The sequence below is a fragment of the Oncorhynchus clarkii genome, chromosome 31 (genome assembly GCF_045791955.1).
Source record: "Oncorhynchus clarkii lewisi isolate Uvic-CL-2024 chromosome 31, UVic_Ocla_1.0, whole genome shotgun sequence".
NCBI lineage: Eukaryota > Metazoa > Chordata > Actinopteri > Salmoniformes > Salmonidae > Oncorhynchus > Oncorhynchus clarkii.
In genome coordinates, this window is record NC_092177.1 from 15,724,917 (window position 1) to 15,869,095 (window position 144,179).

General features: G+C 44.6%; 7 protein-coding genes and 3 pseudogenes across 15 annotated transcripts in view; 7 read left to right on the forward strand and 3 right to left on the reverse strand.

Annotated features, from left to right (window-relative positions):
- Nucleotides 1–10,024: 10,024 nt before the first annotated feature.
- On the forward strand, nt 10,025–21,592 carry LOC139390782 (MORC family CW-type zinc finger protein 3-like). Of its 5 annotated transcripts, XM_071138157.1 has the most exons (17): nt 10,025–10,240; nt 10,389–10,461; nt 12,825–12,957; nt 13,399–13,619; nt 14,228–14,375; nt 14,801–14,963; nt 15,229–15,357; nt 15,580–15,699; nt 16,006–16,109; nt 16,222–16,356; nt 16,581–16,697; nt 17,062–17,139; nt 18,768–18,837; nt 18,889–19,130; nt 19,740–20,265; nt 20,487–20,647; nt 20,786–21,592. In XM_071138157.1, the coding sequence occupies exons 1-17, from the start codon at nt 10,202–10,204 to the stop codon at nt 20,943–20,945; spliced, it is 2,619 nt and encodes an 872-aa protein (XP_070994258.1). In that variant the 5' UTR covers nt 10,025–10,201; the 3' UTR covers nt 20,946–21,592. The 5 variants fall into 5 exon arrangements, with proteins under 5 accessions (XP_070994258.1, XP_070994253.1, XP_070994254.1 ...); XM_071138152.1 differs by having other exon boundaries at nt 18,768–19,130; XM_071138153.1 differs by having other exon boundaries at nt 18,768–19,130; nt 19,743–20,265.
- A 247-nt stretch (nt 21,593–21,839) lies between these two features.
- LOC139391200 (coagulation factor VIII-like) lies at nt 21,840–56,120 on the forward strand. The gene is made up of 26 exons (XM_071138813.1): nt 21,840–22,249; nt 22,488–22,588; nt 23,321–23,443; nt 26,348–26,560; nt 27,375–27,551; nt 27,631–27,734; nt 27,903–28,023; nt 28,238–28,499; nt 34,508–34,673; nt 34,766–34,853; nt 35,121–35,338; nt 35,589–35,739; nt 35,858–36,067; nt 36,259–37,564; nt 38,584–38,749; nt 39,071–39,301; nt 39,488–39,716; nt 41,510–41,692; nt 41,900–42,016; nt 44,583–44,654; nt 45,043–45,128; nt 45,311–45,472; nt 45,710–45,854; nt 46,110–46,258; nt 55,032–55,214; nt 55,446–56,120. The coding sequence occupies exons 1-26, from the start codon at nt 22,086–22,088 to the stop codon at nt 55,599–55,601; spliced, it is 5,283 nt and encodes a 1,760-aa protein (XP_070994914.1). The 5' UTR covers nt 21,840–22,085; the 3' UTR covers nt 55,602–56,120.
- A 5,426-nt stretch (nt 56,121–61,546) lies between these two features.
- LOC139390523 (monocarboxylate transporter 8-like) lies at nt 61,547–88,588 on the reverse strand. The gene is made up of 8 exons (XM_071137689.1): nt 87,565–88,588; nt 79,799–79,943; nt 78,022–78,259; nt 77,622–77,876; nt 74,962–75,105; nt 72,123–72,351; nt 68,737–68,991; nt 61,547–68,656 (listed from the first exon to the last, which is right to left on the reverse strand). Exons 1-7 carry the CDS (start codon nt 88,046–88,048, stop codon nt 68,753–68,755), a joined length of 1,734 nt encoding a protein of 577 aa, XP_070993790.1. The 5' UTR covers nt 88,049–88,588; the 3' UTR covers nt 61,547–68,656; nt 68,737–68,752.
- A 16,334-nt stretch (nt 88,589–104,922) lies between these two features.
- On the forward strand, nt 104,923–107,793 carry LOC139390792 (LRRN4 C-terminal-like protein). The gene is made up of 2 exons (XM_071138187.1): nt 104,923–105,184; nt 106,600–107,793. Exon 2 carries the CDS (start codon nt 106,602–106,604, stop codon nt 107,403–107,405), a length of 804 nt encoding a protein of 267 aa, XP_070994288.1. The 5' UTR covers nt 104,923–105,184; nt 106,600–106,601; the 3' UTR covers nt 107,406–107,793.
- Nucleotides 107,794–109,874: 2,081 nt separating this feature from the next.
- LOC139390818 (uncharacterized) lies at nt 109,875–118,792 on the forward strand (annotated as a pseudogene).
- Nucleotides 118,793–119,087: 295 nt separating this feature from the next.
- LOC139390935 (zinc finger protein ubi-d4-like) lies at nt 119,088–123,483 on the forward strand. 3 transcript variants are annotated; one of them, XM_071138335.1, is made up of 10 exons: nt 119,088–119,145; nt 119,864–120,024; nt 120,110–120,217; nt 120,328–120,521; nt 120,645–120,822; nt 120,930–121,064; nt 121,386–121,517; nt 121,788–121,900; nt 121,992–122,073; nt 122,177–123,483. In XM_071138335.1, exons 1-10 carry the CDS (start codon nt 119,120–119,122, stop codon nt 122,263–122,265), a joined length of 1,218 nt encoding a protein of 405 aa, XP_070994436.1. In that variant the 5' UTR covers nt 119,088–119,119; the 3' UTR covers nt 122,266–123,483. The 3 variants fall into 3 exon arrangements, with proteins under 3 accessions (XP_070994436.1, XP_070994437.1, XP_070994435.1); XM_071138336.1 differs by lacking the exon at nt 119,088–119,145 and adding an exon at nt 119,171–119,604; XM_071138334.1 differs by lacking the exon at nt 119,088–119,145 and having other exon boundaries at nt 119,835–120,024.
- Nucleotides 123,484–123,723: 240 nt separating this feature from the next.
- Nucleotides 123,724–129,019, forward strand: LOC139390819 (sodium/potassium/calcium exchanger 3-like; annotated as a pseudogene).
- Nucleotides 129,020–133,607: 4,588 nt separating this feature from the next.
- Nucleotides 133,608–135,743, reverse strand: LOC139390820 (probable palmitoyltransferase ZDHHC24; annotated as a pseudogene).
- Nucleotides 135,744–139,294: 3,551 nt separating this feature from the next.
- Nucleotides 139,295–143,847, reverse strand: LOC139390421 (zinc finger and BTB domain-containing protein 3-like). Of its 2 annotated transcripts, none has more exons than XM_071137536.1 (2): nt 143,826–143,847; nt 139,295–142,714 (listed from the first exon to the last, which is right to left on the reverse strand). In XM_071137536.1, the coding sequence occupies exon 2, from the start codon at nt 142,710–142,712 to the stop codon at nt 140,895–140,897; it is 1,818 nt and encodes a 605-aa protein (XP_070993637.1). In that variant the 5' UTR covers nt 142,713–142,714; nt 143,826–143,847; the 3' UTR covers nt 139,295–140,894. The 2 variants fall into 2 exon arrangements, with proteins under 2 accessions (XP_070993637.1, XP_070993638.1); XM_071137537.1 differs by lacking the exon at nt 143,826–143,847 and adding an exon at nt 143,036–143,656 and having other exon boundaries at nt 140,663–142,714.
- Nucleotides 143,848–143,904: 57 nt separating this feature from the next.
- The window catches only part of LOC139390423 (tRNA phosphotransferase 1), a 3,399-nt gene continuing 3,124 nt past the window's right edge, over nt 143,905–144,179 (forward strand). Inside the window, exon 1 of one of the 2 annotated variants that reach the window (XM_071137540.1) lies at nt 143,905–144,179. This exon is cut by the window's right edge and continues 96 nt beyond it. The gene's annotated coding sequence lies outside the window, so the exon portion shown is untranslated. The other variant, XM_071137541.1, reaches the window with a different exon arrangement.

Genomic DNA, 144,179 nt, shown 5'->3' on the forward strand with positions numbered 1-144,179 from the left:
AAGCCATCCTCAATAAAGTTGGAAAGTGACAGTGAAGATGAGGCCTCAGAGTCTGATGTTCAAGAGGTGGACATTTAGGAGGTTCAGGGAGAAGACATGGAAGCTTCAGTTTAGAGTTTTTACAGATTTGTTTTGAAAATGTTTTTTGGAGATGCGATGGATCATTGGGGATCATTCAATATTCCCTTTCTTTTGTTGTTCAATGAAATCATCCCATGTGAAGAGTCAACTCATTTAATTAAAGTTCAATTCGTAACTAAATCGTTTTTAAAATGTCTATTGGAAGGATTTCATAATTTGCAATTATGTCTACTTATGATAAGGTAAAAGGTTAATGTTTCTGTCTCCATATGATATGGTAAATATATCTAATGCAAAAAACTTCTTCATTTAAATGGTATTAATTTTCATTTGCATATAAATCCATTAAATCCCATATATTCCTGTTAATTCCAATATATTCCCGTTAATTCCCATGGAAAGTTTCCACCTCTGAATATTCCCCATTATGTGCAACCCTAGTCTTCACCTGACTGAAGTCCGGCGTCGTAACCGACAGCATGTATGGCGTAGTGTGGGCGAGCAGTTTGCTGATGTCAACGTTGTGAACAGAGTGCCCCGTGGTGGTGGTGGGGTTATGGTATGGGCAGGCAGGCAGAAGCTACTGAGAACAAACACAATTCCATTTAATCGGTGCCAACTTGAATGCCAAAGATACTGTGACGAGATCCTGAGGTCCATTGTCGTGCCATTCATCTGCCACCGTCACCTCATGTTCAGCATGATAATGCACGGCCCCATGTCACAAGGATCTGTACACAATTCCTGGAACCTGAAAATGTCCCAGTTCTTCCATGGCCTGCATACTCACCAGACATGTCACCCATAGAGCATTTTTGAGATGCTCTGGATTGACGTGTAGGACAGCGTGTTCCAGTTCCAGTCAATATCCAGCAACTTCGCACATCCATGGAGTAGTTCGCACATCCATGGAGTAGTTACATGCACACAAACACATCTGAAATCAGGCTACCTGATGGCACTTTGATAAATGCAGAAAATTGCCACTCACAGCAGCGAACATGTTATTTTTGGGAAGCATATTTGATTCTGAGTTCGGACATATAACGTTTGTATGTGAAAACTAATTCTACTATGAATACATTCAGTTGTTCCAAACTCACTTCCCTTGCACTAAAGAAGGAGGCACGCTCAGCTGTTGCTAGCTAGCACATGATCTGCGCAGATCAAATACACCGCTGAAACACCGATTATGGTGTTTACATGTTCTAATCATTCAAAATATTGAGAAAACCAGCTGTTTTAATCGGCATATGCTTACTTCTTGGGCACAGGGACTATGGTGGTCTGCTTGAAGCATGTTGGTATTACAGACTCAATCACGGACATGTTGAAAATGTCAGTGAAGACACCTGCCAGTTGGTCAGCACATGCCCGGAGACCCCGTCCTGGTAATCCGTCTGGCCCATCGGCTTTGTGAATGTTGACCTGTTTACAGGTCTTACTCACGTCGGCTACGGAAAGCGTGATCACACAGTCGTCCAGATCAGCTGATGCTCTCATGCATGCCTCGGTGTTGCTTGTCTTCAAGCGAGCATAGCTCTTTTGGTAGGCTCGTGTCACTGGGCAGCTCATGGCTGTGCTTCCCTTTGTAGTCTGTAATAGTTTGCAAGCCCTGCCACATCTGACAAGCGTCAGAGCCGGTGTAGTACGATTCAATCTTAGTCCTGTATTGGCACTTTGCCTGTTTGATGGTTTCGTTGGAGGGCATAGCAGGATTTCTTATAAGCTTCCGGGTTAGAGTCCCGCACCTTGAAAGCGGCAGCTCTACCCTTTAGCTCAGTGCGAATGTTGCCTATAATCCATGGCTTCTGGTTGGGGTATGTACGTACAGTCACTGTGGGGACGACGTCCTCGATGCACTTATTGATGATGCCAGTGACTGATGTGGTGTACTCCTCAATGTCATTGGAAGAATCCCGGAACATGTTCCAGTCCGTGCTAGCAAAACAGTCCTGTAGTTTAGCATCTGCTTCATCTGACCACTTTTTTATATACAGAGTCACTGGTGCTTCCTGCTTTCATTTTTGCTTGTAAGCAGAATTATGATCAGATTTTCCAAATGGAGGGCGAGGGATAGCTTTGTACGCATCTCTGTGTGTGGAGTAAAGGTGATTTAGAAATATTTTCCCTCTGGTTGCGCATTTAACATGCTGATAGTAATTAGGTAAAACTGATTTAAGTTTCCCTGCATTAAAGTCCCTGGCCACTAGGAGCGCCGCCTCTGGGGGTGCGGTTTCCTGTTTGCTTATTTCCTTATACAGCTGACTGAGTGCGGTCTTAGTGCCAGCATCCATCTGTGGTGGTAAATCAATAGCCACGAAAAAAAGAGATAAAATTATCATGAGATACTCTACTTCAGGCAAGCAAAATCTAGAGACTTCCTTAGATTTTGTGCACCAGCTGTTGTTTACAAATATACACTGACCCCCCCTCACCCCATTCATTCATTCACGATTCAGTGAAACATACGATATTACAGTTCTTGATGTCCCGTCGGTAGGATATTTGTGATCGTACCTTGTCTAATTTATTGTCCAATGATTGTACATTGGCAAGTAATATTGATGGTAAGGGCAGATTTCCCACTCCCGTCAGCGGATCCTTACAAGGCACCCCACCCTGTGTCCTCTATACCTGCGTCTATTTTCTTACCAATGACTGGGATTTCGGCCTTGTCGGGTGTCTGAAGTACATCCTGTGCATCCTGCTTGTTGAAGAAAAAATCTTAGTCTAATCGGAGGTGTGTGATCTGTCCTGATATCCAGAAGCTCTTTTTACCGTGGAAGAAACATTTTGTACAAAATAAGTTACAAATACCGCAAAGAAAAACACATAACAGCACAATTGGTTAGGCGCCCGTAAAACGGCTGCCATTTCTTCCGGCACCATTTTATTCACGTCATTCTTAGCTAAGTGGTATAGTCGTTGTGCATTCTCAATGGACATTGTTAAAAACCTCTTTGGGCTAGCCAACATCCGGTGAAATTGCAGAGCACGAAATTCAGAATACAACATTCGTAATATTAAACATTCATGAACATACAAGTGTCCTACATAATTTAAAAGCTTAACTTCTTGTTAAACCATGCTGCTTTGTCAGATTTCAAAAAGGCTTTATGGCGAAAGCATACCATGCGATTATCTGAGGACAGCGCCCCGCGTACAAAAGCATTACAAACATTTTCCAAACAAGCAGAGGCGAAAGTCAGAAATAGCGATAAAATAAATAATTCACCTTTGAAGATCTTCCTCTGTTTGCAATCCCAAGGCTCCCAGCTACATCACAAATGGTCAATTTGTTCGATAAAGTCCTTCTTTACATCCCAAAAAAGTAAGTTTAGTTGGCGCGTTTGATTCAGTAATCCACCTGTTTCCCTCGTTCAAAATGCATACAAAGGAATCCCAAAAGTTACCAATAAACTTCATCCAAACAAGTCAAACAATGTTTCTAATCAATCCTCAGGTACCCTAATATGTAAATAAACGATCAAATTTAATGTAGTATACATTATGTTAGTATGGGTATTCAAACACAGCTTCTGACTGGTTTTCTGATCCACGCCCCTACCTTTCTGTAATGTACAGTATCTGTGACCAATAGATGCATATCTGTATTCCCAGACATGTGAAATGTATAGATTTGGGCCTAATGTATAGATTTGGGCCTTATTTCAATTGACCGATTTCCTTATATGAACTGTAAAGCAGTAAAATCTTGAAATTGCTGCATGTTGCGTTTATGTTTTTGTTCAGTGTACATACTACTCTGAAGAATGTGGTAAAGGCATTAGAAGCTGTAAACCTTAAGTACAAACTCTACAGTACCACGACTGCTGGGGGTATGACTGGGATGTGACCAAGAATAAAAATAATGTCAACACGTATATACACATTTTACCAACTCCTTTTGGCATCCCAATAAACAAGCTAACAGTCAATATTCTCTATGAAAGTTTTATATTTTTATTTGACCAAACCACAAATTTATAACACAACACTAAAGTTAATTGAAAACCCTGTCCACAGGTACATAACACACAATGATAGCCTACATAAAACAGCCGGCTGCTCAGCTTAGACAGCATACAGTGTGGGGCTGGAGACATCTCTATCACCTATCTCCAGTGGTTTCTGCTTCTGTCAGAGAGAGAGAGAGACTGCTGCTGCAGATATGAGACTCTAGTCTAATGTTTATACAACTGCAACAACGTTGTAGACAAGTATACAGAGCATGGGCTACTAGCTTTGGATTACGGTCCATTTCAGAACAGCAGACATTCCTGGTGAATCACAGAAAATCACATCTTTGTCAGTGGGATGGAGATGGTATGTACAGGTCTAGGACACTCCATCCTCATCCCTTGGTTCAGCCCCTGCCCCAGTTCCTATACCATCCCCATCCCCTGGTTCAGCCCCTGTCCCAGTTCCTATACCATCCCCATCCCCTGGTTCAGCCCCTGCCCCAGTTCCTATACCATCCCCATCCCCTGGTTCAGCCCCTGTCCCAGTTCCTATACCATCCCCATCCCCTGTCCCAGTTCCTATACCATCCCCATCCCATGCTTCAGCCCCTGTCCCAGTTCCTATACCATCCCCATCCCCTGGTTCAGCCCCTGTCCCAGTTCCTATACCATCCCCATCCCCTGGTTCAGCCCCTGTCCCGGTTCCTATACCATCCCCATCCCCTGGTTCAGCCCCTGTCCCAGTTCCTATACCATCCCCATCCCCTGGTTCAGCCCCTGTCCCAGTTCCTATACCATCCCCATCCCCTGGTTCAGCCGCTGTCCCAGTTCCTATACCATCCCCATCCCCTGGTTCAGCCCCTGTCCCTATACCATCCCCATCCCCATCCCCTGGTTCAGCCCCTGTCCCAGTTCCTATACCATCCCCATCCCCTGGTTCAGCCCCTGTCCCGGTTCCTATACCATCCCCATCCCCTGGTTCAGCCCCTGTCCCAGTTCCTATACCATCCCCATCCCCTGGTTCAGCCCCTGTCCCAGTTCCTATACCATCCCCATCCCCTGGTTCAGCCCCTGTCCCAGTTCCTATACCATCCCCATCCCCTGGTTCAGCCCCTGTCCCTATACCATCCCCATCCCCATCCCCTGGTTCAGCCCCTGTCCCAGTTCCTATACCATCCCCATCCCCTGGTTCAGCCCCTGTCCCGGTTCCTATACCATCCCCATCCCCTGGTTCAGCCCCTGTCCCAGTTCCTATACCATCCCCATCCCCTGGTTCAGCCCCTGTCCCAGTTCCTATACCATCCCCATCCCCTGGTTCAGCCCATGTACCAGTTCCTATACCATCCCCATCCCCAGGTTTTTTTCCTGCCTCTGGTTCGGCTCCTGTTGCCCAGGGGACAGGGGCTGAACTCTTTCTCCAGCTGCCATAGGGAGTCCCCCAGATCAGGACTGATCCGCTGCACCACCATGTCATAGGCCATCCATGTCAGTAGCACTGGGAAACCACAGGGGAGACAAGAGGGACATGGCTGTCAGAGTCAGACAGTAGTGGGCCATACTAAGTATGATTTAAAACACATGGCAGAATTTGTATTGAATTACACACACCCATTAACTTTTATAAATGTAATTTAAAAAAAGGGTGGGTAGTAAATTAAACATGGCAGTAGAGTTAGGAATTGTCAAAGTAAAAAGACAGTGTCAGCTATTTTTTCTAAGAATAACACTAACTACATCACACAGATGCTTAATAACGCTAGCTACCATACCTGATATATTTTCCACGTCTTTAATCATTCTCTCTAAATCCTTGATAAACTCCATCATCTCTTCGCCATAGCCATCTACAACCCCCCATATATTCTCATCAAGATTTGAATAACTAACATTAGCTAGTTAATAGCTAGTTAATTAGCTAGTTAACATTAATGGTTCCAACCAACACTGTAAATTATTCATGAATGTACCTAACTGATTGTGATAAATACGTATAGGGTAAATAAGCATAAGGTATGGACGTGGATTAACTGGTTTATACATTTTCAAATCCGTTCTATTTTTGTGACATTTGATTGACAGGTTCACGCAGGTAGCTAAATTCATCATTAGAACCATAGGATTGTATGGTTATAAGATGAACTTAGCCTTAAGACGCTATTGGGAAACCGGGCCCAGCAAAACGGAAGAAAGACTGTGGCGGTATAGTGAGAACAGGGACATCTAGTGGTCAAAACGTGGTACTTTCACACTACTTGATGGTGAATAACGCAAGTGATTTCAATTACTTATTTCTTTGAACAGGGGGGAACAAAACATTACTGAATTCACAGAGAATACATTATATAGTATGGAGAAGCTATATTCCAAGCCGCAGCTTCATAATACTTGTCAAACATAGAGAACTTATACTGTTTATTGGTTGTTGGGGTTGGATTGGCATGGGGTGTAGGGGGTCCGTGGGTGGCTTTTTACAATTTTTGGGGATTCCTCATACTCATTGGTAGGAAGAAGTTTGGTCCAAATTGGATGTTAGAACTATATTTATTAGATATTACCTGAATCCTATAAATTAAAATAACCAAGTTGGGAGCAATAAAATAGCTTTATTTCCCCAAAATAGATTTGAACAAATAGATTTTTCAGGAATGCCAACCTTACCTGTTTCTAACTACAGAAACCAGTTCAGAACAATCTGAGATGGTGGATGTCATGGCTTGCTGAAGTGACATGGAATGACTCATGTACTGTATGTGTAACAGTTCTGCTTCCTCACCTCACCCCTACCTGGGCTCAAACCATGGACCCTCTACACACATCAAAAACTGCCTCCCACGAAGCATAGTTATCCATCGCTGCACAAAAGCTGCCGCCATTACAGAGCAAGAAACAACTACTTCAAGGTTTCAGAGCGAGTGAAGTCACCGATTGAAACGCTATTAGTGCGCACCACCACTAACTAGCTAACCATTTCACACCGGTTGCATATGCAATTGCCCAATGTTTTAATGTCTGTCAAACAGTTATTCCATTAAATGTGAGATATTTTGGCCTTACTACTGTTATTTTCAGTGTTCGCTTTATCCAGAAACCCTGCTTTTCAGGGACTCCCTGAAACTTATCTGAGGCCCCTGGGGGTCCCATAGGGGGTCCCGGCTTGTTGTGCAAATCCCTGGCTAGAGGAAGTTGTTTGTATGGCTGAATAGTGCAACATTCTGTGGTCTGTTTCAATACCCAGGAGATAAGCCTGTAAAGTCAAGGTGAAGGTTCAATGTACACTAGACTAGAACACAGTCCTGTTTTTGTTTTTTCAAACAAGCAGAGAAATAAGCTACTTCTGTGCTCACTGGGGCTATTGTGGCGTTTCCTTTACTACACTATGAGTTTTAGACCAGAGCAGCACTTCCTACTTTGGCACTCTCATTGTCGATAGAAGTTGTTGTTCTGCAAAATGGCAGCCACTAAAGGCTTCTCTGAACTTTGAATCAACAGGTTCACCAACTTGCAACTCCCACTCCAAATCAACGTGCACCTCCCACTCCAAACCAACGTGCAACTCCCACTCCAAACCAACGTGCAACTCCCACTCCAAACCAACGTGCAACTCCCACTCCAAACCAACGTGCAACTCCCACTCCAAATCAACGTGCAACTCCCACTCCAAACCAACGTGCAACTCCCACTCCAAACCAACGTGCAACTCCCACTCCAAACCAACTTGCAACTCCCACTCCAAACCAACGTGCAACTCCCACTCCAAACCAACGTGCAACTCCCACTCCAAACCAACGTGCAACTCCCACTCCAAACCAACTTGCAACTCCCACTCCAAACCAACGTGCAACTCCCACTCCAAACCAACTTGCAACACCCACTCCAAAACAATCGATTCCTCGACTCCTTGCCTGTCGACTCCCATTTATGTGTGTCAAGCTTCTCGACCCCTAAAATTCGATATTTTTGCAACGGAGGAAACTAGTTTTCGTAGGCTACTTCAGAGAACACAATCTCTCATGTATTTCACAGCAAAGAAAGAGCGAGCCAGCGAGTTTGAGATAGGGGAGGGGTACAGTCAGGCATGTTGGCCACCAGGCAGACAGTTAGAACTGCATCGGTAATCAAAATATGTATTGGCTATGGCAGTGCTGTATTTTATACTTTTGGTGAATTTACGAGGCAGATTACCAAAGATATAGCCGACTGTCTGCCTGCCCTGATCCACTCTCTCTCTCGCCTGCTCTTTCTCTTCGCTATGAAAAACGCTAGTGTGTGTTTGGTCTTCGGTCCGCTGCGTATAGAAAATATCGGCCTACTTCTTAGGCTGGCTGTTGATGTCTTAGGCAGTGGCGGTTCTAGCACCATTCTGCACCAACTGCAATTTGTATTCAGACATTTGGAACAACACAAATAAATAATCATAACATTTAGAAATATATACAAAAATAAGACTCATGAATATAAAAAAAAAAGTAACAAAGACAAATATACTTGAGACTTGACACTTGAGCATCAATACATTACTCATCCCCCAACACCGTCAACCAAGAGTCAAGACTAAACCAATTCACCTTGCTGGTGTGCAGACTGGTTTTATATTACTCTTAACCATTTAGCACAAACCAGAAAAAAATGCAACAATATGTCTGTGAAACTATATATTCACAGTATTGTGAATGATTTGTGGTTTATTTGGTAGCATGTCGTAGTGTGACTCATTTGACTAATTGCAGTAGTACAGTACAGAATTAGAGGTGCACTATTTGATAGATTCCCCTGCTCACCCTACCTCGGGATCTCAAGCAGCAGCTCAAATCTGCAGGATGGGGGGTCTTGTTATTAGGAAGGATGTCTACCATGGATAGCTAAAATAATTATTATGATCACACTTCATCAATTGAAATATTATAGGGACACCTATATGTAACAGTATAACTTTAGACCGTCCCCTCGCCCATACCCGAGCGGGAACCAGGGACCCTCTGCACACGTCAACACAGTCAACCAAGAAGCATCGTTACCCATCGCTCCACAAAAGCCGCGGCTCTTGCAGAGCAAGAGGAACAACTACTTCAATGTCTCAGAGCAAGTGAAGTCACCGATTGAAACGCTATTTAGCGCGCACCACCGCTAACATCACATCCGTTACATCCGTTACATATACATTTGGCAGTCCAGCACGAGTTATTAGTGTAGCGTATTATTGTCTTGACATGACATTGAAATATCTTCACGCCTAGAATACAAACCTCCAGCCTTCCGTCATAAGAGTCAATTGCATTTGAAAATAAAGAATTACAGGGGGACGGTTTGGGAAAACGAATCCTGTGTGAATCGTCCTCAGAAATACCCACATGCCCGAATAATAATTGCATAACCAACGTCTGTAATAAGACACGTCCGAATAGGGCTATAACATGGAAAATAACAGGTTGAACCATTTAGAATGCGCCCCATAATCCCATGGGATCCGTCATGGGTGCACACAGCATAAATATGACATAAACAATTATAGTTCCTACACATCACATTCTAGATGCAAACCAAATAGGTTTTTATAGGTTAAGTTGATAAGCAAATTGGCCGCATCATGCTCATGTTAGTCCTCTAGAACGCAGGTGTAGACTTCCTAGTATGACTCTGAAATAATGAGGTGGCGTGTACGTGTGAGCGCATCCGTTTCAGCGTGTTTGGGAGTCTTCGACTCCATCCACGGGAGTCTGAGTCTACTCCAAAAACCATGGAGTCGTGCACCACTAGGGGTTGGCAGTGTGGTTACGGTTAGCGTTTGTTTAACATAATAAATATATTGTAGAAATGGGCGGGGTTTGTGACTGTGGTATATAAACTCGTGACGACCTCCCCCCCGGGGGGGGGGGGGGGGGGGTTGTGCAGATGCGGCGTTTAAGTGCTAGTCGGAACTAGGAAACTCTGAATTTTCGGACTCGCTAACTGTTCGATCGCGTCACGTGTATAACTAGGCTACAACCATTTAGCGAGTCGAACATTTCAGAGTTTCCTAGTTTCGACTAATGCGTGAACGCGACAAGATAGACCTGTGCGAGCGGCCTGTTGCTACTCACTACGTAGACACAGTTTAAACTCTGTACTGTCTTTGACGTAGGTGTCGTTTGCCTGCTAGTGGCTTTCACTGTAAAAACATGGCGAGGTTTAGCGAGCATGGGATTCGCCTCAGTTCCGTATGTATTTTTTCAAATAAGTTATTTATTGTGTGTTGTAAGCTATTTCGTTTGTAATTTGCATTCGTTCTTATATGCTAGATGTGTTGTTGACGTTTAGTTTTTATTATAAAGGAAAATAGTAAATATCGAAGTTGTTTTTTTGCAGATGAGTCCGTCCTTTCTGAATAGTAATTCAACAAGTCATACGTGGCCTTTCAGCGCAGTTGCAGAACTAATAGGTAACAACAGTCAACTTTCATTTTGATATTCTGTGTTTTCATTTCCCCTTCCGCTGAAGGCAGGAAAGTTGCAAATGTTTGTGCCTAAAAATTTACTGGTGGCATGGCTTCCGCATAAGAAAATACAATAGACGCCTTGTCTGTGTGTGTGTGTTGCCCGCACTTCATCGACAGTCTACCATCCACCTGTTCTTTTCTCATCGCAATATGTGTCACATGTGACAGTATAAGTTATACTTTAGTTATAACATGTTAGTATATTCAAATGAAGTTCCATATTTTACAGAGGAGAAAATGTTATGCCTACAGTAACTTCATTATGACGTCGCTTGCCAGGCATTCACATCATATTTTTCTCGCGCTACTAAGTTTTTTTTTAGGTGGAAATTAGTTCCTCATTCATATCAACGCAGTAACACTACTTGCGATGCGCGTAAAATATGTTTTATATTCATGTTCGTTGTTTATTCTCATCTAAATTCGGTATATGTTTCAAGTTGTCAGAGTTGAGAAGCCTCCCCTCTGTGCATGCATAGGCCCTGGAAGTAAGGGTGCTGATCGAGAGTACTTCAGCAACCCCTGAAAAATCTGAATTAAAAAATATATCTATATTTTTTTTATTATTATTTTAATGTAGTGCACTGGGCCTTTAATAGTCCTGTATTAAAGGACAATCTGCAGCTCGGGCAAACCCCAGCAACAAAAATATTGCAGCACCTCCACGCCTAAACTACTTCCCGCAGCTATGTGTGCATGATTATTGGTTGGAATAGACCAGTTGGTTCGTGCCGTGTGCATTGTCTGTTGGTCACCTTCAAATTTGTGAAAGCCTGCGATTTGCATACTTGGAATAACCCCGAATGTGGTGCACACTGCAGACTTGCATTTGGTTAAGATACGCAGTGCTTAACTTGGGCAGGAACTCACCTTAGCAGAGTACCAGCACCCTAAATGTTGAGCTCCTGTTCCCCTTACAGAATATTAACTCAAAAGTATTGTGGAGCTCCTGCACCTAAATATAAACAGTACCTGCACCCAACTTGAGTACCAGCACCTATTTTAGTCCAAGTCAAGCACTGAAGATACATACTGGGCGCGTTCGAGCAGATCACTTTTGACCTTACAAAGTGTGTTGCATTATGGGGATAAAAAATTGTCCGACTTGACAACTGCATGAGCTTTACAAAAAACATGTGATCAAAGGTCATGAAGTTTAGACTCTAGTCGACTGCAAATTTCTGAAGTTGCTATTCACCAACTTCATCCTGCAGCCATCACTGCATTGTGGGAGGCTGTCAACCAATCGTTAGGGTGCATTTGTTTGACCCACGTGAACGTGACCAAAGATGTGACTAAAACAGAAACCAACCTTTCTGCAGTTCATGTATAATTGAATGTGATATTTGAGGCTCTCTTTCACCAATTGATAGTACAATGTACACACCCATATTTACAACTTGTGACTGTGTGATATGAGGTTGGAGACATGTTTATTTTGACATTAAAAATACACTTTTATAAACAATGGCAACACTGCCATGTTGCACTGAGCCTTCCTGTTGGAAAACCACATTCATGTCCGACTTTCGGCTGTTGCAGATGCACCTCCCCCGACTTCACTCCTGGACTCAAACAAGACCATTGTTTTGTAACTTTGTTTAAAGGCCCAATGCAGTCATTTTATATCAATATCAAATCCTTTCTGGGTAACAGTACCTTACTGTAATAGATTTCCATTAAAATGGGCTAAATAGCTTTTTAGAATTTTGCTAGGACTGTGTGGTAGTGAAAACTGAAAACTAGCTGTTATTGGCAGAGGTTTGGAGCTCAATTTGTTATTGGTCTATTAAGGAATTTACCGCATGGTGATGTCACCATGGAAAGCCTAAACTCCAGCCCATGCAAACCTGCTGATTAGAACGTCCCGTGTAGATTTCATGTTCAAACAGCAACTATCAGGAAATAACACTGATCAAGTTTTTTAACACTTTTACAGTGTTAGTTTCCTCAACTGTTGTACAATATGATATAAAACACAGGACATGGTTTGGAAACGTGGGGTCATTTTTCATTGGAGCAGACATTTGGTCTGAAAAAACATCTGTTCAAACCAGTCCAGTTAATCTCACGTGTGCTAGTCTGTCACAAGGGACCACTTTTACATTATGCAGGATAAGTTGGTCAACTGATTTTAATAATTACAGTACACCCCCTGACCTCACAGTTAATGTGAAGCACTGTGTGACTTTTTCAACTTGTTCTACAATAGTTTTTACAACCATTTTTCATGTAAAATGGGCTTTATAGATTCATTTAATGATTGATTGATTGATTGATTGATTGATTGACTTTGTGCTGTGTAGATAATGCGTCAGACCCGGGCGTGACAGCCAGGCAGATCTGGATAGATGTGGTGGAGGAACAGCAACAGCTCTGTCTGGCCTTCACTGACAACGGCAGTGGCATGACCCCCAACAAACTGCACAAAATGCTCAGGTGAGAAACACAGGCTTACGTACGTTTGGCTACACACACATACACACACACACTGTTGTTTGATCATCCATGTTGCAGCCTCTACACACACACACACTGCTGTTTGATCATCCATGTTGCAGCCTCTACACACACACACACTGCTGTTTGATCATCCATGTTGCAGCCTCTACACACACACACACACTGCTATGTGAAAGGTTATACTGTAATTACCCATACATAAACAACTGAGTTGAATTACTAACATTTTGTCTTTGTTCCACACCCTTTTTTTCTCACTTATGCGACATGCCAACTCTCTCTCTCACGTAAACCCGTGAACACACAATCGCTCTCTTTTCTCCCCCTCATTCTCACATACACACATCCTACACACAAACTATCTCTCTGCACACTAACGCTGCAATCTCACCCCACTCTTTCTCTTTGTCTGTTCAGTTTTGGTTTCACAGAGAAAGGGTCTGGTAAGGGCAGCCACCAGGCCATCGGTGTCTATGGAAACGGCTTTAAGTCTGGCTCCATGCGTCTGGGTCGTGACGCTCTGATCTTCACTAAGAACGGAGGCTGTCTGACCGTCGGCATGCTGTCCCAGAGCTACTTACAGGCTATAAAGGCACAGGCTGTCATCGTCCCCATCGTGCCCTTCAACCAACAGACCAATATCCTTACACAGAGAGAGATAGGACCCAATGCAGTATCATTGATGCTTTGGAAATGTTTCCTAAATGTTTGTCATGCCAATAAAGCAATTGAATTTGAGAGAGAGGAAAACAGACAGAGAGGAAGACAGACGGAGAGGAAGACAGACGGAGAGGAAGACAGACGGAGAGGAAGACAGACGGAGAGGAAGACAGACGGAGAGGAAGACAGACGGAGAGGAAGACAGACGGAGAGGAAGACAGACAGAGAGGAAGACAGACAGAGAGGAAGACTGACAGAGAGGAAGACAGACAGAGAGTAAGACTGACAGAGAGGAAGACAGACAGAGAGAAAGACTGACAGAGAGGAAGACAGACAGAGAGAAAGACAGACAGAGAGTAAGACTGACAGAGAGGAAGACAGACAGAGAGAAAGACTGACAGAGAGGAAGACAGACAGAGAGTAAGACTGACAGAGAGGAAGACAGACAAAGAGAAAGACTGACAGAGAGGAAGACAAGAGTACATGCATGTGTGTGTTCAAAGGATTGATTGAAAAACTGTGTGTGCGTGCGTCCGTGTGCTTGCCTGTATGTGTATCCTGGTTGCTCTCCTTAACTATGTCTTACAGGTGCTGGTAGTGACTGAGGACTCTGAGGCCAGTCTGAATGCCATCCTGACCCACTCTCTGATCCACACCCAGAAGGAGCTGCTACAGCACTTTGACTCCATCCTCTCCAAGAAGGGCACTAAGATCCTCATCTGGAACATACGCAGGTCAGGAAACACACCCACGTAATCGCTGTGAGATGGCTAGCTAGTTTGCGGTGCGAGCTATTAGTGTTTCCATCGGTGACGTCTCTCGCTCTGAGACCTCAAAATAGAAGTTTCCTTTGCTCTGCAAGGGCCGCTGCTTTTGTGGAGCGATAGGTAATGGATGCTTTGAGGGTGACTGTTGTCGATGTTTTCAAAGGGTCCCTGCTTCGAGTCCAGGTTGGGGCAAGGAGAGGGACGGAAGCAAAACTGTTACACACAAACACATTCTGCTTATTTGTTAGTAATGACACAGTATTGGGTATCATCTCTGAAAGCAGAAAGGATCAGTGGCCAATTAATGATTCATTACAGGCAAGTGGGATATTTTATCATTCTATGAAGAATGAAGCTGACACAAGTAATGAGTTCTACAATATCACGTACAGGAACAAAGATGGTAAGCCGGAGCTGGATTTCGAGACAGATGAGTTTGACATCCGGATGCCAGAGATCCACTCAGAGGAGACCAAGACTAGAGGCAGGAAGAAGAGCTTCCCCGGACCGCAGAGGACTGACCACACCATCCCAGAGATGGACTACTCCCTGAGAGTGAGTGATAAAAAAGATGAGTGATGATGTGTTACAATGAGAGTGAGTGTTGAGTGAGTGATGAGAGACATGTCAGGGTGGTTAAGAGAAAGTTCACTGTAAACATTTCAGTCACCTTGGAACTCTATTCAACAACTGTATACACCAGAGGATTGTGACCTTGAATGCAGCATAGCCAAACAGAGTGATAAAGGAAGGTGAGAAGGTCTAATGGTTTGAATATGATTCTGAACAGGAAGTCTCATTCATTCACATTCTCTCACAGGCCTACCTCAGCATCTTGTACCTGAAGCCTCGGACTCAGATCATCCTGCGACAGAAGAAGGTTCAGACCAAGCTGGTCGCCAAGAGCCTGTCGCAGATTGAGAACGATGTTTATAAACCCCAATTCAATGTATCCTTCTGTAGAACTAGAATCTGTTTGTCCATTCATTTCTATCCAAAAACGATTATTGCGTTTATCAAAGTATTCTGTAAGTAATAGAACTTAACCTTAACATACCTTAACCTAACTTAACTTACATAGCAACGATGCAAAGTACTGTGGTCACTTGTACAGGCTTCAGTCTGGGCGTATGCCCAGAAAACTTAACTTAAACTTAACCATTTCTATCAGAAAGACAGAGTTAAGGTCACCTTTGGGTTCAACCGTAAGAACAAAGACCACTATGGCATCATGATGTACCACAAGAACCGCCTCATCAAGTCCTATGAGAAGGTTGGCTACCAGATCAAGGTACATATTAATTAAAGACTGTAATGTTGAGTTTATCTGTCAACACCTGGGGCCACAAACAAGATATATTATATGAGAGATTGTGTGAGGTTTTGGTGTAATAGTTATACTGTAGACAAGAATGTGCTCTCTTCTCTCTCTCTCTCCTTTTAAATCACTCCTCCTCCATCTCTATTCCCTTCTCTCTCCCTCTAAATCTCCATCTCTCACTCCTATATACCTCACCCTCTTCCCACCTCTCCCTCTACTTCTCCTTTACCTCTATATCTCTCTCTTCTTCTTTTTTCCCCCCTCTCCCTGTTTCAGTCGTCAGGTCAGAGGGCAGGGGTTGGGGTTATTGGAGTCATTGAGTGCAACTTCCTGAAGCCGGCTCACAACAAGCAAGACTTTGAATACACCAAAGAATACAGGTACAACACACACACAAATGAATCAGTATTATCATGAACCAGATGAGCAGATTGACATGCTATTTATAGTTCAGGATGTGAACATCCTCTGTATTTGTGTGGTTTGAAACAGGCTGACCCTGTCGTCCCTGGGGCTGAAGCTCAACGACTACTGGAATGAGATGATGGAGAAAAAGGCGAGAGAACGAGAGTTCCTGGCAGCGGAGAAGAAGAATGAAGAGGAAGATGAGGAGGAGGAAGAGGAGGAGTGAGTTTTTATGTTTGTTTAGTTAGATTTATTTTGGATGATTGTTGCTACAGACTGTCAAATATTACCGTGACATCACAGTGCAAGTACAGGGCTAACATGGATGGCTTGTGGTTAAGAAACAGGAAATGAAAAGTGTGTGTTTTGTTTAACTTGTGTGCCCACAACAAAATATGCCTGGTGTGTGTGTATGTGTGCGTGCATGTGTTTGTACATGTGTGCAGGAGTCCAGTGTGGCTGCAGTGTGAGGACTGTCTGAGGTGGAGGCGTGTCCCAGAAGGCCACTACAGCTCCACCCCTGAACACTGGAGCTGCAGCCAGAACCCCAACACCATGCTCAGGTACCAGAGAGAGAGGGCTCTATTTTAACAAACCTAACCTGGCGTTAGGGCTGGAAAATGTCAGTGCGCTGGTTTTTACATGACGCCTTAGCGCCGCCTTAACGCCAGACAAAAATAGAGCCCAGAGAGTGAGAGTAAGAGAGAGAGAGAGAGAGATAGCAAGTGTGCATGCATTCAAGCTTTCAGGAGTGTATTTGCATGTTAGGTTGTCTTTGTTCTCATCAACTGTACTTAATCATCTGACCTGGGGTATGTATTTCAGGACTTTCTCATCTGACCTGTGGTGTGTATTTCAGGAGTTCCTCATCTGACCTGTGGTGTGTATTTCAGGAGTTCCTCATCTGACCTGTGGTGTGTATTTCAGGAGCTGCTCTCTGCCAGAGGAAGCAGAGGAGAGTGAAGAAGAGTTAACGCCAAGCTACCAGAAGAAGACCTACAAGAAGTAAATATACCACCACCCACCCCTACTCTCTCCTCCACCCTACTCTCACTCCCTCTCTCCTCCACCCTACTCTCACCTCCACCCCACTCTTACTCCCTCTCTCCTCTACCCTACTCTCACCTCCACCCCACTCTTACTCCCTCTCTCCTCTACCCTACTCTTACTCCCTCTCTCCTCCACCCTACTCTTACTCCCTCTCTCCTCCACCCCACTCTCACCCCTTCTCCTCCACCCTACTCTCACCTTCACCCCACTCTCACTCCCTCTCCTCCACCCTATTCTCTCCTCTACCCTACTCTCCTCCACCCTACTCTCACTCCCTCTCTCCTCCACCCTACTCTCCTCCACCCTACTCTCACTCCCTCTCTCCTCCACCCTACTCTCACTCCCTCTCTCCTTCACCCTACTCTCACCTCCACCCTACTCTCTCCTCCACCCTACTCTCTCCTCCACCCTACTCTCACCACCCTACTCTCTCCTCCACCTACTCTCTCCTCCTCCCTACTCTCACTCCCTCTCTCCTTCACCCTACTCTCTCCTCCACTCTACTCTCACCTCCACTCTACTCTCACCTCCACCCTACTCTCACCTCCACCCTACTCTCTCCTCCACCCTACTCTCTCCTCCACCCTACTCTCTCCTCCACTCCACTCTACTCTCAACTCCACTCTACTCTACTCTCACCTCCACCCTACTCTCACCTCCACCCTACTCTCTCCTCCACCCTACTCTCTCCTCCACCCTACTCTCACCTCCACCCTACTCTCTCCTCCATTCTACTCTCACTCCCTCTCTCCTCCACCATACTCTCTCCTCCAGTCTACTCTCACTCCCTCTCTCCTCCACTCTACTCTCACTCCCTCTCTCGTCCACCCTACTCTCTCCTCCACTCTACTCTCACTCCCTCTCTCCTCCACCCTACTCTCTCCTCCACTCTACTCTCACTCCCTCTCTCCTCCACCCTACTCTCACCTCCACCCTACTCTCACCTCCACCCTACTCTCACCTCCACCCTACTCTCTCCTCCACCTTACTCTCTCCTCCACCCTACTCTCACCTCCACCCTACTCTCTCCTCCATTCTACTCTCACTCCCTCTCTCCTCCACCATACTCTCTCCTCCAGTCTACTCTCACTCCCTCTCTCCTCCACCCTACTCTCTCCTCCACTCTACTCTCACTCCCTCTCTCCTCCACCCTACTCTCTCCTCCACTCTACTCTCACTCCCTCTCTCCTCCACCCTACTCTCACCTCCACCCTACTCTGCTCTTCATGCACGCCAGATGCACAGCCAATTAATATCTGTACTGACACTTTGTTTGATGTGTGTGTGCATGGCTGTGTGTGTGGCTAGTGGCTACACATGTGTGGGTGTGTGGGTGTATATGCAATGCCATGTATTTGCACTCTCTGTGTGCATGTGTCAGTTTGTGGTTTGCCGCCTGTGAGTTTTACGTTGTTATTCTCAGTAAAAACCACAGTGTCAGAGCAAACCTGACTTCCTCCTTCAGTTGAATATTTTCTTCATATTTATACTTTAGGCCTACTCTACTGTGCTTATCTATACTGTACTGAGCCATGTATCTCGGTTGTTCCATTCACTGCTGTTTCCATTCTGTGTCTAAAAAGGGACCAAGGCCTGGTCAGAAAACGAGGCCGTCCGCGGAAGCACCATGTACTCCCCCAAGGCCTGTCTGAGCCGGTCCTCCTCCGCCCTCTGCCCCGTGATGCCCCCCTGCCTCTGACTGAACCGGTCCTCCTTCGCCCCCTACCCCCTGATGCCCCCCTCCCTCTGACTGAACCGGTCCTCCTTCGCCCTCTACCCCCTGATGCCCCCCTCCATCTGCTCACAGAGGAGACTGAGAACAGCGAGCAGAATAAGCCAGTGGCTCCACTGGTGGCCACTTTAGAGGATGACGAGGACAACATGGCACAGTCCAAGTCTGGGTCAGAGACATGCGCACCCACACGCGCATGCAAACGCTCATACAGGTAACTGCCAAAATAAAGGAAACACCAACATAAAGCATCTTAATAGGGCGTTGGACCTCCACGAGCCAGAACATCTTCAATGCACCTTGGCATAGATTCTACAAGTGTCTGGAACTCTAGTGGAGGGATGCAACACCGTTGTTCTATGAGAAATTACCATTATTTGGTATTTTGTTGGTGTTGGAAAACACTGTTTCTGGCACTGCTCCAGAATCTTCCAGAATTTGGGTTGAGATCTGGTGACTGAGACACACACACACACACACACACACCCTTTAAACTCTCTATGCTCCTTTGAGACCCCTCTTTCCAAGTCACTGCGATCTCTTCTTCTAGCCATGATAGCCAAAATTATGGGCAACTGGGCATTTTTATACACCCTACGCATGATGCTATTGCTTAATTAACTCAGGAACCACACCTGTGTGGAAGTATCGGCTTTCAATATATTTTGTATCCCTCATTTACTCAAGTGTTTCCTTTATTTTGGCAGTTACACGTACATATACACTCACTCTTATTCGAACACACACACTCTTACACACACACACAAATGCACATATAGATAGATACAGACACAAACACACACTCAGTCTCTCTCTGTCTCAGCAGAAACAAGCGGAAGTCAATATGGCCGCCCAGGGACATGGAAAAGAGACCACAACCATGGGCGGGTCCACACCCATTCGCTGACGAGATCCAAGATGTGCAACAACCTGGGAAAGACGGCAACGAACCACAGACACTGACTGGGCAGACAGAGAAGACCAAGGGGGAAAAGGCACCACTCGGGGCCACCAGAGGAGGCCTTTCCCAGCCCAGCTCCAGCCTTGCCTGGCCTCCCTCCCTCACTTCAGCCCAGACGGTGGTGGTGTCCCCCCTGAGTCGTCCGGAGGGCCCCTGGCCCCGGGCTCTGACCCTGGAGGGAGCTGGTTCAGAAAGGGGAGCCCTGGTCCAGAGACTGGCTGGACTGGAGAAGGAGGCTCAGAGGCTGAGGAGGATACTGGGTTCCAACGCACCCCCAGCAACGCAGGACACTGTGGTGATGACAGAGGCTGCCTCTGGGGATAAGGCATCTGGTGGGGCGGGGGCGGAGACAACAGTGGCCATGGTAACCAAACAGGACCAAAAGGAGGTCAGTAGGGTTAACTGTGAATTTAGTAAAGGTCTGAATGTTTTTCAAGATTAGTGAAATCAAAAGACCTACTATCCCCATTAGGAGGATACATGAAGAACATTATAAAATGGTTAGTTCCAAGCTTTCTTATTAGTTCAAACTGGTATTCTAGCTGTCAATTCTTCTGAATTTAAACTTTTATAGAGACATGTATCCCATTACCTCTTTTCTCACTACAGTGTGAGAGCTCAGCTTCCCCTGGCACACCAGGGCTGGTTGTGGAGGGCGTCCAGCCCCAGAGAGAGCAGCCTGAGCTGGGCAGGCTGAGGAGGGAGAAGGCTGACCCCCAGAGCAGGCTGAGACAGACTGACAGCCCAGTGACCAGGGACCAGAGCTCCCGGTATGTTTACCCACGCAGAGACAGAAACACACCCACAGACAGAAACACACCCACAGACAGAAATACACACACCCTATAATCCATCGCTTCTTTAGATTTGCATTCTCTCTATAACTTTCTGCTCTCTGTATTTCCCAGCATTGTGCAGGAGAACCTCCTCAAAATCCGAGGGAACGTGGTGGCTCTGCTGTCAGCCATCCTGCCCCACCTGGACCTGCAGGGCATCAGCCTGGATACGCCAGACGTAGACAGCATCCTGCAGCAGATCATAGACGCCAACTCACTGTCTCCACTCTAGAACCCACTCTCAGTGCTCTAGAACCCACTCTCAGTGCTCTAGAACCCGCTCTCAGCACTCTAGAACTCACTCTCACCACTAGTACTTATGCTCACCACTCTACTGTAGGTAACATATCGTTTATTTTTCCATACCAACCTGGAACCCCTATGTCCACAACACATTATCCACACACTGACTCACATTGTAATGGCAGACCCATCTTAATAGTCATAATAATGACTATCACATTGTAAATACTTTATCCCCAATTGACCCTGCCTAAGTTCAGATGCGTTGTACTGTACTCATTGAGTGTGAGATGTTGTAATACTGTACTCAGATCAGCTTGCTATGCTGTATGTTTTACCCTCACCATATGTAAAGGATCCACATAAGTAACCAGCAGTCTGCTTCATTTAATATCATGTGTTATTACTTGTCAATCAGAGACCCTGGCTTGTGTGAGAGAAGCTGAGAAGCCTATTACTGTTTGCTTTTCATCCTTGCTACTGTTTTTAATACGTTTGTTAATTATTTTGACATTGTAATGTATGAACATGTTCCTTGATAGTGTTAGGGCTGGACTTAAACAACCCTGTCATTACAATGTTTTATAGTTTCACCGTTTGTTTGCTTGCATATCTTTTTAAAGAAAATCAACCAGGTATCATGATTTTGTGATCTTTTGTCTGACTTGAGTTTAACAGGCACCATTTTTGTTCTAAGCACCATACCCCTCGTCTTGTCTGAAGCATGTTGTTATGTGTGTTTGAGTTCAACCAATGAGAAATAGCTAACAAAAGTTTATAAAATTCGGCAGTAGACAGTATTGACCACAGGGAGGCAGAGTGGCCATCATCATTTTTCCTATATTTTACTGTGAGCAGCACTGAAACGGACACGTCTAACTTCACTATTTCCAACTCACTACAAGCTCTACACATACACACACTCACTCCCCCTGTCTCTCACATTCATACACACTGTCTTTCTCTCTCTCTCCCCCTGTGACTATCTCTAGTTTTGAACGTTCCCTTTAAATACCCTCCCTAACGGGAAATAACGGTATTAAGCTGCCTGCTACCGTCCGGTCAGGCTATCCGATTTCTCTACGGTCAGTGAATTTACGTGCAGTCGGACAGGTGCTCGTGCTTTGCGATGAGAACGCTGTTGATATCACTCCTCTGGGTCCTCGGCGGGGTGGAGGAGACCGTGGCCGTACCTGCCGTAGGCCGACATGCCACGAGAGAGTTCTACATCGCCGCGGTTGAGATTGGTTGGGACTATCTTTACTGGGGCAGCGCTGACTCGTCAGAACAAAGGTGAAGTTCTATCAAGTCATTACCTAATATCTATCCCTTATTTGTTTTTCTGCTTTGAAGACTAGGTTTTTTATGTCTGTCGGGTTAAACGTCAATATTGTAGTAGACTATTCTATGCAATTAAAAGTTGAAGATGTATATAACCTTGTAGGACATTTGATTTGTTTTCATGTTTAAATCATTGCATTATACATTCTTTAAAACATTTTAAATATCCATGCTGATTATGAACTTCTAGGAGGAGGACCAAGGATCCCCCTCAGAAATACATAAAAGCTGTTTATAGAGAATACACTGATTCCACATATTCAGTCCCCAAACCTACATCAACATGGGCAGGTATGTGTACTCATTTTATGTATTAATTATGAATTACTTTAAGTAGGTATATCTTTGAAAGAAAATATATGCTACCACACACAGTGGTGTGAAGTACTTAAGTAAAACTACTTTAAAGTACTACTTAAGTAGTTTATAGGGGTATCTGTACTTTATTATTTATATTTTTGCCAACTTTTATGTTTACTTCACTACATTCTTAAAGGAATTATGTACTTTTTACTTCATACATTTTCCCTGACAGCAAAAAGTATTCGTTACATTTTAATGGGAAAATGGTCCAATTCACACACTTATCAAGAGAACATCCCTGGTCATCCCTACTGCCTCTGATCTGGCGGAATCACTAAACACATGCTTCGTTTGTAAATTATGTCTGAGTGTTGGAGTGTGCCCCTTGCTATCCGTCAATAAAAATAACAACAATTAAATGGTGCCGTCTGGTTTGCTTAATAAAAGGAATTGGAAATGGTTTATACTTTACTTTTGATACTTAAGCATATTTTAGCAATTCCATTTACTTTTGATCCTTATATTTTAAACCAAACACTTTTAGACTTTTACTCAAGTCATATTTTACTTTTACTTGAGTCATTTTCTATTAAGGTTTCTTTACTTTTACTCCAGTATGACAAGCGAGTAATTTTTCCACCGCTGACCACCACACACACACACACACACACACACACACACACACACACAGAGAGAGAAACAGAGTGCTTTGTGTTGCAGGTATCCAGGGTCCGGTGATCCATGCCCAGGCCAGTGACAGGGTGGTGGTGCACTTTAAGAACCTGGCGTCCCAGCCCTACAGCATCAGCCCTGTGGGGGTCAGCTACTGGAAACAGTCTGAGGGTAATGTCTTTATGTCTACCTACTAACTTACTACTGGAAACAGTCTGAGGGTAATGTCTTTATGTCTACCTACTAGCTTACTACTGGAAACAGTCTGAGGGTAATGTCTTTATGCCTACCTACTAGCTTACTACTGGAAACAGTCTGAGGGTAATGTCTTTATGTCTACCTACTAGCTTACTACTGGAAACAGTCTGAGGGTAATGTCTTTATGCCTACCTACTAACTTACTACTGGAAACAGTCTGAGGATAATGTCTTTATGTCTACCTACTAACTTATTACTGGAAACAGTCTGAGGGTAATGTCTTTATGTCTACCTACTAACTTACTACTGGAAACAGTCTGAGGGTAATGTCTTTATGCCTACCTAATAACTTACTACTGGAAACAGTCTGAGGGTAATGTCTTTATGTCTACCTACTAACTTACTACTGGAAACAGTCTGAGGGTAATGTCTTTATGTCTTTATGTCTACCTACCAACTTACTACTGGAAACAGTCTGAGGTTAATGTCTTTATGTCTTTATGTTTACCTACTAACTTACTACTGGAAACAGTCTGAGGGTAATGTCTCTATGCCTACTTACTAGCTTACTACTGGAAACAATCTGAGGGTAATGTCTTTATGTCTTTATGTCTATCTACTAACTTACTACTGGAAACAGTCTGAGGGTAATGTCTTTATGCCTACCTACTAGCTTACTACTGGAAACAATCCGAGGGTAATGTCTTTATGTCTACCTACTAGCTTACTACTGGAAACAGTCTGAGGGTATTGTCTGTATGTCTACCTACTAGCTTACTACTGGAAACAGTCTGAGGGTAATGTCTTTATGTCTACCTACTAACTTACTACTGGAAACAGTCTGAGGGTAATGTCTTTATGCCTACCTACTAGCTTACTACTGGAAACAGTCTGAGGGTAATGTCTTTATGTCTACCTACTAACTTACTACTGGAAACAGTCTGAGGGTAATGTCTTTATGTCTACCTACTAGCTTACTACTGGAAACAGTCTGAGGGTATTGTCTGTATGTCTACCTACTAACTTACCATAAATACTAAATCTGCGTGTCTACCTACTAACTTACAGTAAATACTAAATATGTATGTCTACCTACTAACTTACCATAAATACTAAATCTGCGTGTCTACCTACTAACTTACAGTAAATACTAAATATGCGTGTCCATCTACTAACTTACCGTAAACACTAAATCTGTGTGTCTACCTACTAACTTACCATAAATACTAAATCTGTGTGTCTATCTACTAACTTACCGTAAATTGTAAGCCACTGTCACATCCTAGAACTAGTGTTATAAAGTATACTGAACCCAATAAAGGGCTTCCCCACTGTTGTACACTTGAATTAAGTGTGTGTGTGTGTGTGTGTGTGTGTATCAAATCAAATCAAATAAAATTGTATTTGCCACACGCTCCGACTACAACAGGCTTACTTACAAGCCCTTAACCAACAACGCAGTTTTAAGATAATTTTTTTTTAAAGTAAGAAAGAAAAGTAACAAATAATTAAAGAGCAGCAGTAAATAACAATAGCGGGGCTCCATACAGGGGGTACCGTGACAGAATCAATGTGCGGAGGTACCGGTGTCGAGGTAATTGAGGTAATATGTACATGTAGGTAGAGTTATTAAAGTGACTATGCATAGATAATAACAGAGAGTAGCAGCAGCGTAGAAGGGGGGGAGGCAATGCAAATAGTCAGTGTGGAGGATGTGTTGTTACCTACCCTCACCACCTGGGGGCGGCACGTCAGGAAGTCCAGGATCCAGTTGCAGAGGGAGGTGTTTAGTCCCAGGGTCCTTAGCTTATTGATGAGCTTTGAGGACACTATGGTGTTGTACACTGAGCTGTAGTCAATGAATAGTATTCTCACATAGGTGCTCCTTTTGTCCAGGTGGGAAAGGGCAGTGTGGAGTGCAATAGAGATTACATCATCTGTAGATCTGTTGGGGCGGTATGCAAATTGGAGTGGGTCTAGGGTTCTGGGATAATGGTGTTGATGTGAGCCATGACCAGCCTTTCAAAGCACTTCATGGCTACAGATGTGAGTGCCACCGGTCGGTAGTCATTTAGGCAGGTTACGTTAGTGATCTTGTGCACAGGGACAATGGTGGTCTGCTTAAAATATGTTGGTATTACAGACTCGGTCAGGAACAGGTTGAAAATGTCAGTGAAGACACTCCAGTTGGTCAGCGCATTGCTTGGAGTACACGTCCTGGTAATCTGTCTGGCCCTGCGGCCTTGTGAATGTTGACCTGTTTAAAGGTCTTACTCACATCGGCTGAGTAGAGCGTGATTACACAGTTGTCCGGAACAGCTGATGCTCTCATGCCTGTTTTAGTGTTACTTGCCTGGAAGCAAGCATAGAAGTTATTGAGCTTGTCTCGTAGGCTTGTGTCTCTGGGCAGCTCTCGGCTGTGCTTCCCTTTGTAGTCTGTAATAGTTTGCAAGCCCTGCCACATCTGACGAGCGTTGGAGCCGGTGTAGTACGATTCAATCTTAGTCCAGTATTGACGCTTTGCCTGTTTGATGGTTCGTCGGAGGGAATAGCAGGATTTCTTATAAGCTTCCGGGTTTGAGTCCCGCTCCTTGAAAAATTATTTGTTCAATTTGAGGTGAGTAATCGCTGTTCTGATGTCCAGAAGCTCTTTTCGGTCATAAGATACGGTAACAGCAACATTTTGTACAAAATAAGTTACAAACAATGCGGAAAAACAAACAAAACAGCACAGTTGGTTAAGAGCCAATAAAACAGCAGCCATCCTCTCCGGCGCCAAATGTATCAAATGAGTGTGTTCCCGCAAGCATGTATCTGCTATGTCAGTCTCTGTGTGTACACACGTATATTCCTAGCAGTATATCTCTTTCTCTCTAGGGGCCGGATACGATGATGCCACTTCTAGCCAGGAGAAGGAGGATGATGCGGTTGCTCCAGGAGGATACTACAAGTACGTCTGGGACATCAACCCTAATGACGGTCCGACCGTGGGAGACCCAGAATGCCTCACCTACTCCTACTCCTCCCAGGTGGACACTGTACAAGACTTCAACTCTGGGCTCATCGGGGCTCTGCTCATCTGCAAATCAAGTTAGAGACACAACTTTATTCCTGCTATGTTGATCCCACATACCTTACATCCAGATACATCACAACTTTATTCCTGATATGTTGATCCCATATACCTTACGGTCAGATACATCACAACTTGATTCCTGATATGTTACTCCCACATACCTTACGGTCAGATACACCACAACTTTATTCCTGATATGTTGATCCCATATACCTTACGGTCAGATACATCACAACTTTATTCCTGATATGTTACTCCCACATACCTTACGGTCAGATACACCACAACTTTATTCCTGATATGTTGATCCCACATACCTTACGTCCAGATTACATCACAACTTTATTCCTGATATGTTGATCTCACACACCTTCCACAACTTTCTCTCTACGTATCACACTCCCCTTACAGTACAGTCAGACCCACTGTGACACATATCTGCCTGGTAAAGGAGGAAATGAATGTGGCTGCTGGACTCATAGCTGACTGGGACTCATTATGTGCTCTGCTCTCAGTCATACAGTGATCCTATCCTACCTAATGGAAAGACTATGTGAACAGAAGGAGGTCTGAATCATATAAACGTCGTACTAAGTAGGGATTGTCAATAGTTTACTGCACATTATGAAGCTTAATACCCAGACTACCACATGGCCTGACTATTAAACAAATGAGTAATCTGACCAAATAAGTAATTTGAACAAATGAGTAATTTCACCAAATGCATCATTTCACCAAATGCGTAATTTCACCAAATGTACCCTGTGATATTCAGATCAATCAGCTAATGTGTTATCTGTATTCTCTGCTTCCCTTGGGTTCTCACAGCTGCATTTACAGATAATGGAGTTCGGAAAAGCAGAGAGTTTATTCTGCTCTTTGCTGTTTTTGATGAGAGTAAGAGCTGGTACGGAGAGGTGGGGAGTTTCCGGGAAAGATTTAAGAAGGCCAGTGCAAGAAAACAGTACCACACTATCAATGGATACGTCAACTCAACTTTACCAGGTCAGGAGCTAGTTTAACATGTTACTGTATAGAGTCAACAGTTTAGTCCTGTTGTCAACTATGTTTGGTATGTGTGTAGGTCTGACGATGTGCCAGGGACGAGATCATGTGTTCTGGCATCTCATTGGAATGGAAACGTCTCCAGAGATCCACTCTATACAGTTCCAGGATCACACTCTGCAGGTACAGCAGATAATTCAAGTTTAAATCAGGGTTTACTTAAAGCTGTCAACAAATCATTACTAATTTCAGAAGGTTTTGACAATGAAGTTGTTATAAAACATTTGTAAGAATGTGTAACCAGTTCAGCAGCATTTCAGTCTGAGCCTAACTCTACCCATGTCATTCCAGGTGATGGCCCACCGTAAGGTTACTGTGGAGATGACCCCTATGACCTTTACCACGGCGGAGATGAAGCCCAGCACTCAGGGGAAGTTCCTCATCAGCTGTCAGATCCAAGCAAACAGCCACGGTAAGAGTATGTTCTCGCAAAGTTGTGAAATAAAGTTTTGATAAATTTGAAAGTTCCCAATTTGATTTGACACTCCTGTGTGAGGTACCAGAGTGAGACTTATACATTTGAGCCCGAGTTGCATGAATAATTATGTTGTTGAGAATGTGCTCTAAGGTGTTCATAAGGTGTCTTATGAGGTGCTATAAGATGTCTTTGTATATCTTTGTTCCAGTGGGCATGAGTGCAGTCTTTGAGGTGGAGGACTGCCCAGAGCCTGTGACGGTGCCCGGTCCTGACGTGCGTCGGGTCCAGCAGTCTGAGAATGAGGAGGACTATGAATATGGAGATGACATGTTTGAGTTATTTGTGTTTAAGCCTGTGAAAAGTCGGGCTGTGGGGCGCTCTCGAGGGGGGAAGAACAAAGTCTGGGTCCATTACATTGCTGCTGAGGAGATCAGTTGGGATTACGCACCCCACCTCAGCCAGGGAGACAGGTACGAAACCTCACTTTAAGGAGACAGGTACAAAACCCCAACTCAGTTAAGGAGCAAGGTACGAAATCCCACCTCAGTTAAGGAAACAGGTACAAAACGCCACCTCAGTTAAGGAGACAGGTATGAAACCCCACCTCAGTTAAAGAGACAGGTACAAAACCCCACCTTAGTTAAGGAGCAAGGTACGAAATCCCACCTCAGTTAAGGAAACAGGTACAAAACCCCACCTCAGTTAAGGAGACAGGTACAAAACCCCACCTTAGTTAAGGGGCAAGGTACGAAATCCCACCTCAGTTAAGGAGACAGGTATGAAACCCCACCTCAGTTAAGGAGACAGGTACGAAATCCCACCTCAGTTAAGGAGACAGGTATGAAACCCCAACTCAGTTAAGGAGACAGGTACAAAACCCCACCTTAGTTAAGGAGACAGGTACGAGATCCCACCTCAGTTAAGGAAACAGGTACAAAACCCCACCTTAGTTAAGGAGCAAGGTACGAAATCCCACCTCAGTTAAGGAAACAGGTAAGAAACCCCACCTCAGTTAACCTTTCTGATCTCCCCATCCCGGATCCGGGATCGTGAATACAGACTCAAGCTCATTACCATAACGCAACGTTAACTATTCATGAAAATCGCAAATTAAATGAAATAAATATGCCATCTCTCAAGCTTAGCCTTTTGTAAACAACACTGTCATCTCAGATTTTCAAAATATGCTTCTCAACCATAGGAAAACAATCATTTGTGTAAAAGTAGCTAGCTAGCGTAGCATTTAGCATTAGCATTAGCGTTAGCATCCAGCACGCAACATTTCAACAAAAACATAAAAGCCTTCAAATAAAATCATTTACCTTTGAAGAACTTCGGATGTTTTCAATGAGGAGACTCTCAGTTAGATAGCAAATGCTCAGTTTTTCCAAAAAGATTCTTTGTGTATTAGAAATAGCTCCGTTTTGTACATCACATTTGGCTACCAAAAAAAAACGAAAATTCAGTCCTCAAAACGCGAACTTTTTTCCAAATTAACTCCATAATATCGACTGAAAACATGGCAAACGTTGTTTAGAATCAATCCTCAAGGTGTTTTTCACATATCTCTTCGATGATATATCGTTCGTGGAAGCATGGTTTCTCCTCTCAATCAAATGGAAAAATACTTGCACCTGGCTTTGCGCACCAATTTCGACGCAGGACACCAGGCGGACACTTGGAAAATGTAGTCTCTTATGGTCAATCTTCCAATGATATGCCTACAAATATGTCACAATGCTGCCGACATCTTGGGGAAACGGCAGAAGGTCTAAGCTTATTCCTGTCGCATTCACAGCCATATAAGGAGACATTAGAAAACAGAGCTTCAGAAATTCTGCTCATTTCCTGTTTGACGTTTCATCTTGGTTTCGCCTGTAGAATGAGTTTTGGGGCACTTACAGACAAAATCTTTGCAGATTCTGAAACTTCAGAGTGTTTTCTTTTCCAAAACTGTCAAGAATATGCATAGTCGAGCTTAAAACGGGAACGTTTTTTATCCAAAAATGAAATAGCGCCCCTAGAGATGCAACAAGGAGACAGGTACAAAACCCCACCTTAGTTAAGGAGCAAGGTACGCAACCCCACCTCAGTTAAGGAGACAGGTATGAAACCCCACCTCAGTTAAGGAGACAGGTACAAAACCCCACCTTAGTTAAGGAGTCAGGTACGAAACCCCACCTCAGTTAAGGAAACAGGTACAAAACGCCACCTCAGTGAGGGAGACAGGTACAAAACTCCACCTCAGTGAGGGAGACAGGTACAATACCCCACCTCAGTTAAGGAGTCAGGTACAAAACCCCACCTCAGTTAAGGAGCTAGGTACAAAACCCCACCTCGGTGAGGGAGACAGGTACAAATAAAATTGTATTTGTTACATGCGCCGAATACAACAGGCGTAGAACTTACCGTGAAATGTTTACTTACAAGCCCTTAACCAACAATGCAGTTCAAGAAATAGAGTTAAGAAAATATTTACTGAATAAACTTAAGTAAAAAATGTAATAAAATTGGGGGTAGAAGCTGTTAACGAGTCTTTTGGTCCTTGTTTGGGTATGTCTCTGACACTGCCTAGTAATATGGGTCCTGGATGTCAGGAAACTTGGCTCCAGTGATGTACTGGGCCGTATGCACTACCCTCTGTAGCGCCTTACGGTCAGATACCGAGCAGTTGTACCAGGCGGTGATGCAACCAGTCAGGATGCTCTCGATGGTGCAGCTTTAGAACTTTTTCACTTTTTCAGGATCTGGGGAGCCATGCCAAATCTTTTCAGTCTCCTGAGGGGGAAAAGGTGTTGTCGTGCCCTCATCAAAATTGTCTTAGTGTGTTTGGACCATGGTACTTCGTTGGTGATGTGGACACCAAGGAACTTGAAACTCTCGACCCGCTCCACTTCAGCCCTGTCAATGTTAATGGGGCCCTGTTCAGCCCTCCTTTTCCTATAGTCCACGATCAACTCCTTTGTCTTGCTCACATTGAGGGAGAGGTTGTTGTCCTGGCACCACACTGCCAGGTCACTGACCTCCTCCCTATAGGCTGTCTCATCGTTGTCGGTGATCAGGCCTACCACTGTTGTGTCGTCAGTAAACTTAATGGTGATGTTGGAGGCGTGCCCGGCCACACAGTTGTGTGTGAACAGGGAGTACAGGAGGGGATGAGCACGCACCCCTGAGGGGCCCCAGTGTTGAGGATCAATATGGCAGATTTGTTGTTGCCTACCCTTGCCTACCCAAGTCCGGGATCCAGTTGCAGAGGGAGGTGTTTAGTCTCAGGGTCCTTAGCTTAGTGATGAGCTTTGTGGGTAATGTGGTGTTGAATGCTGAGCTGTAGTGAATGAACAGTATTTTCACATAGGTGTTCCTTTTGACCAGGTGGTAAAAAGCAGTGTGGAATGCGATTGAGATTGCATCATCTGTGGATCTGTTGGGGCGGTATGCAAGTTGGAGTGGGGTTAGGGTTTCCAGCATGATGGTGTTGTTGTGAGCCATGACCAGCCTTTCAAAGCACTTCATGGCTACCGGCGTGAGTGCTACGGGGCGGTAATCATTTAGGCAGGTTGCCTTCGCTTTCTTGGGCACATGCTGGTCTGTTTAAAACATGTAGGTATTACAGACTGGGTCAGGGAGAGGTTGAAAATGTCAGTGGAGACACCGCTTTGTAAATGTTCACCTGTTTAAAAGTCCTGCTCACATCGGCTACGGAGAGCGTAATCACACAGTCGTCTGGAATAGCTGGTGCTCTCATGCATGCTTCAGTGTTTCTTGCCTTGAAGCGAGCATAAAACGCATTTAGCCCGTCTGGTAGGCTCGCGTCACTGGACAGCTATCGACTTGATTTGCCTTTGTGGTCCATAATAGTTTTCAAGCCTTGCCACATCTGACGAGCGTCAGAGCCGGTGTAGTAAGATTCAATCTTACTCCTGTATTGACGCTTTGCCTGTTTGATGGTTCTTCTGAGGGCATGACTGGTTTTCTTATATTAGTGTCCTGCTCCTTGAAAGCGGCAGCTCTGCCTTTAGCTCAGTGCAGGTGTTGTAATCCATGGCTTCTGGTTGGGATATGTATGTATGGTCACTGTGGCGACGACGTCGTTGATGCACTTATATTGATGAAGCCGGTGACTGAGGTGGTATACTCCTCAATGCCATTGGATGAATCTTGGAACATATTCTGGTCTGTGTTAGCAAAAACAGTGCTGTGGCGTCGCATCTGTGTCATCTGACCACTTCCGTACTGAGGGAGTCACTGTAACTTACTGCTTTAATTTTAGCATGTAAACAGGGATCAGAAAGATATATTTATGGTCAGATTTGCCAAATGGAGGGGGTGGGAGAGCATGCTTCTCTGTGTGTGGTCTAGAATGTATTTTCCTCTTGTTGCACATGTGACATGCTGGTAGAAATGAGGTAAAACAGATTTAAGTTTACCTGCATTAAAGTCCCCGGCCACTAGGAGCGCCGCTTCTGGATGAGCATTTTCCTGTTTGCTCATGGCTGAATACAGCTCGTTGAGTGCGGTCTTAGTGTCAGCAACGGTTTGTGGTAGTAAATAGATGGCTATGAATAATATAGATGAGAACTCTTTTGGTAGATTGTGTGGTCTACAGCTTATCATGAGGTATTCTACCTCAGGTGAGCAATACCTTGACACTTCTTTAATATTAGACATCGCTCACCAGCAGTTATTGACAAATAGACACATGCCCACGCCCCTCGTCTTACCAGACGTAGCTGCTCTGTCCTGCCGATGCACAGAAAAGCCAGCCAGCTCTATACTATCCGTATCATTGTAGAGCCACATCTTGGTGAAACATAAGATATATACAGTTTTTTACTGTCCCATTGGTAGGATAGTCTTAATTGTCCAGTTTGTTTTCAAATGAATGCATGTTGGCCAATAATACGGAGGGTAGTGGTGGTTTACCTACTCTTCGGCGAACTCTTACAAGGCACCCCGCCTTCCACCCCCTTTTTCTCTGTCTTTTCTTCACGCAAATTATGGGGATTTGGGCCTTGTCTCTACAAAGCAGTATATGCTTCACGTCGGCCTCATTAAATAAAAAATATTTGTCCAGTTCAAGGTGAGTAATCGCTGTTCTAATGTCCAGCAGCTCTTTTCGGTCATAAGAGACGGAAGCAGCAACATTATGTACAAAATGAGTTACAAACAATGCAAAAAAAAACATTATCACAAAACCCCACCTCAGTGAGCGAGACAGGTACAAAACCCCACCTCAGTAAGCGAGACAGGTACAAAACCCCACCTCAGTAAGCGAGACAGGTACAAAAACCCACCTCAGTGAGCGAGACAGGTACAAAACCCCACCTCAGTGAGCGAGACAGGTACGAAATCCCACCTCAGCCAGGGTGACAGGTAGGAAATCCCACCTCAGCCAGGGTGACAGGTAGGAAACCCCACCTCAGCCAGGGTGACAGGTAGGGGACCCCACCTCAGCCAGGGTGACAGGTAGGAAACCCCACCTCAGCCAGGGTGACAGGTAGGAAACCCCACCTCAGCCAGGGTGACAGGTAGGAGACCCCACCTCAGCCAGGGTGACAGGTAGGGGACCCCACCTCAGCCAGGGTGACAGGTAGGAAACCCCACCTCAGCCAGGGTGACAGGTAGGGGACCCCACCTCAGCCAGGGTGACAGGTAGGAAACCCCACCTCAGCCAGGGTGACAGGTAGGAAACCCCACCTCAGCCAGGGTGACAGGTAGGAGACCCCACCTCAGCCAGGGTGACAGGTAGGGTACCCCACCTCAGCCAGGGTGACAGGTAGGAAACCCCACCTCAGCCAGGGTGACAGGTAGGAGACCCCACCTCAGCCAGGGTGACAGGTAGGAAACCCCACCTCAGCCAGGGTGACAGGTAGGAAACCCCACCTCAGCCAGGGTGACAGGTAGGAAACCCCACCTCAGCCAGGGTGACAGGTAGGAAACCCCACCTCAGCCAGGGTGACAGGTAGGAGACCCCACCTCAGCCAGGGTGACAGGTAGGAGACCCCACCTCAGCCAGGGTGACAGGTAGGAAACCCCACCTCAGCCAGGGTGACAGGTAGGAAACCCCACCTCAGCCAGGGTGACAGGTAGGAAACCCCACCTCAGCCAGGGTGACAGGAAGGAAACCCCACCTCAGCCAGGGTGACAGGTAGGGGACCCCACCTCAGCCAGGGTGACAGGTAGGGAACCCCACCTCAGCCAGGGTGACAGGTAGGGGACCCCACCTCAGCCAGGGTGACAGGTAGGAAAGAGGGTAAAGGGGCGACAGAGTGGGAGGGGGGGGGGGGGGGGGGGGGTGAGAGAAAGGAAGACTGGGAGTGAAATGGAAAATAATAGTTCAGATGGGAGGGAGGACCGAGAAAGGGAGAGGGTCAGAGAGAGTGTGTATAGCCAGAAAAAGACTAGGACAGGAAAGGGAGAGAGTTCATGATCCTAAAAATACTGATACTACCCTCCCTCTACTGTCTTTGTGTTCCAGTCAACTGTTATCGGAATACTTTCCCAGGGGGCCTCATCAGCTGGGTCATGAATATAAGAAGGTGGTGTATGTAGAATACACTGACCAGACCTTCACCAAGAGGAAATCACCTGTTAAAAGACTGCTGGGACCACTGCTCAGAGGACAGGTGGACGAACACTTCCAGGTGTGTACCACAATCAACAAAACAAACAAGCAAAGAATATGTATCTGAATAGATAGTAAAGAAAGTAAAGATCATTCCAATTGTTTCTTCAGATAGTGTTCAAGAACCTGGCAAGTCGTCCTTTCAACATGTATCCAAACGGCCTCACCAGGATTTCTCCACTGAGGAAAACAGAGAACGGTAAGAACTGGCATTATGATAAGATGAAGCAAGATAATATTTTCTGACTATGCATTTAGGTTTGGAATCATAACTAAATCCTTTATGGAATAGTCATCATATCCGGTGTGTTAATATGTTGAGGTCTGGAGAAACTCATAAAACGTTTTATTAGTCTAATAGTCATTCTAATAGTCATAATAGTCATTCTGTTAGACTAATAAAATCTCTTAGTCTCTTAGTCATTCCTAAGTCATTAGTCATCAGTGTCTATGTGTGTGTGTGTAGAGGGTGAAAAGGACCTACGCTCCCTGGCTGTACCCCCCAACGGGACATATGGGTATGTGTGGAAACTAACAGCAGAGGATGGGCCCCTGGAGGGAGACCCCCAGTGTCTGACCCGTCTGTACCAGAGTACCATCAACCCTGAGAGAGATCTGGCCACTGGCCTCATAGGACCCCTCCTCATCTGCAAGAAGGACTCCATGGACACCAGGGGGCGGCTGGTGAGAATCGACACTTAATATGTCCATAATGACACATAGGGTTGGTTTTTCAGACACAGATTAAGTCTAGTCTTGGAATAAGAATAACTTTCATTGAAGAATAGAGATGTGTCCCTGAAACTGGCCCAATATGACATATCAGTGCATTATTTCTCTTGCAGCTTGATCAAGTCATACACTGATAACTTAGATGTTGTTGTTTGTAGCAGTGTTCTTGTGGTTATCATAACCTAAGATGTCCAACTTGCAGGTGGGCCCAGATAAAGTGAAGCAGTTGATGTTTGCTGTGTTTGATGAGAACAAGAGTTGGTACATCAATGACAACATTCAGAAGTACAGCAAAGACCCCTCCATGGTCAACCCTACAGACCCTGACTTCTACAACTCCAATGTCATCTACAGTAAGTAAGGTTTTCCTGCCTGGTTATCTTGGTTCTTGATGAAAGTGGTGACACATGTCTGCTCTGTCACCCTTTTTGTGTGCTATGTTTTTTATCTTGATCTCATTTTTGTTTACAGACGTGAATGGGATTATGTTCAACGAGCAGAGGGTCCAGGTGTGTAAGGATGACGTGACCTTCTGGCACCTGTCCAACGTGGGGACGCAGAGCGACTTCTTGTCCGTCTACTTCACAGGAAACCCCTTCATGAAGGACAACGTGTACGAGTCCGTCCTCACACTCTTCCCAATGTCCGGGGAGACCGTTACCATGGAGTCTCAGCTAATCGGTAAGGTCAAAGGTTAAATGATCCTACTGCAGTTGTATTCAGTAGGCATCAAATGGAAGAACATATTTTAAACAGGGAGGTGCTACAGGTCCATTAAGAACACAGGTTTTCACTACGGTGCGTCCTACTAAAACCTGACCCTGAGAGGTGTTTTCTGGAGCGTTGTGAGCTGATGTTTTTTTCATCCTAAGGTGAGTGGGAGATCAGTGCGTTCGACAGCCGCCTGAAAAGCCGTGGCATGAGCGCCCGCTACTCCGTCCTGTCTTGTAACATTGAACTGCTGGTGGACAACGAAGATGTAGAGTATGGCCTGGAGGACGTCCTGCCTGACTACGTAGACCACTTCTTCAAACCCAGATCCCTCCACCCCCAGCCACAGAACAGGACCGTAGCTGTCAGAGTCTGCAGGAAGCAACCTGGCTTAAACCAGAACACAACAACACCGCAAACAGGAAATGACACAGATAACGAAGTCGCCATCGGAGAATCAGGGGACCACGGGTCTGATAACAATGTCACATTTAAGGCAGGGGACCAGAGGTCAATTTGTGAGGTCAGGTATGTGACGGTGTCGTCTGCTGATGAGGAGGCCAACCTGCTTTCCCAGGGAGGGATCCCCACAGATGTTCTGGAGCAACTGGAGATGGATGGGGAGTGGAAGGCTTCAGAGAACCAGGAGGGAGGGGACCTGGGTGGGGAGCAGGGGGGGAACGGGAGACAGAGACGCCAGGCCGGGTTGGAGGGTGGAGAGAATGGAGAGCGCAACAAGCTGGTGGAGAACTGTGAGGAGGAGGTTCTGAAGGAGTGGAAGGGTCGGGTGTATGGGGAGGCACTAGAGCAGGAGCAGAGAGAGGAGCAGAAGGTGGAGGTGTTGGATCAGCAGGAGGAGCAGGAGGCACAGGGTGAGGGGTTCTTAAAGGTGCAGGAGCAGAGGGAGAGGCAAAAGGGGGAGCTGGATCGAGATTCACATCCCCTAACCACCAATCATGCAGATAAGGACCCTCTACTCTTGGAGTTAGACGGATGGATGGATCTAGACCCCCTGAACAAAACTTTGGAAGCTCTCCCGGATCAGCTGAAGGTGCAGCAGCAGAGGGAGGAGCAGAAGGTGGAGGTGTTGGATCAGCTGAAGGTGCAGCAGCAGAGGGAGGAGCAGAAGGTGGAGGTGTTGGATCAGCTGAAGGTGGAGGAGCAGAAAGCTGGAGATGTGCATCCCCTAAGCAACAACACTCACACAGAGCTGGACACACCTCTACTAGATTTGTTGGATCTAGACTTCTCCAATGTCTCCAATGACAACAAAACGGCTCCCAGGAACGCAGTGTCTCTGGAGTATGATGACTATAGTGAGGAAGACACTGGGACAGCCTACATAGGGTCAGAGGACAACCTGGACCTGAGGACCACAGATGGACAATACCGCAGCTACTACATCGCTGCACAGGAGATCACATGGAACTATGGGATCAGGAAACCACATCAGCTCATAAAAACAAGGTAGTGTTTGGCTTTTGTAAGTATCTGGTTTCTTGGACACTTATGCTTAGTCTTTGGGGAGCACTTCAATGGAGAATCTCAATTGAATATGCTCTTTAGTCCAGAACTAGGCTTAATCTGTGTTTGGCCCCATCTCTTTGACTATTCATTTTAGATAGATTTCTAAATAAATCTGGTTTCTGATTGATCAGCTCAGTTTAAAAGTAAAGGAAAAGCTGCTCTCTAGTAGCTCCAATGCAATAATTTATTTACCAACGTTTCAACGGCAAGCTGTCTTTTATCAGGGTATTGATCAACGGCAAGCTGTCTTTTATTAGGATATTGATCAACGGAAAGCTGTCTTTTATCAGGGTATTGATCAACGGCAAGCTGTCTTTTATCAGGGTATTGATTAACGGCAAGCGGTCTTTTATTAGGATATTGATCAACGGAAAGCTGTCTTTTATCAGGGTATTGATCAACGGCAAGCTGTCTTTTATTAGGATATTGATCAACGGAAAGCTGTCTTTTATCAGGGTATTGATCAACGGCAAGCTGTCTTTTATCAGGGTATTGATCAACGGCAAGCTGTCTTTTATCAGGGTATTGATTAACAACAAGTTGTCTTTTATCAGGGTATTGATTAACGGCAAGCTGTCTTTTATCAGGGTATTGATTAACTGCAAGCTGTCTTTTATCAGGGTATTGATTAACGGCAAGTTGTCTTTTATCAGGGTATTGATTAACGGCAAGCTGTCTTTTATCAGGATATTGATCAACGGCAAGCTGTCTTTTATCAGGGTATTGATTAACGGCAAGCTGTCTTTTATTAGGATATTGATCAACGACAAGCTGTCTTTTATTAGGATATTGATCAATGACAAGCTGTCTTTTATCAGGGTATTGATTAACGGCAAGCTGTCTTTTATCAGGGTATTGATCAACGGCAAGCTGTCTTTTATCAGGGTATTGATTAACGGCAAGCTGTCTTTTATCAGGGTATTGATCAGCTAATCAACTGTCAACTGTTCACTCCCCAGAGAGAGGCGTAGGGGAATGAGGAAGTTCCTGGCGGAATATAAGAAGGTGGTGTTCAGAGCCTTCAGTGATAGAAACTTCCAGATCCCCGTCACCAGAGGAGAGCTGCAGGAACATCTGGGACTCATGGGCCCTATCATTAAAGCTGAGGTCAACGACCTCCTTACCGTGAGTGGAGATCAATGATCATCTTATTAATTCACAGATGTTTCAAATCAATTCATATTTTAGTGGCCTTAGCTCAACTACTACTAACCTCGTCCAGGTGTTTCGGAGTTCTTGGTGTAGTGGCTAAGGTTCTGGACAGTTGCAGGAACCCTGGTTTTAATCCCGGTTGTGTTACCCCCTGAATTCACTGCAATATTATTTTCATGGCATCTCATCAGATTCTGTGTGTTCTGCTGTTAAACATTCACCCGATCTTAATCTTGATCCTGTTTTTAATCTTGATCCTGATCTTGATCTTGATCCTGATCTTGATCTTGACAGGTGACCTTCAAGAACATGGCGTCCAGGCCGTACTCCCTGCACCTTCATGGGGTGTATGATAAGAGCCAGGGTGATGGTCAGTCCTCCGGGGCTGGGGTGGCGGGGGTCCCTGGGGAGGCGGTCCAGCCTGGAGAGGTCAGGGTCTATACCTGGAGGATCACCAGGAAGCAAGGGCCCACCGCTGCAGAGTTTGACTGTAAGGCAGGGGCCTACTATTCTACACAGAATAAGGCAGGTGGCACTGTCAACACTTACTGTATATTACAAAGCTAGCTCATAGTTAGGCCTCATAAGTGTATTTTATTTTCCTTAGATAGCTTATCAGTGTTTTGACATGCTTTTCCCTGCATGCACGTATTGTTCTGGCGTGCGTATTTGACTGTGTGGCTTTGTGTTCTGTTCTCACCCCTGCAACAGGAGAAGGACCTCCACTCTGGTCTGATTGGCCCCTTAGTAATCTGTAAACCAGGCACCCTCCACCCCCAACTGAATCTACAGCCCAACCTACAGGAGTACGCCCTCCTCTTCCACACCTTCGACGAGACCAAGAGCTGGTACCTGGACGAGAACATCCGTCGGTACTGCACCCCACCCTGCCAGGCACAGAAAGATGACCCCTGGTTTCAGCTCAGCAACAAGTTCGCAGGTACAGTAGAGTTATTCAGACTCCCTCCTAATGTCAATAATAGTTTCATGATAAATTTATAAAAATTGATTTCTAGTGAATTTCTCTGTTTGTTTAGGTTCATACTCATACAGTGCCTTGTGAAAGTATTCGGCCCCCTTGAACTTTGCGACCTTTTGCCACATTTCAGGCTTCAAACATAAAGATATAAAACTGTATTTTTTTGTGAAGAATCAACAACAAGTGGGACACAATCATGAAGTGGAACGACATTTATTGGATATTTCAAACTTTTTTAACAAATCAAAAACTGAAGAATTGTGCGTGCAAAATTATTCAGCCCCCTTAAGTTAATACTTTGTAGCGCCACCTTTTGCTGCGATTACAGCTGTAAGTCGCTTGGGGTATGTGTCTATCAGTTTTGCACATCGAGAGACTGACATTTTTTCCCATTCCTCCTTGCAAAACAGCTCGAGCTCAGTGAGGTTGGATGGAGAGCATTTGTGAACAGCAGTTTTCAGTTCTTTCCACAGATTCTCGATTGGATTCAGGTCTGGACTTTGACTTGGCCATTCTAACACCTTGATATGTTTATTTTTGAACCATTCCATTGTAGATTTTGCTTTATGTTTTGGATCATTGTCTTGTTGGAAGACAAATCTCCATCCCAGTCTCAGGTCTTTTGCAGACTCCATCAGGTTTTCTTCCAGAATGGTCCTGTATTTGGCTCCATCCATCTTCCCATCAATTTTAACCATCTTCCCTGTCCCTGCTGAAGAAAAGCAGGCCCAAACCATGATGCTGCCACCACCATGTTTGACAGTGAGGATGGTGTGTTCAGCTGTGTTGCTTTTACGCCAAACATAACGTTTTGCATTGTTGCCAAAAAGTTCAATTTTGGTTTCATCTGACCAGAGCACCTTCTTCCACATGTTTGGTGTGTCTCCCAGGTGGCTTGTGGCAAACTTTAAACGACACTTTTTATGGATATCTTTAAGAAATGGCTTTCTTCTTGCCACTCTTCCATAAAGGCCAGATTTGTGCAATATACGACTGATTGTTGTCCTATGGACAGAGTCTCCCACCTCAGCTGTAGATCTCTGCAGTTCATCCAGAGTGATCATGGGCCTCTTGGCTGCATCTCTGATCAATCTTCTCCTTGTATGAGCTGAAAGTTTAGAGGGACGGCCAGGTCTTGGTAGATTTGCATTGGTCTGATACTCCTTCCATTTCAATATTATCGCTTGCACAGTGCTCCTTGGGATGTTTAAAGCTTGGGAAATCTTTTTGTATCCAAATCCAGCTTTAAACTTCTTCACAACAGTATCTCGGACCTGTCTGGTGTGTTCCTTGTTCTTCATGATGCTCTCTGCGCTTTTAACGGACCTCTGAGACTATCACAGTGCAGGTGCATTTATACGGAGACTTGATTACACACAGGTGGATTGTATTTATCATCATTAGTCATTTAGGTCAACATTGGATCATTCAGAGATCCTCACTGAACTTCTGGAGAGAGTTTGCTGCACTGAAAGTAAAGGGGCTGAATAATTTTGCACGCCCAATTTTTCAGTTTTTGATTTGTTAAAAAAGTTGGAAATATCCAATAAATGTCGTTCCACTTCATGATTGTGTCCCACTTGTGTGGATTCTTCACAAAAAAATACAGTTTTATATCTTTATGTTTGAAGCCTGAAATGTGGCAAAAGGTCGCAAAGTTCAAGGGGGCCGAATACTTTCGCAAGGCACTGTATCTGATCGATTGTTTGTGTTTGAGATTACTTTATCTGGAAAATCTTTCCATGTTACCTTAGCCATAAACGGCTACGTGGCAGAGACACTTCCTGGTCTGATGGTTGCCCAGCACCAGCAAGTCAGGTGGCACCTGCTGAACGTCGGGAGTGACGGGGAGTATCACACCGCCCACTTCCACGGTCTGCCCTTCAGCATTCACAAGGAGCAGGAGCATCGCATGGGGGTGTACAACCTCTATCCTGGTAAACACACACACTAAGAAACACACACACAACCACACAACCACAGTTACCACACATACACAACCACACAACCACAGTTACCACACACACACGCACACACACACACACACACACACACACACACACACACACACACACACACACAATAAAATAATAGTCAATCAAGAATGTCACCTGTCACACCTTGGTCTCTGCCCCCCTCTCCAGGTGTGTTTGGAACAGTGGAGATGAGGCCGGCCACGGTGGGGACCTGGATGGTGGAGTGTACAGTAGGAGAGCACCAGCTGGCCGGCATGAGGGCTAAACTACTGGTCTACAACCCACGTAAGTAGCCTACCACACCTCACAACCCATGTAGGAACCACAAATCCCAACTTATGTAGGTACCACAACTCCCAATTTATGTAGGTACCACAACTCCCAACTTATGTAGGTACCACAACTCCCAATTTATGTAGGTACCACAACTCCCAACTTATGTAGGTACCACATCTCCCAACTAATGTAAGTACCACATCTCCCAACTTATGTAAGTACCACAACTCCCAACTTATGTAAGTACCACAACTCCCAACTTATGTAAGTACCCTAACTCCCAACTTACAGTATGTAGGTACCACAACTCCCAACTTATGTAGGTACCACAACTCCCAACTTATGTAAGTACCCTAACTCCCAACTTACAGTATGTAGGTACCACATCTCCCAACTTATGTAGATACCACAACTCCCAACTTATGTAGATACCACAACTCCCAACTTATGTAGGTACCACAACTCCAACTTATGTAGGTACCACAACTCCCAACTTATGTAGGTACCACAACTCCCAACTTATGTAGATACTACAACTCCCAACTTATGTAGATACCACAACTCCCAACTTATGTAGGTACCACAACTCCCAACTTATGTAGGTACCACAACTCCCAACTTATGTAGGTACCACAACTCCCAACTTATGTAGATACTACAACTCCCAACTTATGTAGATACCACAACTCCCAACTTATGTAGATACCACAACTCCCAACTTATGTAGATACCACAACTCCCAACTTATGTAGATACCACAACTCCCAACTTATGTAGATACCACAACTCCCAACTTATGTAGGTACCACAACTCCCAACTTATGTAGATACCACAACTCCCAACTTATGTAGATACCACAACTCCCAATTTATGTAGGTACCACAACTCCCAACTTATGTAGGTACCACAACTCCCAACTTATGTAGATACTACAACTCCCAACTTATGTAGATACCACAACTCCCAACTTATGTAGATACCACAACTCCCAACTTATGTAGATACCACAACTCCCAACTTATGTAGATACCACAACTCCCAACTTATGTAGATACCACAACTCCCAACTTATGTAGAGACCACAACTCCCAACTTATGTAGAGACCACAACTCCCAACTTATGTAGGTACCACAACTCACAACTTATGTAGATACCACAACTCACAACTTATGTAGATACCACAACTCACAACTTATGTAGATACCACAACTCCCAACTTATGTAGGTACCACAACTCCCAACTTATGTAGGTACCACAACTCCCAACTTATGTAGATACCACAACTCCCAACTTATGTAGGTACCACAACTCCCAACTTATGTAGATACCACATCTCCCAACATATGTAGATACCACAACTCCCAACTTATGTAGGTACCACAACTCACAACTTATGTAAGTACCCTAACTCCCAACTTACAGTATGTAGGTACCACAACTCCCAACTTATGTAGGTACCACAACTCCCAACTTATGTAAGTACCCTAACTCCCAACTTACAGTATGTAGGTACCACAACTCCCAACTTATGTAGGTACCACATCTCCCAACTTATGTAGGTACCACAACTCCCAACTTATGTAGATACCACAACTCCCAACTTATGTAGGTACCACAACTCCCAACTTATGTAGGTACCACAACTCCAACTTATGTAGGTACCACAACTCCCAACTTATGTAGATACTACAACTCCCAACTTATGTAGATACTACAACTCCCAACTTATGTAGGTACCACATCTCCCAACTTATGTAGGTACCACAACTCCCAACTTATGTAGATACCACAACTCCCAACTTATGTAGATACTACAACTCCCAACTTATGTAGATACTACAACTCCCAACTTATGTAGATACTACAACTCCCAACTTATGTAGATACCACAACTCCCAACTTATGTAGATACCACAACTCCCAACTTATGTAGATACCACAACTCCCAACTTATGTAGATACCACAACTTCCAACTTATGTAGATACTACAACTCCCAACTTATGTAGATACTACAACTCCCAACTTATGTAGATACTACAACTCCCAACTTATGTAGATACCACAACTCCCAACTTATGTAGATACCACAACTCCCAACTTATGTAGATACCACAACTCCCAACTTATGTAGATACCACAACTTCCAACTTATGTAGATACCACAACTCCCAACTTATGTAGAGACCACAACTCCCAACTTATGTAGAGACCACAACTCCCAGCTTATGTAGGTACCACAACTCACAACTTATGTAGGTACCACAACTCCCAACTTATGTAGGTACCACAACTCCCAACTTATGTAGGTACCACAACTCCCAACTTATGTAGATACCACATCTCCCAACTTATGTAGGTACCACAACTCACAACTTATGTAGATACCACATCTCCCAACATATGTAGGTACCACACATAGTTACCTCACAAGAGCCTTACTCAGTAGACTGAAGAGACAGAAGTGTGAAATGTGTTCTTTGAAATGTCTTAGAATGACATTGTTGGCTATTCTTTTGTGAAATGTGGACAATATAAATAATGGAATGTAATTTCCTGTGATTGCCTGGCAGGATGCATCCAGCCTCTGGGGTTGAGGTCAGGAAGAATAGACGATTCCCAGATCACTGCATCAGACCACATAGGTAAGCAAGCTTCAGCAATGCAAGAATGTAACCACAAGAATGTTACTACACACCTCTCAATCATTATAGCTGATGTGTGGTGAGCGTTTTGACAGAAAGAAGTTTGCCATGCATTACCTTAGGGTGTTTCACATTGGTGGTAGAACAGGTGAGTTTCCCTCCTTACTATGGAAAAGCGTTGTGTAAATCCAATAAATTATTATTATTAATTATTAAGTTATTTCACGTCAGAAAGTAGGCTCGTACACAGTAAACGCATAAGTGAGCCTCTAGAATGGAGAAATATTGCCGTGATGAATCAGTGACTTACTGTTTATGAAAACTTTACTCTGTGTTAGGCCTGCATACAGTTAGCCAGTGTGATTGAATGCATATATGTGTTTTCCAGGTAACTGGGAGGCCAGGCTGGCAAGGCTGGAGCTATCTGGTTCTGTCAACGCCTGGATGGGCGCGGATCAGAAATCATGGATCCAGGTTCAACAATAAAATTCCTGTTCTCCTGTGAAAGATCTTGTAGATTGAAATGCCCTCTGATTTAGCTGCCCAATTATACTCATGAGAAAAATTGGAATTGGGATTTCAGTTCACTTCCTGAATTGACTGAATTGAAATGGAACTGGCCCCAACCCTGGTCTCCTGTTATGTCTTATATGCAGCTGGACCTCCAAAGACCCACACTGATCCATGGGATCCAGACCCAGGGTGCAAGAGCCTCTCTGGGCCTGAAGGACTACTTCATCATGTACTTCACCCTCTCCTACAGCCTAGACCAGGAGACCTGGACTAACTACAGGGGGAACAGCACCACGCCAACTTACGTCAGTACCTTACATGTACCTTACCCATCTGTACCAGTACCTACTGGCTAGTACTGTACCCACAAAGCATGAGCTTAATTGTTTACCATACAAACCAGCAGTCAGAGAGCAGATGCATGTATCTTTTTGTTACTGTAAATGTCATCAATGCCTAAAATATCTCAGGGTAGTTCTATGCAATACTACCATGCTACCTCTTGTACTTACTGTTAATGATATAACTTTGGTTTATTTCAGATATTTAACGGTAATCTGGATGGCTCCAAGGTGAAGGAGAACCATCTGTCTCCCCCCATCCTGGGGCGCTACATCAGACTGCAGCCTGTCACCATCCAGAGGAACCCTGCTCTTCGCATGGAGCTGCTGGGCTGTGACGTCAACAGTGAGTCCCTGTGGCAGTTAGGAACACCTTTGTAACAGTTTGTAACAGCTCAGATCACATTTAGTGGTGGTGTATGTTGTGATTAGATGTTGTAGCTGAGGTTGAGAGGTACATCATCAGGTAGTCCGTGATCGGGGTCAGGGGCCGGGGGAAGGGAGGAGGTGCAGGGACGGACAGATCTCAGATGCTGGTGAATAGAATCCCTGAGAGAAGGAAGAAGGGAAATAAAAATGTCTGTCTGTCTGTCTGTCTCAGGCTGCTCCTTCCCCCTGGGTCTCCAGAGGAGGTTGGTTCCAGACAGCAGCTTCAGGGCCTCCTCCTTCCTGCAGACTTGGAGGCTCTCCTGGGGCCCCGCCCTCGCACGCCTCCACCAGGATGGCAGCGCCAATGCATGGCGCCCCAAGGTACACACACATATATACAACAACACATAAGCACACAAGAAACACACACAGAAGTCAAACCACACACCCCTTCACCTCCCTCTGTTACCGGCACTTCTATTTTTCCATGATGTGTCAAGTCTCTCTCTCTCTCTCCCTCTCTCTCTCTCTCTCTCTCTCTCTCCCTCCCTCTCTCTCTCTCTCTCTCTCTCTCTCTCTCTATCTCAATTCAATTAAATTCAAAGTGGCTTTATTGGGAAACGTGTTTACATTGCCAAAGCAAGTGAAATAAACAATAAACAAAGTGAGAAGAATTTAACAGTAAATATTGCACTCAAAAAGGTTTAAAAAAGATTTCAAGTATTATATGATCAGTTATATAGCAGATATGATCAGTTATATACCGGATATGATCAGTTATATACCGGATATGATCAGTTATATACCAGATATGATCAGTTATATAGCAGATATTATCAGTTATATACCAGATATGATCAGTTATATACCAGATATTATCAGTTATATACCAGATATTATCAGTTATATAGCAGATATGACCAGTTATATACAGTGCCTTGCGAAAGTATTCGGCCCCCTTGAACTTTGCGACCTTTTGCCACATTTCAGGCTTCAAACATAAAGATATAAAACTGTATTTTTTTGTGAAGAATCAACAACAAGTGGGACACAATCATGAAGTGGAACGACATTTATTGGATATTTCAAACTTTTTTAACAAATCAAAAACTGAAAAATTGGGCGTGCAAAATTTTCCAGCCCCTTTACTTTCAGTGCAGCAAACTCTCTCCAGAAGTTCAGTGAGGATCTCTGAATGATCCAATGTTGACCTAAATGACTAATGATGATAAATACAATCCACCTGTGTGTAATCAAGTCTCCGTATAAATGCACCTGCACTGTGATAGTCTCAGAGGTCCGTTAAAAGCGCAGAGAGCATCATGAAGAACAAGGAACACACCAGACAGGTCCGAGATACTGTTGTGAAGAAGTTTAAAGCCGGATTTGGATACAAAAAGATTTCCCAAGCTTTAAACATCCCAAGGAGCTCTGTGCAAGCGATAATATTGAAATGGAAGGAGTATCAGACCACTGCAAATCTACCAAGACCTGGCCGTCCCTCTAAACTTTCAGCTCATACAAGGAGAAGACTGATCAGAGATGCAGCCAAGAGGCCCATGATCACTCTGGATGAACTGCAGAGATCTACAGCTGAGGTGGGAGACTCTGTCCATAGGACAACAATCAGTCGTATATTGCACAAATCTGGCCTTTATGGAAGAGTGGCAAGAAGAAAGCCATTTCTTAAAGATATCCATAAAAAGTGTTGTTTAAAGTTTGCCACAAGCCACCTGGGAGACACACCAAACATGTGAAAGAAGGTGCTCTGGTCAGATGAAACCAAAATTGAACTTTTTGGCAACAATGCAAAACGTTATGTTTGGCGTAAAAGCAACACAGCTGAACACACCATCCTCACTGTCAAACATGGTGGTGGCAGCATCATGGTTTGGGCCTGCTTTTCTTCAGCAGGGACAGGGAAGATGGTTAAAATTGATGGGAAGATGGATGGAGCCAAATACAGGACCATTCTGGAAGAAAACCTGATGGAGTCTGCAAAAGACCTGAGACTGGGACGGAGATTTGTCTTCCAACAAGACAATGATCCAAAACATAAAGCAAAATCTACAATGGAATGGTTGAATAATAAACATATCCGGGTGTTAGAATGGCCAAGTCAAAGTCCAGACCTGAATCCAATCGAGAATCTGTGGAAAGAACTGAAAACTGCTGTTCACAAATGCTCTCCATCCAACCTCACTGAGCTCGAGCTGTTTTGCAAGGAGGAATGGGAAAAAATTTCAGTCTCTCGATGTGCAAAACTGATAGAGACATACCCCAAGCGACTTACAGCTGTAATCGCAGCAAAAGGTGGCGCTACAAAGTATTAACTTAAGGGGGCTGAATAATTTTGCACGCCCAATTTTTCAGTTTTTGATTTGTTAAAAAAGTTTGAAATATCCAATAAATGTTGTTCCACTTCATGATTGTGTCCCACTTGTTGTTGATTCTTCACAAAAACACACAGTTTTATATCTTTATGTTTGAAGCCTGAAATGTGGCAAAAGGTCGCAAAGTTCAAGGGGGCCGAATACTTTCGCAAGGCACTGTACCAGATATGATCAGTTATATAGCAGATATGATCAGTTATATACCAGATATGATCAGTTATATACCAGATATTATCAGTTATATACTAGATATGATCAGTTACATACCATATATGATCAGTTATATACCATATATGATCAGTTATATAGCAGATATGATCAGTTATATAGCAGATACGATCAGTTATATACCATATATGATCAGTTATATAGCAGATATGATCAGTTATATAGCAGATATGATCAGTTATATACCAGATATTATCAGTTATATACCAGATATGATCAGTTATATACTAGATATGATCAGTTATATACCAGATATGATCAGTTATATACCAGATATGATCAGTTATATACTAGATATGATCAGTTATATACCAGATATGATCAGCTATATAACAGATATGATCAGTTATATAGCAGATATGATCAGTTATATACCAGATATGATCAGTTATATACCAGATATGATCAGTTATATACCAGATATGATCAGTTATATACCAGATATTATCAGTTATATAGCAGATATGATCAGTTATATACCAGATATGATCAGTTATATACCATATATGATCAGTTGTATACCAGATATGATCAGTTATATACCAGGCATGCTCAGTTATGTACCAGCTATGATCAGTTATATACCAGCTATGATCAGTTATATACCAGATATGGTCAGTTATATACCAGATATGATCAGTTATATACCAGATATGATCAGTTATATACCAGATATGGTCAGTTATATACCATATATGATCAGTTATATACCAGATATGATCAGTTATATACTAGATATGATCAGTTATATACCAGATATGATCAGCTATATAACAGATATGATCAGCTATATAACAGATATGATCAGTTATATACCAGATATGATCAGTTATATACCAGATATGATCAGTTATATACTATATATGATCAGTTATATGCTAGATATGATCAGCTATATACCAGATATGATCAGTTATATACCAGATACGATCAGTTATATACCATATATGATCAGTTATATAGCAGATAGGATCAGTTATATACCAGATACGATCAGTTATATACCAGATACGATCAGTTATATACCATATATGATCAGTTATATACCAGATATGATCAGTTATATACCAGATATGATCAGTTATATACCAGATATGATCAGTTATATACCAGATATGATCAGTTATATACCAGATATTATCAGTTATATAGCAGATATGATCAGTTATATACCATATATGATCATCTGTATACCATATATGATCAGTTATATACCATATATGATCAGTTGTATACCATATATGATCAGTTATGTACCAGGTATGATCAGTTATATACCAGATATGATCAGTTATATACCAGATGTGATCAGTTACTAGTGGAAAGTCCATAATCCTATCGAATTTTTTACACTTTGCAAATATTTGCGATACGAATACTTTGGGAAGATAAATAAACAGATAAATATGGGTTGTATTTACAATGTTGTTTGTTCTTCACTGGTTGCCCTTTTCACATGGCATTAGGTCACAAATATTGCTGCTGTAATGGCACACTGTGGTATTTTACCCAGTAGATATGGGAGTTTAATGGGAGCTAAAACAAGAAGTTCCCACGCTGAGGTCTGTTCAACGCTGGTCCGACCAATCTGATTCCATACTCCAAGACTGTTTCCATCACGTGGACTGGGATATGTTTCATATTGCGTCAGACAACAACATTGACGAATACACTGATTCGGTGAGCTCATTAGAACGTGCGTTGAAGATGTCGTTCCCATAGCAACGATTAAAACATTCCCAAACCAGAAACCGTGGATTGATGGCAGCATTCGCGTGAAACTGAAAGCGCGAACCACTGCTTTTAATCAGGGCAAGGTGACCGGAAACATGACCGAATACAAACAGTGTAGCTATTCCCTCCGCAAGGCAATCAAACAAGCTAAGCGTCAGTATAGAGACAAAGTAGAATCGCAATTCAACGGCTCAGACACAAGAGGTATGTGGCAGGGTCTACAGTCAATCACGGATTACAAAAAGAAAACCAGCCCAGTCACGGACCGGGATGCCTTGCTCCCAGGCAGACTAAATCACTTTTTTGCCCGCTTTGAGGACAATACAGTGCCACTGACATGGCCCGCAACCAAAACATGCGGACTCTCCTTCACTGCAGCCAAGGTGAGTAAAACATTTAAACGTGTTAACCCTCGCAAGGCTGCAGGCCCTGACGGCATCCCCAGCCGCGCCCTCAGAGCATGCGCAGACCAGCTGGCTGGTGTGTTTACGGACATATTCAATCGATCCCTATCCCAGTCTGCTGTTCCCACATGCTTCAAGAGGGCCACCATTGTTCCTGTTCCCAAGAAAGCTTAGGTAACTGAGCTAAACGACTTCCGCCCCGTAGCACTCACCTCCGTCATCATGAAGTGCTTTGAGAGACTAGTCAAGGACCATATCACCTCCACCCTACCTGACATCCTAGACCCACTCCAATTTGCTTACCGCCCAAATAGGTCCACAGACGATGCAATCTCAACCACACTGCACACTGCCCTAACCCATCTGGACAAGAGGAATACCTATGTGAGAATGCTGTTCATCGACTACAGCTCGGCATTCAACACCATAGTACCCTCCAAGCTCGTCTGGGTCTCGACCCCGCCATGTGCAACTGGGTACTGGACTTCCTGACGGTCCGCCCCCAGGTGGTGAGGGTAGGTAACAACATCTCCACCCCGCTGATCCTCAACACTGGGGCCCCACAATGGTGCGTTCTGAGCCCTCTCCTGTACTCCCTGTTCACCCACGACTGCGTGGCCACGCACGCCTCCAACTCAATCATCAAGTTTGCGGACGACACAACAGTGGTAGGCTTGATTACCAACAATGGCGAGACAGCCTACAGGGAGGAGGTGAGGGCCCTCAGAGTGTGGTGTCAGGAAAATAACCTCACACTCAACATCAACAAAACTAAGGAGATGATCGTGAACTTCAGGAAACAGCAGAGGGAACACCCCCCTATCCACATCGATGGGACAGTAGTGGAGAGGGTAGTAAGTTTTAAGTTCCTCGCCGTACACATCACAGACAAACTGAATTGGTCCACCCACACAGACAGCATCGTGAAGAAGGCACAGCAGCGCCTCTTCAACCTCATGAGACTGAAGAAATTCGGCTTGTCACCAAAAGCACTCACAAACTTCTACAGATGCACAATCGAGAGCATCCTGTCGGGCTGTATCACCGCCTGGTACGGCAACTGCTCCGCCCACAACCGTAAGGCTCTCCAGAGGGTAGTGAGGTCTGCACAACGCATCACAGGGGGCAAACTACCTGCCCTCCAGGACACCTACACCACCCGATGTCACAGGAAGGCCATAAAGATCATCAAGGACAGCAACCACCCGAGCCACTGCCTGATCACCCCGCTATCATCCAGAAGGCGAGGTCAGTACAGGTGCATCAAAGCTGGGACCGAGAGACTGAAAAACAGCTTCTATCTCAAGGCCATCAGACTGTTAAACAGCCACCACTAACATTGAGTGGCTGCTGCCAACACACTGACTCAACTCCAGCCACTTTAATAATGGGAATTTATGTAAAATATATCACTAGCCACTTTAAACAATGCTACTTAATATAATGTTTACATACCCTACATTATTTATCGCATATGTATACGTATATACTGTACTCTATATCATCTACTGCATCTTTATGTAATACATGTATCACTAGCCACTTTAAACTATGCCACTTTGTTTACATACTCATCTCATATGTATATACTGTACTCGATACCATCTACTGTATCTTGCCTATGCCGCTCTGTACCATCACTCATTCATATATCTTTATGTACATATTCTTTATCCCTTTACACTTGTGTGTATAAGGTAGTAGTTTTGGAATTGTTAGTTATATTACTTGTTGGTTACTACTGCATTGTCGGAACTAGAAGCACAAGCATTTCGCTACACTCGCATTAACATCTGCTAATCATGTGTATGTGACAAATACAATTTGATTGATTTGAGTTTATCAATTTTTGATTTGTTTTCTAATTCTTTGTGGGTCTGTGTGATCTGTGGGAAATATGTGTCTCTAATGTGGCCAGACATTTGGCAGGAGGTTAGGAAGTGCAGCTCAGTTTCAACCACATGTTGTGGGCAGTGTTCACAGTTTCTCTGTTTCTCTGTTTTTGTAGAGAAACTTTTTGTGGAAGGTACTACACCGCACACAGACCCCTTCACACACTCAATGTTGTCGAGATACATTGAGTTTCCTTGTAGGCCGATTTGTCAGGGAAACTGTGAAGCCAGCTCTACAGCCTGTTTCTGAATGAGTATTTTATTAAACAATGTGAAACAAGGTTTCTGTTTGATCCTTTTCATGACATCATGCATAGCTGTTCTTTATATGGCCTAAAATAAATGTGTTCATATGGTCACAGTATTATCTATAGGTTTTAATGAAAAACAATAAACATACACATTTAAAAACAGACTCAGGTATTCTGCCACTGTGTACTCTCTGTTTAGAGACAGATAGCATTCTAATTTGTTCCGTTTTTGGGTTGATTCTTTCCATTGTGTTAAATAGTTAACTTTCTGCTTTCTCATAATTTGGTTGTGTCTAATTGTGTTGCTGTCCTGAGGCTCTGTGGGGTCTGTGTTTGTGAGGGGGCTCTTCTCTCTGTAGGTGAGGGCTTTGTGGTGGAATGTGTGGGCATCGCTTGCTTTTAGATGGTTGAAGGATTTAACAGCTCTTTTCTGGATGTTCATAACTAGGTAGTATAATCTTAATTCTGATCTGCATTGTTTGGGGGTTTGCGTTCTACACAAAGTATATTTTTGCTGAATTCTGCATGCAGAGTATCAATTGGGTGTTTATCATATTTTTTTAATTATTGGTTGGTGAGTGGACCCCAGACCTCACAACCATAGAGGGCAATGGGTTCTATAACTGATTCAAGTATTTTTAGCCAGATCCTAATTGGGATGTTGATGTTCCTTTTGATGGCGTAGAAGGCCCTTCTTGCCTTGTCTCTCAGATCGTTCACAGCCGTGTGGAAGTTACCTGTGGTGTTGATGTTTAGGCCGAGGTAGGTGTAAATATTTGTGTGCTCTAGGTCACCAGTGTGTAGATTGAATTTGTATTTGTGGTCCTGGGAACTGGACCTTTTTTGGAACACCATTATTTTTGACTAACTGAAATTTACTGTCAGGGCCCAGGTCTGACAGAATCTGTGCAGAAGATCTAGGTGCTGCTGTAGGCCCTCCTTGGTTGGGGACAGAAGCACCAGATCATCAGCAAACAGTAGACATTTGACTTCTGAGTCCAGTACAGTGAGGCCGGGTGCTGCAGTCTGCAGCCATTTTAACATTTGCTCAGTACATTGTTTTCACTGAGGAAATTAGAGTCTGCCGTTAATGATAATGCAGAGGATTTTTCAGAGATTGGTTTTGACGCAGATTCCACTGTAATTATTAGGGTCAAATTTGTCTCCACTTTTATGGATTGGGTCCTTGGTTCCAAATATTGGGGAAGATGCCTGAGCTGAGGATGATGTTAAAGAGTTTAAGTATAGCTGTCAAGGGGTGTGTAACTGGTGGCAGGGAAGTCAAACTCAGGAGAGCAGAACTTGGTAAATGGCCGGAGCTGTTTAATGCACATAACTACCGGTTTACAAAAATAACAAAACACACATGGGCACAAAACAATCAACAATTCCCGACAAGGACATGAGGGAAACAGAGGGAACATATACAACATGTAATTAGGGAATTGAAACCAGGTGAGTGTGAAAACAAGACAAAACAAATGGAACGGCGATGGCTAGAAGACCGGTGACGTCGACCGCCGAACACCGCCCGAACAAGGAGAGGAACCGAGCCAATTGGAATTTGTGATCTGTATATTTTATAATTTTATTTAGAATACCATCAACATCACAGACCTTTTTGGGTTGACTGCTAGCTGCACTGCTGTGCACGGTGTTAACTATCATCTGGACCTAGCTGCTCTGCTGTGCACAGTGTTAACCAGCATCTGGACCTAGCTGCTCTGCTGTGCACAGTGTTAACTATCATCTGGACCTAGCTGCTCTGCTGTGCACAGTGTTAACCAGCATCTGGACCTAGCTGCTCTGCTGTGCATGGTGTTAACTATCATCTGGACCTAGCTGCTCTGCTGTGCACAGTGTTAACCAGCATCTGGACCTAGCTGCTCTGCTGTGCACAGTGTTAACTATCATCTGGACCTAGCTGCACGGCTCCCGAGAGGCGCAGCAGTCTAAGGCACTGCATCTCAGTGCTAGAGGCGTCACTACAGACCCTGGTTGTATCCTGGGCTGTATCACAACCGGACGTGATTGGGAGACCCATAGGGCAGCGCACAATTGGCCCAGCGTCGTCCGGCGCTAGGGTTTGGTCGGGGGAGGCTGTCATTGTAAATAAGAATTTGTTCTTAACTGACTTAACTACTTAAATAAAGGTTAAATAAAACATATATTTAAAAAACGCTGTGCACAGGGTTTCTATTAATGTATTACACCTCCTATAACCCACCCCCACTTCCTCCCTCCTCCTCCAGGCAAATAACCCCCATGAGTGGCTGCAGGTGGACTTCCTGGTTATAAAACGCATCACAGGGGTCGTCACTCAGGGGGCGTGGTCTATTCTGACTCAGATGATGGTGACAGAGTTCTCTGTAACCATTAGCGACAACGGCAACTCCTGGTCCAACGTGGTTGACGAGGGAACGCAAAGAGAGAAGGTATCACACACACATCACTCATTATCATCAGATTTATCACAGGCTACATTTCAGTACACACACACCTTCCTTAGCATGCAGGGAAAATGTGATCTGCAAACCAAGCAGATTTACGAGACCTGATTTTGTAAAGAGCACAAACAGTGACAACGCTGTAACATGTTTAACTTTGAGTTTCCGAACTGGGTTTTGTGAGCCAGCTGTTTGACTCTGCCTCCTCCTTCCTCCCAGATGTTCTTGGGGAACATTGAGCCAGATGAGGAGATGCTGAACCTCTTTGATCCTCCTCTGTTTGCCCGCTTCATACGGATCCACCCCAGAGGCTGGCTCAACGACATAGCCCTGCGCCTGGAGTTCATGGGCTGTGACACCCAGCAGCGACACTGAGAGACAGGGCAGGGGTCCCCACTGTGCAGCTCCACACTCAGGCCCACCTCATCTTTGTCTCTTCTATTTAATGAGCATAGCAGTGACGTGATGATCATGAAATAGTCATGTCATTGATGGATGAACAGAGTGAGTGAAGTTTAAAAGGTTTGTTTAGCTAGGATCAGAGTCATAAATGATGTGCTGTTGTAGTATGTGTCTATTGATGAGCTTCAACTGAGAATAGCTCTTAGGTCTGGTCACTCCACTATCAACAGTATAACACATTACGTCAGTTTATGAAGACTGAGTCTCAGACGGTTTGTCTCATGTACAATATATACTACTACAAACACTATGACTTCAGACATTCCGGATGTGATCCAATACATGTCAATAGTACAGTATAACAATTATTTCTGTCTGGATGTGACTGACTACAGTAATCTGTACAGTACTGTATGTATATGCAATGTATCATATGCACTGAGGGGAGAGGGATAGAGTTTATATTGTTAAATAAAATTGGAATTATATCAAGCCTGGTCCCAGAGGTCAGTGTTGCGACACTTCCCTGCATGCACACACACACACACACACGTCCTCCCATGCTTTCTCATCATGTCCTGTTCACCCTTCCGTGACAGGAAGCAGTTTTGTCTTTGCTTTTGTTTTGTTCCTTTGCTCCAGCCCAGGGGGACATTGGCAGTGGCTCGGTGTTTCTCTACGATTAGGGATGGTTGTTTCACCTTCCTTTGCCTCATTCCCGTCTCTCCAGACTGTTATTTAGTCTTATCCACTTCTCACAGTCTCTCAAGCCATTGGCAAGTGTGATTGATTTGGTATAAAAACATACACAGAGAGAGAAAGACAGCAGTGTGTGTGTGAGAGAGGAAGAGAGACAGCAGCATGTGTGAGAGAGGAAGAGAGCAGTGTGTGTGTGAGGGAGGAAGAGAGACAGCAGCATGTGTGAGAGAGGGAGTACAGTGAGCAGTGTGTGTGTGAGAGAGGAAGAGAGCAGTGTGTGTGTGAGAGAGGGAGTACAGTGAGCAGTGTGTGTGTGAGAGAGGGAGTACAGTGAGCAGTGTGTGTGTGAGAGAGGAAGAGAGCAGTGTGTTTGTGAGAGAGGAAGAGAGCAGTGTGTTTGTGAGAGAGGGAGTACAGTGAGCAGTGTGTTTGTGAGAGAGGGAGTACAGTGAGCAGTGTGTTTGTGAGAGAGGGAGTACAGTGAGCAGTGTGTTTGTGAGAGAGGGAGTACAGTGAGCAGTGTGTGTGTGAGAGAGGGAGTACAGTGAGCAGTGTGTGTGTGAGAGAGGAAGAGAGCAGTGTGTTTGTGAGAGAGGGAGTACAGTGAGCAGTGTGTTTGTGAGAGAGGGAGTACAGTGAGCAGTGTGTTTGTGAGAGAGGGAGTACAGTGAGCAGTGTGTGTGTGAGAGAGGAAGTACAGTGAGCAGTGTGTGTGTGAGAGAGGAAGACAGCAGTGTGTTTGTGAGAGAGGAAGACAGCAGTGTGTTTGTGAGAGAGGAAGACAGCAGTGTGTTTGTGAGAGAGGAAGACAGCAGTGTGTTTGTGAGAGAGGAAGACAGCAGTGTGTTTGTGAGAGAGGAAGACAGCAGTGTGTTTGTGAGAGAGGAAGACAGCAGTGTATTTGTGAGAGAGGAAGACAGCAGTGTGTTTGTGAGAGAGGAAGACAGCAGTGTGTTTGTGAGAGAGGAAGACAGCAGTGTGTTTGTGAGAGAGGAAGACAGCAGTGTGTTTGTGAGAGAGGAAGAGAGCAGTGTGTTTGTGAGAGAGGGAGTACAGTGAGCAGTGTGTTTGTGAGAGAGGAAGACAGCAGTGTGTTTGTGGACACTGGGCACATAAATCCTCTCGTTATCAGCGCCTCACTGAGGAAGTTGACCACAAAGCCGTGTTGTTTGGTTTGGATGAGGAGAACAAACAGACATCTCTGCTGGACAAATGTTGGCAAAAACATCCCACGAGGCACAAACTGGTTGAATCAATTGTTTCCACGTTATTTCAACTCCAAAAATCTGTGATGACATTGAATCAATGTGGAAATCTGATTGGATTTGAGAGGGGAAAAAAATCAGCGTAAGGGCATGTCTGGAATTTTGATTGATTTCAAGTCGAATTCACATTAGTTGACAACTCAACCAAATATAGATCCAAACTAGACGTTGAACTGACGTTTGTGCCCAGTCCAAACAATAACAGAACACAATCCCTATCACCATAGGAACAGAAACATGTATATTCAGCTGGTTTTCACTCCAATAAAACCTTAATAGGTCTTAATCATACTAGCATCCTGTCCAGGGGATGTACTTGTACATGAAGCTTCCTCACGCTACAGAAACAGGACATAGGCCCTAAGAGGACAGGAGACCGGCCCGTAGGGGCATGTTGGGGCCTTTTTGGTTCAGACAAGGCAGAACTTACATTACTTAGTCATGTAAGCAATGATGACTGGACTCTGTTTTATATTTGGCAAACCCTCCTCTCTGTGTGTGTAAGTTAGTTTGTAACAACAATACAAATCATGTGACACCATCAAAGGAGCCTTCGTGTCAGATTGGTGTGAGAGAAGTTTCAGAACAGAGAAGCAGTTAGTAGTCCCTGGTGGTATGAGTCACACCTACTATGGAAACACCCATATGATTTCTATTACATCTCTTCCTCCTGGAACCTCAGGCCCCTTGTCCACAGAACAATCATTCCCCTATAAATAAAATGTGACAAATTCGTAAGTAGATTTCACAATGTGCAAAAACTTTATGGTTATGCAATCTGAGATGATTCCATTGATCTGTGTGTGGTAATACTGTACTATGGCATAGTGGGGTTTTATTTTATTTTTGTGTGCTCCTTTACATAGTGAATATGAAGTGTCATATCTAGGTTGTCCCTAGAAACAATAGGGTTTAGTTGTGTTCAATAGTTCTACAGTATGACTCACTGTGTTCTGAAGGGGAGAAGACGCTCTCTTCTGGAGACACTGTGCAAGTGCATCACTTAGCTACTGTTCGGTCCCTACAGGCCAACCAAGCAACCTATCCTTCCTACAAGCGCCATCTATATAGCCCCTTCCCCATTCACACACAGGAGAAAGCAGACAGTAACAGAAAACCATCTGTGCAACATTTTGGCAACAACCCCCGTGTCCAGCCACACAGTCCCCTGATCCCCAACACTGTACTTAAAACTAATTCACTCAAACTAATTATCCACCCATCCATCCATCCCAGGCCAGGCTCAGACCTGCTTAGCCTGAATGTAAGCCACCAGAGAGGGGTGCAACAGGGTAGTACAACATGCCTGACTGCTGGTAGTTCTAAGACCTCACCAGAATTCTGGTGGTTATTTTCTGGTGCATTCAACGGCGCATGCTCGCTAACTCATTTTTGATTGGCAATTACGGTGATGCGGCCTCTGCAGAAGTCAGCCCATTCAAACGTCTTGCGCTTCGCTTAGCAGCGCACTGAGCGCAGTTGAGAAGTTGTCAAGGAAGTGAGTTTGTGTTTAAACAAGACCTCACACCATCACCTACCGTCAACCAATCATGTCAATGCACAGCTATTAGGAGTCCTCCACATGCGTCACCGACCGTCAATCATAAATTGTATTTCAGTGAGTAAAGTGGGTCAAATGGGATAGCGGGGAGCAGAGGGAGAGTCTACATTCCAAATGGCACCCTTTTCCCTATGTAGTGTACCCTATTTCTTATGTGTAGTGCACCCTAACGGCTCTGTTCAAAAGTAGGGCACTATAACAGACAATTTATGCTTGATACGAAAATGTGGTCAGAGGCGCCATATGGATGGTGTTGCACAATCGCGGAGTCTCTGGAGGCATGCAGAGGCCACATTGAGTTCCATACTGAATCGCTGTATAAACACAAACTCACTTCCTTGACAACTTCCTTCACAACAGATCTGCGCTGCTCTGCGAAGCGCAAGAAGTATGAATGCCCTTATTTCTGCAGAGCCCATATCACCGTAGATGCTGCACTGCCAATGCAGATGTGAGATTGACCGTATAGCGATTTTAAAGGGAATAGGGTACACTACATAGGGAATAGGGTACACTACATAGGGAATAGGGTACACTACATAGGGAATAGGGTGCCATTTGGGATGTAACCAACAGCTTGACACTTGGCTGCACTGATCCGGGGTCATGGAAATATGTCGCAGTCAGGGCACGGATAACAGGCATCATTTAATTTCTCCCTGAGTCATACTGAGACTGAGCTAACAGAACATCACATCATTTAACTTCACATAACACATTTACGGTAATCATAGCTACTGTCAGACATAACTAAACCATGTTCATATGCCAAAATGGAAGTTATTCACAGGGCTAAAATATACACTGTTTCCCAATTAGTCAGACATAATATCACATAGTTTAAACTATAGCATATAGAAATATGCCAGTTAGTCAGAGGGCAGTTAACACACACCATGATGCTCAGCCTCAGTGCATTTTGCAATGAGTCATACTGTGTCTCACACACACACACACACACACACACACACACACACACTTACTAGAAGTATGTTATTTCCAGAGACATACAATATAATGCTGTGGATGGCATTACTCAGCTGGCCAGAGAAAACTCTCATCATATTACACGATAACAAACTGTGTTTTATTACAGATCCGAAATAACTTGACATGTATCTAGCAGCATCTTCATTTCAAATCTTGTGGTTCCAATTGTTAGAACATTTCTGGAAAAAATACAATGGAAAATATACATATCTGAAAAGTTGAGGTTCAGGAAGAGATTGGTGACAGTTGGTAGGAAATCTGAGGTGAGAGTTGTGATGAAAATAACAGCAGAAACATTGTGCAAGAGATGAGATAAAATATTAAACAAGAGCAGCACAGTCATGTACAGTCTACGGGTGACACCGTCAGGGTGATGTGCAGCCTACGGATGACACCGCCAGGGTGATGTACAGTCTACGGGTGATGTACAGTCTACGGGTGACACAGTCAGGGTGATGTACAGTCTACGGGTGACACCGTCAGGGTGATGTACAGTCTACGGGTGACACCGTCAGGGTGATGTGCAGCCTACGGGTGACACCGTCAGGGTGATGTACAGTCTACGGGTGACACCGCCAGGGTGATGTACAGTCTACGGGTGACACCGTCAGGGTGATGTACAGTCTATGGGTGACACCGTCAGGGTGATGTGCAGCCTACGGGTGACACCGTCAGGGTGATGTACAGTCTACGGGTGACACCGCCAGGGTGATGTACAGTCTACGGGTGACACTGTCAGGGTGATGTACAGTCTACGGGTGATGTACAGTCTACGGGTGACACAGTCAGGGTGATGTACAGTCTACGGGTGACACCGTCAGGGTGATGTACAGTCTACGGGTGATGTACAGTCTACGGGTGACACAGTCAGGGTGATGTACAGCCTACGGGTGACACCGTCAGGGTGATGTGCAGCCTACGGGTGACAGTCAGGGTGATGTACAGTCTACGGGTGATGTACAGTCTACGGGTGACACCGTCAGGGTGATGTACAGTCTACGGGTGACACCGTCAGGGTGATGTGCAGCCTACGGGTGACAGTCAGGGTGATGTACAGTCTACGGGTGACACAGTCGGGGTGATGTACAGTCTACGGGTGACAGTCAGGGTGATGTACAGTCTACGGGTGACACAGTCGGGATGATGTACAGTCTACGGGTGACACCGTCAGGGTGATGTACAGTCTACGGGTGACACCGCCAGGGTGATGTACAGTCTACGGGTGACACCGTCAGGGTGATGTGCAGCCTACGGGTGACAGTCAGGGTGATGTACAGTCTACGGGTGACACAGTCGGGCTGATGTACAGTCTACGGGTGATGTACAGTCTACGGGTGATGTACAGTCTATGGGTTATACGGCAAAAGCTAAAGAAGAAGAAACTAGGTAGGTGTGGTCAGAAGTATGCAGATGTGGGATACGTCCCAAATGGCTCTCTATTCCCTATATAGTGTGTTTTTTTTTTTTACCAGGATCCATAGGGCTCTGGTCAAAAGTAGTCCGCTATAAAGGGAATAGGGCTCCATTTGGGACAGACCCTTGGTGTACACCAGCCCAAGGACGTAATAAAAAGAGGACTGTATTTGACCTTATCTAACAGCCCTGTCTAACACACACTGGGCTGGATCAGACAAAAAAATGACATTGTTTGGGAGAAAAATCCCAAAAGATCACCGGGGTTCAGAATGCTATGGCTGCTATGGGGTGAGATACAATTAAAATACCAACAATATTAGGAAACAAAATTTAATAATGTAGTTATTTAAGCCGTGTACATATGAAGATGTATAATGAGATTCTACTCTCATTGAGTACATGCAAGCCTATGTGACCCTATCTGTGACCGTTCCTTGAACTGGTACTGGGCCTAAAGATTTCAGGTGCAATATGCACTAGTGCCCACTCAGAAAACACTGCAAAGACAACAGGACTTTGACTAACCAAACAGTGGTTAAGCAAACAACACCATGAAGGCTGCATGTTTCACTATCAGTCATTAACCACTCCTGTCCAAATATGTCTCAGCGGTTAAAAATCTAATATTTCAATAGCTGATCTCATCAAAACAGAAACAGAACAATGACCAGTGCCAAACTAAACAAGAGAATGAACAAAAGTACATCTTGTAGTGTTTGATTACTCATCTACAGTATAAGAATAAGGATGCTTGATGAGCCAACAGCATAGCCTGGTAGGACCAGACTGAATGCTGCACTCACAATGGTTCCATCTGGTTTAAACCAGGCTATATCCAGCAAGCTCTCTGACCAACTATAGGAGAATGATCAAAATAAATCATCAAAAAGGACATATTGTATTGCAGCTTGCATGATCAAACCAGGTTTCCTCTTTCCATCTATCCTAAGGATGATAATGCACGGTGAGCTAGCGGGCTCTCCGGCCAGATGTAGGAGATATAGGAGCAGCATGGCGGTGAGATCAACAGAAGAGAGAACAGACGGAGGAACTTAATGAGGTAGAGATAACTTGTCCACTCAGTCTGCAGCCTTAATGGAGGCTAGGACCATAGGGATAAAAGCTATATTATATGGCAGGTACTGAACTGTCAGAGGGAATGACATTTAGAGAAGCAGGAAGGAAAAATAAAGAGTTTAAAAAGTATGGGTCACAAGCCAGATGGGGGAGACGGAAGGTACATCTCATATACACATACAGGTCTGACCAGAGCATCTAGTAAAGCAACAATAATGAGTATTAATAACTGGAGTTTTTGGGAAGATGTTGGCAGTATGTGAAGCTCTGTGGCTCTGAAACTAACAGCTGGTATAAAAAACTACTACAAGCAACCATTTCATTTCACTTGGAAGTATGATGTCATAATTTGAAGAATGCCAACATATTTAACTAGATTACTGAGGTATTGACGTCTTTGTCCTCTCTCCGTTTCCCTCTCTGTCCTACCATTAGGTCTAGGCTGTGTCCCAAATGTCACTCTATTCCCTTTATAGTGTGGTACTTTTGACCATAGAGAATAGGGTGCCATTCGGAAGACTCATATTCAACCCTTCTGTCGTGCGTAAAATGTAGTCTCATGTAGGTAAAGTGGTCCGTTTAAAATGTATGAAATGTAACAGCAACTGCAATTTATTGTATTTCACTACTAGGGTGAAAAACTCCATGAGACAGTATCTGGTTATTACCGTGACGACGCATGAACCCAACAACCAGTATGTTGTCATCTGAAGATAAGAAGCAGCAAACTCATCAACAAAGAGTCATCAGTTTGATGTGGACCAATGGGAATCAGGCTGAAAAAAGGACCTAGCCAATGAGTGCATGCATGTAATATCAATCGTTCTCTGGTCTGTGGACCAATGCCCAAACACACACAGCAAAAACTATGGCCTTTCGATTCAAAATTAAGCTCAATGCACTTCATGTAGATTTGGATTGTTTGCAAAAAACCTGGCAGACTAAAAGGTTATTTTTCTTTTCTTTCCAATTTTCACTTAGTCATATATTGATGCTAATGGGAGTCTGAAAGTGGATGTTAGGATTCACCCCCATAGGAATAACAAGATCCAAATGCCATTGTAAGAGACAGATCGTAAAAACAAATTTAAAAAACCATTTAGAAACTTAAAAACAACATAAACAAATCTGCAGAGTAAATAAAACATTGGCAAAACTTCTCAGAGGTGTGTTTACTTTAAAGTATCCACACTTGTGTATGAAAAAGATATGATTGACTTAAAGTCTTAGAAATGTGACTGTTAAAAAAATGGATTTAAGGCTCTACAAAGTCAGAAGCCGGTAAATAATGTTCTGTTTGGTCTGGTACTCTCTATCCGTAGCTCCGCCATGGCACAGGTTACATATGGAAAAACAGCATAAGTACGTACAGTGGGGAGAACAAGTATTTGATACACTGCCGATTTTGCAGGTTTTCCTACTTACAAAGCATGTAGAGGTCTGTCATTTTTATCATAGGTACACTTCAACTGTGAGAGACGGAATCTAAAACAAAAAATCCAGAAAATCACATTGTATGATTTTGAAGTAATTAATTTGATCACCTACCAACCAGTAAGAATTCCGGCTCTCACAGACCTGTTTGTTTTTCTTTAAGAAGCCCTCCTGTTCTCCACTCATTACCTGTATTAACTGCACCTGTCCACACACTCAATCAAACAGACTCCAACCTCTCCACAATGGCCAAGACCAGAGAGCTGTGTAAGGAAAACAGGGATAAAATTGTAGACCTGCACAAGGCTGGGATGGTCTACAGGACAATAGGCAAGCAGCTTGGTGAGAAGGCAACAACTGTAGGCGAAATTATTAGAAAATGGAAGAAGTTCAAGATGACGGTCAATCACCCTCGGTCTGGGGCTCCATGCAAGATCTCACCTCGTGGGGCATCAATGATCATGAGGAAGGTAAGGGATCAGCCCAGAACTACACAGCAGGACCTGAAGAGAGCTGGGACCACAGTCTCAAAGAAAACCATTAGTAACACACTACGCCGTCATGGATTAAAATCCTGCAGCGCACGCAAGGTCCCCCTGCTCAAGCCAGCGCATGTCCAGGCCCGTCTGAAGTTTGCCAATGACCATCTGGATGATCCAGAGGAGGAATGGGAGAAGGTCATGTGGTCTGATGAGACAAAAATAGAGCTTTTTGGTCTAAACTCCACTCGCCGTGTTTGGAGGAAGAAGAAGGATGAGTACAACCTCAAGAACACCATCCCAACCGGAAGCATGGTGGTGGAAACATCATACTTTGGGGATGCTTTTCTGCAAAGGGGACAGGACGACTGCACCGTATTGAGGGGAGGATGGATGGGGCCATGTATCGCGAGATCTCTGCCAACAATCTCCTTCCCTTAGTAAGAGCATTGAAGATGGGTCGTGGCTGGGTCTTCCAGCATGACAACGACCCAAAACACACAGCCAGGGCAACTAAGGAGTGGCTCCGTAAGAAGCATCTCAAAGTCCTGGAGTGGCCTAGCCAGTCTCCAGACCTGAACCCAATAGAACATCTTTGGAGGGAGCTGAAAGTCCGTATTGTCCAGCAACAGCCCCGAAATCTGAAGGATCTGGAGAAGGTCTGTATGGAGAAGTGGGCCAAAATCCCTGCTGCAGTGTGTGCAAACCTGGTCAAGAACTACAGGAAATGTATGATCTCTGTAATTGCAAACAAAGGTTTCTGTACAAAATATTAAGGTCTGCTTTTCTGATGTATCAAATACTTATGTCATGCAATAAAATGCAAATTAATTACTTAAAAATCATACAATGTCATTTTCTGGATTTTTGTTTTAGATTCCGTCTCTCACAGTTGATAAAAATGACAGACCTCTACATGCTTTGTAAGTAGGAAAACCTGTAAAATCAGCAGTGTATCAAATACTTGTTCTCCCCACTGTATGTGGTTGAGGTGACTTCGTTTTAGTGGCTTTTCCAAGATGGAATCGCCATTGAGACCTATTGTATTGTACAATACAAAATTGAAACAGATGTGTTCTTCCTTGATCGATCAGAAACAAAAAATTAATTGAAACTTGCAAAATATAACTGCAATAAGTTATCATAATAACAGAAATATTTCAAATGTCCTATATTATGCCCTAGATCTACACTACCGGTCAAAAGTTTTCAAACACCTACTCATTCAAGGGTTTTTCTTTATTTTTACTATTTTATACATTGTAGAATAATAGTGAAGACATCAACACTATGAAATAACACATGGAATATGAAAAAAAAAGTGTTTTCATCATAGGTACACTTCAACTATGACAGATAAAATAAGAAAAAAAAATCCAGAAAATCACATTGTAGGATTTTTAATGAATTTATTTGCAAATTATGGTGGAAAATAAGTATTTGGTCACCTACAAACAAGCACGATTTCTGTCTCTCACAGACCTGTAACTTCTTTAAGAGGCTCCTCTGTCCTCCACTCGTTACCTGTATTAATGACACCTGATTGAACTTGTTATCAGTATAAAAGACACCTGTCCACAACCTCAAACAGTCACACTCCAAACTCCACTATGGCCAAGACCAAAGAGCTATCAAAGGACACCAGAAACAAAATTGTAGACCTGCACCAGGCTGGGAAGACTGAATCTGCAATAGGTAAGCAGCTTGGTTTGAAGAAATCAACTGTGGGAGCAATTATTAGGAAATGGAAGACATACAAGACCACTGATAATCTCCCTCGATCTGGGGCTCTACGCAAGATCTCACCTCGTGGGGTCAAAATGATCACAAGAACGGTGAGCAAAAATCCCAGAACCACACGGGGGGACCTAGTGAATGACCTGCAGAGAGCTGGGACCAAAGTAACAAAGCCTACCATCAGTAACACACTACGCCACCAGGGACTCAAATCCTGCAGTGCCAGACGTGTCCCCCTGCTTAAGCCAGTACATGTCCAGGCCCATCTGAAGTTTGCTAGAGAGCATTTGGATGATCCAGAAGAAGATTGGGAGAATGTCATATGGTCAGATGAAACCAAAATAGAATGTTTTGGTAAAAACTCAACTCGTCGTGTTTGGAAGACAAAGAATGCTCAGTTGCATCCAAAGAACACCATACCTACTGTGAAGCATGGGGGTGGAAACATCATGCTTTGGGGCTGTTTTTCTGCAAAGGGACCAGGACGACTGATCCGTGTAAAGGAAAGAATGAATGGGGCCATGTATCGTGAGATTTTGAGTGAAAACCTCCTTCCATCAGCAAGGGCATTGAAGATGAAACGTGGCTGGGTCTTTCAGCTTGACAATGATCCCAAATACACCGCCCGGGCAATGAAGGAGTGGCTTCGTAAGAAGCATTTCAAGGTCCTGGCGTGGCCTAGCCAGTCTCCAGATCTCAACCCCATAGGAAATCTTTGGAGGTAGTTGAAAGTCTGTGTTGCCCAGCAACAGCCCCAAAACATCACTGCTCTATAGGAGATCTGCATGGAGGAATGGGCCAAAATACAAGCAACAGTGTGTGAAAACCTTGTGAAGACTTACAGAAAACGTTTGACCTCATTGCCAACAAAGGGTATATAACAAAGTATTGAGATAAACTTTTGTTATTGACCAAATACTTATTTTCCACCATTTTTTGCAAATAAATTCATTAAAAATCCTACAATGTGATTTTCTGGATTTTTTATCTCATTTTGTCTGTCATAATTGAAGTGTACCTATGAGGAAAATTACAGGCCTCTCTCATCTTTTTAAGTGGGAGAACTTGCACAATTGGTGGCTGACTAAACACTTTTTTGCCCCACTGTAGGTTGGAGTCATTTTTCAACCACACCACAAATTTCTTGATAACAAACTATAGCTTTGGTAAGTCGGTTAGTACATCTACTTTGCGCATGACACAAGTCATTTTTCCAAAAATTGTTTACTGACGGATTATTTCACTTATAACTCACTGTATCACAATTCCAGTGGGACAGAAGTTTACATACACTAAGCTGACTATGTCAATTGGAGGTGTACCTGTGGATGTATTTCAAGGCCTACCTTCAAGCTGAAATAAATCATTCTCTCTACTATTATTCTGACATTTCACAATCTTAAAATAAAGTAGTGATCCTAACTGACCTAAAACAGGGAATTTTTATTCAGATTAAATGTTAGGAACTGTGAAAAACTTAATTTAAATGTATTTGGCTAAGGTGTATGTAAACTTCTGTATTTTATATTTGAGATTCTTCAAATAGCCACCCTTTGCCTTGATGACAGCTTTATACCACATGATTCCATATGTGTTATTTCATAGTTTTGATGTCTTCACTATTATTCTACAATGTAGAAAATAATAAAAAATAAAGAATAATGAGTAGGTGTTCTAAAACTTTTAACCGGTAGTGTATATAATGAAACACCTACAGACAGAAAGAACATAACATTAAATAAAGTGTGAGATGCTTGTGGTCTAGACAGAGAAGTACAAAGTACTCCATTCAATTACTCTAATACCATTTATCTTTCTGAATAATCTGAACATACTGAAGCATATTAAAACATTTACATACTCTGATTTCAGACGTAACAGAATTGAAAAAATATTTGTTTTCAGGCGGCCAGCTCTATATGGTACACACTTATTGTGTGAATTCACATTTAGACACACAAGTCTAAAACCATTTTAAATGAGCTGAAAGACACAGGGAACGAGTGCACTGTTTTGGATTGTGTGACACCCAGGTCCTATGATAATGCCAATCGTCTCTCTCTTCGTTCAAGTAGGATGATCAGTGACATGTTCCTCCTTTACTTCAGAGGGGGGAAAAAACTTCTCCCCCTCTTTCCTTAGACCATAGGGATCACTGTAAGGAACAAATGGCGTTCAGAGAGGAGAGGGCTTTCTATAGAAACTGTGTCAGAGGTTGAGAGGTACATCATCAGGTAGTCCATGGTCAGGGGCCGGGGTTCAGGGGGGCAGGGGTTCAGGGGCCGGGGTTCAGGGGCCGGGGTTCAGGGGCGAGGGGGAAGGGAGGAGGTGCAGGGACGGACAGATCTCAAGTGCTGGTGAATAGAATCCCTGAGAGAAAAAAGAAGGAAGAGAAAAATATCAAGTATCTGTGTGTGTGTGTGTGTGTGTGTGTGTGTGTCCTCTCATACCTTTGTGTAGTGCTACTCAGAGGTGTGTCTCCACGTCAGTGTACCCAGGCATCATGTTTCCGTTAGAGCAGGCCGCCGGGGGCAGCATATGATCCCTGCTGGGGTCATCTAGCCCCCCATCCTGACCTGCAAAGGCTCTCTGCTGCCGCCGGTGTATCAGGGGCACAAAGAACAGCACAATGCCCCCCACGATGGGAGGACCCCCTGCCAGGTAGAAGGCCACGTTGTAATCACCACAGTAGTCATGCAGGAGTCCTGGGGGACAAGGGAGGGAGAAGTTTCAGATGTAGTGTATAGAAGCACTACTCGTTACTCAAGATAGAATCACTGAGCAAATCTCAATTGTATTTCCTTGATTCCTCGTGTCCACTCAACGCCTCTATCTCAAAATGAATTGGTGGAGAAGATCTAAGGGAGGAGATTTGATATTCACCCACTACCTTGGTGATTCAAGTTGTTTTACCTGTTTGTTTGTTTTATTCCAGGAACTTGCTCAGAACTTATAATTAACGGTCTTAAAAATGTATAAGAAGCTAAGAAATAGTTTATTATTCTGGAGGGCTGTCAGATGGTACAGCATCAGCAGTCAGGCGCCAGCTAGGGGCATGTCTTTGCTTGATCATTTTTACCGGGTAACCATAGAAACCATGTGTACCACTAAATTGGGGTACATTTTGATAAAACATTCCTCAGCAAAGTGTGTCTAGTGTATGTCCAGGGTGATGGGCAACACTGGCCAAAATATTCAGTCAGGAGCTAGCTAGCTGTGTGGCCCTGCCATAAGCAAGAACTGAAAATGACAGATAATTCCTCCAACATCTGGCACTAAGAAAAGAAAGAAATAAAGAGAGAGAGAGAGAGAGAGAGATTCAGCCAGGCCTCACATGACGCAATGTCAATACAGAACACTGAGGCTCTGAGAAGGAGGACGAGCCGGGTGACAGACCCGGGTTTAAATATTATTTAGAATCTTTCATCAATCTTACTTAAGTCATGCTTGATTGAGCTTGCCTGGTGTGATTTAATCAATTATTCAGTCTACTAAAGTGTAGTCTGCAAACCCCGCACATCTGGCACTCAAGGCAGACTCAAGCAAAGCTCAATGTATAAAAAAATATATCTAACACTATTTGAACCCAGGTCTGCCGGGAGGCGAGCAGACAGGCTTATGTCCAGTCTGGGTGCTCCTGCTGCAGACTGACGGGGCATGATTCCTCCTCCTTCTCACTGGGATCTCTGGAGTGTTTTCAGCCAGAGAAAACTATTCTGAATTGTGCAGATAGACATATGACTCTCTATTCTACATGACTGATACTTGTTCTACGTAATACATTTCTATCAGAATCATTGCATCACTCTGAACAGCACCCTGGTGGTCTGAACAGAAATGTGGCGAGTGGCAGTGGAGCCTGAAGAGTGGCAGTAGAGAGTAGCAGAGCCCCATAAATGCAGCCATAATGTCTACAACCCATCGCTAAACTACCCACTATCCGAGACTACTACTCCCTCTGTAACAAATTACCAGCCCTGGAACTCAGCCACTTTACTCAGGGTGCATCCCAAATTTCACCCTATTCCCTATATAGTACACTACATTTGACCAGAGCTCTATGGGCCCTGGTGAAAAATAGTGCACTCTAAAGGGGATAAGGTGCCATTCGGGATGCACACTCACTCTATTTACTCTATAGACCAGCTACATTCAGAACCAAGACCAATGACGTACATAAACGCAGTGAATATACGTATGTATATGGAGGAGACATGTCAGCTCAATGGCATGATAAACACAAAATACATTATTTTAATCCTACCCCATTTATAATTCCATATGGAATGTGGCTCTCCTCAAATGACTTACTGTGCATTTGGAAATTATTCAGACCCTTTGACATTTTCCATATTTTGCTAGGTTACAGCCTTATTCTAAAATTGACTAAAATGTTTTTTTCCCTAATCAATCTACACACAATAACCCATAATGACAAAGCAAAAACATGATTTTATAAAAAAATATAAAAACTGAAATATCATATTTACATATGTATTCAGACCTTTGGCAGCTATTACAGCATCAAGACTTCTTGGGTATGACGCTACAAGCTTGACACGCCTGTGTTTGGAGAGTTTCTCCCATTCTTCTCTGCAGATCCTCTCAAGCTCTGTCAGGTTGGATTGGGAGCGTCGCTGCACAGCTATTTTCAGGTCTCTCCAGAGATGTTCGATCAAGTTCAAGTCCAGGCTCTGGCTGGGCCACTCAAGGACATTCAGAGACTTGTCCCGAAGCCACTCCTGTGCTGTCTTAGCTATGTGCTTAGAGTCGTTGTCCTGTTGGAAGGTGAACCTTCGCCCCCAGTCTGAGTCCTGAGCGCTCTGGAGCAGGTGTTTAATCTATCCTGACTAGTTTAACCTCTATCCTGACTAGTCTCCCAGTCCCTCCTGCTAAAAAACATCCCAACAGCATGATGCACCGTTGGGATGGTGCCAGGTTTCCTCTAGATGCAACGCTTGGCATTCCGGCCAAAGAGTTCAATCTTGGTTTCATCAGACCAGAGAATCTTGTTTCTCATGGTCTAAAGAGTAATTTAGGTGCCTTTTGGCAAACTCCAAGCTGGCTGTCATGTGCCTTTTACTGAGGAGTGGCTTCCGTCTGGCCTCTCTACCATAAAGGCCGATTGTTGGAGTGCTGCAGAAATGGTTGTCCTTCTGGAAGGTTCTCCCATCTCCACAGAGGAACTCTTGAGCTCTGTCAGACTGACCATCGGGTTCTTGGTCACCTCCCCAGATTGCTCAGTTTGGCCGGACGGCCAGCTCTAGGAAGAGTCTTGGTGGTTCCAAACCTCTTCCATTTAAGAATGATGGGGGCCACTGTGTTCTTGGGGACCTTCAATGCCGCAGACATTTTTTGGTACCTTAACAAAAACTGTTTTTGCTTTGTCATTGTAGGGTGTTGTGTGTAGATTGCGGAGGATGTTTTTTTTATTTAATCTATTTTAGAATAAGGCTGTAACGTAACAAAATGTGGAAAAAGTCAAGGGGTCTGAATACTTTCCAAAGGCACTATATATGGTACTAGTATGCTAGCACGAGACTTGACTTTTCTCGTTGGGAAGGAATCGGTTCCTGTAGAGGAGAAACTAACCATCTATTTATCACGTTGGCTTCCACTCCCAAGTTTTGAGGTGATACTCAGCAGCAATTGCCTGTCACATAGAAGTAAACCATCTCTTTATCACGTTGGCTTCTACTCCTAAGTTTTGAGGTGATACTCAGCTGCAATTGCCTGTCACATAGAAGTAAACCATCTCTTTATCACCTGCCATTCAAAATGTTTGGAGGTCAGTGTTTAGTAACCAAGGAACCGATATCGGTTCGATAGTACTCACCAGCGATGGGGGGTCCTGCGGTCATGGGCAGGGCCATGAGTCCCAGTAGGTATCCTATAGCCTGCGAGGCCTGCATGGAGCCCACCAGCTCAAAGGCTATAGGAGCCATGATGGTGATGAAGCAGCCATCACACAGCCCTAGGAACACACACACCACAATCAGCCCCTCAAACACCGTGCACTGGGGGATCATCATGGACATCAGCCCCAGCACCATGAACGACACCGACTGGGGGAGAGAAGAGCAGGGACAAAAAACACGCAATAATTAATGCCATTTAGCAGACACTTGAAGTAGTGGTGTGGGCGTACATTTCACTTTGGGTGGCATTGTGTAACGTGTCGGAGAGAAGAGTCTTAGGTTAATGTTGTCCAATACCTCTCCAGACTAATACCTTCTCCCTTATACACTCTTTCACTTCATACAGAAACAACAAAGCAACTGACCAACATGGCAAACAACTTGGGTCAAGTCCATGTTAAATACTTTCAACCACTTCAATCAACCATTTTATCAAGCGCAGCGAGTATTTTACTTGCACTACCGTTCAAAAGAATGGGGTCACTTAGAAATGTCCTTGTATTTGAAAGAAAAGCCCATTTTTTGGGGGGGGGGGGGGGGGGGGGGTTACATACACTTAGATTGGAGTCATTAAAACTCGTTTTCAACCACTCCACAAATCTTTTGTTAACAAACTATAGTTTTGGCAAGTCGGTTAGGTCACCTACTTTGTGCATGACACACGTCATTTTTCCAACAATTGTTACCAGATAGATTATTTCACTAATAATTCACTGTATCACATTTCCAGTGGGTCAGAAGTTTAAATACACTAAAGTTGACTGTGCCATTAAAGAGCTTGGAAAATTCCAGAAAATGATGTTGTGGCTTTAGAAGATTCTGATAGGCTAATTGACATAATTTGAGTCAATAGGAGGTGTACCTGTGGATGTATTTCAAGGCCTACCTTCAAACTCAGTGCCTTTTTGCTTGACATCATGAGAAAATCTGGGATGCTGGCCTTCTAGGCAGAGTTGCAAAGAAAAAGCCATATCTCAGACTTGCCAAAAAAAGGAAAGATTAAGATGGGCAAAAGAACACAGACACTGGACAGAGGAACTCTGCCTAGAAGGCCAGCATCCCGGAGTCGCCTCTATACTGTTGACGTTGAGACTGGTGTTTTGTGGGTACTATTTAATGAAGCTGCCAATTGAGGACTTGTGAGGCGTCTGTTTCTCAAACTAGACACCAATGTACTTGCCCTCTTGGTCAGTTGTGCATGCTGTCAATTAACTTCTGGGCCACATCCTGACTGATGGCAGCTCATTCTTGCATAATCAATGCTTGGGACTTTGTCAGAATTTGTGGGTTTTTGTTTACCCGCCTCTTGAGGTTTGACCACAAGTTCTCAATGGGATTAAGGTCTGGGGAGTTTCCTGGACATAGATATTTTGGGTCCATGTTTTGTTCCCCGAGCCACTTGGTTATCACTTTTTCCTTATGGCAAGGTACTCCATCATGCTGGAAAAGGCATTGTTCCTGTTCCTGGATGGTTGGGAGAAGTTGCTCTCGGAGGATGTGTTGGTACCATTCTTTATTCATGGTTGTGTTCTTAGGCAAAATTGTGAGTGAGCCCACTCCCTTGGCTGAGAAGCAACCCCACACATGAATGGTTTCAGGATACTTTACTGTTGGCATGACACAGGACTGATGGTAGCGCTTACCTTGTCTTCTCCGGACAAGCTTTTTTACGGATGCCCCAAACAATCGGAAAGGTGATTCATCAGAGAAAATTACTTTATCTCAGTCCTCAGCAGTCCAATCCCTGTACCTTTTGCAGAATATCAGTCTGTCCCTGATGTTTTTCCTGGAGAGAAGTGGCTTCTTTGCTGCCCTTCTTGACACCTCACTGTGCGTGCAGATGCACTCACACCTGCCTGCTGCCATTCCTGAGCAAGCTCTGTACTGGTGGTGCCCCGATCCTGCAGCTGAATCAACTTTAGGAGACGATCCTGGCGCTTGCTGGACTTTCTTGGGCGCCCTGAAGCCTTCTTCACAACAATTGAACCGCTTTCCTTGAAGTTCTTGATGATCCGATTAATGGTCGATTTAGGTGCAATCTTACTGGCAGCAATATCCTTGCCTGTGAAGCCCTTTTTGTGCAAAGCAATGATGATGGCACGTGTTTCCTTGCAGTTAACCATGGTTGACAGAGGAAGAGCAATGATTCCAAGCACCACCCTCCTTTTGAAGCTTCCAGTCTGTTATTCGAACTCAATCAGCATGACAGAGTGATCTCCAGCCTTGTCCTCGTCAACACTCACACCTGTGTTAACAAGAGAATAACTGACATGATTTCAGCTGGTCCTTTTGTGGCAGGGCTGAAATGCAGTGGAAATGTTTTTGGGGATTCAATTCATTTGCATGGCAAAGGGGGCCTTTGCAATTAATTGCAATTCATCTGATCACTCTTCATAACATTCTGGAGTATATGCAAATTGCCATCATACAAACTGAGGAAGCAGACTTTGTGAAAATGTATGTGTCATTCTCAAAACTTTAGGCCACAACTGTACATCGTATTTCTGATCAATTTGATATTATTTTAAAGTACAACAAATGGTATTTTCTTTAAAAAACAAGGACATTTCTAAGTGACCCCAAACTTTTGAACAGTATTGTATGTATTTGAAATAGTCATGGATTTGAAGTATTTAGTAACCGTCACCATCCAGAGGAAAAAACCAAGAGGATGTGGCTGACGTGCTTACCCATATTTAAACATCTGAATTGGTTCCAATTAAGCTGACAATTGAATGCCGAAGAGGGTTACCTCACCTGCATCCAGATCTTCTTGGCTCCGGGAATGAGGTCTCCTACTTTCCCGAAGAGGAGGCGTCCCACGCCAGATGAGGCTCCTATACACACCAACAGGATCCACTCCTTCTGGGGCTCCTTGAACTGCTCCTTCACGAAGTTCATCTGGTGGAAAAGAACAAGAGGAATACTTTAAAATGTCCAAGGCCCATGGGGCGGCGCACAATTGGCCCAGCGTCGTCCGGGTTAGGGAGGGTTTGGCCGGCAGGGATATCCTTGTCTCAACGTGCACTAGCGACTCCTGTGGCGGGCGCAGTTGGCCAATTGGATACCACGAAATTGGGGAGAAAAAGGGGTGAAAAAAATAAAATGTCCATTGCTGCTTTCAATCCACGCCCCCTGGATACATACACCCCTGAGGGGTTGGAAGCAGCCAAACCAAGCCCCCTGGATACATACACCCCTGAGGGGTTGGAAGCAGCCAAACCAAGCCCCCTGGATACATACACCCCTGAGGGGTTGGAAGCAGCCAAACCAAGCCCCCTGGATACATACACACCCTGAGGGGTTGGAAGCAGCCAAACCAAGCCCCCTGGATACATACACCCCTGAGGGGTTGGAAGCAGCCAAACCAAGCCCCCTGGATACATACACCCCTGAGGGGTTGGAAGCAGCCAAACCAAGCCCCCTGGATACATACACCCCTGAGGAGTTGGAAGCAGCCAAACCAAGCCCCCTGGATACATACACCCCTGAGGGGTTGGAAGCAGCCAAACCAAGCCCCCTGGATACATACACCCCTGAGGGGTTGGAAGCAGCCAAACCAAGCCCCCTGGATACATACACCCCTGAGGGGTTGGAAGCAGCCAAACCAAGCCCCCTGGATACATACACACCCTGAGGGGTTGGAAGCAGCCAAACCAAGCCCCCTGGATACATACACACCCTGAGGGGTTGGACGCAGCCAAACCAAGCCCCCTGGATACATACACACCCTGAGGGGTTGGACGCAGCCAAACAAAATAGCCAAACAAAATACAGAATTGCACATCAAATGCGTAGTAATTTCTTGATGTGTCCTCATGGATTCTTTCATGTGTGTTATTCCCATGTTGAAATAATCAATGGGATTCTTAGTGAAGGGATTTCAATGGAGAAACAGGGATATTTTCTCCTTATAACATTTCAAATTTCCATAACCATTCCTTGGAATAACACATTTTTTCATTAACACATCTATCGCCCCCCACTGTCAGAAGAACTGTCAACAATGAAGCAGGAAGGGGCGGAGCTATAGGTGAGTGATTTCCTTTCTCTCCTCTCCGCCCAACACCTGAATCTGATCCAAAACACAAAACCCTCTGAAGTCCATTCCTGATCAGAAGCTTCTCTCCCTGAGGAAACATGTGAAGTGTTTCCTCTGCTTTGATTCTGCACTACATGGCACCAGCATAACATCAAGGGCCATAGGATACCCATGTTTAGGGCTGACCTAAAGCAAAGAGCACAACAAACGCCAGTGGCTTTGTTCACATCTGGGACTGGCTCTGGGGCCTGAGAAAACAGGACTGGCTCTGGGGCCTGAGAAAACAGGACTGGCTCTGGGGCCTGAGAAAACAGGACTGGCTCTGGGGCCTGAGAAAACAGGACTGGCTCTGGGGCCTGAGAAAACAGAACAGGCAGTGGGGAGGCTGCCAGAAACATCTGACTTGTGTAGCAGAACTTCACACTACACATCTACCGCCCCCTTCTCTTCCCTCCCTCTCGCTCTCTGTCCCTCCCTCCCTCTCTCTTTCTACTCCTTCCCTCCCTCTCTCCTTCTGTCCTCCCTCATCCCTCTGGGATTTTTAACGTAAGATACTGCTGTGACAAGGTGTCTCCTTGATATTCCTCACATCACCATGCAACAACGTCACTAGCTGCTTATTTTAGATAAGGGGGTCTGTCTGACAACCTAACCCAACACACAATGTAACCTAACACACAATGTAACCTAACCCAACACACAATGTAACCTAACCAACACCACAATGTAACCTAACCCAACACACAATGTAACCTAGCAACACAACCTAACCCAACATGACACGACCTAACCCAACACACAATGTAACCTAACCCAACACACAATGTAACCTAACACAACAACACAATGACACAACCTAACCCAACACACAATGTAACCTAACCAACACCACAATGTAACCTAACCCAACACACAATGTAACCTAGCAACACAACCTAACCCAACATGACACGACCTAACCCAACACACAATGTAACCTAACCCAACACACAACGTAACCTAACCCAACACACAACGTAACGCAACACAATATTACACAAGATTTCCTCTTAAGTCGACTTGGTGAACTCTTGGTCAGAAAGTCTAGTTTTCCTACATACGATAAGATGCCAATTAAGCTGACACTAGAAGCAGTTAGGGTGACATTATTTCCCCCTCGCAAACACAGCTGCGCTGTAAACCAACACACAGCAACATTCTAAATGGAAATTGTTAAAGAAAAGTGACATCATAAATTGTGCTGCAGATTATTATAATTCTATCATTATAATTTCACTCACAGCGTAGGTGTGAAAACGGTGCCCTAAATACAGCACAATATCAAGAACATGGTCAAATCTTGAAGAAATTGTATTGATGGTCCCTGAGCCCTTACCAAGTGGATGTAAGGCACAAAGTAACCCAGCACAGCCGTAGACACCCCGAACGCCCACACCCGGTAGGTGACGATGTGGAACACCTTCACGTTAAAAGCCTTCCGGACATGGGTCTGGGCCCTGCTCCAGCGGCTTCCCCGGGCAGGGGCTCCTGGCTGGGTTGTGGACCCAGCGGGGCCCCCTGGTTCTGGTGGTCCCATTGGAGCTCTCTGGGGCAGCAGGGGTCTGAAGGTCAGGGCCAGCAGGGCCTGGACCTGTTAAGTTTAAAAGAACGAAAAGAAACAGTTGTTCAAAGTCGAATCTGACGTTTACTTCAACGAGTCACATCATTCAAAAATCAGGAAAACGTAAATAAACAGGCTGTGTAATGGATTATTATTGAACACATTACAACAGTACCAGCATGAAGAGGCTGAGGATCTGGAAGGTTCTGCTGAGGCCCAGCGGCTCCACCACCTTGGTGAGCAGCACCGGGAGGCCCATGGAGAACAGGCTGCTGCCCGCCGTCACCACGCCGTTGGCCAGGCCCAGCCGCTGCCGGAAGTAGTGGCCCAGGATCACCAGGGAGGGCTGGAAGGCAAAGGACGAGCCACAGCCAAACAGGATCCCATAGGTGAAATACCGTAGGCTGAGGGACCTGGGTGGGCAGGGGGTAGAGGTAATAAAACACTGGAAAACTAATGTATGTCAATTCTAACGGGTGAAGAGGCAGGCGATCTCACCACTGTGCTTTGTTCCACACTAGCATAACTTAGCACCTAGAATATACAGTGCATTCGGAAAGTATTCAGACCCCTTGACGTTTTCCACATTTTGTTACGTTACAGCCTTATTCTAAAATAGATTAAATTAATTGTTTTCCTCACTCTACACACAATACATCATAACGACAAAGCGAAAACAGGTTTTTAGAAATGTTTGCAAATGTATTAAAAATAAAAAACGGAAATACCTTATTTACGTAAGTATTCAGACCCTTTGCTATGAGACTAAAAATTGAGCTCATATGCATTCTGTTTCCATTGATCAATCTTGAGATTTTTCGACAACTTGATTGGAGTCCACCTGTGGTAAATTCAATTAATTGGACATAATTTGGAAAGGCACACACCTGTCTATATAAGGTCCCACAGTTGACAGTGCATGTCAGAGCAAAAACCAAGCCATGATGTTCAAGACAGGATTGTGGTGAGGCACAGGTCTGGGGAAGGGTGCCAAAAAATGTTTGCACATTGAAGGTCCCCAAGCACACAACGACCCTAAGCACACAGCCAAGTCAATGCAGGAGTGGCATTGGGACAAGTCTCTGAATATCCTTGGGTGGCCCAGCCAGAACCCGGACTTGAACCCGATCAAACATCTCTGGAGAGACCTGAAAATAGCTGTGCAGCAACATTCCCCATCCTACCTGACAGAGCTTGAGAATATCTGCACAGAAGAATGGGAGAAACTCCCCAAATACAGGTGTGCCAAGCTTGTAGCGTCATACCCAAGAAGACTTGAGGCTGTAATTGCTGCCAAAGGTGCTTTAACAAAGTACTGTGTAAAGGATCTGAATACTTATGTAAATATGATATTGTTTTTTTTATTTTGTAATACATTCTAAAAACCTATTTTTGCTTTGTCATTATGTGCCATTGTGTATAGATTGATGAGGGGGGAAAAAATCGATTTAATACATTTTAGAATAAGGCTGTAACGTAACAAAATGTGGAAAAAGTCAAGAGGTCTGAATACTTTCTGAATGCACTGTATATCCAATACTTTACTTCCTTATAAGTAGTAAGTTAGTGTACATTTTGGAACAGAGCCTGTGACACCCTAACATGAATGTGTAATGCTCAAGTCACTGAGGGCAGGACGTGTAAATGATGTGCAAAAGGAGTGGCAAAACATACAAGGACAGTTCTAAAGATTGTGGAGGGTTCTAGAAGGGCTCTAGAGTAGATGGGTTGTAATAGTTTTAGAGTAGATGGGTTGTCATAGTAATAAACGGTGTGGAGTGTTCTAATGATTCTATAATGTTTGGAGGGTTCTAGAGGGGCTCTAGAGTAGATGGGTTGTAATAGTTCTAGAGTAGATGGGTTGTCATAGTAATAAACGGTGTGGGAGTGTTCTAATGATTCTAGAATGTTTGAGGGTTCTAGGAGGGCTCTAGAACAGAAGTTTCTGTTACTTTGCGAAGGCGGTGCTGAGGAGTCCGATGAAGGCCATGGTGGCCCCGCCCACAGCTGTCTTCCTGCAGCCGAAGTGATCGGTGAACATGGAGACCACCGGGGAACAGAAGAAGATCATGCCCATCGCCAGGGCCCCCACCCAGGCTGAAGGCAGGGAGGAGAGGGAGGGACAGGTCGGGAAGAGGTAGTGGTGGAGGGAGGGATATTGAAGGTAGTGAGAGATGGGTTGAGGAAAGCAAAAATTGTTACTATAATCCACAAATGAACAGGATTATTTTCCATATTGATACAGTCAAAATGTAACTTCAAAGCCGTTTCCAAGCAACATGAGAGCTACCCAGATAAGAGGGTCATTAACTACAGTAAAGACAAGGTAGGATGAATCCCTTAATCTGTGTCCTTCAACATGGTACTTGTTACAGTACATGCATGTCAACTGATAACGGGTCTGTGATGTCTGGACAGTCTGTCTGAAGTACATGTCTGCAACCTGTCTATGCACTGCTTGCAACATATTTACAACCAGTGTACAACCTTTGTGCAACCTTTCACAACCAACCTGTTGACAACCTCCAGAAGCCAACGTGTGTGCACTGCAGAAGAACATGTCAACCTCGATTTAAACTGTTAATTTACCTGGTGCTCATGACTATAGCAGTAAAGTTAATCTATACATACACACACATGCTGTAATTGATATCCTGTATAAAACATGCAGTAGGGTACTCAATGGGGCTCATCAGCATGTAGAAACATGCTGTACCCTCCTCATGTAACCTGAAGAATAACAGCTGATCTAGTAAGATATCAACATGCTGTACCCTCCTCATATAACCTGTAGAATAACAGCTGATCTAGTATAATATTAACATGCTGTACTCTCATATAACCTGTAGAATAACAGCTGATCTAGTATAATATTAACATGCTGTACTCTCATATAACCTGTAGAATAACAGCTGATCTAGTATAATATTAACATGCTGTATCCTCCTCATATAACCTGTAGAATAACAGCTGATCTAGTATAATATTAACATGCTGTATCCTCCTTATATAACCTGTAGTGTATAATAATAACCATGTTTTTTAATGCGACTTTGAGATTCCATTTGTAATACAAACACTAAAATAAATCTATTATTATTACTACTCAGCCATGAATAGAGATTCAGGCATATATGACTATGATAACAACAACATGTTGTACTACTGTGCCCAATGGGGTTAACGTGTTCTGACTACTGCACACAAAGACATGCTTGACCTTCTGGGGCAAACCATCCCTGGGTCTTAAAGGTAAAGGTAGCTCAAATGTCTTTTAAAATAAAGGTAGCTTTAATGTCTCCAGTCTGTTCTGGGTCCAACAGAGTGGGGTTGCATCCCAAAAGGCACCCTAATCCCTATATATATATATATTATATTGGTGCCATTTGGTGTGCGTAATGGGTCAATGAACATTAGAATGTATGGTTGGGAGGACGACAACAGAAGAGAGACCTGTTCATATGAGAACTGCCCTTGGCAGCCATTTAATGTGTCACCTTCCCCGGCCAAAGCAGTAAGCAAACATGGCAAAATTATATTTGTCAATAAGACAGGCAATATGTTGGACCGCGGTCCAGGTTACAGTAGAATATAGATCAGATGCTAACTTGCTACAATGTAGGAATATGGAGAACGTAGAGTTGAAGTCAGAAGTTAACATACTCTTAGTTTGGAGTCATTAAAACTCATTTTTCAACCACTCCACAAGTTTCTTGTTAATTAACAAACTATAGTTCTGGCAAGTCGGTTAGGACATCTACTTTGTGCATGACACAAGTAATTTTTCCAACAATTGTTTACAGACAGATTATTTCACTTATAATTCACTGTATCACAATTCCAGTGGGTGAGAAGTGTACATACACTAAGTTGACTGTGCCTTTAAACAGCTTGGAATATTCCAGAGAATTATGTCATGGCTTTAAGAGCTTCTGATGGGCTAATTGACATCATTTGAGTCAATTGGAGGTGTACCTGTGGATGTATTTCAAGGCCTACCTTCAAACTCAGTGCCTCTTTGCTTGACATCATGGGAAAATCTAAGAAATCCACCAAGAACTCAGAAAAATATTTGTAGACCTCCACGAGTCTGGTTCATCATTGGGAGCAATTTTCTGAAGGTACCACGTTCATCTGTACAAAGAATAAACACCATGGAACCACGCAGCCGTCAGACCGCTCAGGAAGGAGATGCATTCTGTCTCCTAGAGATGAACGTAATTTGGTGCGAAAAGTGCAAATCAATCCCAGAACAACAGCAAAGGACCTTGTGAAGATGCTGAAGGAATCAAGTACAAAAGTGTCTATAATCCACAGTAAAACGAGTCCTATATATCACCATAACCTGAAAGGCTGCTAAGCAAGGAAGAAGCCACTGCTCCAAAACAGCTATAAAAAAAACAGACTACGGTTTGTAACTGTACATGGGGACAAAGATCATACTTTTTGGAGAAATGTCCTCTGGTCTAATGAAACAAAAATGGAACTGTTTGGCTATAATGACCATCTTTATGTTGGGAGGAAAAAGGGAGAGGCTTGCAAGCTGAAGAACACCATCCCAACCGTGAAGCACAGGGGGGGCAGCATCATGTTGTGGGGGTGCTTTGCTGCAGGAGGGACTGGTGCACATCACAAAATAGATGGCATCATGAGGAAAGAAAATGATGTGGATATATTGAAGCAACATCTCAAGAGACGAGTGGGTAAAGCTTGGCCGCAAATGGGTCTTCCAAATGAACAATGACCCCAAGCATCCTTCCAAAGTTGTGGCAAAATGGCTTAAGGACAACAAAGTCAAGGTATTGGAGTGGCCACCACAAAGCCCTGACCTCAATCCCATAGAAAATTTGTGTGCAGAACTGAAAAAGCATGTGCGAGCAAGGAGGCCTACAAACCTGACTCAGTTACACCAGCTCTGTCAGGAGGAATGGGCCAAAATTCACCCAACTTATTGTGGGAAGCTTGTGGAAGACTACCCGAAACATTTTACCCAAGTTAAACAATTTAAATGCTACAAAATACTAATTGAGTGTATGTAAACTTCTGACCCACTGGGAATGTGATGAAAGAAATAAAAGCTGAAATAAATCATTATCGCTACTATTATTCTGACATTTCACATTCTTAAAATAAAGAGGTGATCCTAACTGACCTAAAACAGGGAATTTTTACTAGGATTAAATTTCAGGAATTGTGAAAAACTGAGTTTAAATGTAGTTGGCTAAGGTGTATGTACTGTACCAGTAAATCATTGTAGGGTTTTTCTCACTCTCCTTCCCTCCTCTCAGGCCCCAGACTGCATGGTGGTTCCTCAGATGCCAGGGGGAGACTGTTAGCTATTTAAAGAGGCAGTGACCACACTTACTGTGTGAGCGCACTATTCTCCCTGTAATCTCCCTAACATGTGAAATCAACACTTTTTCACATTAAGCTCATTAAATTACTTCACCAATCACTGCGGATAGAGCAGGCAAGATAGTTGTTTACATACATGATGGACAAACAAGTGGGGAGAGAGCAAGAAAGGGTTGAGGAAGAGGCTTGAAGTGCTGGGAATCTTGTTATGACCTGCATCATCAGAATTAGGTCCACAGAATTACAACGTCAGCACAGTAGCCTACAGTACCGTCAGTACAGCAGCCTAGGGTAACTTCAGTACAGCAGCCTACGGCAACGCCAGTACAGCAGCCTACCATAATGTCAGTACAGTAGTCTACGGTACCATCAGTACAGCAGCCTAGGGTAACTTCAGTACAGCAGCCTACGGCAACGCCAGTAAAGCAGCCTACCATAACGTCAGTACAGTAGCCTACAGTACCGTCAGTACAGTAGCCTATGGTAACGTCAGTATGGTAACTTCAGTACAGTAGCCTATGGTAACGTCAGTAAGGTAGAGTCAATATGGTAACGTAGCCTAAGATAATTTCAGTACAGTAGCCTACGGTACCGTCAGTACAGTAGACAATGGTAATGTCAGTACAGTAGACAATGGTAATGTCAGTACAGTAGACAATGGTAGTGTCAGTACAGTAGACAATGGTAATGTCAGTACAGTAGACAATGGTAATGTCAGTACAGTAGACAATGGTAATGTCAGTATGGTAACATCAGTACAGTAACCCATGGTAATGTCAGTATGGGAATGTCAGTACATTAGCTATGTTAACATCAGTAAAGTAGCCTATATTAACGTCAGTATGGGAACGTTAGTACAGTAGCCTATGGTAATGACAGTATGGTAATGTAAGTACAGTAGCATATGGTACCGTCAGTACAGTACCCTATGGAAACATCAGTATGGTAATGTAAGCACAGTAACCTATGGTAACGTCAGTATGGTATTGTCAGCACAGTAGCCTATGGTAACGTCAGTATGGTAACGCCAGTATGGTATTGTCAGTACAGTTGCCTATGGTAACGTCAGTATGGTAATGTCAGTACAGTTGTCTATGGTAACGCCAGTATGGTAACGTCAGTATGGTAATGTCAGTACAGTTGTCTATGGTAACGTCAGTACGGTAGCCTATGGTAACGTCAGTATGGTAACGTCAGTACGGTAGCCTACGGTAACGTCAGTACGGTTGCCTACGGTAACGTCAGTACGGTAGCCTACGGTAACGTCAGTACGGTAGCCTACGGTAACGTCAGTACAGTACCCTATGGTAACGTCAGTATGGTAATATCAGTATGGTAACGTCAGTACAGTAGCCTATGGTAACGTCAGTATGGTAACGTCAGTACAGTAGCCTACGGTAACGTCAGTACAGTAGCCTATGGTAAAGTCAGTATGGTAACGTCAGTACAGTAGCCTACGGTAACGTCAGTACAGTAGCCTACGGTAATGTCAGTACAGTAGCCTACGGTAACGTCAGTACAGTAGCCTACGGTAACGTCAGTACAGTAGCCTACGGTAACGTCAGTACAGTAGCCTATGGTAAAGTCAGTATGGTAACGTCAGTACAGTAGCCTATGGTAACGTCAGTATGGTAACGTCAGTATGGTAAAGTCAGTATGGTAATGTCAGTACAGTAGCCTACGGTAACGTCAGTACAGTAGCCTATGGTAAAGTCAGTATGGTAACGTCAGTATGGTAACGTCAGTACAGTAGCCTATGGTAAAGTCTGTATGGTAACGTCAGTACAGTAGCCTATGGTAACGTCAGTATGGTAACGTCAGTATGGGAATGTCAGTACAGTAGCCTACGGTAACGTCAGTACAGTAGCCTACGGTAAGGTCAGTACAGTTGCCTATGGTAACGCCAGTATGGTAATGTCAGTACAGTACCCTATGGTAACGTCAATATGGTAACGTCAGTATGGTAACGTCAGTACATTAGCCTATGGTAACGTCAGTATGGGAATGTCAGTACAATAGCCTATTGTAATGTCAGTACAGTAGCCTATGGTATTGTCAGTAAAGTCCACGGCCACTAGGAGCACCGCCTCTGGGTGAGTGTTTTCTTGTTTGCTTATGGCGGAATACAGCTCATTGAGTGCGGTCTTAGTGCCAGCCTCAGTCTGTGGTTGTATGTAGTCAGCTACGAAAAATACAGATGAAAACTCTAGCTAGATAGAGTATCTCATGATAAGCTGTAGACCACACTACCTCAGGCGAAACCTTGAGACTTCCTTAGATATTGTGCACAAGCTGTTATTTACAACAATACATAGTCCGCCGCCCCTTGTCTTACCAGACGCCGCTGTATATACTGCCGATACAGTATATAACCAACTGTATGTTGATAATGTCGTCGTTCAGCCACGACTCCGTGAAGCATAAGATATTAACGTTTTGAATGTCCCTTCGGTCATCAATTTTATTTTCCCAACATTTTCTAGCATAATGGAAGGCAGTGGGGGTTTATTTGATCGCCTATGAATTCTCAGAAGGCAGCCTGCCCTCCTGCCTCTTTTTCTCAGCCTTCTCTTCACCCAAATGATGGCGATCTGGGCCTGTTCCCGGGAAAGCAGTATGTCATTCACGTCGGGCTTGTCGGACTCGTTAAAGGAAAATATGGATTCTTCCAGATCGTGGAGAGTAATCACAGTTCTGATGTCCAGAGGTTATTTTCGTTCATAAGAGACGGTCGCAGCAACATTATGTACAAAATAAGTTTTTAAAAAAAAGATACAAACAATGCAAAGAACCCAACAAAAACACACAATTGGATAGGAACACGTAAAACATCAGCCTTCTTCTCCAGCGCCATCTTGGCAATGGGCATTGATTTCACAGAGTTCGCATCAATGTAAATTCTACTTTATGTCTCACTCTGAAGAGTTATTAGGAGTGGGTACTGGCCTAGGCACTGCACTTAGGGTGGGCTCAGCTGAGAAATGTGATTCTGTGCCAGGCAGTCTATAAGCCCCTTCTGCACCGAAGTTTGCCGGGGCGAGCTAGTCTTGCTTAGGGATCTGACTGCAGCTCACTAATCTAATCCCTTTTGTTATGATAACAGTGGACACCTTTTTCAAGATTAGAAATCAGGATCCTGGATGGACCCAAACATTAAAAAGTTTTAACGAAGGAAAAAATGAGAGGGAGAGGTCTTGACAATTGTCATCAGATTACACAGGGGTTGTTGTTTTGGGAACGAGGAAAGGACTCTCCAGTGGATAATGACCTAAAAGTTTCAGTTGAAAACCCGTGCATGTGTACACTTCCATTCCAATAATGTATACAGAGTTAACTATGAACCTAGGCCTACATCAGACCCATTCTGAGAATTGAGAGTGTTAGAGAGAAGACAATTGGATTTCTTTATAGCCACAAACATGTTTCATCCTAACAATTTAAGTGGTTGAGACAACTCAAGGTGTCATGGTGGCTACTAAGCTGTTAAACATGAACTCTAACTGAGCTGCAGCTCAATGATAACTGAGCCGTGGACAGACTATAGCCTCACCTATCCCAAAATTCCTGTCCTTCCTCCCTTCTCACCCATTGTGAATCATTTATAGAAAAACAAACTAACTGCACATCCCTGGCATGCATCAGGGCCTGTATACACTAAGAGTTGTTCCTCATACTGTAGATCATAATGCATTAGATCACATGGACAGGATGGGAACTGATCCTTGATCAGCATGCCTACTCTGAGATGCTTTGTGAGTACATAGGGCCCGGTGTAGTGAGGCAAAAGAGCTGTATGTGTCTGTTATGGAAAAAAAGCCTATTAAGTCCTAAACAGGTTAGAGGTGAAGATTGAGGACACAATACAACAGGGGGCTTTGGTAAAACTGACAGGCAACCAGAGGGCTTCTTTTAGTGACACACACTTGCGACTTTGTCACGTGGAAAATACATTAACAATATGAGGAGAACATAAGGACAACAACATGAGAACGGTATGTCATCCAGCAGTATGACAGAATTAGAGCCGTGATCAGAAGGTTAATGCAAGGAAACTCTGGTGCTATATGGCCTAGGTATAGTCTATATATTAACTTGAAGTCTTCAAACAGATGATAATGAGACTGAAGTAGTCGCCTAAAGTCTCATCACAGCAAAGATGGCTTGGGGGTAGAAGCTGCAAAGATGGATATGATCAATAATGACATGTTTCATTTTATGTTTTACTTCAATATCGTCTTGAGACAATGCTGAGCATTCTTCTGGTTCTGGCTATGTTTATTTGACCATCCTCGATCATCTTCAACAGTAAGTCGCCATCAGTAGGCTCATTTTAACAGGTGCAACAGTCACAGGACAAACTCACCTACTTTAAACTGCGACGTTTTGTCATTGGGGTCTGCGTGGTCTTCCACCAGCATCATGTGGAGGATACCGAAGGAGTTCTGTATCCCGAAAATGGATCCATTACACCAGGTAGCAGCGAAAACAACTAACCAGCCGAACCCGCCCTCGGGTGGGACGAACCCTGGTGCCGAGGACTGAGACTGGGAATTCGGGGACACACCGGGTTTACTATCGAGACATCCAGCCTCTATTAGCTGGATAGTGCTGTCCTCATGTGGGATCTTGCATTCACCATCTCCCAGGTCCTGTCCCTGGTCCTCCTGTGCTTGCTGATTCTCCTGGTCTTGGGGAGAACCACCGTTGTGCGCCATTTCAGACTCATCACAGTGTTCGGTCGGCGGCTCGCCGCTCAATGCTTCCTCCTCGGTCTGATTGTCTCCTGTCCCGTTGATCCCCCTCTCATCCTGTCTAGTATAGGGGTTACTGTTGTGTTCTGGCTGCATCGCTCATGCATCAGATGGCGACAGTAGCCTACTGATTGACAAGGATTGTCTATAATAAAAACGAAATCGGTTTCTTTCTGCTCTGCTCTTCCAAGAATAGTAGACAAAGTGAAGTCACTGCACCAATGGCAGTATCCGAACTGTCGCTATACAATCGATTGTATGGTGAAAGGACAGGCACGTATTATTTATCATGGTATCAGATGTCCCCGTAGCCTATTTCTAGGGGAAATGATGACGCCAGAAAATATTTAACTTTTGCTTTCCTGCTCCGTGCAAAATGTAAATCAACCTAGGAAACCGTCTGCTGCTCGCCAATCTCGTGCTCCCGCTGCACGGAGTCTCTACTCTACATCGTGTAGCCTAATCTGTAAATAAATGAGTTTCGGCTCCTCCTCTTTCATTTGTTTAATTTTACATTGGAATATGTGGATCTATCGACCGGGGGCTTTCAGGATCACCGTGTCAACACAGAAAACAACCTTCATTCAACAAACTTGCCCCCGCCTCCACGACCTCGTCACCAATGGCGGAGCTCAGAAACGGGTTTAACATTCCTGCAGTGTGAGATTACGAAAATACTCGAATGTCGCCCCCACGCATTCCGCTGTCTCTGACAAACACTACTCGAACTACTTTGGAAAGCGCAGCCGCAGCTCAGTGAATGACGTTGATGGAGGGAGTTTACAATTGTAGAAGACTACAGTTTATCGCGGAAAAGTGTCAATGTAACAATTTCTCTGCGCAACTTTGTATCCGGTGTATAGCAGCTGATTTAATTTCACTACGTCCTTCTATTTTATCAGCAAATATGCACAGTTTACATCGGCGTTTTAGACCAGGATAAATAGCGTTTAGACGTTATTTACATCTAATGGTGAAGAACTGAGGCTTGAAAAGCAAGCTTCTATATTTGCATTCACACAGGCAGTCCCTGTTAAACTTTTTGGCGTAATGGTTAATGTGTGGGTTTGATATTCGGATTTGGGTTCGAAACCCGGTCGGGTTGTTATCATTGACTCTACCCTTTAATAAAGGGGGCAATCAGCAGTTTTTGGACTTCATTTAATTATAAGTACCCAATATTCTTCAACAATATAACTTAAATGCCTAATGAGTTTAGTTCATACCCCACCAGAACCCCAAATATAAGTTTGTTTACACCAGGTAAATGTAAAAAAAAAAAAAAAGTATATATATATATATATATATATATATATATATATATAGCCTCAAAACATGGTTAAAATGAAACTATAATTTTGATATCATGGATGGTCAGTCTTTGCATCCACAACTCTATGAATTTAAGAGGTTACATTCCTCCAGCCCCATCTCTCAGCTTTTTACCGAAGCAGGTGCGGGGAGTATGCTTTTGTATTGTTTAATATTCTACCATTATTTAACTAGGCAAGAACAAATTCTTATTTTCAATGATGGCCTAAGAACAATTGGTCAACTGCCAGTTCAGGGTCAGAATGACAGGTTTGTAACTGGTCTACAAATAGTTTTCCCTGCCAAACAATCGGCTTTGTGCAATTAAGATTGGTAGAGGAAGCCTCCCCACCGAACACACACACAACCAGACAATGATGGATTTCCTAGGATTTTCTACCTGCAGCAAACCTAGTGGATAATGGTGAAAACACTGGTATAAAATAAAACAAATAACCAACCAAAACAACTGGCCCTTGTCATAGACTACAGCTGTGATCGTGTACAACTGTCCCTAGTCATAGACTACAGCTGTGATCGTGTACAACTGTCCCTTGTCATAGACTACAGCTGTGATCGTGTACAACTGTCCCTAGTCATAGACTACAGCTGTGATCGTGTACAACTGGCCCTAATCATTGGCCACAGCTGTGATCGTGTACAACTGGCCCTAGTCATAGACTACAGCTGTGATCGTGTACAACTGGCCCTAATCATTGGCCACAGCTGTGATCGTGTACAACTGGCCCTAGTCATAGACTACAGCTGTGATCGTGTACAACTGGCCCTAATCATTGGCCACAGCTGTGATCGTGTACAACTGGCCCTAGTCATAGACTACAGCTGTGATCGTGTACAACTGGCCCTAATCATTGGCCACAGCTGTGATCGTGTACAACTGTCCCTAATCATTGGCCACAGCTGTGATCGTGTACAACTGGCCCTAGTCATAGACTACAGCTGTGATCGTGTACAACTGTCCCTAGTCATAGACTACAGCTGTGATCGTGTACAACTGTCCCTAGTCATAGACTACAGCTGTGATCGTGTACAACTGTCCCTAGTCATAGACTACAGCTGTGATTGTGTACAACTGTCCCTAATCATTGGCCACAGCTGTGATCGTGTACAACTGTCCCTAATCATTGGCCACAGCTGTGATCGTGTACAACTGTCCCTAATCATTGGCCACAGATGTGATCGTGTACAACTGGCCCTAATCATAGACCACAGCTGTGATTGTGTACAACTGGCCCTAATCATAGACCACAGTTGTGATTGTGTGCAATAGTTAACTTTCACCATTGGATGGGGCCAATATGCCACAGTTGACACACAGGATGTGTTTAGTTGACAGTGTGGTTAGGATTGATTGACCAATCTCATGTTGGGAGATGGAGAAACCTCTCTTTAGCCAAATTAAGATTCTTGGTTAGCTGTGATTGAATTTATGTAGGCCTTATTAGGTCAATGTCGAGGTAGAAACAAGCTAGTGTCCGACATCCATGGGTCACATTCCTATGGATGTCTTGGAAAACATCTTAAGCCAATACCCAATAACATCCTGTCTTAATTGCTTTTGAAATGAACACCTCACCTGGCCTATCTTAGTGTATAGCTAGCTAAGTGGTTATAGCTAAGCACCCTTTGTCCCTCAGGGTCGATACACTGTTGGGTGGCGTTGTTTAATAATCATATATTTCATCATTAGATCACTACATTATAAGATTTATCTCTGTGGGAGCATCATCCCACTCCTTTATGAGGCCTATAAATAAATGATTGGGGAGTTCTGTTTCTAGAACTTTCCCAGCGATTCACACATGTAAGGGCTCAAAGGTCAAGGGGCCCAGGAGAAGGTTGGTCAATGATTTCCTGTTGATTCTGGGATTCTTTAATTCCTCTGAGAGGTGGAGGCGGGTGATCCAGGCTCAAGAACACAGAGGAATGACTGGGACTGGGGGCGGGCGGGCGGGTGGTCTCCCAGCAGAGAAAACACAGACTTTATGTAACCATATGGGGGAATTCTGGAAGCAGACATTTAATTTCATCAAGGCTGAATGATGCAGACTGGAACTGACTGAAAGAAAGAAGGTGAGAAAGAGAGGGTGAGATGGAGAGACACAGAGAGGGTTAGAGGGAGAGAGGGTGAGTTGGAGAGACGTAGAGAGGGTTAGTGGGAGAGAGGGTGAGATGGAGAGACACAGAGAGGGTTAGTGGGAGAGAGGGTGAGATGGAGAGACACAGAGAGGGTGCGTGGGAGAGAGGGTGAGATGGAGAGACACAGAGAGGGTTAGTGGGAGAGAGGGTGAGATGGAGAGACACAGAGGGTTAGTGGGAGAGAGGGTGAGATGGAGAGACACAGAGAGGGTTAGTGGGAGAGATGGTGAGACACAGAGGGTTAGTGGGAAAGAGGGTGAGACACAGAGAGGGTGCGTGGGAGAGAGGGTGAGATGGAGAGACACAGAGAGGGTACGTGGGAGAGAGGGTGAGATGGAGAGACACAGAGAGGGTTAGTGGGAGAGAGGGTGAGATGGAGAGACACAGAGAGGGTTAGTGGGAGAGAGGGTGAGATGGAGAGACACAGAGAGGGTGCGTGGGAGAGAGGGTGAGATGGAGAGACAGAGAGGGTTAGTGGGAGAGAGGGTGAGATGGAGAGACACAGAGAGGGTTAGTGGGAGAGATGGTGAGACACAGAGAGGGTTAGTGGGAGAGAGGGTGAGATAGAGAGAGGGTGCGTGGGAGAGAGGGTGAGATGGAGAGACACAGAGAGGGTACGTGGGAGAGAGGGTGAGATGGAGAGACACAGAGAGGGTTAGTGGGAGAGAGGGAGGTTAAGAAAGAGAGGGTTAGAGAGGGTGAGAGAGAGCGAGGGGGGAGAGGTGCAGGTCATGTAAGTAGTGTTCAGCATGCCTGAACATGCAGCATCCAGCAGGGATGGGGTGGAGCTGGCAGAACCATTATCACACTGTTGTGACTCACATCAAATGATTTACCCTCAGGGTTCTGAAAGCGATACAGTTTGTTCTATAGAATTCAATTAACTGGTTTATTCCCTAGCTGTACTCCATAGCTGATGTCTGTGATCCTGGTGTGGTTCGCATTGGAAGCAAGGTGTCACCTGTAGTCTTTGGCACACGGTGACGCACTCGGGCAGAAAACTTTCAGATAAAACAATATTTTGTGTGACACACTGTGCTCGTCAGTCTCCTGACGTGACATGCATGGCAGCTAGCATTGATTGTCCCTGACAGTCTAGACTCCCTCATTGAAATGTACATGATGAATTATCCACTTAAAAGTCCATTGGCAATTCATCAATGTGAAAACAAATGGAATGAATAGGTGTTTATTGTTTCTAATAATAACGTGTTCTAGGCCTGCTGCATTAGTAGTACCAGCACTCACATACCCAGTGATCCCTGCCTATAGATATGACATGTCCCATGTTTCCATCTGGTTAGAAACAGACTAAAGTAGCAGTTAACAACAAAACAAAGAAGAGGAAACGCTGAAGGGAATGTGTGTCTGTGTGTGTTGTCAGTGTTCTTCCATTCTTGTCAGAGAGATGTCATGTCAGCATGATTTATGAGCTGTCATGTTAGCATGACTTAATATTATTTTTTATTTCACCTTTATTTAACCAGGTAGGCTAGATGCGAACAAGTTATCATTTACAACAGTCAAGATAAAGCAAAGCAGTGCAACACAAAACACAACACAGAGTTACACATGGAGTAAACAAACATACAGTCAATAACACAATATAAAAAGTCTATATACAGTGTGCGCGAAATTCAAAAATACTAAATTCAAATATTTTACATTCTTGAAAATATATGTGTTATACATCAAAATAAAGCTTAACTTCTTGTTAATACAGCCAAGGTGTCAGATTTCAAAAAGGCTTTACGGCGAAAGCAAACCATGCAATTATCTGAGGCCCTGCATACAAATGCATGACAAATCATATTTCAACCAGGCAGTTGCGACACGGAAGTCAGAAATAGCGATATAATATATGCCTTACCTTTGAGTGATAGATGTGCAGAAGATGAATGTGCAAGTAGAGATACTGGGGTGCAAAGGAGAAAGAAAAAAAACAACTGAATAACAGTATGGGGATGAGGTAGATGGATTGGATGGGCTATTTACAGACGGGATATGTACAGGTGCAGTGATCTGTGAGCTGCTCTGACAACTGGTGCTTAAAGTTAGTGAGGGAGATTTGAGTCTCCAGCTTCAGTGATTTTTGCAAATCTTTCCAGTCATTGGCAGCATAGAACTGGAAGGAAAGGCGGCCAAAGGGGAATTGGCTTTGGGGGTGACCAGTGAAATATACCTGCTGGAGCTCATGCTATGGGTGGGTGCTGCTATGGTGACCAGTGACCTGAGATAAGGCGGGGCTTTACCTAGCAAAGACTTATTGATGACCTGGAGCCAGGGGGTTTGGCGACGAATATGAAGCGAGGGCCAGCCAACGAGAGCATACAGGTCGCAGTGGTGGGTAGTATATGGGGCTTTGGTGACAAAATGGCACTGTGATAGACTGCATCCAATTTGCTGAGTAGAGTGATGGAGGCTATTTTGTAAATTATATCGCTGATGTCAAGGATCGGCAGGATAGTCAGTTTTACGAGGGCATGTTTGGCAGCTTCGTTGCGAAATAGGAAGCCGATTCTAGATGTAATTTTGGATTGGAGATGCTTAATGTGAGTCTGGAAGGAGAGTCCAGACACCTAAGCATTTGTAGTTGTCCACATATTCTAAGTCAGAACCGTCCAGCGTAGTGATGCTGGACGGGTGGGCAGGTACATGCAGCGATCGATTGAAGAGCATGCATTTAGTTTTACTTGCAGTTGTAGGCCACGGAAGGAGAGTTGTATGGCATTGAAGCTCATCTGGTGGTTAGTTAATACAGTGCCCAAAGAAGGACCAGAAGTATACAGAATGGTGTCATCTGTGTAGAGGTGGATCAGAGAATCAATAGCAGCAAGAGCGACATCATTGATGTATACAGAGAAAAGAGTCGGCCAGAGAATTGAACCCTGTGGCACCCCCATAGAGACTGCCAGAGGTCCGAACAACAGGTCCTCCAATTTGACACACTGAACTCTGTCTGAGAAGTGGATTGTGAACCAGGCGAGGCAGTCATTTGGTAAACCAAGGCTGTTGAGTCTGCCGATAAGAATGTGGTGATTGACAGAGTCGAAAGCCTTGGCCAGGTCGATGAATACAGCTGCACAGTATTGTCTCTTATCGATGGCTGTTATGATATTATTTAGGACCTTGAGCGTGGCTGAGGTGCACCCATGACCAGCTCGGAAACCAGATTGCATAGCGGAGAAGGTACGGTGGGATTCAAAATGGTCAGTGATCTGTTTGTTAACTTGGCTTTCGAAGACCTTAGAAAGGCAGGGTAGGATAGATATAGGTCTGTAGCAGTTTTGGTCTAGAGTGTCTCCCCCTTTGAAGAGGAGGATGACCGTGGCAGCTTTCCAATCTTTCGGGATCTCAGACAATACGAAAGAGAGGTTGAACAGGCTAGTAATAGAGGTTGCAACAATTTCGGCGGATAATTTTAGGAAGAAAGGGTCCAGATTGTCTAGCCCGGCTGATTTGTAGGGGTCCAGATTTTGTAGCTCTTTCAGACGATCAGCTATCTGGATTTGCGTGAAGGAGAAATGGGGGAGGCTTGGACAAGTTGCTGTGGGGGGTGCAGGGCTGTTGACAGGGTAGGGGTGGCCAGGTGGAAAGCGTGGCCAGCCATAGAAAATTACTTATTGAAATTCTCAATTATCGTGGATTTATCAGTGTTGACAGTGTTTCCTAGCCTCAGTGCAGTGGGCAGCTGGGAGGAGGTGCTCTTATTCTCCATGGACGTTCGTGTCCCATACATTTTTCGAGTTTGTGCTGCAGGATGCAAATTTCTGTTTGAAAAAGCTAGCCTTTGCTTTCCTAACTGCCTGTGTATATTGGTTCCTAACTTCCCTGAAAAGTTGCATATCGCGGGGGCTATTCGATGCTAATGCAGTATGCCACAGGATGTTTTTGTGCTGGTCAAGGGCAGTCAGTTCTGGAGGGAACCAAGGGCTATATCTGTTCCTGGTTCAACATTTTTTGAATGGTGCATGCTTATTAAAGATGATGAGGAAAGCACTTTTAAAGAATAACCAGGCATCTTCTACTGATGGAATGAGGTCAATATCCTTCCAGGATACCCGGGCCAGGTCGATTAGAAAGGCCTGCTCGCTGAAGTGTTTTAGGGAGCATTTGACAGTTATGACGTGTGGTCATTTGACCGCAGACCCATCACGGACGCAGGCAATGAGGCAGTGATCGCTGAGATCCTTGTTGAAAACAGCAGAGGTGTATTTGGAGGGCGGGTTGGTTAGGAGGATATCTATGAGGGTGCCCGTGTTTAAGGATTTGGGGTTGTACCTGGTAGGTTCATTGATAATTTGTGTGAGATTGAGGGCATCAAGCTTAGATTGTAGGATGGCTGGGGTGTTAAGCATGTCCCAGTTTAGGTCACCTAACAGCACGAGCTCTGAAGATAGATGGGGGGCAATCAATTCACATATGGTGTCCATGGCACAGCTGGGGGCAGAAGGTGGTCTGTAGCAAGCGGCAACAGTGAGAGACTTGTTTCTGGAAAGGTGGCTTTTTAAAAGTGGAAGCTCAAATTGTTTGGGCACAGAAATGGATAGTAAGACAGAACTCTGCAGGCTATATCTGCAGTAGATTGCAACTCCGCCCCCTTTGGCAGTTCTATCTTGTCGGAAAATGTTATAGTTAGGGATGGAAATTTCAGTGTTTTTGGGGGCCTTCCTAAGCCAGGATTCAGACATGGCTAGGACATCCGGGTTGGCGGAGTGTGCTAAAGCAGTGAATAAAACAAACTTAGGGAGGAGGCTTCTAATGTTAACATGCATGAAATAGAAACAGAACATGCAGAAGTCAACAAATGGGAGCGCCTGGGGAATAGGAGTGGAGCTAGGCACTGCAGGGCCTGGATTAACCTCCACATCACCAGAGGAACAGAGGAGGAGTAGGATAAGGGTACGGCTAAAGGCTATAAGAACTGGTCGTCTAGTATGTTCGGAACAGATTGTAAAAGGAGCAGGTTTCTGAGCGCGGTAGAATAGATTCAAGGCATGTGATGTCATGTTAGCATGATTAATGTGATGTCATGTTAGCATGATTTATGTTATGTCATGTTAGCATGATTCATGTCTTCAGTTGTACAGTGCATTCGGAAAGTATTCAGACCTATTTACTTTTTCCACATTTTGTTATGTAAACAATAACACAACAGTAGCCTTATTCTAAAATGGATTAAATAAAAACATTTCCTCATAAATATACACACAATACCCCATAATGTGAAAGCAAAAACAGTTTTCTATAATATTTTTGCAAATGTATAAAACCATAAAAATTGCTTATTTACATAACCATTCAGACCCTTTGATATGAGACTCGAAATAGAGCTCAGGTGCATTCTGTTTCCATTGATCATCCTTGAGCTGTTTCTACAACTTGATTAGAGTCCACCTGTGATTAATTTCAATTGATTGGATATGATTTGAAAACACCAAGCCATGAGGTCAAAGAAATTGTTCGTAGAGCTCCAAAACAGGATTGTGTTGAGGCACAGCCCTGGGGAAGTGTACAATTTCTTTTTTTTTGCAGCAGCATTGAAGGTCCCCAAGAACACAGTGGCCTCCATCATTCTTAAATGGAAGAAGTTTGGAACCACCAAGACTCGTCCTAGAGCTGACCGCCCGGACAAACTGAGCAATCTGGGGAGAAGGGCCTAGGTCAGGGACAGTGGCGACCCGTCATTCAGGGTAGTTGGGGCAGAGCCCCATTTGTTTTGAACATCATATTTCTTGCAAACAAAATGTGGTGGGGCAGTTGCCTGTTTTGCATGTTATTTTGATATTAGTACGTGTCACATCAGTTTGCAAACAATGTAAAAAAATATATATAAAATCATTGAGTTAATAAAGCTGCATACAAACATGGTCTCTTTTTTGCTTTCTTGAGTAAGGCAGCTCCAAAATGCAGGTGTTTCAGCCAATCTCAGGGCTTTCTGTGGTGGTGGGTCAGCTAGTGGAAAATACGGAGGGTAATCCTTTCTAGGTGCGCCGTGATTGTCTCAGTGTTCTGTCACTCATGGGGAGACTACGTCACTGCCAAATCTAAGGGTAGAGCTCGAAAATTCAAGCCCCTTGGGTGCTGTCATCGGATTACATTAGAAGTGCCCATCCAAGTAGGCTCAAGGTCATTGGTCACAGATAAAATGACATCAAGTCACTTTATATCTACAGTAGCTTTGATTGGACTGATCATGTCAACATCATACATTCAAAATCTTAGCTAGCAGTCATCATCATGAATCAAATTGACAATCTACTGGTAATCCTTGAGTTAATAAAGCTGCATACAAACATGGTCTCTTTTTTGCTTTCTTGAGTAAGGCAGCTCCAAAATGCAGGTGTTTCAGCCTATCTCAGGGCTTTCTGTGGTGGTGGGTCAGCTAGTGGAAAATACGGAGGGTAATCCTTGTCAAATATAAACTTTTAATTATGAAGAAAAATTATAGATAAAACGTATCGGTGCTCATCGGCCATTGGACATAAACATTACACAAGTTAGAAATCGCAAATTCAACAATGAGTGGTTTGTAGGAATCCGTGGCTAACTGCAAGCATTGCAATGTCACAGAATTCTATGAGTGGTGGGTGTAGAGTCAGGCGCAGAGAGCAATACTTCCAATGGATGCGTTTATTTCACTTGGTCTAGCCAACAATCAGGCAATGACCATAAATCAGGAAATAACATACAACAAATTACGCAGGAGAAAAACAACTTCACCACTGACAGTAGGAATAAGCCCGCACAAAAGCAGGCGGGCATTGGAAGTTTAAATAGACCATAATAGACCATTGATGAACCAAAATAAGCAACAGGTGAAAACAATCAAGACAAAACCAACAGGAAAAAAAAGGGATCGGTGGCAGCTAGTAGACCGAACAGGGAGAGGAGCCACCTTCGGTGGAATTCATGACAGTGCCCCCCCTCTGACGCGCGGCTCCCGCAGCGCGCCGACACCGTTCTCGAGGACTACCCCGAGGGAGAGGATGGAGGCGGTGGAATTCTCCTGGCCAGTCCTGGCAATACGACCGCAGAAACCTACCCACATCCTGGTTCCCCCTCTCCACCTGCCCATTGCTCTCGGGGTGAAAACCTGAGGCCAGGCTGATCGAGACCCCGTAGTGCCGGAAGACGTGGGTAAACAGGGCCTCCACAGTCTGCGGGGCCGTAGGGAGACCGGGCAACGGGAGGAGACGGCAGGACTTCGAAAACCGATCCACAATGACCAGGATCGTGGTGTTCCCCTGAGACGGGGGAAGGTCGGTGAGGAAGTCCACCGACAGATGTGACCAAGGCCGTTGTGGAACGGGGAGGGGCTGTAACTTCCCTCTAAGGCAGGTGTTTAGGAGCCTTACTCTGAGCGCACACCGAACAGGAGGAGACATAAAACCTCACGCCCTTAGCTAAAGTGGGCCACCAGTACCTCCCCCTAAGACCCTGCACCGTCCTCTCAATTCCCGGATGACCCGAGGAGGGTAACGTGTGGGCCCACCGGATCAATTTGTCGCGAACACCAAGCAGCACGTACTTCCGGCCCACTGTACACTGTGGTGGCGTGGTTTCTAACCGTGACGCCCGCTCGATGTCCGCGTCCACCTCCCATACCACCGGTGCCACCAGACATGAGGCCAGAAGTATGGGAGTAGGATCGAGTATCATAGAGACGGGACAGTGCGTCGGCCTTATTGTTACAGGAACCTGGTCTATAAGAGATGGTGAAACGAAATCTGGTGAAAAACATGGCCCACCTTGCCTGGCGAGGATTCAGTCTCCTCGCTGCCCGGATGTACTCCAGATTACGGTGATCAGTCCAAAGGGTGTTTAGCCCCCTCAAGCCAATGTCTCCACACCTTCAGAGCTTTTACCACAGCCAGCAACTCCCGGTCTTCCACGTCACGTCATAGTTTCGCTCCGCCGGACTGAGCTTCCTCGAAAATAAAAAAATAAAAAAATAAAGCGCAGGGGCGAAGCTTCGGTGGCGTGCCCGAGGACTGTAATAGCACGGCTCCAACCCCAGCCTCGGACACGTCCACCTCCACAATGAATGCCAAAGAGGGGTCCTGATGAGCCAATACGGGAGCATCGGTAAACAGCGCCTTTAGACGACTAAAAGCTCTGCTTGCCTCCGCTGACCCCCGCAAACGCACCTGTCCCCCATTCAGCAGTGAGGTAATGGGAGCAGCCACCTGGCCATATCCTGAGATATAGTTTTGTGAAAAAGCGTGCTCCGTGAAATGATTCCACCGCTGCAGCGATGAGAGGTAGCAGGTAACTAAACCCCACTGTGATGGAATTTAGACCTCTATAATCAATGCACGGACGCAGACCTCCCTCCTTCTTCACAAAGAAGAAACTCGAGGAGACGGGTGACGTGGAGGGCCGAATGTACCCCTGTCCCAGAGATTCAGTGACATATGACTCCATAGCCACCTCCTCCTGTGACAGTGGGTACACGTGACTCCTGGGAAGTGCTGCGTTTACCTGGAGGTTTATCGCACAATCCCCTCGTTGATGAGGTGGTAATTGGGTCACCCTCTTTTTACAGAAAGCGATAGCCAAATCGGCATATTCTGAGGGAATGCGCACAGTGGACTCTCTGTTCTGGACTCTCCGCCATCGTTGCACCGATGGAAACTCCTATACACCTACCTGAACACTCCTCTGACCACCCCTTAAGAGCCCCCTGTTTCCATTAAATATTGGGATTGTGAATAGCCAACCAGGGAATCCCCAGCACCACTGGAAACGCAGGAGAATTAATGAGGAAGAGACTAATCCGCTCCTTTGACCCCCCCCTGCGTTACCATGTCCAGTGGAACCGTGGCCTCCCTGACCAGCCCTGACCCTAACGGTCGACTATCTAGGGAGTGCACGGGCAAGGGTTGGCCTATCTGCACCAACAGAATCCCTAACATATGAGTGAACCCGTGGTCCATAAAACTCCCAGCTGCACCTGAATCGACTAGCGCTTTTGCTGGGAAGAGGGTCAAAACTCAGGAAAAGAGATTAGTACAAACATATGACCAACAGGGAGCTCTGGGGGATTCTGGTGCTGACTCACCTGGGGTGTCCGAGCAGTGCTCTGTCTGCCCTCTCGACTCCCAGACGAGCTCCTCCAGCACCGGTCAGCAGTGTGCCCTCTCTGACCACAACTGGTGCAGGAGGAAGCTCCTCCGGTCGCCCTAGCACCCCTAACTCCATGGGTGTTGGAGCTGGAGTGCTGGGGGTGGAACAAACAGAACTTGCTCTGGACGCCCGCGAGCAGCTAGCAGGTTGTCCAGACGGATTGACATGTTGATTAGTTTGTCTAGTGTAAGGGTGGCGTCACAACAAGCTAGCTCCCTGCGGACGTCCTCCCGGAGGCTACACCGGTAGTGGTCCATCAGGGCCCTGTCATTCCACCCTGCTCCAGTGGCCAGGGTCCAGCGCGAAGTCCTGCATGCTCTTCGTCTCCTGCCTAAGGTGGAACAGCCGTTCACCCGCCGCTCGACCCTCCGGTGGGTGGTTGATCACAGCCGTTCCATCATACTCCATCGGGAGCGCAAGCCGAAGAGCGCTGGGTTCGGACGCCACCGGAGAAGTTGGTAGTGCAGGCTGAAGAGGAGTAGGGAGGCCGCTCCTCTCCCATCTCTCCAATCTCTCCATCATTTGATCCATCAACGTCCCAATCCGGTGTAGGACGGCTGTGTGATGGAGGCCCTGCTCTTCCATGGATGGGAGGGGGGGCTCAGCTGCTCCTGCTGACTCCATGTTCTGGTGCGGGCTTCAACAGGTGAAAACAAGACAAAACCAACAGAAAATAAAAAAGGTGGCAGCTAGTAGACCGGTGACGCAGAGCGCCACCCGAACAGGGAGAGGAGCCACCTTCGGTGGAAGTCGTGGCATGCAAAGCAATCACTAGCCTGGTATACAGTGGAGTGTATACAGTGTATACAGTGGCTGTGTGGTCCCAAGTCTGGGTTTAAGGGTCTCTTTTCCAAGTTTAAAATGATAAACATTCAACATTGGCCATGCTGTCAATCCAACATAATTTATGCCGCGTTCAAAACAACTGGAACTGGGAAATCTGACTTCAGTGAGTTCAAAACAACTGGGAACTCGGGACAAAACTAGATCCGACAAAAATAAGTTTTGAATGGTCATCCAACAATGTCATCATGATTCAATCTTGTTTTTTTCGAGTTCCCATTTCTCTTGAAAGCACCATAAATCCAGAGAATGCCAGACTTTGATGACAAAGTTTGATGACAAAATTTGCCCACAAAGGAATGCCGCACCACCTTCCTGTTCAAGTGAGCACAGCACAACAAGGTGAGTCAAAAAATGTATTGTATACAGCTGCATAAATTATGTAATATGCCAGGGATATATGTATACTGTAGCTAAGAAAGTAATACTAGTAATACTAGTGTAGTGTAGTAAGCCCATGTGCCTCACCCTAATAATTTGGTCTATTTTTCCCTCTTAATTTCGTGTACTGTTCTGAATTGGTGGTGCACATGTAGCCTATAACCTGTTTTAGAGAAATGTAATCATTGAATATTGTAAGAGCTTTCATTGTCTGCTTATATGCCCTCTTTATTTATCATATGGTTCTGACTTGATGTACAGGGTGAACACTGTAAGAATGGCACGTGTTCTGAATTCTGTTGCTGTACATTTCAAAAGTGCTGAACAAATAGTTTTATTGACTATGTCCGTCCAATCTTGCGCATTAATGTCTTAATCAAAATTACAGATTAACTCTTATCTGCTTGTCGTCCCCTTATGTCATAGTTTGTACATCTCAATTGTCAGTAGAAAGCACATTTGTTTAAGCAAGTCAGCCATATCATCTATGTTTTTGTTAAAGGCAGTAAATGAGGCTGAATGAACTGTTTTGCTGCCAGACAAGGCTCCACTGATAGCCTGGTGTAGCAGTGGTAAGGTGTTGGGACTGCTGTTGAGACGCTGCTGTTGGGACAACTTTATGTAGGCCCTAACAGTTTGTGGGCACCGTTTGTCACCGTTATAGTGCAATTCATGTATTTGTTTGTGTTGTGTTGTGTAGTGGCTTTGCTGGTATGCATCCCCCCCAAAAATGTTTGTTTCCCCCACCATGATTTACATGCTAAAATCGCCACTGGTCAGGGAGGTGACCAAGAACCAGTTGGTCCCACTGACAGAGCTCAAGAGTTCCTCTGTAGAGATGGGAGAACCTTCCAGAAGGACAACCATCTCTGCAGCACTCCACCAATCAGGCCTTTATGGTAGGCCAGATGGAAGCCACTCCTCAGTAAAAGGCACATGACAGCACAGTTGGAGTTCGCCAAAAGCCACCTGAAGGACTCTCAGACCATGAGAAACAAGATTCTCTAGTCTGATGAAACCAAGATGGAACTCTTTGGCCTGAATGCCAAGTGTCACGTCTGGAGGAAACCTGGCACCATGCCTACGATGAAGCATGGTGGTGTCAGCATCATGTTGTGGGGATGTTTTTCAGCGGCAGGGACTGGGAGACTAGTCGGGATTGAGGGAAAGATGAACGGAGCAAAGTACAGAGAGAACCTTGATAAAAACCTGCTCCAGAGCGCTCAGGACCTCAGACTGGGGCCGAAGTTTCACCTTCCAACAGGACAACGGCCCTAAGCACACAGCCAAGACAACGCAGGAGTGGCTTTGTCTCTGAATGTCCTTGAGTGGCTCTGGAGAGACCTGAAAAATAGGGGTGCAGCGACTTTCCCCATACAGCCTGACAGAACTTGAGAGTATCTACAGAAAATAATGTGAGAAACTCCCCGAATACAGAGGTGGAACAAGTATTTAATTGGCATACCTTAATATAAAATGACTCAAGTCAAAGTTAAAGTAACCCAGTAAAATAGTACTTGAGTAAAAGTTTTTTTTAAATTTCAGATTTTAAATGGACTTTAGTACAGTGGTGGAAAAAGTACTAAATTGTCATACTTGAATAAAAGTACTAAGTAAAAGTAAATGCTATACATCAAATTCCTTGTATTTAGCAAACCAGACGGCACAATTCCATTTTTGTATTTGTTTTTTTGACAGCCAGGGCCACGCGCCAACACTCAGACATACTTTACAAAGGAAGCATTTATGTTGAGTGAGGCAGTAAGGAAGACCAGGGACGTTCTCTTGAGAAGTGTGTGAATTGGACCTTTTTCCTGTACTGCTAAGCATTCAAATTGTAACTAATACTTTTGGGTGCCAGGGGAAATGTTTGGAGTAAATAGTACATAGTGGAGTAAAAAGTACATAGTGAAGTAAAAGTAAAAGTAGTCGAAAATATAAATAGTAAATTAAAGTACAGATACCCCCAAAAACGACTTAAGTAGTACTTTAAAGTATTTTTCCTTTAGTATTTTACACCACTGCCAAATACAGGTGTGCCAAAGTTGTAGTGTCATACCCAAGAAGACATGAGGCTGTAATCGCTGCCAAAAGTGCTTCAACAAAGTACTGAGTAAAGGGTCTGAATACTTATGTAAATTTATTTTTGCTTTTTTCTTTATATATAAATTTGCAGAAATGTCTAAAAACATGTTTTTCTTTGTCATTGTGGGCTATTGTGTGTAGATTGATGAGAAGAAAACTTTTTTTAAATACACTTTAGAATAAGGCTGTAACATTACAAAATGTAGAAAAAGTCAAGGGGTATGAATACTTTCCGAATACACGGTGTATACCTATAGTCTCACTCCATGATACATACATTGTTTCATCATACATAAATGATTCACTTGAAGTATAGACAAGTCCTTGCATAACACCCACCAATAAAGTTACAACTCATAATATTTTAGGTTTAAGTTGACATGTTGGGGGTAGTATCAGGTGACCCCATCTTATAGTCAAGATGAGGTGTCATGTTGTGGATTGTAGTAGTAGATAACAACTCAGGGTATGGGGGTATCAGTGAGGTGTTGGGTGGCAGTAGTATTTGGGGTGTAGCATGGGACAAAGAGGAAGCTAAGTGATTCCTGCTCTGATTCTGATTTCCTGGTTCGCTCTCTTTATCAGTCAGATGCTGGTACTTCTGTCATGTCCCAGCTTGTCCGCCTTGCCAGCACTCCTTATAAGGACTGGAGCCCAACCCCTATCCTTCAGGTCTGCAACAATGCACACCATGGAGATTGTAACAATACACATGCATGCTCAAACATTCCCTCCCTCCCTCACACACTCAAGCATTCACCCTCACACACGCTGACGCACTCCTGCACACACTGGAATGTGAGTATGTGAGTCACATGCTTTAAAAGGATCTGATCCCAAACTCGTGTTCTATGCACATACATTACACACAAAAATACATGGGCACTTTCTCATACAATTATGTCATGAACAGCCAACATACTATATACCTCCTCCTAGAAAAACACACTGACACACACAAGCAAGCCAGCTCAAGCTTGCCTACTGCTACTGATGAGTAAATTAGTATGCAAGGAGGGACACATACGAACAGTACACCCTCCCCCCTAACGAAAAGAGCCAAGGAGACCTGGAGTGAGAGAGAGAGATAGAGCGAATTGAATTGAGAGAAAGAGAGAGGGGGGGGAGAGAGAAGCACAGAGTTTAGAAATGAGGGGGTGTTAAAAAGGAGGGTAAAGTTTGGTGAGAATAAAAGAAGACGCTGGTTTGGAGAAAGAGAGAGGGAGGGAGAGAGAGAGGATGTGAGAGTTAAGAAAATAACAAAGAAGAGTGAAGAGGGATTGCGGGAAGAGACATTAGATATCCTATTATTCTACAATTCAGGTAAAGTAAAAGATGAACTACTCGCATTGGTATGTTATAGTTTTCTTTCACTTGGTTGCTATGGTGATGTTTGAGAGCATGACTGTACTCATGTTTCTTGCATTTTCACAACCACCTAAAAAGTTGATGAATGATTGATTAACCTAGTCAACATCAACTCAGATTAAGCCATACAACAACTTGAATCATTTAGAATGTTGCTGTGCTATTCTGTGTTATTATTCTGGATGAAAGTATGTGGAAGCTAAATGGAGGACCAGCATGTGTTGAGAGTTCAGCTCGGGTTCCCACAGATTTGTCTGGCACGCTGCCAACTGAGAAGAGAGCACTAGCTGGTGGACACTCCATCCTCCCTTTGTTGTGTTTTTAATGGTTACTCATCTGAGCCATTGAATGTTCATTATTAAAGCCCTAACAAGTGACCCTTCACCTACATACATTTGGAACTCCTATATAACCCCAGGATGCTTATCTACCACAGGAGGTTAATGGCACATTAATTGGGGAGGATGGGCTCGTGGTAATGGCTGGAGCGGAATAAGTGGAATGGTATCAAGTACATCAAACACATGGTTTGATGCCCTTCCATTCGTTCCATTGCAGCCATTATTATGAGCCGTCCTCCCCTCAGCAGCCTCCACTCCACTCTGCTTTATGTACAATAGTGACTAAATGTGGTGGGCAGCGTTGTCCATCTTTGTAACCTTTGTACAGAATTAATTCTGTCTTTTTTTAACTCCTTGAGAATCAGGCTTGTTAGTTTATTCTCTCTGTGAACCAGTTGTCCATTATCTCACTGTGAATCGGTTGTCCTACAGTCCATTATCTCTCTGTGAACCGGTTGTCCTACGGTACATTATCTCTCTGTGAACCTGTTGTCCGACAGTACATGATCTGTCTGTGAACTGGTTGTCCTACAGTACATGATCTGTCTGTGAACTGGTTGTCCTACAGTACATGATCTGTCTGTGAACTGGTTGTCCTACAGTACATTATCTCCCTGTGAACTGGTTGTCCTACAGTACATTATCTCTCTGTGAACCGGTTTTCCTGCAGTACATGATCTGTCTGTGAACTGGTTGTCCTACAGTACATGATCTGTCTGTGAACTGGTTGTCCTACAGTACATGATCTGTCTGTGAACTGGTTGTCCTACAGTACATGATCTGTCTGTGAACCCGTTGTCCTACAGTACATGATCTGTCTGTGAACTGGTTGTCCTACAGTACATGAGCTGTCTGTGAACTGGTTGTCCTACAGTACATGAGCTGTCTGTGAACCCGTTGTCCTACAGTACATTATCATTCATATCTTTCTGTCTGTTGTATCCTGTGCCTCCTGTATGGGTTCACATGGTAATAATGTGGGAGGTAATTCCGACTTGTGGTTATAATCTTTCCATTTCTGTTCCACAGAGATGATGTCATTCTGCTGGAACTTGGCTGCAATGCTCCTTCTACAACTACTGATCCCTGACCTGCTTCCCACCCGCCTCATCAACACCCGCCCCCTTCTCACACATGCCGTTCCCACCTCCCCGCCAGTTACGTACCCCAAGATCCAATACGTTACCGGTGTGGGCTTCGACTACGACGAAGATGACTACACTGAGGAGGATGCTTCCCATTTCCCTCCTAACCACAGCAAAGCCTCACCAGCTTCTACTCTAGTTCCGATGCAGTCCAAGCCCTGTGACTACCATCCCTGCCAGGACAACCAGCTCCCCTGCTCTCAGCTCTCTGCCCAGACCGGATGCCTCTGCCCTGGTCTAAGTGGGGCAGGCGAGCCCCCTCATGCTCCACACCTCCAGAAGCTAGTGCCAGGCGCTAATGGGTGGGCAGAGATACGGTGGTGCGCCCCTGCCTCTGTGGTATCTGGGTACCGGGTCGTGATCGAAGATCGAAGAGGAGAACCTCTCCAGTTCGGGAGTGATTCTCGGAGCGGGGTGCTGGGGGAACTAGAGGCAGGAGTCAAGGTGTGTGTGGAGGCGGTGAACATGGCGGGGGCCAGCGCCCCTTCGAAGCTCTCCTGCCTACACTACGACCCCCCTGAGGCCACCAACCTCGCCCTAAGGGCGGGGGTTATCGGAGGGGGGCTGGGATTTCTTCTGCTCCTTTTCCTGGTCACCCTGGTCCTCTGGAGGCGACAGACATGTAAAACAGGGGAAAACTCAGCAAAGGGGCTGGGGAACCCCTCCTACAGCAAGGAGGGAACGCTGTGATCCAGTGTTGGGATTACAGATGGTACAGTGATTCAGTAGCACAGGCGACCCCTAGAGAGAATGTAGGAGTAAAGCAACTGGGTTGGGACAGAGCCAAAATGGCTTCACTCACCAGTGACTCACCAGCACTGTGCTCAGGTTGTTCAGAATCCTGCACTTATGAATATAGGAATTAAAGAACTTTTGTGAACTAAATAACCCTAACAAAATCTTAAGAGGCGTTGTGACTAAAGAGACTGCAGGTTGTTTGCTGGCAAATTAACTTGTGTATAGAAGGATCAAGACAGGGCAGTTATGGCAGTCAGATTCATGTGTAGAATAAATCAAACTAACTGAATACTCATGATGAATAACAAAAGCAATTGTTTTTCTAATAAAAGTGTTTTCATAATTTTGGCTGAGTTTGTGTAAGTGATTGTTTTTAACAGAAGGGACAAAGTAGTTTGATAAAACTAAATCAATATTGTTGGAAGTAATATAAGTTCCTATTACAGTAATGCAACTTTTATTTTGAAACTTGAGTATGATGTGCTGTTGAAGATCCGTCTGATTGGCTATAGCTTCAATACTGGCTGAAGTGCCTCGTTTTTAAGAATGTCGTCCAATGATTACCGCTCAAACAATCAACATGGAACGAATGAGGAAATACAGTACTACATGAGAAGATTCCATTCAAATGGGCACCGATAAACAAGATGGCAAACTCAGGTAAGTGTGTATTCTACGACTGTATTCTGCATTTACCTTCTTCGTGCAGTTCGCAGCGCCGCTTGGTCATCTGTCTCTGTGAGCCAAAATATGACAGTACATTGGATCAAATGTCAATCATTGATTTTGTCAGTGTAACACCAGGTTGATTTTTTAATTTGACCTTTATTAACCAGGTAGGCTAGTTGAGAACGAGTTCTCATTTACAACTGCGACCTGGCCAAAATAAAGCAAAGCAGTGCGACACAAACAACAACACAGAGCTACACATGGAACAAACAAACATACAGTCAATAACACAATAGAAAATAAGTCTATGTACAGTGTGTGCAAATGAGGTAAGATAAGGGAGGTAAGGCAATAAACAGGCCATAGTGGAGAAGTAATTCAAATTTAGCAAATGAACATTGGAGTGATAGATGTGCAAAAGATGAATGTGCAAGTAGAGATACTGGGGTGCAAAGGAGCAAAAAAATAATAATACGGTATGGGATGAGGTAGTTAAATGGGCTATTTACAGATGGGATATGTGCAGTGATCTGTGAGCTGCTCTGACAGTTGGTGCTTAAAGTTAGTGAGGGAGATATGAGTCTCCAGCTTCAGTGAATTTTTAAATTTTTTTTATGTGTAATTCGTTCCAGTCATTGCAGCAGAGAACTGGAAGGAAAGGCAGCCAAAGGAGCAATTGGCTTTGGGAGTGACCAGTGAAATATACCTGCTGGAGCGTGTGCTGCTATGGTGACCAGTGAGCTGGTCCATTGAAGCATACCATTGAAGTATACCTATGATAAAAAATGACAGACCTTTACATGCTTTGTAAGTAGGAAAACCTGCAAAATCGGCAGTGTATCAAATACTTGTTCTCCCCACTGTATGTGAGAGTGGATTCTCCATCCCCACTAGCATGATAACTAAAAACAGGCACAGACTGTGTGGAAAAATACTGAGACTCTCTCCAATACAACCCAACATTGCAGAGTTATGTGCATCCTTCAAAGCACACCCTTCTCATTAACCTGTGGTGAGTTATTCACAATTTTTATGAACAAATAAGGTTTTATTTGCAAGTTGGCTAAGTTAAGCCAATGTGCGGGAGCACTGGCTGGTCGGCCCAATTGAGGTAGTATATACATGAATGTATAGTTAAAGTGACTATGCATATATGACAGACAGAGAGTAGCAGCAACGTAAACGTGGGGTTCGGGGGGGAACACAATGCATATTGTCCAGGTAGCCATTTGATTACCTGTTCAGGAATCTTATGGCTTGGGGGTAAAAACTGTTGAGAAGCTTTTTCTTGGCACTCCGGTACCGCTTGCCATGCTGATCCTCAACACTGGAGCTCCCCAGGGGTGCGTGCTCAGTCCCCTCCTGTACTCCCTGTTCACCCACGATTGCATGGCCAGGCACGACTCCAACACCATCATTAAGTTTTCAGACAACACAACAGTGGTAGGGCTGATCACCGACATTGACGAGACAGCCTATAGGGAGGAGGTCAGAGATCTGGCCAGGTGGTGCCAGAATATCAACCTATCCCTCAACTTAACCAAGACTTAGGAGATGATTGTGGAACACAGAAAAAGGAGGACCGAGCACGCCCCCATTCTCATCGACGGGGCTGTAGTGGAGCAGGTTGAGAGCTTCAAATTCCTTGGTGTCCACATTAACAACAAACTAGAATGGTCCAAACACATCAAGACAGTCGTGAAGAGGGCATGACAAAGCCTATTCCCTCTCAGGAAAGTAAAAATATTTGGCATGGGTCCTGAGATCCTCAAAAGGTTCTACAGCTGCAACATCGAGAGCATCACTGCCCGGTACGGCAATTACTCGGCTTCCGACCGCAAGGCACTACAGATGGTAGTGCGTACGGCCCAGTACATCACTGGGGCGAAGGTGCCTGCCATCCAGGACCTCTACACCAGGCGTTGTCAGAGGAAGGCCCTAAAAATTGTCAAAGACCCCAGCCACCCCAGTCATAGACTGTTCTCTCTACTACCGCATGGAAAGCAGTACCGGAGTGCCAAGTCTAGGACAAAAAGGCTTCTCAACAGTTTTTACCCCCAAGCCATTAGACTCCTGAACATGTAATCAAATGGCTACCCAGACTATATGCATTGTGTGCCTCCCCCAACCCCTCTTTTACGCTGCTGATACTCTCTGTTTATCATATATGCAAAGTCACTTTAACTATACATTCATGTACATACTACCTCAATTGGGCCGACCAACCAGTACTCCCGCACATTGGCTAACCGGGCTATCTGCATTGTGTCCCGCCACCCACCAACCCCTCTTTTACGCTACTGCTACTCTTTGTTCATCATATGTGCATAGTCACTTTAACCAGATCTACATGTACATACTACCTCAATAAGCCCAACTAACCGGTGTCTGTATGTAGCCTCGCTACCTTTATTTTACACTGTCTTTTTACTGTTGTTTTATTTCTTTACTTTTATTTTTCTTACCTATTGTTCACCTAATACCTTTTTGCACTATTGGTTAGAGCCTGTAAGTAAGCATTTCACTGTAAGGTCTACTACCCCTGTTGTATTCAGCGCACGTGAAAAATAAACTTTGATTTGATAAAGAGCAAAATAATTGATTATTATTATATCTTTTTTTTGTGCCCTGGTCCTATAAGAGCCTGGTTGTGACAAACTCACACTCATTCTTATGTTTAATAAATGTATCATATAGTGTGTGTGTGGCAGACTTACAATAATGGCAAAAAAACAACATTTGAGAGTGCGATGACCCTCTTGCTAGAGGAGGTACGCAGCTGTAGGTTGAATGTTTGAAGGGGTACGGGTCTATAAAAAATTTGGGAACCACTGTTGTAGAGCATGAACCTGTAGGAGCGAGTGTTTATGTTTGCAGAGAACGTCAAGGTGATGTCCAGGGTTAAGTCAAGGTGATGTCCAGGGTTACGCCAAGGTTCTTTGTACTCTGGGATGGGGACACCATGGAGTTGTTAACCGTGATGGAGAGGTCTTGGAGCAGGCAGGCCTTCCCCAGGAGGAAGAGCAGCTTCTGTCTTGTCGAGGTTGAGCTTGTGGTGGTGGGCTAACATCCAAGCTGAGATACATGTAAGTCTGGCTGCACAGCTGATTGGCTAACATACGGTAAATGTAGAAATCATCTGACTAAACTGAACAAAAAGAAGAGGGTAGCCTAGTGGTTAGAGCGTTGGACTTGTAACTGGAAGGTTGCAAGTTCAAACCCCCGAGCTGACAAGGTACAAATCTGTCGTTCTGCCCCTGAACAGGCAGTTAACCCACTGTTCCTAGGCCGTCATTGTAAATAAGAATTTGTTCTTAACTTACTTGCCTAGTTAAATAAAGGTCAAATAAATAAAAAATTATGAAACAAGATAATTGATATAAAGAATGATAGTAAAAGCTTTGGAGCAACTTAAAGGAAATGTTGGGAAAAAAGGCAAACCTGGCTTCATCATTCATTGGATCAGATGGCTAATTCATCACAAACCCCACTGATATTGCCTACTACTTTAAGGATTTTTTCATTGACAATGGTAGCAAACTTAGGCATGACAAGCCAACAACAAATTCTGAACCTATATAACTGACAAAATTATGAAAGACAAGCATTGTAATTTTGAATTCTGTAAAGTGAGTATGGAAGAGGTGAAAAAAGTTTTGTTGTCTATCAATAATGGCGAGCCACCTGGGTCTGACAACTTGGATGGAAAATGACTGAGGATGATAGCAGACGATACTGCCACTCCTATTTGCCATCTCTTCAATCTAAGCCTACATGAAATTGTGTGCCCTCCGGCCTGGAGGGAAGAAAAAGTCATTCCGTTCCCAAAAATAGCATAGCACTCTTTACTGGTTCAAACAGCCAACCAATCAGCCTGTTACCGACCCTTAGTAAACTTTAGGAAATAATTGTGTTTGACCAGATACAATGTTATTTCACTATAATAAACAAATGAACAACAGATTTTACACAAGTTTATAGGGAAGGGCATTCAACATGTACGGCACGTACACAAATGACTGATGATTGGCTGAGAGAAAGGTATAATAAAAAGATTGTGGGAGTTGTTTTGTAAGACTTCTGTGCAGCCTATGACATTATTGATCATAATCTGCTGCTGGAAAAATGTATGTGATATGGCTTTACATCCCCTGCTACAGGGGCGGCAGGTAGCCTAGTGGTTAGAGAGTTGGGCCAGTAACCGAAAGGTTGCTAGATCAAGGTCAAAATCTGTCATTCTGCCCCTGAACAAGGCAGTTAACCCACTGTTCCTAAGCCGTCATTGTAAATAAGAATTTGTTCTTCACTTACTTGCCTAGTTAAATAAAGGTAAAAAAAATACCAAATATTGTGGATTGAGAGTTACCTGTGTAACAGAACACAGAGAGTGTTCTTTAATGGAAGACTATAACATAATCCAGGTAGTGTCAGGCATTCCCCAGGGTAGCTGTCTATGCCCCTTACTTTTTTCAATCTTTACTAATGAGTACTCTGAGTAAAGCCTGTGTGTCTATTTATGCTGATTACTCAACACTATACACATCAGCTGAAGTGAAATCCCTGCAGCACTTAACATAGAGCTGCAGTCTGTTTCAGAATGGGTGGCAAGAAATAAGTTAGCCCTAAATATTACAAAAACTAAAAGCATTGTATTTGGGACAAATCATTCACTAAACCCTAAACCTCAATTAAATATTCTAATGAATAATATGGAAATTGTGCATGTTCAGGAGACTAAACTGCTTGGAGTAACCCTGGATTGTAAACTGTCATGGACTAAACACATTGATGCAATAGTAGCTAAGATGAGGAGGTATGTCCATAATAAAGCACTACTCTGAATTCTTAACAATGCTATGAACAAGGCAGGTCCTACAGGCCCTAGTTTTTCCGCTCCTGGACTACTGTCCAGTTGTGTGGTCAGATGCCAGAACAGTGCAGCACGGCTGGCCCTTAAATGTGCACAGAGAGCTAACATTAATACTATGCATGTCAATCTCTCCTGGCTCAAAGTAGAGGAAAGATGGACTTCATCACTGCCTGTATTTGACATGTTGAATGCACCGAGCTGTCTTTCTAAACTACTAGCACACAGCTAGGAAACCCATGTATACCCCACAAGAAATGCCACTAGAGGTCTCTACACGGTCCCCAAGTCCAGAACAGACTATGGGAGGTACTACATAGAGCCATGACCACATGGCTTTCTGGCAGTTTGCTGTCAGTTTGCCAACTGAGTTCCTGTGTTCATCTTCCTCTCTAATGGATTTTTTTTCAGAGTTCTGGCAGAGACTGGATCCCAATGCCTCCCCCTGCCCCAGAGGAACTATGTGCTTTCACCTAAATCTACAGCCCTCTCCACTTCCTTCTCTCCCTCCAGGTGGGTAAACTACAGTACCCACCAGGCTCAGCCAAACATACACCCTGTTGGTTAGTAAGTCAGTTGACAATAGACAACAGATTATCTCCACAAAATAGTGTACTGCGCTATTTTAATTTCAGCCACCACACAACACAGTGGACAAACTCAAATAACACCTTTTGGAAAGTTGTTACACTGAGTGGGGTATGTGACTCTGTGTCCTTTATTCTCCAGATCAGTGAGGTGAAACTGGACAGGTGTAAGATGCGGTGAAACTGGACAGGTATAGGGTGTGGTCACACAAAGAAGGCTTCTTGCACATACTGAGTCTGACTAACGCAGGGGTGAAAATTCACCTCAAATTGGAAGGAGAAACATACCAGAGAATCTTTAGGTATATTCTCATTCTATTACTGCCACTGAATATATTTCATGTGTGTATATTGTGGAATAATATTGTGTTATTTGTGTATTTTACTCTGGTTTTTCTTAGTGGGAAGGCAGAGAGACTCGCCCTGAAGGACCAGACTGCGACCATGGACGTTCCTCCTTCTATCATGCGGTCAGTATTACTCCAATGCCTCTTGTCATCGTGTAGGTTGGAGAGAGTTTACCTCTATCATCCACACTACATCATATTGTAATTATGTGTGTGTGTCTGTATGTGTTGGTCCTGCAGGCCTCCCATGTCATTGGGAGCAGGCCCGTGGTGCCAGCGAGGTCATCCTGTGTTAGGTGGGATGTCTCTACTTATCCTGCCTGAGGCCATGGAGAGAGGCCTGTATGGGGAGCTGAACCTCCTACCAGTCACAGTTCTCACCCCCTGTGTATTACAGTACTCCAACCTGGCAACCAGAGTCACACGTATACAGATATCCTTTATCGGTCACATCAATCACACTCACACATATATCCCCTTGCTTTGGGGGCTAGTTGTTTAGATAAAACCATTTGAAAGATGTCTGACTAGTAACAGTAGACCCTTATTCCTACTGAACCATCAGTCTTTAACCCCAGTGGTACGTGGTGCTTTACAGCCCAGTAACTTTCCCCTGCTGGGGCCCTCAGCCTTCCTACAGCGTAAAACATATCTTGATACACAGGTTAAACACCCACTCCTTGCAGTGAGGGATTGAGTCATATGGGGCATTAACCACATTTCCATAATTTAGCATTGAGTAGGCGTGACTATGCAAAGAAGTGGATGTAGCCTATTATCATCAATATTTATAAATGTTTACATTCTGAAATGCCATCCACTGAACACGGCTTGTTATGTATTATAATGTTCAGACCAGAGCCTTGCTGACAAATTTATTATTATTTTCAGACCAGAGCCTTGCTGACAAACTAATTTAGTGTGTGATGATTCTAACAATCTGCTAATTTCAAACAGTCATTCTTTCAACACTATCTTACCATTAACATTACCTTGCTACCACCTCTCAACAGATCCCCTCTGCAGTGACACTGTGTACAGTATAGACAGAGCACAGTGTCAGGAACCTGAGCCAGAACGGATCCCCTCTGTGGATCAGACCCTCTCTCTGTTCCTGTTCCTCCAGCACAGGTACCGATTCCTCTCCCAGCTCTCTGACTTCATGGGTGAGCAAATAAACTCAACAAAAGCTCTGCTTTAGTTACCCTGACTGAATAATATGTGGTTCACTCAACAATAAAAATGAGTCTGTCTTATCACAGGCTTGACTCAAAGTCTCAACACAATATGATTTAACATGCAGTTACAGCTCACTGTGCTCAAGGGATAGGAAGCAGACCACAGTCAAACTCCTGTTGATCAAATTGTGATTCATTGAGACTTCATGAGTAACACCCACTGGAGTTAGAAGAGGTGGTTATATTTGTGTTTACTCAAACACCACAATTATAAAGATCAAATCAAATTGTATTAATCACATGCCCCGAATACAACAGTTGTAGACCTTACCGTGAAATGCTTCCTCACAAGCCCACAAACCAACAACGCAGTTCAAGAAAGAGTTAAGAAAATATTTACTAACTAAATGACAGTAAAAAATTAAAAGTAACACAATAAAATAACAATAACGAGGCTATATGCAGTACAGGGGGTACCGGTACCGAGTCAGTAAGTCGAGGTAATTTGTACATGTAGGTAGGGGTAAAGTGACTATGCATAGATAATAACCAGCGAGTAGCAGCAGTGTAAGAACAAGGCGGGTCAATGTAAATAGTCCAGGTGGCCATTTGATTAATTGTTCAGCAGTCTTATGTCTTGGGGGTAGAAGAGGTTAATGAGCCTTTTTGACCTAAACTTGGTGCTCCGGTGCCGCTTGCCGTGCGGTAGCAGAGAGAACAGTCTATGACTTGGGTGACTGGAGTCTTTGACAATTTTTAGGCCTTCCTCTGACACCGCCTAGTATATAGGTCCTGGATGGCAGGAAGCTTGGCCCCAGTGATGTACTTGGCCGTACTCATTACCCTCTGTAGCACCTTATGGTCGAATGTCAAGCAGTTGCCATACAAGGCGGTGATGCAACCGGTCAGGATGCTCTCGATATTGCAGCTGAATAACTTTGAGGATCTGGGGACCCATGCCAAATCTTTTCAGTCTCCTGAGGGGGAAAAGGTGTTGTTGTGCCCTCTTCACGACTGTCTTGGTGTGTTTGGACCATGATAATTCATTGGAGATGTGGACACCAAGGAACTTGAAACTCTCAAACCGCTGTACTTCAGCCCCGTCGATGTTAATGAGGGCCTGTTCGGCCCTCCGTTTCCTGTTGTCCAGGATCAGCTCCTTTGTCTGGCTCACATGGAGGGAGAGGTTGTTGTCCTGGCACCACACTGCCAGTTCCCTGACCTCTTCCCTATAGGCTGTCTCATCGTTGTCGGGGATCAGGCCTACCAGTGTTGTTGTCAGCAAACAATGATGGTGTTGGAGTCGTGCTTGGCCACGCAGTCGTGGGTGAACAGGGAGTACAGGAGCGGACTAGGCACGCACCTCTGAAGGGCCCCCGTGTTGAGGATCAGTGTGGAGGATGGGTTGTTACATACCCTTATCACCTGGGGGCCGTCCGTCAGGAAGTCCAGGATCCAGTTGCAGAGGGGGGGTGTTTAGTCCCAGGGTCCTTTAGTGATGAGCTTTGTGGGCACTATGGTGTTGAACACTGAGCTGTAGTCAATGAATAGCATTTTTAAATAAGTGTTATTTTTGTCCAGGTGGGAAATGGCTGTGTGGGTTGCGATTGAGATTGTATCATCTGTGGATCTTTTGGGGTGGTGTAACAATCTTAGGCGTAGTGGGTGAGGAGTCAGGTGCAAGAGGCAGAAAGTTCTGAATAGCTCTTTATTCAGCACCAGGCAAAATAGTATATAAAATGAAACTGAGCGTCATAAAACAAATGCCCAAAACAGGAACCAAACCAAGATCGCACTACCACACATATAAAGTGGGAATAAACAAGCCCGCATGAAGAGCAGGCGGCCTACCGACTTAAATAGCCAAACACACGAAGAGCAGGCGGCCTATCGACTTAAATAGCCAAACACACGAAGAGCAGGCGGCCTACCGACTTAAATAGCCAAACACATGAAGAGCAGGCGGCCTACCGACTTAAATAGCCAAACACATGAAGAGCAGGCGGCCTACCGACTTAAATAGCCAAACTAAAAGTCTAAACAAGAAACAGGTGAAACAAATCAGACCAAACCAACAGAAAAGGGAAAAAGGGATCGGTGGCAGCTAGTAGGCCGGTGACGATGACCGCCGAGCACCACCCGAACAGGAAGGGGGAGCCACCTTCGGTAGGAGTCGTGACAGACGGTATGTTAATTGGAGAGGGTCTAGGGTTTCTGGGATAATGGTGTTGATGTGAGCCATTTATATTATGATATGTTGTGTTATCATGATAAGTGGCCAAGCCTAACACTGTGGCTGTGTTACTTCTGTGATATATTCCAGATTGTACAGGAGATGAGTTGAGTTCAGTATAATAAATACTCTTGTAACCGTGGAAATGGTATGTGAGCTTATGATTTACTAGTCCTGTGTTTACCACTGTGTTCCTTAGGCGGACACACTCACCAGCAGCAGACCTTCCAAGAACTATGCAAGTGGCAAGGAAATCTGAACCTGTTGACGTTTCTGTTCTCTTGTATAATAACAGACCATTTATTGTATTTGTTTAGTATTGTGATATTTATGAATTACAAAATAAATATGTATTTTTATATGATATGAATGCAAATTAAAACTGGAAGACACACAGAGACATTGTTTTTGCCAGTGATTTATTTATTTTATGGATTAAACCATTAAGCACCACTATCAAAGGAAACAGTAGACAGCAGTGTACTCAGAGAGTACTCGCTCTTCCCTGGACCGGTGGTCGCCATGGAGGGCATGAATACCTCAGGGAGGAAGTTGGTAGCATCTAAACTCTGAGGGGAGAGGGATTCCTCTAAAACATCTTTGTTTGATTTCCTGGATCCTGATCAAGCCTCTTCCAGGACTAAAAACTCTGTTGGAGATTCTCAAGCTGAGCGGTATGACTTCATGGAGATTCTCAAGCTGAGCGGTATGACTTCATGGAGATTCTCAAGCTGACCGATATGACTTCATGGAGATTCTCAAGCTAACTGGTATGACTTCATGGAGATTCTCAAGACACCCTCTCCCTACATCCCCTCTGATGGCCTGACCTTTGACCCCCTGGTGGACCTCATCAACGTCATTGTCGGGGACCTCCCCGACGTCTGCATACTGGTCAGTAGAATTGACCTCTCTTTATGAGGTAACATACACACACGCTTGCTCTCTGACTGAAGTTTGTATGTTTATGCCTTACATCTCCTCTCTAACCCACAGCTGGGACCCTTTGTGGACTCCAAACATGAGCAGATAGAGGTACCTTTTCCTTTTCTCTTGGTTACTGACTCTATAGTTAGTTTTACATATCTAGGATGTTGACTTGCATTTTATATCAGAAGTTGATTGTTTGTTTTTTTCTTTCTTTACGTGTGACAGAAGTTTCTGTTGACCGAGACGTTTGATGCCATCTTCTCCAGATGTGTAGGGAGCATCGTGAAAGGCACCGAGGGTAAATATGACTTTACATTAACCTATCCACCACACACACTGCCTCATTTTACACCCTACATACCAACCACATTAGCTCAAATGCTTCCCTTGCTGTTGTAAATAGAGTTCTACTTCCTCCTCAGAGTTGATTGTCGGTTTGTATTTGTTCCCCCCCGAGAGAGATGTCCACCATCACTTAATTTACCCACAACCCCCTTTCACCCTGCCGGACCTCCACAAGGACGATGAGAAGGTGAAGTGCTTGTTATCCTACCGAATCACTACTTATTTTACAGTGTAGTTTTCCTGAGACATGTTGGACACTTCAATGATTATCAGTCATACATTCTGATTCTCACACTCTTCTTGTCAATAAATAATTATTTCTCAATCTGCTTATTGTGTTGTATTTATTTTCAGCTGACATTGTTCAACCAGTGATTTTTCTGCTACAAATTGCTCAAGTTTACATGAGAATACTCAAAAGGACCTTTGTTTTGATTAACTGGAAATGGATATTGAAACCAGCTACACGCGCAGGCGCAATGGACATTTTGACGACTGCACTGAGCAAACATGGCGGCGGCCGTAGATAGTGTTGTGTAAGTTGTCCTTAATTTTTTGGACGAGTAGGAGCATGTGACACTTTCAGAGATGTAGGCCCCGACGTAGGAGTTGACAATGTGTTGGAAATGATGGAGAAAATTACTATTTGCCCTCTAGTTGACTTTACAGCAATGCCTTGTCTATACGTAGATGGCCAACTAGCTATGGCTATTGTTTCTCTTTGCTAACTAGCTAGCAAGTTTAGCTAGCTTATATTAGACAACAATGCTTCAGTTGAAAACGATTGTCCTTTGTTAACGTACAGTAAACTGTTTCAGTACAAGATTGAAATGTATAAACGGTCGACAGATTATGGTGTTTAAATTGCACCTAACGTTAACTAATAGCTACGTAGCTAGCTTTATAAATAGGCCCATCGTTCACTGAGACCAGCGCAGCTACCTTGCCAACAATTCAAGTGCACCCTGTCTGCGGTTCTGCATTGTCTACCTACAGTCTCTGTATTGTTCGCTACAGCAGCCAAGTGTTTTCGTACATTTGCTCATAACTTTTCCAACATCGTTAATCAGACTCTGTGGAATACACAGAGAGGTTTGATTGTTGTAAAACTGTAGCTAGATATTATCCTGTAATATTACAGGGAACGGAATGGTCCTGTACAACAATACAGGATTATTCATTTTGAAGTGGTTAGATTAGCCACCATAATAATTTCTAGTCTAACATGAGTGTGATTGTGCTTTCTTGTTTCAGGCTCGGTGAGCAGTACTATAAGGATGCTATGGAACAGTGCCACAGCTATAATGCTCGTCTGTGTGCTGAGAGGAGCATCCTTATGCCTTTCATTGACTCTCAGACAGGTGTTGCTCAAAGCAACTGTTACATCTGGATGGAGAAGAGACACAGGAGTGCAGGTCTGTAGCAAAGACACTTGCTCGCACACACACATTCACTCTCCTGAAAGCACACTTTAATTATCAACTTTTTTTTGTTGATCAGGCATGGCTCCTGGGCAGCTGTATAGCTATCCGTCTCGACGCTGGAGGAAGAAACGACGGTCCCACCCTCCCGAGGACCCCCGTTTGGCCTTCCCCCCTGTCAAATCAGGTACAATTCCTCCTCATATGACTTTTTATTGGTTCTTCTTTATGTGTCAGAGGGAATAGTGTGGTCTTCTGCCTCCTCGGTATTGAATAAGCCTCTATCTCTCTGTGTAGCGGAGCTGGAGCTGGGTCTGAAACGGGATGCCGTGGGAGCGGTGGACGGCAGCAGCCTGGAGGCCTTGCTGAAGGGGGAGCCCCTGGAGAGGAGGGGCCCGCCGGACCCCCGGGCCCCGGAAGACAACCCAGCCACACCTGAACCTGTGGCTGCCATGGTCTCCAGCCACACCTCCTCTGGACGCATCCGCAAGGTTAGATGGGACCAATGCACATTTTACAAACCAGACTCCTAATACTCTGTACAAAAAGGTTTGAGTTTCTCCCAATAGTCTGTCAGTGCACCAATATTATCTGAAACTCTACTCTCCTTTCAGAGGGTTCTGGACCACGATGACTACCTGGATGATCTGGATGATGAGGACTTTGAGGATGAGACCCCCAAGAGACGAGGGAAGGGCAAGTCCAAGGGTCGTGGAGTGGGAAATGGAAAGAAGAAACTGGAGGCAGCTGCTGCAGCCTTGGAGGAGCAGGACAAACCATACGCCTGTGACAGTGAGTATACGTTTATTTGATGTAAATTCTGATGCGTGTATGCGTGATGCAAATCCAGTTGTTGATGTGTGTGATGACTTACACCATGATGCTGTGTGTGTTTGCAGTCTGTGGGAAGCGCTACAAGAACCGTCCGGGCCTGAGCTACCACTACACACACTCCCATCTGGCGGAGGAAGAGGGGGAGGACAGAGAGGAGATCGAGTCCCCTCCCCCCCGGCGCCAGCCTGAGGCGCACAAGAGTGAGTCACTGTTTGGAATGATAGCCATTGGAATCACCGTCTACTATAGAGATGGTCGTTTCTATTATAGATGGAGAATCACTCCTGCTTATCTCATGATACTAGACCTGGGTCAAATGCAGGTCTTAATAGTTGAGGTGCGCTTCATTTACAACAATGGATTAGTCCCAAAAGTGCATACCCAAAGCTAAATGAAGTGCACCTCAAGAGTGAGTCAAACTATTGCAAAGTTAGTCACTCTACTCTGGTTTCAGAGGGATATCAGTATTCTAGGGCAGTGTCAGTGTATTGTCTATCTCTCTGTCTCCTCTCTTATTCCAGCCCCTAAGAAAGGCCCTAACGGTCTGGCCCTGCCCAACGACTACTGCGACTTCTGTCTGGGAGACTCCGCTCACAACCAGAAGACCGGCCAGTCAGAGGAGCTAGTGTCCTGCTCAGACTGCGGACGCTCTGGTACGAACCTCCCACCCATGTCCCCATTTCTATTAAAGGGATAGTTCAGGCAAAATCTATTTAACCTGACTTGTGTCTGAAGGCCCATAGTGACAGAGTCCACAATACTCCATTATTTATTTTTGCTACAGCCAGTAGTTAGCATTGTCAAAATTCATAAATGTAAACAGCCAAACTAATGTTAGCAATGTGTTCTGTTGATGTATTTAAACCTTTATTTAGCCCGGTTGGTAAGTCATTGAGAAGAGACCTGTGTCTGTCTCCCTTCAGGTCACCCGTCCTGCCTGCAGTTCACAGATGTGATGATGGCAGCTGTGAAGACGTACCGCTGGCAGTGTATCGAGTGCAAGTGCTGCAACGTCTGTGGTACCTCAGAGAACGACGTGAGTGCTGCTCCACCTCTGCCTTTTCATACTTCTCCTTTTCTTTGTGTTGTTTTCTCACACACAGTGCTTCTGTTTCTCTGTCTGACAGGACCAGCTGCTGTTCTGTGATGACTGTGATCGAGGATACCACATGTACTGCCTCAACCCTCCTATGACTGAGCCCCCAGAAGGTATGTCACAGTCTAACCACAACTCCTGCTTGACTGCAATGAAGCCCACTTGTTAATGTTGTACTGGTGAGTTTAAACTCTCTTTCTCTCTGTGTGTTTCCAGGTAGTTGGAGTTGTCACCTTTGCCTGGCGCTGCTGAAGGACAAGGCATCCATATACAAGCAGCAGAGCCCCACCACAGAGGATGAATAGGGGTTAGTTATTAGTATCTTTGGGGCCACCCCAGAGTAACCCACCCTGCCCTCAGCCAGGGGACCCCACCTTACCACCCCACACAAGGACAGTAAGCCCTCACACCCTGGTCCACACCCATTAATGACCAGGAGCTAGGGTCTGGGTCTGATTGGGGACTGGAAAGGAGGGAGTCCTCTCACCACAACCCTGTCGGCAAGCCCCACCCCTTCCTGTCTCTCCTCCTATCATGGCTGTTATCTCCCCTGGACTGTTACACACTGCAGAGACTGCCGTTACCACTGTCTCTACAGAGTTCATGTTATAAAGAAAGGATTAGCATCTCACGCTAACTATTCCCCAACTCCTCCTCCCCCCCTCTCCTTTATATGGTGTGGACTGCTAAGACAGGCAGTGTGCTTAATTTGTTGCCAAATTATCTATTTTTACTTGTTCTAAAAATAACCAAGTGTTTTGATTTATGGATTTCAAAATATGATCACGTGGTTGAGGGATATTAATAGTGGACTTTGTAGTGAAGTTTTGTCTGTCTACTTCTTTTGGATGTTTTTAAAAACATTTATCTCAAAGGTTTTCCTGCAACAACAAAAAAAACGAAGGAACCTCTGGCGCCAAGGTCCATATGCTGTGTCCCAAATTACACTCTATTCGCTACATTGTGCACTTCTTTTGACCAAGGTCCAATAGGGTGCCTTTTGGGAGGCAACCATAGTCATTCTATTGTGACTGAATCACATCCTACTGCTGGTCTGATTTTAAATCTAACATTATTGAACATTTGTCAGCTATCATCTTTAAGGTTTTTGTAGCTGTTCATATCTGTGCCACAATGAGCGAGGCACATTGCATGCAGACTTGCACATGTACTTGAGTTCGAATGCACACACACTCAATTCTTTAGACTTTGATTTATTATATTTTTACATTTTATATATCACTTGATATTCCATGGGGTTGGGGATTTTTTTCTAGTAGAATTTTGTAAAGTACCGGTATATACTAACAACGTCAATGGAAAACAATCATATAACACAATGTCAGTACTGTATGACCTTTTGTATTTGTTTTAAGTGTCATTTAGGTTGATTTTCTTTTGTGATATCATGTTAATGATCTCCATAATGAGTATTTATGGTAAATAATGTATTTTTATTTACTTTTTTTTTGTATTGAAACTGCTTTTGCCCTATTAAAATGTCCATGTATCTGCTAACAAAACTGTATTGGAAAATGTGTCTTAGGGAAGTGACATGGACATATAGGCAATCCCCAAGCTTCTGTTCATACTTCAGCAATTGGCACATCCAAAATTTACAAGAAACTCAGGGAGGGGTACATTTTGGCTAAATTATGTAAACTATAAAAGGAGGGGAAACTGCAAAGTAGATTATTGCACAGACTGGTATTTCACTCAACACTCATTCTCTAAAAACTGGATGCTCCGAAGTATTTACAGCGATGAAAACCGTGCAATCAGTCCAACCGTGAGTGAATAGAACATGCTGAACACTACATACATGAAGAGTGATACTACAAACATACAATGATGTATGGTTACTGCTGTGGCACTCCTAAAAGCAATACAATAGTGGGTCTTAAAGGTCCAATGCAGATATTTTTTTACCTCAAAATCAAATTATTTAGAACAATTAAGTAACTTACTGTGATTGTTTTAAATTAAAATGGTCAAAAAGAGGTTTATTGGTCTATTAACTAATTTACTGCCTGGTGATGTCGCCATGGAAGGCCAAAACTCCAGCCCACCGAAACAGGCTGAAATTTCAGGCGGTCTTTTCAAACCGCTTTTACACTCTTAGACGTAACAGGTGCGTTTCCCCCAGGGTTTATTCATACAAATGGGAGTCCCGTCATTCATTTAATTCATACATAAAATACTAGTGGTTTAGTCAATCATCACACCTGTTTAATTATTAAATTATCTTGCAATAATATTATGAAAACAATGTGATTTCTTGTTATAAGCTGATAATATTTAATATTTCCTTTTAGGAAATAATTTATGCTGCTCTATGCTGACAGACTCCCAGCCCCAGGGATGTTGTTGGGGACTTTCCCTGGTCTAAGAGAGAACTAATGCAGGAGAGAGAAGAGGAGAACCACACTTTCTACACTCCTACAATGCCCAGAGCTGGTGCACTAGTGTTTTTGTTCCTGTGTCCCTGTGCTCTTGGATCTTTGGTGTCTTGTCTTTTTACCTGTGCATTACTCCTCCCCTCCCTGCTCTCTCTTTTTGCTTCCCACTCACTCATCCAGTGTCTCTAGCCTATCTGTCAATTCCTCTGTCTGTCAGTCATCATGTCTTTAAAGGGGTTCAGACAGATGCCTAAACCCGCAGTAATACCCCTTTGAGGTCCATGTTGCTAGGCAACTAAATGCTACATTCTAAAACTGGTAGCAGTATTTTGAGCTTTTTGAAGTGCCATCCTATAGACGCAATACCCCTGTTGTTAGCGCCTGCTCTTGTCACGTCTGGTGTGTATGTGTGTGTGTGTGCGCACGTGCTTGCTTGCGTGAGTGTGTGTGTAGCGTGTATGCGTGTTCAGGGTGCGTGCAAATGTGCAGTAGGCCTATGTGAGTGAGCTTAGGCTCGAGGCCAAGGGGTCTGAGGTAGGTTGTGCTTTCTGCTGTTGTGTTCTCCTCCACAGCGCCGCTGCTGAGTCATGTGACAGTGACATATGTTCCGAAGAGTCCATTTAAGCCAGGAGCTGTGGGCCTGTTGCTAGGAGACAATATTGAACACTGCTAAAGAGAAAACACACTCAATCTCTCTCCCCTCACTCTCAGCAATCCACAAGTTTCCAGCAGATGTCTTCTCTACAGAGCAGAGGAGAAAAGGAGCAGTTCTTCTCCATGTAGTCTGTGTGAGTGGCCTACCATGTCATTAGGAATTAGAATACATACAGTATATAGTCATTTAACAGGATCTCTATGTAGCCTACTACCTTGTTCAACGCTGCTGTCGTAGTACACCATTCTACTGTAACAGTACCCCAACAATCTCTATGTCATCCAACTCAGTCCACAGACAGGCTGTTTCTTTTCAGGCGGTCTACATGTTCCTAGGTGGTCTACATGTTCTATGCCCTGGCTATAGTCTGTGATGTCTATTTCGTTCCATCACTGGAGAAGATATCAGAGGTGACAATAAAGAATCCTTCCCACTTCTGTTAGTTTCTTTGCAGGTTGACGTTTATTGTCATGAGTCTTGCCTTGGAGGCAGAACTGAGCGGTTTCTGCTAGATGGGCCAGCTGCAACATTTTCTTCCTATAAGCACAAGCAAGGTACAGTATCTATCCATGACAGATGTTGGTTGTGATACTGTGTGTTGTGTCTGTGTGTAGGCTCAACAGATCCCTGTCAGGCTGGGTGGAAAGGCACTGTGGTCGAGGGGGTCAGCCCTGTTTCAATACCCTGAGACGGACCACCGCAGTTGGGCATGGAGGAGTCGACTGTGACACTGACATGGTGCTGCTGAAGAGAGGTGGGTTTGTGTCTACCACTGGTTGTGTGTGTGTGTGTGTGTGTGTGTGTGTGTGTGTGTGTGTGTGTGTGTGTGTGTGTGTGTGTGTGTTGGGTGTGTGTTTATATATATGTGTGTGTGTGTGTGTGTTGGGTGTGTGTTTGTGTATAGGCTTGGATCAATTCACTAAGATACGTTGTATAATGAACACGTTCTTAAGACAGACACACTAAGACAGACACGACAGACACATGTCCTTAAGACAGACACACTAAGACAGACACGCGTCCTTAAGACAGACACACGTCCTTAAGACAGACACACTAAGACAGACACGACAGATACACGTCACTAAGACAGACACACTAAGACAGACACGACAGATACACGTCCCTAAGACAGACATGACAGACACTTGTATCCACATTGCTTCAGATTTTTATTCAATCGATTGGAACATATTCCTATTGGATCAGACATGCAGTAGCTCCTTCAACTGAAAATGTATGCTCTCCATCCGCCCTCTCCTCCACCTTCTCTTCCTTCTCCTCCTCCATATCTCCTCCTCCCCATCTCCTTTTCTCTCCCTCTCTCCTTCTCCATCTCTCCTCCTCCTCCCTGTCTCCTTTCCCTCCCTCTCTCCTTCTCCCTCCCTCTCTCCTCCTCCTCCATCTCTCCTCCTCCCTCCCGCTCCCAGACTCGTGTGCAGGTCAGGACTCTGCAGTAGTGATGGTGGATGAGTTGATGAGTCTGCGGCCTCACCAGCTGAGCTTCTGAGGCAAGCCTCTGTCTCCTGATCACCCCACATTTCCCCCCCTACACACGCCTCCGCATGGCAGGACGCATGGTCATCACTGAGGTACACACCACACACACAGCGGTATGTGTCCACAACTTAGCATGGCAGGACGCATGGTCATCACTGAGGTAAACACCACACACACAGCGGTATGTGTCCACAACTTAGCATGGCAGGACGCATGGTCATCACTGAGGTAAACACCACACACACAGCGGTATGTGTCCACAACTTAGCATGGCAGGACGCATGGTCATCACTGAGGTACACACCACACACACAGCGGTATGTGTCCACAACTTAGCATGGCAGGACGCATGGTCATCACTGAGGTACACACCACACACACAGCGGTATGTGTCCACAACTTAGCATGGCAGGACGCATGGTCATCACTGAGGTACACACCACACACACAGCGGTATGTGTCCACAACTTAGCATGGCAGGACGCATGGTTATAATAGAAGAGAAAACACTCACACATACATTGCATATTCCCTTACACCCCCATGCCTTAGCCTTTGCTGGATGCATAATTACAAAACACAGACACACACACACACTATGCTTGTATCATCCCTGTTGCTCTGTTCTGGCTGAATGCCAACATTGTGCTGTTGAATGTTCTCCTGCGCCATGCTCGAGTTGTGACATACTCCTACTCTAACAGTTAAAAACTGTAAAATGTAGAAAATGTGTCTCTTACCTTCTCACTCACACAGAGACAGAGGTTGATCCGTGCTCGGGGCCAGGAGCACGATGGGGCCACATGGGGAATAGAGAGCGGTGGGGCGGGGCGGGGGACAGTGAGAGGCAGTCCCTGGAGGGGGACGGAGACAGGGATGGGGGCCCGGAAGGGAACACAGGGGGGTTACAGCCCAAAGAGGAGGAAGAGGAGGAGCTGGAGGAAGAAGAGGTGGTCCCTTTCAGTCCCTTCATAGTGCCAGGTGAGTGTTGCCTTACTTATTCTGATGATAAAGTCTGGTTCCTTGCTGCTGCTTCTTGCTCTTTGTAGTTTGAGGTCAGGTTACTGTAAAGCTCTTTGTCGAATGAGGTCAGGTTACTGTAAAGCTCTTTGTAGTTTGAGGTCAGGTTACTGTAAAGCTCTTTGTAGTTTGAGGTCAGGTTACTGTAAAGCTCTTTGTAGGTTGAGGTCAGGTTACTGTAAAGCTCTTTGTAGATTGAGGTCAGGTTACTGTAAAGCTCTTTGTAGTTTGAGGTCAGGTTACTGTAAAGCTCTTTGTAGGTTGAGGTCAGGTTACTGTAAAGCTCTTTGTAGTTTGAGGTCAGGTTACTGTAAAGCTCTTTGTGGGTTGAGGTCAGGTTACTGTAAAGCTCTTTGTGACTACTGTTGCACTTGATTGATTGATGACTGGAAAACCAAGGTGCTGCTTCCTCCGTCCTCAGGAGGGCACTGTGGGTGTGTGCGCTGGCTGGTGTCATGGCAACTGTGCCTGCTGCTCTGCTGCACCATACCCAACTGTGTCCTGCCTCGCTGGAGCCGCTGGTACCTCCTGACCTTTCTGGCCTCCACACTCTGGGTCGCACTCTTCTGCTACCTCATGGTCTGGATGGTATGACTACAGAGCACACATACACAAGCTCACACATAAAAACACACATCACATAACACATAATCTCCTATGTCACCTAATGCCCTTCCAGGTGACCATTATCAGTTTCACGCTGGGCATCCCTGAGGTGGTGATGGGCATCACCTTGCTGGCAGCTGGCACCAGCGTACCAGACTGTATGGCCAGCCTCATCGTCGCACGACAAGGTACCGGAATTCTAAACGGTCTGTGTGTGTTGTGACGTTAGCCTTTTTGTTTGTTTGTTTTGTACGGTATGAAGGACATGCCTGTCTAACTGTATGCCTTGTTTTGACTATTGTGTGTGTGTGTGTGTGTGTCTGTGTGTTTGTTTTGTAGGTATGGGGGACATGGCTGTCTCTATCTCCATTGGTAATAATATCTTTGATGTGCTTCTGGGACTTGGGTTTCCTTGGTTCCTGCGCACTCTGGTGGTCGACTATGGATCAGAGGTAGGGACATATTTTTTGGTGTTGATTCGTTTCTGTGTGGTTCTGGTTGACAAACCAAAAAGCTGCTAGACGCTATACTCTTGAGGTTCCCAGATGCAAAGATTGAGTGTTTTTATGGTTGGCAGGTGTTCAACAGTAAAGGCCTGGTATATTCAGTCATTTTGCTGTTGGGTTCAGTGTTTCTCACTGTAATATCTCTTCAAGTCTATATTTTTAGGACAAAGTCAAACCGTATACAGTACTTTCTCCTCTCACTTCTCTGCAGGTCCTGAGTGTTCATCTGAACCGTTGGTGGATGGACCGCAGACTGGGTCTCTGTTTAATGATGCTCTATCACCGCTGCCTTCATCTCGACACTGTTCCCTCTGCTCATATCTCGATCACCATAGCAGCGTCGGTTCTCCGGTTGATATCTGATGTAGCATGAACAACATTCAATCTGATGCACTCTCAGGGAAAGCTAGTTCTTTACGTGCAGCCATATATTTGTATTGTCAGCCTCATCATCCATGCACTCATTATTTCCCACTCTCTTTTGCCAGAAGCTCAACATCTTCCGCGGGCATCTCTAACACTTCCTCCACGGAACCGAGAGGCAAGAGGGGCTTTTTGCGAAAGCATTCCAGTCTTGCATACAATAGCCTATCGTTTTAAAAGTCACGTCATCGCAAGTCTGTACTGCTTCCAGAATATCCCATTCCCATCATCTCTCCTTCGCGCCCAGTCTGTTCCAGTGTTTTCGAGGCTCCGTCACGAGGGGTGTTTACCGTGCGTTCTTGGTGCCACCATCAGTGAGCGTGCCAATTGGGTGGGGCACACCAAGGAGTGAGCTCCAGTTTCAGGGTCCAGATATGTATTTATCATAATAAACACGAGAGAGATACATATGTTATGCATACGCCATTATGTCACTAATAATATACTATAGTACCAAGACACACACAGAGACACAATTCCAATAAATACCTTTTTATTTCATTTTTATCCAAATGCATCCACAATTAGGAGCAGGAGTGCCACTGACCAATAAGTATGAGTGTGTTAATACATATTTTAAATGTCAAATGCTGAGTGCTACATTACCTAGTAGATATACCCTTAAGACAATATTGATAGAGGAGGTCAAAGCATAATCAATAGTTTGACATTTATTCAGGGATAGTGAAACTCAAACACATCACATACACTGAGTATAACAAACATTTGGAACACCTTCCTAATATTGAGTTGTACCCCTCACCTCTACAAGTTGTACAAAACAAAGCAGCAGCATTGCAGTTCTTGACCCAAACCAGTGTGCCTAGCCCCTACTACCATACCCTGTTCAAAGGCACTTCAATCTTTTGCCTTGCCCATTCGGTGGCACACGTACACAATCCATGTCTTAATTGTCTAAAGCACATATGTCAGAGTCAAGGCCCGCGGGCCACATCCGGCCCGCAAGAAGGTTTTTTACGGCCCCTGGGATGATCTTGATTTATTATTAGAACCGGCCCGCAGCAAGCCGGCAGCCCGCAGATCTTTTACACGCACCAATACTACATTTCCCACAATGCAAAGGTGACGCACCGAGCAGTAGGCTGCTTCATTTCAATATTTATTGGCACAGCAGTCGTCAGCATCACAGTAAAATTAACTTTCAGATACCCATCAAAAATGGCAAAACGGAAGGTGGATACTGAGAACCGGGGGTTTCAAACAAGGTGGGAGTCGGAGTATATGTTCACGAAGGTAGCTGGAAAACCTGTGTGTCTTCTGTGTGGAGAAAGTGTGGCGGTACTGAAAGAGTATAATCTGAGACGACATTATGAAACGAAACACGCGGACAAAAACAAGAATATGGACATGGAACAAAGGCTACAAAAGGCAGAGGAATTAAAACGAGGCCTCAAATCTCGACAGGCTCTGTTCAAAAAAGCCAAATCACAAGGCCAGGCTGCTGTCAAGGCCAGTTTTATTTTGGCAGAAGAGATCGCTAAATCAGCCCGGCCATTTACGGAGGGGGATTTCATCAAAAACTGCATGATTAAAGTTTGTGACGAAGTTTGCCCAGAAAAAAGGCAACTCTTTTTAAATGTGAGTCTGAGCAGAAACACCATTGCCGAGAGAGTAGACCAGTTGTCCATCAATCTAAAAGAGCAGCTTGTGAAAAAGGGAAAAGATTTTATTGCATATTCCTTGGCTGTGGATGAGAGCACCGACATTTCTGACATTGCCCAGTTGTCAATTTTCATCCGCGGAGTGGACTCCAACCTAAGCGTGACAGAGGAGTTTTTGGCTTTACGTCCTATGCATGGCACAACTACGGGGCATGATTTGTATGAAGAGGTGTCAAGATGTGTAAATGAGATGGAGCTGCCTTGGGAAAAACTCGTGGGTTTGACAACCGACGGAGCACCTGCGATGTGTGGACACAGGAGCGGACTGGTGGCGAAGATACGGGAAAAGATGCAAGAGGAAAACGCGACAGGTGAGCTGACAGCTTATCATTGTATCATACACCAGGAAGCGTTGTGCGGTAAAGCCTTGAAAATGGAGCATGTAATGAGCATCATCACGCGCACAGTTAACTTTATCAGAGCCAAAGGTTTGAATCACCGCCAGTTCAAGGCATTTCTGACGGAGTTAGAAACGGAGCATGGTGATTTGCCTTATCACACAGAGGTGCGATGGCTAAGCCAGGGAAAGGTGCTTCAAAGATGTTTCGAGCTTCGTGAGGAGATTTGTCTGTTCTTGGACAGCAAAGGGAAAGACACAACACAACTCCGAGACGAAATGTTTCTGTGTGAAATGGCTTTTCTGTGTGACATTACGAGTCATCTGAATGCAATAAACTTGCAGCTGCAGGGTCGGGATCGTGTCATCTCTGATATGTACAGTACAGTGAAGGCATTTAAAACCAAACTGACTCTGTGGGAGACGCAGATGCGGAAAGAAAATTTGAGCCACTTTCCCAGCTGCCAGACCATGAAAGAGAAGCTCTCTACCAGTGCGTTCCCGAGCACACAGTTGGCTGATAAAATAGGTATGCTTGCCGCTGACTTTCGACGCCGATTTGCTGACTTTGAAGCACAAAAAAGCAGGTTGGAACTGCTCGGTAACCCATTTGCTGTTGACGTGGAAAGCTCACCACCAAACCTCCAAATGGAGTTGATTGACCTCCAATGCAATGATGCACTGAGGGCAAAATATGCGGCAGTGGGTGCTGCGGAGTTCGCCCGTTTCCTCCCCGGCACAATGCCCCAGCTGCGCATCCAGGCTGCTCAAACGTTGTCTATGTTTGGCAGCACATACCTGTGTGAACAACTGTTTTCTTTGATGAACCTGAACAAAACATCACACAGAAGTCGACTTACTGCTGAACACCTCCACTCAATTCTGAGGATTTCTTCAGCTCAGAGCCTTACCCCGAACATTGATGAACTTGTGGAAAAGATGGGACACCACCAAGTATCACCCTCAACCTCAAACAAGTGAACATTACTGTGCAATCACATATTTAGAGTTTTTACTCAGTTCAAGTTTAAAAGTTAAAATTTAATATTTGTTTTCACTGCATGTTACTTCTCCTTAAACAAAGTGTTGTTTTTGATTAATAGATTTTTGCACTTTATTTTTTTGTATTTCAATCCAATTATATTTTAAAAATATTTCAGTTGAGTGGATGATAGAAAATTGCTATTATTGTTTTTTCTTTGAAGTAAATTTAGCCCACTTTTGCTAAAATAGAAAATATAGTCTACTGATGGTGCCTTGAATACCGGTTTCTTTCATTTAATGTTCATGTTATGGGGATATTTATATAAAGGAAATTTGTCTTTTGTGTCTGTTGAAAATTAAAGATTACTGACAGAGCCATAAGAAAATATTGCTTTATTTATCTGATCATATTGTAATATATTTGTTAGGTTTTCAGTAGGTTCAATTAGGTTCACTAGACTATATGCGTCATTTAAAAATTTTTCAATGAACATTCGAACAGTCCGGCCCTCGTCTTGTAGCTGATTTTTTTATTTGGCCCTCCGTCCATTTGACTTTGACACCCCTGGTCTAAAGGCTTAAAAATCCTTCTTTAACCTGCCTCCTCCCCTTCACCTAAACTGATTGGAGTGGATTTAACAAGTGACATCAATAAGGGATCATAGCTTTAACCTGGATTCACTTGGTTTTGGTGGTGGTTTTGGCCTAAATGAGTTAATAGACCAATAACAAAGAGTTCCAAATATCTCTGCTAATAACAGCTCATTTTCATGTTCCTCTTGCCACTCCCAGACATTCTTAGCAACATTTTTGCTTCAGAAATGGAATGGATTCACACACAAGGCATAAAACTTCAGTTACAAGTATTAACAAGCATTAACAAGCATACTTCTAGGCATATAAACACTAAGGCTAACTTAGAAGACAAAGCATGATGCAATTGTGGGACTATGTCAAAAATGGACAAATGAAACAAATACCAAAAGATAGTTTTGGGGTGGCATTTTCCTTTAAGGAAAAAACAAAATGAAGGTGGTTGTCCAGGTGTATGTGTGGGCGTATAATGAATCCCATCAGGGACAACTTAAGCATTTTAGCTAATTAGCAACTTTTCAACTACTTACTACTTTTTAGATACTTTGCAACTACTTAGCATGTTTGCTAACCCTTTAACCTAACTCATAAACTTAACCCTAACCTAGTTAACGTTAGCCAGCTAGCTAATGTTAGCCACCTTGCTAGAATTCGTAACATTTCATACTTTCAGTAAATTTGTAACAAATAGTACATTTGCAACATATTATATGCTTTGTACATTCGTAAACTATAATACAAATTGTAAATCGTAACATGTCACATGAAATTGGGGATGTACATCCACACATTAATACATACCATATGAAACATAACATATCATACTAAATGGAGTGTGACGGATTTACGTACTGAATAATACGAAATGCTCTGAGACCAGGTTGCACATACAGATACACATACCCTTTCTCTCTCTCTCTCGCTCACATACACACCTCTCACTCGCTCGGTTCTCCCTTGCTCTCTCTCTCTGAACATACACCCTCCCCCTCTCTCCCTCCCAGTCTAACCAGAGACGAGCATGATCCAGGGCATGGGTTGTAGCAGGATGCTGTGCAGCGCGACTCCTTCCTTCAGGATGATGATGAAGACCTGTGTTCACCACTACAGTGTACAGCAGCCCCGTCCACATGAACAGCAGACAGCTGAGGAAGTAGTGGTAGTTACGGAAGCCCACACACTGGCCGAAGAACACACAGTGGTGGTCTCATCTCAGAACACACACCTTACTGTCATAGCAGAGGGAGCACTGTGGGGGAGTGTGGGTCTCACATGTGTAGCTGTACCTGTGGGTCAAGTAGAGGTGTGTTACAATGTAATAATTGCAGATAACAGGTAATGAACACTGGGGAAATAATATTTGAATGATGAGCTCAATCTCTGCTCCAGAACATTTTCTGAATATCGCTAGCCTGTTGATGAGGTACCTCTGGCCATCATTGCGTAGTCTCAACACACAGTCAAGTGATTAAAACAGTCTGAACAGTTTGTTAGTCCTAATGATGAACCACTTTGTATATTTAGATTACCTCCAGCCTTGCGCGATACCTTCTGAGCCAAGAAACACACCTTTGATGCTGGGCCTGGTTTTCACAAACAACGAGGCGTTCCATGTGATATTTCCCAACATGAAGTACTGCGCGAGGAGGTGCAGTCTTCCACACAGTAGAACACTGGGTCTTGTTCTGGTCCAGTTGGAGCGGCGCCTCGACCAGGACCAGGTAACTCACCTCCGTGGTGATGGAGAACACGAGAACGGTGTTCAGAACTATGGGCAGGTAGCGTCACGTCTTCTCCACGCGATCCCACAACCGACCATCGAAGCTTAACCATGTCGTGGTGCCTTCTCAGTCTTGTGTCCTCTATGCTTCCTTGTTTCCGCCGCTCTGATGTGATTTTATCTAACAGGATTATAGCTGACAGGTGAAAGAAGGGGGACGTTTTTCACAGATTTACACGTATCATGTTTGAGATCTGATGTTGACGTTAGCGATTGAGTGATTACGGACAATTCTTACTCCTTTTACCAACATGTAAACTGACTACAACATGTCTGTTGTCATTAAGAAAGATCGGTGTGTGGACAAGTGTTGATGCGCTTTCATTTCAAAGGAAGTGGAGCTGTCAGTGTAGCCAGTGTTACATGAAAATACGTCCCCCATATCTATACGTATCGCGTCCATGTTCCGTGTGAAATTACTAAAGGACTGTACTACAACAAAGTTGTATTCCTCTCTGATTATAATTAGTCCTGTGCATTTGCATTAAGATAAACTCTCCTAAATATGAAAGTTAATTATTGACTATTAGATATTCAAATGACATTACTTTAATTTTATGGAGGTTATTCATTAGTGTAACGTTATTTCTTCCATATATTTTCTTACTCATAGATGGTGATGACAGCAAAGATAGGTTTCCTCAATTCATCTGTGACGACAGTGAGGTCCATATGCCCCCTGTTCCTCCCCTTAGTAGAGAGCAATACAACCAACCCTTAATCCATGTTAATCCCAGGCTGTGCTTGTGAGCCTTTCATTTCAAAAGTTTTGTGGTCCCTGTCATGCCCACAGTGAAAGAGAAATTATGTCTACCTGATATATGGATGGTGTCGGGGAGAACCGAGGTGGTTATACAAAACAGGGACCAGAACTTCTGCTACAGAGGTGAGAGCGAGAGAACTGTCAATCATCATTTCATATAAAACTTTCATTTCATTTGAGATGATACAGGGGTTGAATGATTGCTGTGACTTGTACTAGTATGACATGAAAGGTTGTTTTATTTGTTGGTCAATTTGCTTTTTCAACATTGTTGTTTTGATTATGAGACAATCCGTTTTTGTTAACTGCACTGTAGGGCAGGCTCACTGTCTGTCCACCACTAGGGTATTATGGAATAATCCATGTCAGGAAGCACAGGAAATAAAATAAATCAGAGCATGTTCAATAGCTCTGTTCTGTCGTGTCCTCCTCCCCACAGTGAGCGCGGGAGGATGAAGCTGCAGAGTAACCTTGTGGAGAGAGAAGAGCAGCGATCTGGCACATGAGCTGGACATCAAACCAGGTAAGAACCATTGCTTCATACAATCTAAACTTGCTCAACTGTACACTAACTAACAATGTACCAGCAACTAAACCCAAGCTAAGGGTAAACATTGGCCCTAGCTGCCTGTTAAATGTAATTGTTGAACTCAAATCTGTGTGTGTGTGTGTGTGTGTGTGTGCAGTGCATCTGTCAAGTGGACATGGACCGAGCAGCAGAACCCTGAAGGGTTATTCATGGTCTGTAGATCCCGTTACAGATGAGGATGATGATATTGAAAGTCTTCTTGCTCCACAAGCAAAGTAAAGACAGTGTCAGCAGCAGGGAGAGGAGGAAGAGGAAGAAGGGAGGAAGAGCGGGGCATAGCGCAACAGACAGGTCCTCTGCAGGATCCGGGGAGGTGGTTATTGCTGAGGCTTCAGTATTTTCTGCCTCTATGGTACAAAGCTGACATCGGAGGCAAAGAGCAAGACAAACAGAAGGAGTAGGAGTCCCTGAGTCATAGGGAGGGGTTGGTGAGTCAAATGAAGGAATCAAGTCAAATCAGGAATCAGGGAGTCATAGGGCATAGACAATGAGTCAAAAGGGAGGAGTAGGGAGTGTGGAGGAGGGAGCAACAGGAGAATAGGAGAGTCTGGTCTGACTCAGTATGGAGGAGGGAGCAACAGGAGAAGAGGAGAGTCTGGTCTGACTCAGTATGGAGGAGGGAGCAACAGGAGAAGAGGTAAGTCTGGTCTGACTCAGTATGGAGGAGGGAGCAACAGGAGAAGAGGAGAGTCTGGTATGACTCAGTATGGAGGAGGGAGCAACAGGAGAGGAGGAGGAGGAAATTGAACATGATGGGGGGGGGGAAGAAAAGGGAATGGGAGAACACAAGGAGAATATGAGAATAAAGGGAATGAGACTGGCAGTCTCCATGGGGGTGTCACAGGATTCAATTCTCGGGCCGACTCTTTTCTCTGTATACATCAATTATGTCGCTCTTGCTGCTGATGATTCTCTGATCCACCTTTACGCAGACAACACTATTCTGTATACATCTATTCCTTCTTTGGACACTGTGTTAACAAACCTCCAGACGAGTTTCAATGCCATACAACTCTCCTTCCGTGGCCTCCAACTGCATTTAAATGCAAGTAACACTAAATGCATGCTCTTCAACCGATCGCTGCCCGTACCCGCCCGCCCGTCCAGCATCACTACTCTGGACGGTTCTGACTTAGAATATGTGGACAACTACAAATACCTAGGTGTCTGGTTAGACTGTAAACTCTCCTTCCAGACTCACATTAAGCATCTCCAATCCAAAATTAAATCTAGAATCGGCTTCCTATTTCGCAACAAAGCATCCTTCACTCATGCTGCCAAACATACCCTCGTAAAACTGAGTGACTACTGATCCTTGACTTCGGTGATGTCATTTACAAAATAGCCTCCAACACTCTACTCAGCAAATTGGATGCAGTCTATCACAGTGCCATCTGTTTTGTCACCAAAGCCCCATATACTACCCACCACTGCGACCTGTATGCTCTTGTTGACTGGCCCTTGCTTCATATTCGTCGCCAAACCCACTGGCTCCAGGTCATCTATAAGTCTTAAAGGTAAAGCCCCGCCTTATCTCAGTTCACTGGTCACCATAGCAGCACCCACCTGTAGCACGCGCTCCAGCAGGTTTATTTCACTGGTCATCCCCAAAGCCAACTCCTGCTTTGGCCGACTTTCCTTCCAGTTCTCTGCTGCCAATGACTGGAACAAATTGCAAAAATCACTGAAGCTGGATCTCTGGATCTCTGAATCACTGAATCTCCCTCACCAACTTTCAGCATCAGCTGTCAGAGCAGCTTACCAATCATTGCACCTGTACACAGCCCATCTGTAAATAGCCCACCCAACTACCTCATCCCCATATTGTTATTTATTATTTTGCTCCTTTGCACCCCAGTATCTCTACTTGCAAGTTCATCTTCTGCACATATAACCCTACGGTGTTAGTGCTAAATTGTAATTATTTTTCCACTATGGCCTATTTATTGCCTTTACCTCCCTAATCTTACTACATTTGCACACACTGTATATAGATTTTCCTATTGTGTTATTGACTGTACGTTTGTTTATCCCATGTGCACTGCTTTGCTTTATCTTGGCCAAGTCGCATTTGTAAATAAGAAATTGTTCTCAACTGGCCTACCTGGTAAAATAAAGGTGAAATAAAAAATAAATAAGAAGGGGCAACATACCCCAAATTAGTTGACTGCACGCGCCAAAAAACATGTCTTCCTGTGGTGAAGAAGCTCTTATCCAACACGTCAAAGTTTACTTGCCCACGTGGAAGTTGGAGGAAAACCTTTGAAAGGTAGATAGTGAAATATATGTTTATGAGTTTTATATATATACACAGTGTAACTGTGTTTTTCAGTCCACACACTGTATCAATATTGTCAACCAAATGTTTCGATTATTTTTGTTTGCGAAAGTGCCCTAGAAAATCTTGCAGGCTGAGCTTGGGAATCAGTCCATTGCATTATTGAATAGACACGCTAGCTAGCTAACGTTTGCCAATTATACTGTTATCATAGGTTTGTCAATGGTCTGTTTTATCTTATATTTATTCACGGCAGTGCATACATTTTCCTTAAAGCTGAAATCCGCAGAGGGGTATATTACAAAGGAAGATCAATGCCTTAGCCAGCTAACTTGCCTTCTGTTCTGGTCAAGGTGTGTCTTTGCGCTAAATCCTGACTACTCAAATGACGTTGCAAGAGAGAGGAAGTGGAAAGTAACAACCGCTAAAGATAAACATAGGAACAACGTGTGATGGCCCAAATGCCCATAAATGGAATGTATTGTAATCTATAATAGTGCATATGAGCCATATACATGTTTCTGACATTTTGCCACTCGCTATCAGGATGTCATCCAATTGCAGTGTGACCACGTTACAGCTGGACTCAGTGAGACAGGCAGAATGCCACCCTGTTCACCTACTACCCTGCAGAGGTGTCCCAGTTCTTTACAGCCACCATCAAAGACTGAAAACATGGTACGTTGAGGCAGCAGTAGCTGCATTCATGCATTCTGTACATAAGCCGTTGTGGAAAACCAACACTCTGATGTCGGCATCGTCATGGCAATGACCTGGCCGGATCTGGCAAAAGTGGTGAGTGTGCAAAACAATAATTTGTTTTAAGAGGACCATTAGCATGCGTTACCATATGTAGCCCCTGTGGAATAACACATGATTCATCTTTGACAGATACACATGCCAGTGGATGACTGACATGGAAGAGGCATAAGCAAAGATCAATGCCTTCTCTACCCTCATTTTCCTGCTGCAGCCCGAAGACTGCCTCAACACATTGGTTGTGTTCAGTAGCCATTGCTTTGCTTGTGAAAATAGGAATAATGGCCAGACAATGGGTAGAATACTCCTTACAGTGTTGTAATGGAGAGTGTCTATCTTTTACAGATCCATGGGGTGAATTGTGCTTACTGTTTCTTGTGACCTCTGTAGCAATTGTACCATGTTCTTTTTGTTGTATATTTCTGTCACCAATTCTACTCATATTATAGGCCATTGTAATTGTGTTGAAGTCATTTATTGAACAATACTCCAATGGAAGGAAATATCTAAATATGTTGGACTGAAGAACTGTCCATGTTCTATTCACAGCAATGAAGTAGTAATGATACTCATCCAATCGTGAAAGTTGGCAACAATGGAGATTTCTATATAGAAGTATCAGACAATTATGCTATTAGTGTTGACAAAAACTGTACCCTTGACAACTGCCGATTTCTATCTAGAATATATTATAACATACAGGTAACTGCCAAAATAAAGGAAACATAAAGCATCTTAATAGGGCGTTGGACCTCCACGAGCCAGAACATCTTCAATGCACCTTGGCATAGATTCTACAAGTGTCTGGAACTCTAGTGGAGGGATGCGACACCATTCTTCCACAAGAAATTCCATCTGGTATTTTGTTGATGGTGGTGGAAAACGCTGTCTCAGGCACCGCTCCAGAATCTCCCATAACTGTTCAGTTGGGTTGATATCTGGTGACTGAGACGGCCATGGCATATGGTTCACATCTCATCAAACCATTCAGTAACCACTCCAGCCTGTGGATGGGGGCATGGCCATGGTAGCCAAAATAATGGCCTGCCCAGCATTTTTATACATGACCATAAGCATGATGGGATGTTATTGTTTAATTAACTCAGGAACTACACCTGTGTGGAAGCCCCTGCTTTTAATATGCTTTGTCTCTCATTTACTTATGTTTCTATATTTTGGCAGTTACCTGTAGTACAATACACAAATTATTTTGGCACTGAGGTCATAGTAAGACATCTGGTACAGATACATGTGTAAAAGACAGAAGTCTTGAAAGTCCCATTTAAAATAGCTAAAACACCACTGGCCCCTGTCCCTCAGGAATGCAGACCCAGCTAGTTGACCAAGTGCCAGGTCTGCTCATTCCCGGGCATGTGCATGTCTGGCTTGCACCACCTGTCTCACCACTAGGTCTGAAAAGACCATCCTGGTGGAGGGCAACATCTGGGCGACACGCTCTAAATCCTCCCTCAACCTGCGCACTAGGTCTGGGCACTAGGTCTGAAAAGACCATCCTGGTGGAGGGCAACATCTGGGCGACACACTCTAAATCCTCCCTCAACCTGTGCACTAGGTCTGGGCACTAGGTCTGAAAAGACCATCCTGGTGGAGGGCAACATCTGGGCGACACGCTCTAAATCCTCCCTCAACCTGCGCACTAGGTCTGGGCACTAGGTCTGAAAAGACCATCCTGGTGGAGGGCAACATCTGGGCGACACGCTCTAAATCCTCCCTCAACCTGCGCACTAGGTCTGGGCACTAGATCTGAAAAGACCATCCTGGTGGAGGGCAACATCTGGGCGACACGCTCTAAATCCTCCCTCAACCTGCGCACTAGGTCTGAAAAGACCATCCTGGTGGAGGGCAACACGCTCTAAATCCTCCCTCAACCTGCACACTAGGTCTGGGCACTAGGTCTGGGCCTCTGGGATTTTTCAGACCATTTGGAAAGTAATTTTGAATGTATCCCAGATCGGACATGCAAGACCAGGATGTCTGGTGTTGGAAGGGGGAAGGCATAAATAATGTTTCATTCTCTTTAGTATGGAGAAGTATACAGCTAGCTGTTTGGAGGATGGCCCTCCTCAGTGTCTCCCTTACTGCGTTTGGCTGGCAGGCTGGAGTCATGAGCCTTCCTAATGTGGCGGTACAGGTCACCTGACTGCGTGTAGCTACGGTAACAGTAGCGGCACTCGTAGGGGCGCTCGCGCGTGTGCACAATGGCGTGTCGCCTCAGGGTGTACGCGCACGAGAACGTCTTCCCACAGACGCTGCACGTGGGGACGTCCTCAACGTAGTTCCCCATGGAATCCTGGAAGTAGGCGGGCTGGTCAGAATGTTGGCTCACAGAGGGGAAGAGGGAGGAGGGGAAAGGGGGAGCGTCAGAGGAGGTGGTGCCGGGTCCGGAGGGAGAGAGGGGGAAGGAGAGAGGCTCAGAGGGGTGGGAGTGGGTCATCTGGAGTAAGGCATGGTGGGGGTGAAAAGGGAGGAAGTGGGGGTTATTCAGTTCATCTCTGTGGCTATCATCATCAAAGTCATTCCTGTCCTCTACCTCCATCATCATCCCTCGTTCTCTCCCCTCTATTCCTCTCCTCATCACCACTCCTTCCATCTCCTCAAACTCCTCATCTGAGATCACTATGGCCTCCACCTTTACCTTCACCCCATCCTCCTGCTCCACTTCTCCTCTCCCTGCCAGGGGCTCCTCCACTCCCACAGTCCCCATGTTAGAGTGTTCACTAACCTCCCTGCTCTCCCTCTCTGACCCCCCATGCTGCAGCCCTTCAGGCCTGGACAGAGTCGAGGTTTGGCCCTGATGGGTTACAAGGTTCAGGTTGGGAGGTGAGGTGAGGTGTAGTGACAGTGAATGCTGTATTCTAATCTGAGGGTGTGTGTTGATACTGAGACCATGCTGCTGGCATTGCATGCCTGGTGTGATGACTGTGCTCTTGTTGTCAGAGACAGGGTTATGGCTGTCATGTTCTGGACTGGAGGAGCTGCTGTGGTCAGACTGGGTCAGTATCCCCACCATGGAGCTGGAGCCATCAGTCTGGGTCACAGGTACCACTGGTGATGCCGCTGATGAAGAGGGCTGGCGCTGGTGGCTACTGTGACTGTATGACTCTGTGGAGCTGCAGGGGCTGCAGAGGGCCGAGCCTCCCTGACCCTCTCCCTGACTCAGACCCCCCAGTCGGAGAGAGGGACCGGAGGAGAGGGTAACCAGCTCACCCACATGAGTGAGAGCGTGGTCCATGCCAGGCTGGGTGGTGTCGGCCATGTCCGGACTCAGAGGAGCGTGCGCCGGAACCTCCACTCTCCTCTCTGACCTTGTAGAAGAGCCCAACTGGCTTCTCTGCAACGCCATTGATGCAGACTGAGACACTGACATCGCCACCGCTTTGGCAGCTCCTGTTGCCATGCCAACCCCGGGTCCACTACCGCCCACTGCTGCCACTCCACTCTCCTCCGGGCGCGTGCTGTCTGCCTCAGCCGGTGGTGGTCGGTGCTGTAGCCGTCTCTTACACACCCGGACCACCTCGTTCATGTGGAGGAAGCTCGCCGCCGCCAGCACGTCCTCTGCTGGGGGAGGGGTCTCCAACCTCAGCACGCCTTCGTACATGAAGTCTAACAACAGACCGAACGCCGCTGCTGTCACGATATCCCCGTCCAGCGTGACTGAGCTGGCCCCGCCAGCACCAGCGGACCCAGGGGGATCGGAGTAGAACATGTGGAAGAATGGAGAGCAGGAGGCCAGGACAGCCCGGTGGGCCAGGAAACGGGAGGAACCCACGAGGACGGTGCAGTCGCACAGGAACCTACGCTGACGCTGAGAACGCAGACCTGACAGAAGCTGCAGGGAGTGTTGGGGGAACTCCATGTCTGTGGAGAGAGAGAAAGGGGAGGGAGAGGGGGACATAGGAAGGAGAGAAGGAAGAGAGAGAGGAGAATGAGTTACAAGGGAGTCTGATGGATAGGATGACATGTAAGAAACAAAGAACCAGTGAAGCACCTACTGAAGTGTTACAGTGTGCTCCCTCACACTGGCAATCAATATACTTCAGAGAACTTTGATTGGACTCGCCACCCTTGTCTAAACATCAGACTTGCCATGGTTACTCCATGGATTATCAGTCTGACTGAAGTCGCCCTAGAAAAGATGCAGTAGTCTCTACAGGCCAATAAAATGAAATGTACACTTACTCTACCGGTTGTACATGCTGTTGGTCCTTTTGGCGGTAAGAGGTGGAGGCAGGGTATCCACAAGAAAGGGTTGTTTACCCAATTTTTTGCGACACCGGTAGGTTGTCAATTGTATTTTCAATCTCTTCATGTATGGGAGGTGATGCACAATATGTCAACAATAGCAGAATGTAACCGAACATAGTCGACCAAAGCACGTGTCCTTGCAATCAGCTGTGTGGTTCGGTTAGGCTCAGCCATAATCACTATTCAAAATAAAAACCGGAAATACCAAACATATACAGAACGTTGAGCCTAACGTTACATGTTAGAGACGAGTGTATAAGTATTAAACTCTTGGATTCTAAAAAAGGCTATCGCTTCCGACCTTAGTCGTCAGGCATTGGTTGTATGCTTGGTGAAGGCAAGAAACCCCTCATGCTTCTCTTCCCAACAAGCGCTGCAGGCAAGACATAACGATCAGTCATTTTCGATAGCTACACATCAAGCACGGTTGTTCATAACTAGAAAACATTACAGGTTCTTAGTAGCGAGTAAGTGCGCGATAAACATGAGTGATTCATGTATTTGAATGTTTACAGCTGTTTTGATGCTAGCTGGCCCAATGTTAGCCAGCTAACTGTTAGCTTGCTGACACTGAATTATGAAAATATTAGCCCGTACATCTCTAAATAAACATGTTTCATATCACTTCATAAAGGCTTTATAGGGACATGTACCAAAATGTAGTTAGAAACATGATTGTTATATTTCACTCAATCATTGGCCAGTTGCTACAATATATTCTTACCTGCTAAAGACGTAGCCTCTATCCTGGCTTTATTGACACAAAACAAAGAGATAAAGTAACTTACTGCCACCTACTGGTTGGAGTCTGAACAAAGTGGAAGTGGAATGTGCCTGCTTGTTTACATTTCGTTCTGTTTTTACCATATATGTAAATGTTTATTTTGCCAGTGAGTTGTACGACCACAGTTGTTGATTGTGCTTACTTGCGAACATTCAACATTGCGCTTTGAATGTGCGAACATATCTTTAGTACGCATGGCAATTGGCATGTTTAGTAGGCATGTCGGGCACTATACCATTTGAATCATTGTGGTAGCTTGCCTTGCTGTGTAGCCTACTGTAATGACAGTTGAGA

What these genes read in the sequence shown, in the direction of transcription:
- LOC139390782 (XM_071138152.1), top strand. Translation starts at nt 10,202, where the DNA reads ATGGCGAGGTTTAGCGAGCATGGGATTCGCCTCAGTTCC. An exon ending in TTTATAAACCCCAATTCAAT is followed by an intron (nt 15,358 to 15,579) that starts GTATCCTTCTGT and finishes CATTTCTATCAG; the next exon opens with AAAGACAGAGTTAAGGTCAC. An exon ending in GAATACACCAAAGAATACAG is followed by an intron (nt 16,110 to 16,221) that starts GTACAACACACA and finishes GGTTTGAAACAG; the next exon opens with GCTGACCCTGTCGTCCCTGG.
- LOC139391200 (XM_071138813.1), top strand. Translation starts at nt 22,086, where the DNA reads ATGAGAACGCTGTTGATATCACTCCTCTGGGTCCTCGGCGGGGTGGAG. An exon ending in AGGTCAACGACCTCCTTACC is followed by an intron (nt 38,750 to 39,070) that starts GTGAGTGGAGAT and finishes TGATCTTGACAG; the next exon opens with GTGACCTTCAAGAACATGGC. An exon ending in GCTGGGCTGTGACGTCAACA is followed by an intron (nt 45,855 to 46,109) that starts GTGAGTCCCTGT and finishes TGTCTGTCTCAG; the next exon opens with GCTGCTCCTTCCCCCTGGGT.
- LOC139390523 (XM_071137689.1), bottom strand. Translation starts at nt 88,048, where the DNA reads ATGCAGCCAGAACACAACAGTAACCCCTATACTAGACAGGATGAGAGG. An exon ending in AACGTCGCAGTTTAAAGTAG is followed by an intron (nt 79,944 to 87,564) that starts GTGAGTTTGTCC and finishes CCCTGCCTTCAG; the next exon opens with CCTGGGTGGGGGCCCTGGCG. An exon ending in CTCAGCACCGCCTTCGCAAA is followed by an intron (nt 78,260 to 79,798) that starts GTAACAGAAACT and finishes CTGCCCACCCAG; the next exon opens with GTCCCTCAGCCTACGGTATT.
- LOC139390792 (XM_071138187.1), top strand. Translation starts at nt 106,602, where the DNA reads ATGATGTCATTCTGCTGGAACTTGGCTGCAATGCTCCTTCTACAACTA.
- LOC139390935 (XM_071138334.1), top strand. Translation starts at nt 119,835, where the DNA reads ATGAGTGTGATTGTGCTTTCTTGTTTCAGGCTCGGTGAGCAGTACTAT. An exon ending in CCTCTGGACGCATCCGCAAG is followed by an intron (nt 120,522 to 120,644) that starts GTTAGATGGGAC and finishes CTCTCCTTTCAG; the next exon opens with AGGGTTCTGGACCACGATGA. An exon ending in CTCAGACTGCGGACGCTCTG is followed by an intron (nt 121,518 to 121,787) that starts GTACGAACCTCC and finishes GTCTCCCTTCAG; the next exon opens with GTCACCCGTCCTGCCTGCAG.
- LOC139390421 (XM_071137536.1), bottom strand. Translation starts at nt 142,712, where the DNA reads ATGGAGTTCCCCCAACACTCCCTGCAGCTTCTGTCAGGTCTGCGTTCT.